The sequence below is a fragment of the Cololabis saira genome, chromosome 7 (assembly GCF_033807715.1).
Source record: "Cololabis saira isolate AMF1-May2022 chromosome 7, fColSai1.1, whole genome shotgun sequence".
Classification (NCBI taxonomy): Eukaryota; Metazoa; Chordata; class Actinopteri; order Beloniformes; family Belonidae; genus Cololabis; species Cololabis saira.
Genome location: NC_084593.1, coordinates 16,821,494 through 16,943,389, shown reverse-complemented (window position 1 = coordinate 16,943,389; position 121,896 = coordinate 16,821,494). Strand labels below are relative to the sequence as shown.

Below are 121,896 nucleotides of genomic sequence, written 5' to 3'. Positions count from 1 at the left end.
TGTGTGTGTGTGTGTGTGTGTGTGTGTGTATGTGTGTGTAATAAACCAAACAAAGCTCCACCTGAAGTGTATCTATGGTGGGGGAGAGGGGGGAGCAACCCCGCCACCCGCGAGACCAGGGGCCGACCAGGAAGAACCCGGAACCCAGGCCACCAGCAACCTCACAGAGGGGAGAGGTAGGAAGGAGGCAATCCACCGCCAGCGAGGACCGAGGGGGCCTACGGGCGGGGCCACCACGACACGGGAAGAAGCAGCCAGGGATCCCGCGGCGGCAGACCGCAATCCAGACAATCCCCGGCCACCCGGTCCAGGCCGGACACGCGGCCAGGAGGCCCTCACCCTCCAGGCCAACGACCCCCACCCGGCGAGGGGCCAGCCTAGGCTCTTAAGTTGATATTTGGGTCTTTTAAGATGACTAGAAACTCAAAACGTCTGACGTGACAGTTCTGATCTGAGACTGTCTCATTAACTGAGCCGTTTGCGCTTGAAGACATTTGTGACTTCACATATTGAGTTTAAGAGTAGAAATATCCAGCTCCGCCATCTTTATTTCAAACCCAAGTTCACATCTCGCTGCATTTTCTGTACCCTGGAAGTGGTGAGCGGAAAGCTTGAAAAACATTTTCAAAAGTGAAACGCATCCTTTCAAAGAGAGGGGCAGAGTCAGCTCCACTTGAAACCGACCGCTGTGAACAGAGCAGTGAAGGCTTGGTTGAAAAGGTAGCTGTGCTACTCTGTCACTGTGCTATTTTGACAACTTATCACAGACATTTCATTCAGACCTTCAGAAAATTGTGTCAATTTAAAAAAAAAGTTGCAATATGTCCACTTTATTATTATTATTAGGGCCCAAGCACTGACAGTGCGAAGGCCCTATTGTATCTGTAGGAATCTTTCTCGTTTTTCTCGTTTTTATTTTTCTGATGAAATGAGGGCCTTCTTGCCCCCCTAAACGTGCCCCAAAAATCACCAAATTTTGCACGCAAGCCAGGCCTGGTGAAAAATTTGATATTTAATGGTTTGAATTAATGGCCGTGGCAAAATGGCTCAACAGCGCCCCCTAGAAAACTTCGTGCCTCAAGCTCCACAGCTACGGTTTGACGTACATACACGACAATCGGTACACACCTGTATCATATCGCAACTTAAAGAAAAGTGTCTTGGCTCCATGGCCGAAAACGAACAGGAAGTCGGCCATTTTTTCGTCCGTTAATGCGGCCCGAACCGCAATGTGCACCCATGCATGGCATACATCGTTGGATGCTTGGATGCCTCTCCATCGTGCCTCCATGGGTATTACTTTTCTCAGTCAAAAGAGTTACCGTGGCAACGCTAGATGCCAAAAAGCAAAAAAAAAAGGCAAAAATTCGGACGCTTATTGTTCGGCCGAACTTTATTGTAGAGACATCGTTCAAATTTACAAACACTCGGCCCAATTGGCACTAAAGGGCCGTACAACCTCATTATGCTACTTATTACGGTTTCTGCGATATTTAACTTTCAATTAAAAAAAAAAAAACATTTTATTTTGGACGCTTGTTGCTAGGCAACGGTTTATCGTACAGACATCATTACAACAATGAAAAACCAGGGACTCGTTGTACTACAACATATTTTAGTCTCATCAAGCTAGCTATTACGCTTTTTGAGATAAAATTTTTTATATTTAATGGTTTGCATTAATGGGCGTGGCCTAATGGCTCAACAGCGCCCCCTAGAAAACTTCATGCCTCAAGCCCCACAATACGGTTTGACGTACATGCACGAAAATCGGTACACACCTGTATCATATCGCAACTTAAATAAAAGTCTCTTGGCGCCATGGCCGAAACCGAACAGGAAGTCGGCCAGGGTGCGAGGGCCCGTTCATCGCTGCTTGCAGCTTTAATTATTATAACCTTTATTTAACCAAGAAAAAAAGTCTCGTTGAAATTAAAAATCTCTTTTACAACAGAGTCCTGGCCAAGACAGGCAGCAGCACAAACACAAAGTTCCACAAACAAACAATAACAAAACAGTTAAAAACAAATCAGAAATACAGATCACAAACAAAATCAGCAGTCGAAACATCTACAGCCAGTTGAACTTGCTTCCAAGTCTTTCCGAAGAACCTTAGAAGCATGAAGTGACACCAGATTATTACATTTTAAACGTTAAATAGAAACTAACGAAAAATGAATGAAAGGCAAAGAATAAACATGCAAACAATTCAACAATTAAAACACATGATCTCAAAAAGAAAGCAGATATTTTCGATTGGTGTGGTTTACATGCTCTAAATAAAAAGAAAAATCAATATATCTTTGCTTATCAACAGGAGAATAAACTGGTGCAGGGCTGCAACACTGTACAACATCTGGTTGCAATGACTGGATGAGCCAGAGGCATATTTTTACGAGGTGTAAACATTTTACACTTGAGTTAACAGCAGAGTGACTCAGAGTGACTTCTAAAGTGCGAGCGTGTGCGTTCTGCTGTCAGTGGAAGCTGCTCGTGTTGAGTTACGGGCCGCTGTCTCCATCCCTGGCTGGTAACGCTGGCTGGTAACGCTGGCTGGTAACGCTGGCATCCGGCAACCAGTCCTGCAAGCAGGGGACACAAACACATGTTGAGCTGCATGTGCAGGAAAACAAAAGTGGCAACACTGAAGAGCTTCTGTATGTCGACCTGCGGAGTGAAACTGTGGAACAGCCTGAACATGGGGCTAAAACAAAGTCAAAACATGTCACCATTTTAAAAAAAGATACAAAGAAACATTCTATTCAAAATACAGATGCGAGTAAACATGTAGATATGTACATTTATTAATATATATAAATATATAGATGTATATTGTGGATATAGATATGTTATATGCAGGTATGTATATGGAGATATTGAGTTGTATTATACATAGAGTATTTATATATCTATATCTCTATTAATTTATAGTTATATGTACATATGTCGATATATAGATTTATAGTAATTTTTATGTATATAATTGGAGGTAAATATATGAACCAGTGTATATATAGCATATACTCTTATAGTTATTATACTCTTATACTCTTATATAGTTATTCAAGTATATTGTTATAACATTGCTGTCTATTGTTCTCTATTATATTGTAGTATTATAGTAAAGTAATGATAATGTAATACTACGCATTATAATTACCTCTATTAGTACATACATAGAAGCACAACTTAATGCTGGGCGTTTGTTTTCTTTTCTTTTGTTTGCCTTGATTTGTTTCGATTTTGACTATATTTATATATACATATATTATATCACTGTATAGAACAGTTATTAAAGTAGGTATGGGTGTTTTATAAGTAAGCTTATTGAAACTCATCTTATTATATGTAATAATGTATGTAAGATTCAGGGGTAGGACTTATTCCCAATCAGTTTCGAGCATGTTGGTGGATCCGGGAACTATTATTATATGAAGTGCTGTACATACATATATATATACATATACATATGTATATGTATATATATATATATATATATATATATATATATATATATATATATATATATATATATATATATATATATATATATATATATATATATTGTATTCTGTTTTTTTTATCATGCATGTTCGAAATAATATCTTCAAATCAAATCTATAAAAATTATTTGCCAGCAGCTTTGGTCAGGTGAGACTTGTGTTTATTAGTCGGGATGTTAGATGTTTCAACACAGTGATGATTGCAAGGGACAGTATATGGTTTTATGTAAGTGTATGCTGTGTCAGAAAAAGATATAAGGATATGTAATTGTGCCAATACTGAGGATTATAATGTCAATTTAGGAATCAATGAATGGAATAAATTGCTAGTGGTTAATGTGATATACAGTACATAAGTCATATCTCTTCATTCAAATGCTACCAAAAGGGCCACACATTCTTTGGATATCAGTTATGGGGATGTCTTTAATTTGTATGCACTTAAATGGTTTTTACAATATGAAAAAACTTTTTAAATGTTTTGAAGAGGTCAATGAGGTCAGAGACTTCTGTCTTCTTGGACCTCGGCCGTTGCTCTGCCACTTACTGGTGTTCAGTTTTCTTTCCACCGCTTGAAAACTAGAGTCTGCAGATAGATCTGGATCTAATTACAGAAAATTAAGATGGAGACTTTCATCATCTTGTTTGCGCTTTCTGTTACAATAGGAATGTAATTACATGTTCAGTAGTACAATACGACACAAGCAAATAGTCTTTGAGAACACCCTGCAGACTGTTTGAGCGTGCATGCTGCTGTACTGCTACATGACTTTCATCTGACAAATCAGCCAAATCTAGAACTCTGTGATTCGTGTTTTCAAACTTTAGATCAAATAAAAGCAGCAGAAGTGGAAGTGTGTGTCTGCTCACTGATTTACTTTCATTTCTGCTTCCTTGACTGACGATAAGATACCGCCACACTGAGATCAAACTAATGGGCTTAACAGGTTTACTGCTGCACAAAACCTTATTAAAAACACTTCATGTTGATTGAAACCTGTGCAGAAAACACCTAAAATAGGTTACTGGACCGAAAGGGGGATTGCCAAACAACACTGATGGAATAAGACACAGACTGTTGTTTTGTTTTATCAGTATTTTCCCCCATGATTGAGTCACATGACACTATTTCACCTCATGCTTTGAACCGAACAGTTGTATAAAATGAGGATATTGAGGTTTTCCTTACTTGGCTACTTAATAATAGTGCACATTTTATTCTCAAAGATGCCGTGTTTATACAGCTGGAACGTCGTATCAGCCTGGAGAGTGTTACATTTGCTCCAAAGTCATTTCTCTCCGGCTGACATTTTCCAACACATCAAACCGTTGTGCATGAACTCCAGATTTACACATCATTTGTACGTTTTTGCATGATCTAACAGGGCTGTCGGGAGACTGACGTCTTCTCAGGTGACCAAGTTCAGGATCTCTGCCAGGAAGAACGGTTCAAATTAAGCTAAATATTTTTCACTGCACTCGTGCGTGAGGACCAGAAACACGTAATGTGAGGAAATAACGACAACACAAACAAAAGCACAGAGGTGTAATTTTCGATTCCAAAGCTATGGAGCCCTGGGAAACTATTGAACCAAACTGCTCTTCAGACACAGATGCCGGTTGGCTGACGAGCAGAAAAACTGTGGTAAACGTCAATTAAGACGTTACAGTAGACGACAGGCCCAAAGAAAACAGGGCTGGGGGATCCGGGGCGGCTGCGTAAAGCGAAGGTGTCTGAACACGATGCTCGGATGACGCTGAAATTTTAGCAGATTTAGACTTGTCAGGTTAACACGAATGAGCATGAGAAAGACTTTAGAAAGCTCCTTTGTGCCTGCCGGCTACCTCCAGGTTTCCTACACATGAGGAAAATGTGAGTTTTTTTATTTTTTTATTTTGGCTAATTATTTGATACATATCTGAGAGATAAATCACAAGGCCAGCGTGTAAGATAATAAAGACTTACTGGCTTTGTGCATCTCTTAATACTAATGCCTTTGAAACCAGAGGAGGCTGAGCAGACGCACACATCAGACTGCGCTAATGAAGTGATTGAGAAGAAAAGAAATGTTGCATAAGAGGGTGAAATACCTCAGAGATACCTGTAATGCTGCGTTTGATGTTTCAGTCCAAACATGTTTCTCAACTTTTATTTGCTACATGACTACCGCTCACATTTTTAAATAGCAAAATACTACAGAGGTGTATAATCCAGGTGCCATAAAGTAAAAATCCTGTCCAGCAGTTCCAACCACTCACTAAACCAGCTCCTCTGCAGGTAAATGGTAGGTCCTTAGTGAAAACACCTGTTCTAAATGTACAGGCTGATCCAGAAACATGGCACAATTTTTACTTTATGGCATCTGGATTAAACACCTCTGCAAAAAAACAACCAATTCCCATGTTGCAAACAGCAGAAATTGCTGTAGCATTGTCTTCACGTGCTTCTTCAGAGGGTTGGAACAACTGCTGGACAGGATTTTTACTTTATGGCACCTGGATTATACACCTCTGCAGGTGAAACACACCCGTGTTTGTTTCCTGTATCAAATAAACGCAAAAGTCTCCTCGAGTGTGTGTTTGTGACCCTTCCAGAGCGCTTTATGCATTGAAATTGATTCAGAGGAGAGGAGATATCATGATGCGTGTGTTTTGTTTTGCTCAGTCTTTAATAGAACTAGAGAGCAGGAAGTGTGTGCGTCATGAAATTCGCCCTGGTTATCTGCTTTCACACGCTCTGGCCTGCCGTCTGCCCTCAAACTGCACCGAGAGAGGGGCTGATAGACGGCTTATGCACACATTCATACCCACTCAAGAGGCACATCTATACTCAACAAACATGCCGTTGGCGCTGGCGCTGGAGCAGGTATAAACTCTCCTTGTGCCGCGACTCTCAGGCGTGCAAGACATCAGCCAAGAAGTGCTTTCATTGGGTTTTAAATCAAAGCCATGGGACAAAAGTGCTTGTGCATGTTTTGTCTTAGCGGCGGTTAAACACATGCAAATGTTGCAGTAAATCAAAAGAGAATGCTACGATGAACCCGCTTATGTTTTGTTTTTTTTAAAGTTAAGCTGAGATGGATGGCAGGGAATCCTGCGGGGAACGTCTCCTCCAGCCGTAGGTGAGGGTGAGAATGTGTGAGGTCACACCGTGTGACCTTTAGCTGGAGCTGCCGGGCCATCATTGGTGCAGAGCCAAAGACTCCTGCAGCAAAACCTCCCCCAAGACACACAGCAGCCATCTCTGCTGCCCAATGCATGGCCAAAGTGCTTAAACATGCATTTAGTCACAATCTCTCCCCTCATTTTCACACATTACTCCGACTGAAAAGCAACACGGTGAACACATCTGCATGTATACGTGGATATATATATATACACATTAGAGCAGGTTTCTCTTGTGAGACCTTAATCTTATCTAGCTTTAGCCGGCTGAATATTGCTGTCTGTTTGGAGACCTGCTGTGACTTAATTTACCTCTGTTGCTTCATTGCGTTTTTTCAAAAAATAGACTATTGATCAGAGCTGCCTCCCATGCTGTGAAACATCCGCAATCCTTGTTCATTTATTAACCCACATCCCCAAACTCTCACATTTCCTGCTCATGACCGCAACACAGTGAGACGACACGAACTTAAAGATGCTCTAAACGCTGGCTAAAAGGATACCAAAAATGCATAAATATTGTATATATGCTGTTTTAACAAAATATCAATGCAGAATGACGCCAACTAATATCACTCCCAAGATACACTGCAGTATATCTCAGTTTTAGGCAAGAAATGTCTGAAATGGCACCCATAATAGTTCCGTTTTTTAAATTATTAATTAAGATGTTGTTTGTTTTGTTTTTTACACAACATGCCATTCAGCTTCTATAGAATTTTTTTGGGGAAAAAAAGAAGATAATTTCCAAACCAAATCATGTCTCTTCGCAAACTGGCCTCTGTGTGAATATTAAGAGACTGGTAATTATTTAAATTGGAGCCGTAATATGTTATTTGGATCCCCTGTGGAGTGAAGATGCTTTCTCCTCACACTACATGTGCTAATTTATTTATATTTCTTAATCAACATGCGGGAACGGCTCTCACTTTAAGATCCTGTGTTCTAAAAATCGAAGCTGGAAAACTGTGAATTTTCTTTGAAAATAAATTGAAAATCACAACTTTAGTAAGTGCGTCAACCTACATGCTGATGAATCTTTTTTATGCATGGAATTAGTCTCAGTTAATTAGGAGTTTTGGTTTAAGGCGTAAATGAGTCTGCAGCGGCTGAATTTAGAATATTAATTTCCGTGAAACGTGAGGAGAATTTAAGCAGCAACGCGGCGCAAAAACAAGAGCTCGTTTTTCAAGCAACAACAATCCAATTAAATATCTTTTAATTTTGCAGCAATTGTGTATCCATTACACCATTGAGACACTTATGTTGTATTGCATTAGAATAAAAGAGGTTCCTACCTTGAAGGAAGAGAAGGGAAGAGTCTGCAGTCCCGAGCGCCGCATCGCTTCAACTGAAATGAACAATTTCCCTCTGCAGCCTCTTCTCGTCTGCTGTGATTGTGAGGATGTGTATTGAGACTGCAGACTTGTGTATTCTCTTAAGATTATCCCCCTGTCAGCTGATTATTGCTCCGAGTTACCAACTCCATCAAACTGTGCAGACACTTGTGCAGGTCGGAGGAGGATCTATTCACGGGTGAATGCGTCTTTTGTTTATTTGTTAGTTTTGTAAAGAAAAAACACTCCGGACTAACTGTGGTTTATTTATTTTTGCTATAATAATACCCCTTTGAGAGATGACCCATGAGGTCGTTTCGAATTTGACGTGAGATCCTAAACCAGGGGATTAAACTCATCAAATTGCCATATATAATAGGGATTGTTATGGCGGGTTCAATGTCCAACAGTGGTTTTGATGTATGACATAAAGCATTAATGTGTTCTATTTTAAATTATGACTAAAGTTGCAACAGAGATCAATCTAGATTAAGATTATTTATTTCTCCAGGAAGTGTCTCGGCGTTTCCTCCCCGCAGTCTCGGCTCTGCTTTTGCAGCCGCGGAGCTGCTTTTATCCACTCAGCCCTCATACCTTTTTCTTCTTTATTCCAGTTTGTTTATAATATTTATCATTGCGGTGTAAAACGCATAAATCTAAAAAAAACCACAATGCTAAAAAAAAAAAAAATGAAACAATTGAAATGCAAACAAACGCACGCGTCTAACAGATATAGACTAATAAGAGTAATGATTTCATTGCGGATGGAATGCGCATTTGCTGCCTAGTCGTGTAATAAGTGTAAGTATATATTTTAATCCCTTTTGCATGGTAACAGCTACATCTTTGAAGGGGTTTCTTGTTGTGAAAACTCCTCTGAGATCAGGCTGTAATGGACGGTGGTCTCTGCTGTGTGGTCCGCCTCCCTTTTTTTGTTGATTCCATTGTTATTTGAAGCCTCGGCTGGGCGCGCAGACATGTATTCAACACTTAATCTGGCCAAGCATCCTGCTGTTATGTGTATTGGAGCGGCCCGTTGTTTTCCTCTATAGATTAGCCGCACAAGCAGCTCACATAATCGAAAGACTATATGGACAGAGCAGTCAATGCAATACACACCGCTGACAGACTTCTTGCACAAAGATTCAATAAAAGTCCTTCATAAGCAGAGTGTTTTGGAACAATATATTTACTTCCATTAAATAAAACACATTTTTTTTGGATGTTGGAAAAAAAAGAACATATTCCAGTACCAAATAGTATACACAGAGGAAAAAAAAAATATTCGTTGCAAGAAACATTTTTGATGCTTCCCTTTTTTCTTTTCTTTTTTTTAAAATCCAGACATACTATTCTAAATCGATATCCACACAGACATTAATAATAAATTTATAATATGTTAGAAACACACAACATGGTGCGTTTTAATATGTACATTCCCTTTTTGTTTGCAAGCAAAACATGATTCCTTTTTTTTTAGCATTTGTTTTATTTATTTTTTTGTTGTTTTCCACATGCGTTGATAAATTGAACCTGGAGAGGACTGGAGGGTTATTATAAGCGCCTCGACAAAAACAGGAGATGATCATTCAAATATATATTTATATATGTACAACCTTTTTCAGTCAACAGTTAAAGTCCAAAATCCAACCAGAACCCATGACGAGCTAAAATGAAACAGGCCTCTTAATTATTATCATTTTTTAAAATTGTTATTATTATTTTGTTACTGGAGCGCAGTGTAAAGCAGGCCAAAAAAAGGGAATAAACCTAAAAAGTCCCATTTCATTCCGACCTGGAGTGGCGCTTTTTCAGTGATTCAGTCTTCTAGTGCCCTTTTGTTTTGTTTTTGTTTTTTCTTTTTATTTGTTTTTTTGTTATTTTTTTTGAAAAATGTCAAAAGTAGTTGCAGTAGTCTCTTGTTCCTGTGGACGGCTGTCTGTTTTTACCCATACACTGCAAAAAATTACCACCCTAACAAGCCATTTCTGGTGTAACAATCGCGCTCAAAATCAAAAAAAAAAAAAAAAGCAAATCGACAACAGGATGTGACTGGGCAGACGTTTCTTATCATAATTAGATTTTTTTATTTATTTTTTTATTCTTTTTGTGGCATAGTTTACGGAAGAGTATTAGGGCCAGGCAGGAGAAAAATAAAAATAATATTAATTTTTTTTCATTATGCACTTCGAGAACAAAGTCGAAATGTCTAGAAAAAAGTCGAAATGTCGAGAAAAAAGTCGAAATGTTGAGATTAATGTTGAAGTACAATTTAGAGAAAAAAGTCAAAATGTCGAGAATAATATTGAAGTACAATTTCGAGAAAAAAGTCGAAATATATTTCAACTTTATTCTCGAAATTCCAACTTTATTCACGAAATTTTGACTTTATACACGAAGTTTCGACTTTATTCTCGATATTGTATTACACCATTAATCTTAACATTTCTACTTTTTTTCTCAAAATTGTATTTCAACATTAATCTCAACATTTCGACTTTTTTCTCGAAGTGCCCAATAATAAAAAAAAACTTGCCCTCTCAAATATTTTTTCTCCTGCATGGCCCCTAATACTCTCCCATACACAGTATAGATCAAGAAAATGCCATTAAAGTTTCCCGAAAAACGCGTGGAAAAACTTTAAAAAGGATCTCACCGGTCGGGTCGGGGGTGGGGGGTTTTGTGTCAGTCCTTTCAGAGAGGAAAAAAAATGAAGCCATTTTTTTTTTCCTAGTCTGCAAAACACCTTTGCTTGGATGGTTATTTTTTGCAGTGCACGGCAGAGCGTTTACACCGGTCTGTCCACCGCGTACTGACACGCGCTCAGGTTGCCGGCCGGATTCTGCACGCTGGCGTATCCAAAACTGGAGTGCTGCTTGGCTTTGAGTCTCAGGCTGGCCAGGCTGGAGTTGCAAGTGTCCCTGTACACGTAAGGGGGGGTCGGGGGCGCGTACGGGCACGCCGGCGTGGGCACGCCGGAGTTGAGGGACGGGTTGCTGAGGTTGTTCAGGTTGTTGAGGCTGTTGAGGCCGGAGCCCGGGACGCCCGTCACCGCGGAGGGAACCATGCCGGAGGTCATGGAGGAGATGGAGTTGGGCGGGGAGAACATGGCCTGCGAGGACAGCGGGTTGACGTTCATGGAGTTGAAGAAGGGGAAGCTCTTGGTGGACAGCGAGGCGGACGTGAGGCCCTTGGCCGCCCAGTTGTTGTACGTGTAGCTCGGGTACATGTCTTCGTAGGGCTGCATGAGTCCGTTGAACTGCGGCCCGAAGCCGTTCTTGCACAGCTCGGCTTGCTGGTTCCGCTCCCTTTTCCTCCACTTGGCTCGTCGGTTTTTGAACCAAACCTATTGTGGAAGAGAAAATAGTTTCAATTAGTTCCAGTCTGTTTTTTTCCTCCCTCCTCCTTGCAGCTGCTGTGCTAAATTCAGATTTACTGACAATTATCATATTTTTTTTTTTTTTTGCAATTGCCCTTACAAAATATATTGTGCAATATCTGTCTGTCTACCTCACACACATTCTACCTGCTTTTTTTGCACTGTTTTTTTTCCTTTCACACTACCTTTATTTATATTGCAATATATAGGCTACTGTCTATATTTCGTAATTATATATTTTGTACTTTTTACTTTTTTACCCCTCCCCTGCATGTGTGTGTGTTAAGTGTACTGCTGCTGAACAAAGTGAGTTTCCCCATTGAGGGAGAAATAAAGGATTATTATCTTATACTATATTGATAAAATAGAAATCAGAATCAGCTTTATTGGCCAAGTTTGAACATTGGCCCGACAAGGAATTTGACTCCGGTTATTTCGCTCACTGTACCCAGATTTAAAAATAGCAAACAGTAAATAAATAAATGTGGCACGTATTAACATATAAAAACTGAAAGGTGCAGCAGAATGCGGTAGACATGATTATTGTTGGAAAGTGCATTGTTGCAGCATGTGATAGTGTTATTATAATTATTGTTATTATTGCACGGTGATTGATTTCTCTGAGACTCCATTAATTGTGAGAGTTCATCAGAGCAACAGCTTGGGGGAAGAAACTGTCCTCGTGAACCCTTTCCTTAAAAGAAAATGTAAAAAAGCGCCCATGCAGCTCCCCGCGTCTGTGCAGCCACTCCTCCTTAATCACGTCTTTATCTGTGCAGAATACACACACTCCTGGTCTCAGCGGAGCATCTTAATGTGGAGAGGATGTGTATTCCTGCTCTGACCTCGATCACACGACGCCCGGGCGACAATCGCTAAAATACAAGCTTTGCACCTCTTTCACACGAACAGAAGAACACGACTGGTATCTGTCACCGGCGAAATGTCAATACACACACTCTTAACAGCTTCATTAGGCTTTCATTACACTTAATAGACGTGGGTAAAAATATTTACCGTTGTCTCTGATTCGAGTCATTTTTTGTGTGCGCACGGTTTTAATTGTATTAACCATAAAAGAGTAACATTTACGCACGCAGTGTAATTAAATTTAGTGTTCTCTATAGATGTATATTTAAACAAGGCCCCGGTTTATTTATCTTTCTGTGAAAAACTCTCTCTGCGTTATTTGACTTGAATTTCCGCCGTGCGTAAAATGTTCCGGGACGCGCGTAATTCCAGCCACAGCGTATTTGTAGGATAGTAATTGGACAAAAGGTTGTGGTTTTGTACTGACCCTGACTCTGGCCTCTGTGAGGTTGGTCCACACGGCGATCTCCTCCCTGGTGCTCATGTCCGGGTAGCGGTTCCTCTGGAAAGTGGCCTCCAGCTCCTGCAGCTGCTGGCTGGTGAAGTGCGTCCTCTGCCGCCGCTGCCTCTTCTTTTTGGAGGGGTCGTCTGATGAGTCGTCGTTTTTGTTTTGGATCTTTTCTTTTTCTTTAAGGAGAGATTAAAAAAAAAATGGGTGCGTAAGAGAGAGTATCCGGCGTGATTGTTGTGAGAAATTAAGTAATGGGAATGGCGTTATTAAGCAATAATCAAAATGAATTGTGCCATGTGGTGGATTGTGTTTCGTTTATGATATTAGTTCAAATTTAATTCTGAATAATAGTTAAACTTATTTAAAATTAGAAAGTTTCCACCCAAAGGTATAAATAAAATGACAGCTACGGTCTCTCATTTGCATACTTTTTGCAGCCTTCAGGCCGACTGATGACAGCCGTCTATTGTCTGACACCGGGGGAGAATGTGAAAGCCCCGGCAGGTTCTTACCGACGGACTCGGGACTGGACGTGTCCGACACGGTGTGCACCTCATGCCGGTGTTTAGAGTCCACAGACCGCTGCAGCGGCTGCAGGCTGGACGCCATCGCCAGAGCCGTGTGGTGCGTAGAGGCAAGTTTATTCCCTGTGAGGTGGTGGTGGTGGTCTATATTTAATGGATCCCTCATAGAGCTCATCGGTGATGAGAGAAAAAAAAAAAAAAAGAAGACGATCGCACAAGCTTTTTAGTTCAAGGAGGATAAACGGAAAGTCCGACTGCGGTGTCCAAAGAGCGCACGGCAGAAGCAGCGCGGTTCCTCTTGCGGTGCTGGAGACGAAGCCCTCTTTCTTTTTGAGCTGGTTGAAAATGCTTTAAAATCGGCCATTGAGTTTTGCCATAACATCGGATGGAAAGCTGCGGCCACCTTGGCTAAGTATCAGAGTGACAAGGACAGGTAGGTGATATCAGATCCAGAGGCTTACACACACTACAGCCCTCACTGCTCATTTCAGCTGTTGCCTGCGCGCCGCCTCGTCCAACTGCGCCTCTCCACGGACCTCCACGTCACCCACTTACACCCGCCCAGATTCTCTCTGACAGGCACATCGGCGTGGATATGACGGCGCGTCCAGCCAACCGGAGCCTGCAGAAACGAGATATGCCTCGCACCGTGTGTTTGTGCCGGGGCTCCTGCGCTTATTTTTTCTCTCCTCCAAATAAAAGCATGTAAAGAGAGATGGGACGCATCGGTGTATACCTCCGAGCTGCCGTTGCGCAGCAGCCCAAGACCAAATAAAAATGAATATAATATAGTTTGGCCCCATTTTTATGAGACGGGTCTTGGTGGCACTGATACTCACAGGCTTCAGTCACCGTAGTTTACTCTGGGAATATAGGACGCGCTAGGAAAACAGATGCGCGCGGAATACCAAACGCCTTTCCACCAAGATCCAGTGAAGGGACCGTTTTGATCATCAAAAGGATGAGCTTTGACAGTGCTAGCATGCTCCAAAAGCTGCCTGTGCGCACTTTCAGCTGGCGCCAGATGCTGCCAGACATGTATGTACAATCATGTATATAGGCGGGGAAGTTCATGCAATGGTGCGTAATTCAAAGAGTCGACATATAGAAGCAGCTAATTGAAAATCATGGAACAAAAACATGACCAAAGTGACTACTCAGACATTCCTCCCCATGGCACAGGCTTCACGTGTTCATTAAATCAAGCTCAGCAGAGCCTCGCAGGCCCGTGTGCAGTTAACTAACTCAGCTGACGGTGGATCACTTTATCTGGGCGCTTAACCGGATCTCAGTTGGATCCCTGCGTCAAACACCCCAAACAGTTGGAGGCCTGTTGTTGTTGTTTTAACAATCTCACGAAACTTGAATAATGAAATAATGAGTATGAATTGATCTGCCATCTTTGAAAAAAAAGGGAAGAAAAAAAAATCAATTCCACCAAAAGGCTGTGACGCAAAACTAATCAAAGAAAAGCAACTGTTGTGTTTAAGATGCAAAACCGAAGAGAAGCAACATCATCATCATCATCATCATCATCATCATCATCATCATCATCATCATCATCATCATCATCATCATCATCATCATCATCATCATCATCATCATCATCATCACCTCCACGTGGCCCGGCGGACGCCCACTCAGCCAGCGCGCCCAGACTTGGCGCAGTTAAGAAGTTACTGGGCTTAATCCCGTGAAAGCCCTTCATATTTAAATACCAGCAGACCACGGGGTGCATGCGACACACACACACACACACACACACACACACACACAAACACACACACACACACACACACACACACACACACACACACACACACACACACACACACACACACACACACACACACACACACACACACACACACACACACACACACACACACACACACAGTCACACGAGTCGCCTCTCACGCAAGGAATGGGTTTAATTCTTATTATGAGTGAAAACGAGTATACAATATTGTCTCACGTCAGACTTTCAAAGGTTTACTGAATAATAATAATAATAATAATAATAATAATAATAATAATAATAATAATAATAATCACCATCATCATAATAATAATAATCATCTTCATAATTAATAATTAATCAGAAGTTGTAATATAATATTGTCTGGGTCTTCAAGTATTGAACCGTCTGTTCCTCCTTTTCTCACCCTTTTTTCTTCTTCTTTTTCTTGCGGCCCGATTGTAATACTAAACTTGAAGTGGATTACCGGTTTCCTCTTCATTTCCACTATCTGGATGCTTTATCTCTCTTCTGCGGATTACTGCGTGCAATAGGCCTCAGCCATCGAGGGCCATTAATTAGCTATTCAGTCAATATAGGGGGAGACGACAAGGCTTTTTACATAGGATTAAGGAGACATCAGATGCCTCCATTAGTATATTCCTGCTCACGAATGGGCTTTCTTTATACATTTAGTTTCCCCCCGGAGCCAGTCCGACCAGCACGCCGGCGCAGTGTACGAGGGTGTCTCTTTATTTGCATCTCACCAGTTTTCATTTGAGTCATTATTCTTAATCAATAGCCGTTCTTATAGTACAGAAGCCATCCCTCTGTCACATGGCCACTGTTTAGTAAATGAGGCGGAATGAGAGTTATTGGTTATTCATTTAGGAGCCTAACAAGACATGATGTAATTTCCCCTCCACATTAGAGGACAATGAATTAATTCGAGGCTTTTTGTCGGTCAGGACTCCAGCTTCTCTTTACATCGATTAGGTTCAAGTGATTTTATATGTGAAAATGTGATCACATTTGTCTTATTAGACAAGCGTTCTACTTTAGGAATGCTAGTAAATAAAACTGATGATATTTTTTCAGTGAGACGACCCTCTGATTGCATCAGTTATCATATAACATGAGCATCATCCTGATCAAACTCATGGATGATGCTGAGCTTCATGCTCTCGTTGCAGTGCAGAAGCTGCACTGTCTCACATGTGACCAGCAGGTGTCGCTGCAGGACAACTAACGTTATCAAACTCCAGTTTCCCTCTCCGGCACAACACAGACCACATTTCTACACACTAAAGCTTTTTCATCATCAAACTGAATATTTCAGACCCAAAGTTTAAGTGGAGTTTCAGAGGACGACTTAAATAGAAAATTTAAGGTCAGTAATAAGACTGTAATAAAGATTTGTGCATTTTATTTTGCCCTTTTTGAGAAGCTAAACCATATTTTTTTTTTACCGTCATCCAATTAGAGATGCTGACTAGAATAATTTATTTAATTGATTTTTTACTAAATAAAATGTCACTATGCATACCTCTATCTCGTGTCACCTCTAATAACGTTTATTAACATTTTTATCGGCTAGACTAATGTTTTCTGGAGCAATTAACCACGTTTCCAATTGGATGAGGGTTAAATAACTTACTCTATTTCCCCTTTGTTTATTTCTTTTGTTTTTTTGTTGTTGTTGTTTTAGATATAGCAATATTAACTGTTAAATCGGGTCCAAATTAATAGTCATATTTTAAAAATAAAACTTAAATTCTTGCTAATTTTGTATATGACAGAATATTTAAAATGACAATCTTGAATAGGGTTATTAGAATTTGGGCTGCTGTCTGTAATGAAGAGGATGTTCATGTGTGGGCTGTAGCCTATTTGTACCTTTATTATGTTTAATGCAGAATTGAAGTGGGAAAATATTGTTTTCAAAAACTGAGATGTTGGAAAAAAAAGCATCATATTTATATGTACATGGAGGTTGATACTGACCGATTTGTGCGCAGGTAGTGGCCAGTTTGCGACAATGGGACTCCATCACAGCAGCCCGAGGAAGTGCTTCTGTAAAAACAGACAAAAGAACAATAATAACCATTAATTTTTTGGATAAAGAATAAAAGAAAATGGAGGGTAAAACCTCGGCGTTGCTGTCAAATAGCAGTGCAGTTTGGACTCCAAAGTAACAAGGATGGGAACAAATGTCACCCTACATTTTCTTGAAATATGTCATTGTGCGCATCAGAAAAAGACTGCAGGTTGTTTGATTTACTAAAATAATAAAAACATATAGGCACAAAAGGACGGAAATTAGTTACCAAATGTGCATCACAGAAGGTTTTAAGGTTTTATTTCTGAAATAAACGTGTCATTATCTTCATCAACAGACTCAATGCTAATTTAATTTCACGCCTGTCAGAAAATACATGTGTATGAAAAACACGTTACAATAAGCTAATATGAAAAGGATAATGTGGATGATTCTTTCATTAGATGCAAGACAAATTTATAGTTCAAAACCTTCCCATTCTGATTTGTATTGTTATATTTTGCCAGCTTATTTTTGTGCAGTGTATCTGCAAAAATCCCTCGTGTTTTGCATGAGCCGGGTTTTGTTTTGCTGCATCCTGCAGCAGTTGGAAGTTGGAGTGATTCCGTGGTAAAATCACGGGATTAGAGTCTGATTGAGATGTCTGTCGGTGGGATATTACAAAATTCATTACCGTAACCCTCATAGTACCTCGATATGAAGTTACACAGATGGGTTTTTATTAGTCCAGGCTCACACTGTTTGCTTATGATAATTCGAGTCGGGGGGGAAATTTGCATGCAGTCATGCTGTTAACCATTTTCCCCCAGTTCTTCTCTTTCACCTGCTCTTATCATCTGTGCGGCTTTCCTGCCCATCTCGTGCAGGAGATGGAGATATTGGAGGTTAAGTTTGACACGCTGTGGAGCCACCTGTGCAGACTTTCCCCTCACCTTTGCGCTGAGTCTCCACGGCCAAATGAAACGCTGCTGGTCCGACTCGGACTGTTATTGGGTTATTGCTTTACAGCCCCGTCTTACCTAATCAGTGGGGTTTGATATTTTAGCCTTTTGGATATTCTGCGGCCTGTAAAAGTATTTATTGATAAAAAAAAAACTTACCTATGTTGTTTTATTCCCTGAAAATAAATAAGACAATTTTAATTTATTCTCACCTCTTTAATATTGTATTTAAAAGTAACCGCAGAATAAAAAAAATGTATGACGATCATTTATTTCAATTTAACAATATATTTTTTTATTATAGGCGAATGAGTCTTTCATTAAAAGGGGCCTATAAAGGCCACCATAACTCATGATGTAGCCATTATGAGACATTATGCCAAAGTAAATATAAAATATCAAGTTAATGAGAGGGGAAATATCAGTATAATCCCACCCCCAATAAATAACCATAATATGAATAATAAAAAATAATATCACCACCATTTAAACATTTTACAATGGTGATTTAGTAGCCCGTGTATCTTTCTGTTTGATTAATTGCCCCCATAATAGCAGTTTAAAGGAGCTGGACGGGCATCGCTGTTCATGCGTTCATTGTCGCTTATGCGTCTTTGCTCTCAAGGCTTGATGTGAATCAGTGAGTCTCGTGGCATCAGGCCCAGTGCAGACAGAAAGCTGGCATTGTCTCCCACTGGCTTTACTTCTGAAATTAACACTGAGCATGAGACTTCAGCCTTTACCGGGAGATGATTCGACTATAACTTCCACCATATGGCCCCGCACTCATCAAAAACCAAAGACGTGCTGAGACAAGTGTCATGTCTTTTTCACTCTTTTTTTGTCATTTTATTTTTCTTAATTGACTAAAAAATGAGGCTAAAACGCACTTGGACCCTCTTTACGCACTCTGGTAACTGTTGCATAGCGATCAATTAAAGACGGCCTCCCCTTATTTTAGGTGACTCAATGAGAGTTGAAATGTTTTTCTCCGGTTCCCAAATGCATTTTCAGCTCAAAACAGAAAGTGAGCAGCTAAAATGATTCTGAGTCGCTGATATGGACATTTGATGGTTTTCCACACACTTACAGGGAAACCACCGTCTGTTTTACTCCCATATTTTTATGTCCACACACTCCATCTCCACTAACAAGACACCGTTATACCATGTTCCGACCTGCGGGGCGATCCCTGCCCTCACATCACTTCACGCTCCTTTATGTTCCACACTCGGCTTTGAAATTCACATCAGAGACGCACGAACCGAGCGCAGGCAAAAAAACGCGAGCTGGAACAAATTCCTTCACTTGCATGAACTCACATCTCACTTCTTTAAGTGTCTGTACTCTTCCAAGCGCCACTTACCAGTTCGGGGGGACACACCGGGTTGGGGATCGATTTTCCCAGCGTCTTATTGGAAAGTGAAGAGGTAAATTCCAACCGATCAAAACTCGTTCACACCAGCAGCAGTAGTTGTTGTTGTCAGCGGGAGGGGGGAAATAATAATAATAGTGGTAATAAAAAAGAAAACTGTTTCAACAAGCTCGAGGTCCAGTATGAGAGGAGTTTGTGTCCGATATGAGCGCTGCGTGCGTGCGTGCGCTCCCACGCCGTGTCCAAAAAGAGGCTCAGCGCTACCTTTAGGTTTGTTTCATTTATGCGCATAAATAACCATGTGTTTACGGCGTGAGGAGAAGAAGAAGGAGCGAAGGAGGCGCCTTCATCCGAGGTCTCCCCTTGGTTCGTCCTCTTGTGTCTTCCTCAACTTTTTCCTCCCTCGAAAGACGCTCCAAGAGCTGCGTAAATTTTCCAGCTTTTGAGCTCAGAGAGGGGGCCCCGCGCACGCGTGTGAAGGGTGTGTGTGTGTATGTGTGTGTGTGTGTGTGTATGTATGTGTGTGTATGTGTGTTTGTGTAGCCTAGTATAGGACAACTCAGAGCCTCTCAACTTTCAGCAACAATCAACCCCAAAAAAGTCAGGCATTTTTAAAAAGCAAGTGTTGGGTGCGTTGGGGGTGGACTGATGTTCCCGTTGGAACCTCCCCTGTTAGTTTTTTAGTGTAACATTACAGGCAGGACATACATACAAGGATGGTTTCCTCTGCCCTTAAAAACTAAACTAAACTCAACCAAGCAAAAAAACAACAACAACACAAATTTACATTACTGAAACGTTTGCGCAAATTAAACCGCATCTTAATGCAGGAACAGCTCGGTTCAGCCACATGCATTTGGAGATAATCACGGCTTTAAAAAAAAAGAAGTACATGTAATTAGTGGAATTAAGCAAAACCAATATTTTTCATTCTTTAATTTTGCTTTTGCCTATTCATGGAAAAAACCTTTTCACACGCTTCAAACATATACCAGACACTAGAGTCGCGTTTACAAAGTGATGCGTCGGGGCTTTTTTCGGGGCCAGACAGAGCGCTATCGTGTTGCGGATTTATGTGCAGATGAAGTGAACAGCTGGCTCGGATGCAAATGTTCTTTATAGATCGTTTCGTTAAGATACAGGCTGATTTTCCAGCCTGCATGCGTGTGAAGCGAGGCGAGCAGACCGGACGCGGGCCCGCGCCTAATCCGTCTCTTAGGTTTTTAGTCATACTCCCATTAAAACAGTAATTAATGCGCGCATCCACACGGGAATTACCAGGCACCGAAGACAAGAGATGCGCATCATTTACTCCAGAGCAAAATTTGAGAAAAAAAAAAAAAAAAAAAAAAAACTAAGGAAGGTTTAGGCCTATTTATTTGTCTTAAGTGTAGAGAAATTCAACAAGGGAGATTTCATTACACCCCCCCTCTCCCCCCAATTCAGTATCTATAAAGGCCCATCACGACAAAATTGTATTCACACATGCAGATCTAGAGTGATAGGCCAAAAGCAAACCAATATTAGATGTTTGCCCAAACAGCCCCTCTCCTTTAAAAGTTAACCTTTAATTTTACAGGTTACATGACTCCCACGCTAAAGAAAAAAAAACCACGTGCGCACCGCAATAAAATGAAGTAAACGACCCCGACAAGCGTGCAGAAAACACCAGCCTCATGCATCATGTAGATCTTGCACATCACGTCCCTCCTGCACCAGAAGAGAGAGGGAGAGAGGGAGAGAGAAAAGGAGGCAGTGTCTGGAGAGGCATGATGGTTCGGCTATCCTCTTACCTTCTTATACAAAGAGAAAAAAAAATAGTCAAGAGCCCCCTCTTTCTCACGCAGAAAGGTGCAGAGGAATGCCTGAAGTTCAGAGGAGGCTTGCGGGTATGAAATCTTTCGCCTCGGGGGCAAACAGCCGGCTTCTTTTCATTTCAAGCGCTTATCGATTTGCCGTTGTCATCTTTGGCGACGCAGAAGGACACTTGAAAGAATTTCTGATGAAGGCTGTGATGTGAGAAACAGGGTGACCCGCTCCGCCGATGCTCTCTCCTGATTCTTAACGAGCTCATCAGGCAGCCATTGTCAGTATAGTTGGACACTTCAACTTTTCCTTCTCATGCATACTGGAGAGGATTTAAAATCCTTCTTTCCGCGTTGTCTTGTATGTCTGTCTGCAACAGCATCCGAGCCTATGCGTTATTAAGGAGGACATGATGATAGACTGCCAGGCCAGTCAGCCACAATAATTACACACAATCTTATAGACAAGTGTCATGGTTTGAATTAATTATCTGCTAATTTTATTCTATTTGTCATTTACTTGTGTTCAGAATAGAAATAAAACAGGGTTATCTTTAATGGATAAAACATATTTACCATGTGAACTTCTATTAGGCCCGAAAGTCATAAATATCAAGCTGTATAAAGTAATCCTTTTTTTTTATCTTTATGTATTTATTTTAATGGTGTGCATGCATCATGACTATTTGTTGTCCATGCAAAGTCTGGTCTAATTTCTGTGAGAACAACTACGTTGAAAGACTGTAAAGGTTGCCATGGGAACTATGTTTTTCAATTTTCACTTTAACAACATCAGTTGTCGGTATTTAATTTGCACCGGATTCAAGGTAAATCATTTTGAGTTAAACGTTTAGTCAACGCCAAGTTGTAATACACTCAGATCACAAAAGAGATCTCATTACTCTCTTCAAATCATGCTGCAATTCTTAAATTAATTCCCACATTTTCTAATAAAACACACCAAGTATGTACCTCCACAAATTGCAACAAAAGCTCAGCTAATGCAGTCATGAAGTTGCTCCACGAGGAAGTGGTTGCCTATTTCTTTCCCTTTATTCTTTTTCTCCCCTGATTGTCACTGAGTACTCTGTCTGGCCAATGCTTTATGGCCAAGTCATAATATTTTAAGTCAAATTGTTGTTTCCAAAAGCCACAAATCTTTAAACAAATCCCATTAATGCTCTGCTACAGAGTTAGAAATAAACTGATGACCAGAAATGCTGCCTTGTTATGGGTTGTGACTGATTGAAAGGGAAAAAGAGAGTAGTTTTTAGGGGATGAAAGTGAGAAAGAGAGGAAGAGAAGACAAAATATTGGATGAGACTTTCTCTTCTAAAACTGAAACATCCTGTGTGTGTATTTCCATTCGTGAAGTATCCCTCCAAGAACGTTATTAGTGAAAAAGCTGCCTGTAAATTAACCAAATTAAAAGGGTGGATCTTTGATAGCTCTTGAGCTTGTTGAGCGGCTTTATGCCTGATCCTTACTATTCCAGCTCTGTCACAGTACCAAAGGGAGATGAGCTACACCAACGCTAAGCACTCCAACTCAGCAACACAGCTTGTGGTTTAGAGCGTACCAGGCAAGGCCCGTAAATGACTTACATGCTACCCTCGCTCCTCCTGAGCTGCCCAGCTAACATGGTGTATATTTAAAAAGTACTCAGCTCTTCGTCTTTGTCTTCTTCTGTAATTATCCCATCCTCAGCTTCCAAAGAAAATGCTAAGCTGATGTCATTGTGGTTTGGGCTCCCTGCCTGCTATAATATTAATCCCATGCATAAGGCTGCTTCAAATGAATAAGGATTACTTTGAATTAAACTTTGCTCCGTGTTTTTATGTCAACACATTAACTCCCGTCATTGCCGGTCAGTTTCATTCTCCTTAACTCAAGACACGACACGGCTTCGGTCAGGCATGATTAAGAATGTCCCCGAGACTAGTCCGACATTCATTACGCTGACAGTCTCAGACGGACAGCGCGGTGGCGTTTCACGGCGCGGGGTTGATCTCGGGGAAAGTAGTGGCGGCTGCATGCATAAACACATGTGGCCTCAGCTTTAATCACAGGTGCGAGTGGGCCAATAAATTGCTCGAGCAGGTCTCTGATCAATTACAGGAAAAATCAATGGGAAGCTGCCACTAACCTGCCTGAGGGGAAATCGGCCAAGAATGAAATTGGTGTGATAAAATGACTATGATGCCCCCCTCCCCTTCAATAACATGTAAAACAGTTTGGTTACACGCTAACACTCCTGTCAGCAGACCTGAGGTGGACCTAAAGGTCACCGCTGGAATCAACTTGTTTCTAATTGGTCTGCTGTGGCAGAGAAGACTGACTTCACATGGCGACTGGTAGGAGATGGATGAAAGCTGGGAAAGAAAGACTTCAAATGTGAGGTATAAGTAGAGTGATGGCATAAAATCAATTCAAGGGAATGTGGAAGAGGGAAAGGCAAACCCGGTCCATGTACACAAGGATTCGGATTTGTTTGGTTTGGTCTTCTTTGCCTCTTCCCACTCTTGAAACATTTCAACATTTCACAGGGTGAAAACATTGGCTTAAATGTCTACATATCTCTTGAAAAGATCTCCACATGAAAATGCGAAACCTCAATTGAAGCACAGCGAAGAGTGTGCCAAAACCACAGGCACCTTCATCTGCCTCTTCTTTGTGCTTAATGATAGATCAAAAGAAGTGTATACCACCACCAGCCATACCAACGGAAACATGTCATAGGCTAAACCAGAAGCCTCTGGTTTTCCATGTCTTCACGTCAACACTGCAATGTATTCACCCTTATTAATCCCCAATGGCCTACAAGGTTTGTTTTCATTGGATGAAGGGCTAAAATGTGTGTGTATATGTAAATATAAACTTCATGTAAAAAAGCCACTGGTGTAACTGCATGGGAGAGATTATATTTTGGTTTGTGAAGTAGCCCACCAGAAGTGGCATTATTTTCCAGACTTCCGATCGGACAAGATGGCTTTTAAAGTAAGGTTTTATCACTGCCATATGGTTTGATATGGTCTCGTGAGACAGGCTTCCGTTAGCGGTGGTCGGGGGTAAAACCTACGAGGGTGGACACGTAGCAAGGCAGACCTCATCCTCGGCCCTTTCAGCTGATCGTTGTCTCCATTACAGCGTTGGCCCCTGTAGCATCCACTGATCTGTTAACACTCCCAACCACCTGGTGGTGGCATGGATGTATTGTATTAACCTGGATACCGGACCGGAGTGCACGGACACAGCCGTGACGTCACGCCCAGAAAGAGACTTTTCTTTGACTTTTCTGGCCGTTATAAAACATTTTTGACGGATATAAAGTCCATGACTTAAAAATATAGAATACAAAGATTAGTAATTAACGGTGATTACAGCTGGAGGTGTCCTGTGAACAGTTTTAGAGGCTTCTCTTTTACTATTGCGGTCTATGGGAAAAAAGCTTTTTGGGCCCCATGGGATTTTTTGTTGCAGTACCGCGGCTGGCCACTGGGAAAAATCGGCGTGCCTGCTGAGTGCGAGACCGGGGCCTGGGTGGTGGTAGTGAGCAGATTTAGCTTTTTAGCTAGTTCCCAATCAATGAAAGAAAATGACAACTACAGGGGAAAATAGCGCACAGAAGAAGAAGAACAAATTGAATATGATGAGATCAGTATGGAGGGAAGTGCGATGCTTTCTGCTTTTTCGGTTCGCTGTAGTTGCACACGTGGCGATGGTTGACGTGGATAAGAAAAGAAGACTTGAATCCGAAGAGGAAATCTAGAGGGAAGTACATCATCCTGCCTATGGCAGACCCAATCTGCAACCGACTCATCATCACCTCCCCACCCACTAATATTATATAAACCTAACCCAAGGCAGGTACTTATCTCTGCTGCATATAAGTTCCCCAAAATGTTTGTTTTGGGGACATTCCTGGAAATGGAGATTCATATCAGAATCAGAAAAAGCTTTATTGCCAGGTCAGACATAATCAGACGAGAGAACTTGACTCCGGTTTACACCAATGGCACCATTAATACGGACGCCAAAGGTCGAGGCCCCTTAAAAACACTCTGGTGCCCAAGAGAAACCTTCCAATGGAAGTTTGTGGCATGGGTACTGATTACTTTACTCTACTCTACTCTACTTTACTTTACTTTACTTTACTTTACTTTACTTTACTTTACTCTACTCTACTCTACTCTACTCTACTCTACTTTACTTTACTTTACTTTACTCTACTCTACTCTACTCTACTCTACTCTACTTTACTTTACTTTACTTTACTCTACTGTACTCTACTCTGCTCTACTCTACTCTACTCTGCTCTACTCTACTCTACTCTCTTGCAGTGTTATAGACGTACATATGATCCAGGAATTGTATATTTTTGTTTCTTTTGCACTTCACTCTTGTCTTCACTGAAGGATTGATTTGGTTTGTTATAACCCGATTCCAGTGAAGAATGTCAAGTGATGGGAAAGTTTTTGCTTATTTTGTGGTCATGGTAGTAACTTTTCTTTCTTTCTTAAGATGTTTTTTTTGATGAGCATAGAACAGTGTTATGTGTAAATTCCCCATATATCCTCAGATTAAATATATTTTTCTTAGTGAACCTCCATAATCCGTTGCTATGATTCTGTTATACAACTGGACATTAACAAAGTGCGCCGTCTTACTTTTGTATTAGCAGAAGAACATTCCCTACGTATAAATAGCGTTCTAGATCAGAAGACGTTTGGTCCAAATTTAACTATTGACATGATGATGGTTTGGGATGTTATTAAGTGCCTTAAAATGACCCATAAATTGAACGTAAAGTGGTGGGTTTTTTATAAGCAGTGCCATGACATCCAATTACTTGTTACTCACAAGTAATGTCACAAAGCTTGTGTTAAGCTAGAGCCTTGTTTCAGGTCTACAAATATCCTCCTGAGGTCTTCATTGTTGGTGATTATTTTCAGCTGTTTCTCTGGTTGAAGAAACAAAGCTTACCAGAGGTTTACGGGCTAATTTAAGTATATCTGGCTGTGGCAGAAAAAACAAAAATGACTTCAAATTGCTGATAGGAAAAGCATCGCCACAGCTTTACAGATTACTGAAGGTCGATTCAGACACACAGCCAATGTTTGATTGGCATGCACTTTAAATAAAGAAGGAAAGCAAATAAGAATAGATTAATAATAGCTACAGTAAAAGAAATTGATTTTCTGTCGAAACGAAACGTTGCAAGGACTGTAAGTGTAAAGTGATAGTATAATGGCAAATCACTTTGACTAAAGTTACACAAGTTTTTAGGGTTATGTTTTTGTAAGGTTGTAGTATGTTGTAACCTGATATAATCACAGTCGTTCAGTAAATAAGGTCAGCTGAGTGGAGTCAGGTGGTAATATCAAAGTCCTGCCGAGGCCAGTCTGCTGAAGACATCTTCTCCGCTGAGACAAGTCTTTTTGGTGTCTACTGTATGTATTCCTTCTTTCGTAAAGCAAATAATCTCCTTTTTTGCTGTCATGAATACAATAAACACCAGCCTCTTTAAAGGGCGCTCACTGTAGACTGACGTCTGGCCGTCACTAAATGTTTCCGTTTGTGAATAGTCCCAATTGCCGTATCCCAAATGCTCACGAAAAGCATGGCTGGAACACTGGCAGTGGGGACTCTCTTGCTGTTTTGGTCTTGTGAGTGGGAAAATATCAAATATACATAACATGACATAATAAAAACATCACAGTCAAACCTATAAAGGTAGAGAAGTAAAGAGTAGAATGGAGATTGGGGATGTAGATAAGGTTAAATTAGGAGTCTTATATCTCATTTCATTCCAGTGTTTCATGCTCTTTTGTCTTCTTCATGGAGCTGCCCTGAATGCTGACTCCATGCAATCACACGCCAAGTGACTAGACCTGTGTTGAAAAAAATAGATTTTCCGATTCTAAATCGATTCTCATATTAATTCCTAAAAATCGATTCCTATGTCTAAAGATCGATTCTTTTTCATTATTACATTAGAACTTTTGGTATTTTTTTGTTTATGCCCAAAAAAGGAATGTTTTGTTGGACACGAGAATAACTGGCGCCATGTTTTTGCCTTTAAATATGTTTAAAGGTATGAAAACATTGAAGTTTTCAGTAATAATTGCATAAATTGTCTATATTTCATTACTTTATATACTGTCTTGGGGTTACATTTGCATTAAATGCTAAAAACCAAATTATCAAAAATTAAAAACCGAAAAAGACAGAAAATGGAACAAATAAAAACAGAATGTGGCAAAAAATAAAAGCGATTTCATACGTCTCTGTTTGCTGCCCTGGATCTGTTTGGTAATTCTGACCCACACGATGTTTCTGAAAGCAGTTCTATCAGCATTCTGGGAGCTGATTGGTCCTTACAGCATCATTAGCTGCCAATACTTGCTGTTGAATCTCAATATAATAGTAGTACTAATAGTAATACTAGTATTAATATGTTGCAGAACTACAGTCATATCATTCATGCAACATCTCAAAAAACAGTTTTAATACCACTAAACCAAATCAATATCGGAATCGAATCGAATCAAATCTTGATAATCGATTCTGAATCTTAAGAATCGGAATTGAATCGATTCTTGACATTTGAATCGATCCCCAGCCCTGCAAGTGACCATGGGGTGAAATCCATTCAAACTATACTTGTCAGCTTAAAAACTTCAAACTAAACAGACTGGACCTGCGGCACACTTTAAGAAACAACACTGAAAGTTTAATCTTTGGAAGACGATGTAGACTCTGATAGCTCTTTGGCCTTTTCTTTCACGTCCGTCCTTCAGTCACTAATCCACTTCGAGGAAACATCCCAGAAAAGGTGACAGGGGGAGGTATATGTGTATGTTCATAACTCTTTGTGATAGATGCAAGATGTACGTCTCAGTCTTTTGTGTGTGTGCAGTGTAACCGGTGAAGAGCAGAGAGAAGAAGGGGGAGCGAGGCTGTGTGTGCATGAGGAGGATGGGGGTGTCTAATCCAGTCCCAGTGTGAAACTGTTGACATTTGTTCTTTTTTCCCTTCATTATGTGACTGGGGCTGTTTTGCGCTGGATTAGCTACAAATCTCCCATGCAGCACATTCAGCATGCCACTAGTAGTTTAACTTCATTAATAATGGATGAAGAGATTGTAATCCAGGAGTAAGAGAGCATGCAAGAATAGCGCAGAGAGAGAGAGAGCAGACAGGGACAGACGGCTTCCCCGTCTCTTTTTCCAAACAGTCCTGTGATGTTGACAACATCTCTGATTACTGCTACCCAGTTATTATTTTGCATCAATACCTATCGGCTCAGTCTGTTGTTTGCCAAAACTCAGCAAAGGTGGGGGTGATCAGAAGGCTCTCTGGTGCATATGCTCGCATCTTCCATTGATTGTGTTTACTCAAGCCTCTCATTGCAGACTATTATAGAAGTCCAGGGGACACACCCTGACCTGACAGCATGATGAGGGGGATTAAATGTATACATATTAACTATGTTTTGTCTCCACTGCCAGCTTTGATCTCTGCCAACACAATGGAGATTACCTGAGCATAGTGAGGGCCAAAGACGTTAAAACAGATAGAGGTTTTAGTTCACTTTCATTTAATTAGTTCTTTCAATGATTGCGTTTACATGCAGTCAATAACCCTTTTCTAACCGGAATATTAGCAATAACCCGGATGCGCACGGCCATGTAAACACCAATAACCCCTTTGAATAACCGGAATTTGCTCATATACCGGTTTTTAAAAACCCGAATATTACCCCTGGGTTCCTCCTTTTCTAACCCGAATATTTGGTCATGTATAGTCTAACGGGATTTCCCCATCAAAAGGAGAGGAATTTGTTTTCTGCACATGTTCTTTTCGAAAAGAATCTTGGTCTTTTGAGTCCAGGAAGTTCTTATAAACATGGAGAAACGCAAGACCAGGAAGAGACTAATCACTTCATAAATGTAATGAAAGATATGAACATTTCTGCATTTGTAGACGGTAGAAAGTACCGGGATAGCCAGATTTACAAAAAGGTGAGCGGAAAGTTGCGCGAAGCAGGATTTGTACGAACGCCAGACCAGATCAAGCTCCGCTGGAAGACGCTGAAAACGAACGACTTCTACTAGGCTGTTGATTTTCCGCCGTGCAGCTGCTGCTGTTGTTGTTTTAGATTTGCATACAGGAAGAAGAAGCGGAAATGACGGGAATTGCGTCATGACGTTCTCCGTGCGTCACTGGTTTGATCCAGATATCCCAAATGATTAATCACCATGTATACAGGGATATCCCTGTTTGCTCACGCATGGAAACAGATTATTCCCAATGTTTCAGTAACCGGAATATTGACCTTAACCCCAATTTTGACTGCATGTAAACGTAGTCAATTATAACATTGAAGCATTTTTTTTTTTAAATGTTCAGTTTCCCAAGGTCTCTTCATGAAATGTCTGGAATAAGAACTCCACAGAAATGTACTGTTGCACTTCCCTCTTCCGTTGGGTGTACCTCTATGGGAATCTGTATTAACGTTTTATTCTAGCCACCTCTGAGGTACAGAAAATGTAACATGATAGAAAACTGGGTGGAAAAAAAGTATGGAAGGCTGGACTGTTCCTCTCTCTTCTCGGATGTCACGGTACCCCACAAATCTGGTCGGCTTGCAGAATGAGAGATTTTCATACCTTAGCTGCCGCAAGCAAAGTGGCAGGGTCACGTTATGAGATGGATTTTACTTGGTAAAGACTGAAGATGCTCAATAAACATTCTCAAGCACAGAAAAGGACCTTTATTTTTATGATATGCCCGATTTAATAGAAATGCTTTAACGTGCCCAAGCATGGAGAACAATTCAGCGTCTGTCATGACTGTTAGCACAGCAAAACGGTGACTGCTTTGTAACAAACAGATCTAAAAGACATCAAAGGTCATCATGCGTTGACTTTCTGAACAGTCATTCCAGCAGTCCGACACTGACAATTTGGCAATAACTCAATGCTTTTAAAGTATTAAAGTCAAGATATCAACAAAGAAGAGTAGTGGGGGATTTGTACTGGTATGTCAAACACAGGACGTATGTCTGCCGTCGCTGAGGAAACTGCAGGTTTTTACCTGCCGAACCTGGATAAATGTGTCAGGAAGTGTATCCAACGTTGTCAAAGCATTATGCTCCACTTTCTTTCAGGGGTTACCCTGAAAAAATTAAGATATACGCCTAAAGAACTTGTTTTTCATTTGGTAGCATTCCCCCTCTGTTCGCTCCAGATTGCAGAAAAAAAAAACATGCTTAATTTGCTTCAATCCAATGAATGAAGTCTGTAAGGAAGTAAACAAAAGTAAGCTCAGCACTGCAAACTACAATGCTGCAGAAAAGAACCCCCACTGCCATCTAGCCTGTGTCCAGTTGCTCAATAAAAACTTAAATCACACATTGTTATAATATCGTTATATTATATATACAGTATTATATATATATATATATATATATATATATATATATATATATATATATATATATATATATATATATATATATATATATATATATATATATATATATATATATATATATATATATATATATAAATAAAACAGGAAATGTATCAAAAATTAAAACAAAACCTCTCTATACCCTAACAATGAAATCCACAAAAAAATTCTTATTATACCATTGCTGTCTATTGTTCTCTATTATATTGTAGTATTATAGTAAAGTAATGATAATGTAATGCTATGCATTATAATTACTTCTATTAGTACATGCATACTGTACATAATAGCACAACTAAATGCTGGGCATTTGTTTTGTTTTCTTTTGTTTGCCTTGATTTCCTTTGATTTTAACTATATATATATATATATATATATATATATATATATATATATATATATATATATATATATATATATATATATACAGTGGTGGACAGTAACGGAGTAAATTTACTTGAGTACTGTACTTAAGTACATATCCGGAGGATTTGTACTTTACTTGAGTATAAGATTTCTTACTCTTACTTGAATACATTTCCAAGACAAATATTTTTACTTTTACTCGAGTAAATTTCTAGGAAGGCTGAAAAGTACTCGTTACTTTCAGGTCTGCTCTTTTTTCTTCTTCCCTAAAATCCTATTTTAAACACAAGCTGTTTTTGTCAAAGGAGGAGACCTATCACAGTGCACGCTCTCCACTGGGATGTACGTGAAGCAGAAATACGTCAAGCCTCCTCAAAACGATACCGCCAAAGTAGCCTGCGTTTGTCAAGACATAGTCGCAACAATGGCTACACCTGCGTCATGAGAAGAAAGACAATCCGCTGAGTCGTCTGAGTCTGATAATGAGCCGGACTCATGATTCATGATTGTTAATAAACTCTGCATCATCTGCTGTCCTCTTATGATCCCATTCATTTGATTTGTTTTTGGTGTTTCTGCAGGTTTTATATAACATTGTGGTTCTAAAAGTAGCACATCAGTGCAGCTGGTTTCAAAGAGTTAATTCTCAGAAACAAGAGTTAAAAGATCCTTAAATTAATTTAGAAAAAATATAGTAATTTACTGATGTGGAAAATAAGAAATTTACTCTTACTCTTACTCTTACTTTTACTTAAATTTAAAAGCATTTACTTTTGGATACTTAAGTACCTTTAAAAGCAAGTACTTTTCTACTCTTACTCGAGTAATATTTTGACTGAGCTACTTTTACTTGTAACGGAGTAAATTTTGACCAGTAGTATTTGTACTCTTACTCAAGTACTGGGGTCGAGTACTCTGTCCACCTCTGTATATATATATATAACATGGAAGACACACAAGGAAACAAACAAGGAAGACACACAAGGAAAAGACTCTTTCAAAATAAAACAGGAAATGTATCAAAAATTAAAACAAAACCTCTCTATACCCTAACAATGAAATCCACAAAAAAATTCTCTCCCTTATTTTTTATTCTCATTCTCCAGTTGCTCAATAAAAACTAAATAAAATCACGCATGGTTATAATATTGTTATATTATATATACAGTATTATATATATATCCATATATTTCTATGTCATATATATATATATATATATATATATATATATATATATATATATATATATATAAATATATATATATATATATATATAAATATATATATATATATATATATATATATAAATATATATATATATATATATATAAACAGTATATATAGTATATATATCCATATATTATATAATACATATATATATATATATATATATATATATATATATATAAAATATATCCATATATTATATAATACATATATATATATATATATATATATATATATATATATATAAAATATATCCATATATTATATAATACATATATATATATATATATATATATATATATATATATATATATATATATATATATATATATATAAAATATATATATATATATATATATATATATATAAAATATATATATATATATATATATATATATATATATATATATATATATACATATATATATATATATATATATATAAACATGGAAAACACACAAGGAAACAAACAAGGAAGACACACAAGGAAAAGACTCTTTCAAAATAAAACAGGAAATGTAACAAAATTTAAACAAAACCACTCTATACCCTAACAATGAAATCCACAACAAAATTCTGTCCCTTATTCTTTATTCTCATTCTCCTCCTTCACCGAGCTTCATTCAGCCTAACGGCTTCGTGATGAGTCTCCAAAACAGTAAATTACGACGATCCCATTAACTTTCCATCTTGTCTCTCTAAGCAAACAGTAGCTTTATATTGTGTTCAGTACCGGCTCCTGGTCATACGCAAATAAACATGGCAGGTTGTTAAATGGGATTTGGGTTTGATATTGTAGGCATGTGCATCTTAGCAGCAACCAGAGAGTCACCTTTGATTGTCAGACAACTATTAGGTGTCTTGACCGAACAATCTATCACAGATTAGAGAGATGTTCAGTTCATTTTCAGAAAAACCTTTAAATGATATGATCTCCATCGTAAACAAAATTCTGCAAATGTCTTGCAGGCCTTTTTTATGTACAATAACCAACTCATGATCAGCCAATACAGACGATTGATAAACCAAATGCTTCTTCAATAGGATGAACTAAAAACATAAACAAGTGTAAAAAAGCTAAACTCTGTAGCATGACATTTGTAGGACTTGTATTATTGGAAATAAACTTATGAAGCCAAAAACAATGATCCTTTAGCCCATAAGCTTTTAAAGTTTGTAGTTTCAGAGCTGTTTCCATCAGTATTTGATCATTTGTTAACTTCTTCAAAAACAAAATAAAAATAATTTCATTCATGTTATCTGTCACACTAACAAAACCTACACAATATGCTAGAAAATAAAGAAACATTAGCAGGTCTGTCTTTCGTCACATGCCTGGGAAAGCACCTGTTCTTAAACTTCTTGTTAAAAGGCGAGCGGATGTCTCGTTTGTTTCTGTCAGTCTGGAAAGAGCAGCTCCAGCGTCGCTTCGCTTCCTGCTCCAGAGAGAGTGAGCTCACCTCACGGGAGAGATTCCAGAACAATTAATCCGAGCTTTTTTCCAGCTTGCATTTGAAAATTGGAGCGACACAAGCTATAATTAGAAAACATGAACTGAATTAATCACGGAGGGTGATTTGATTGTATTTAAATGGCGCTTAGAAGAAAATAGGATGCCCTGTACTTCTGTGAAATAGACTTTGCTGGCTGGTGACACGCTGCTCGTTCTGGCTGCCGGTTTAACTCTTTCCTCAAGGGCACAGCAGCTGTTGTTGTTTTTGTGCTGGTGAGCTACCTCCACCACACGGAGCATCCAGCAGCAGCGAGCGCCCACCGTCACAACCTTCCTTGTGTAACCGTCAGATCATGTAATTAGCTGCAGGCCGTTTGAGGCGCAGGGAACACTGGGCGGACAGCTTGATGTGTGAGGTGCCACATTGCTGCAAATAAATGCTTAATGGGCTAAGCTTAGGTGATGTCATAGTTCATTGTAATGGCAGTTGCCGGCCTCATAAATAATACTTAAGATTGTTTCCAAGTGCATCCTTTGACTGACGTGCCAGTTTGCCGCGGGCCGACGCCACTGACCCCTGGCATGCTGTGAATGTCACACAACAGTTTCCACCGTAACGAACCAACGGGACGGATTGAAGAGATGACTTCCACCTGAGCTTTCCAACATAAAAGAGGCTCTAAGAAACAACACCAAATTAGAGCAGTGGAACATTGTCGTTGTGAAGAATCATATTCAACCAGGGGCGAAAATCCCGGGGGGGACAGGGGGGACAAGTCCCCCCCATTAGTAAAGCTGTCCCCCCCTAGAATAATTTGAGACAGAATTAATAATTTTGGAACAATGCAGTAGTATTTAGTAGTGATGCACCAAAATGAAAATTTGTGGCCGAAACCGAAATCGAAAATAATAAACAGTAAAATCTCATTACACTTAAAACAAGAGTCATCACCAGAAAAATAACTTGTTATTTGACAATTTTCACCTGTTTCAAGTAAATTTTCACTTGAAATAAGTAGAAAAATCTGCCAGTGCGACAAGATTTATCTTATAAGCAAAACAATCTTGTTCCACTGGCAGATTTTTCTACTTATTTTAAGTGAAAATCTACTTGAAACAGGTGAAAATTGTTGTTTTTTCCAGTGATTAGTCTTGTTTTAAGTGGAATGAGATTTTTTTTAACTAAAAATGAGACATTTTAACTAGAAAATAAGACAAATATTCTTGTTAAGATTTTGGGTTTTTGCAGTGTATTATGTCAGATGTGCTGTATTATTGCCACCTTCCACCTAATACCATTGTTTTGTATTACTCTAAGAAAGGTCTTCTGCCTGTTTGCGAGATAGAGTTGAAAATGTCAAAATGCTGTATTAAAGGAAGGCTAAAACTTTTATTCCTTGTCCCCCCCCAACTATGAAACGGGATTTTCGCCCCTGTATTCAATGGATCCCGGCCAACGGAGACACACATCACCTCGGCCCGCTAGGAGAGAGATTTACACACATTGTTATAATTGTTGTGAGAAAAAGGAGAACAAACGCTAGAATGTCCTAAACTACAACAGATGAACGACCAGCAGAGGATTTTATAAACTGACGAAACATCACAAGTCCACTTCCTTATGAGTCTTATGTTGTAAAGCCAAATATTATCAACTTAAAGTGTTGTTTAAGACAATAAAAAAGGTAAAAGAGTTGAGCTGTTTTGCTTTCTGATTTCCTCAAAGATATATGTTGATTTCTGAGGTAATTTTGTGCAGTAGTTGGTAAACCCTCTTTTAATCCCATGAGTTGTTTTTGTGTTTAAAAACTAAATGAATTAATCTGGTAGTATTAGATATTAGTAGTAGTCAAATACAATCTTGAGTGAAAATAGCATACGTTTTTTTATTACGATGTCATCAATTTAATGAAAACTAAGTCCAAAAAAGAAAAAAACTAAATCAGCTACGACCACCTAACAGCCTCCATATGATTCAGGTTTAATGCTTGCAGCCAGTTGCTGTTGATCATCAGCCCCTGATGGACTCATTATCAAGCAGAGGATCCAAACAAAAACATTTCCAAACAAGATTGAGTTTGAAATTCTAAAATGGCAATTTTAATCACGGGTGGTAAGTGTTGTAAATGTTAACCCAGGGTCAGAACATGCAATGCTCAGAGAAATGATGATAATAAAAAAGAGCTACCTCTCAGGGCCTACAGGCTTCATTGAGCTCATGTTTGAAGCAAACCTTATATTGTAAAATTCTGAAGCAAATCACTTCTGCATTAGACACTTATGCAGCCTGGTATAACGTAGTCCATTTTCCAACATGTTGTTGCAACGCGGATGTTCCGGGCTAAAGAGGACAGAGAGGCTGAATAAACAGCCGTCTCACGCAAGAGTGAAGATGTGGAAAAACGGTTGAGCACAAAGTTTGCTCTAACTTCTACAAAGGTTTGAGTTGTTTGGGATAGAGAGAACATATATATATATATATATATATATATATATATATATATATATATATATATATATATATATATATATATATATATATATATATAAAAATGTACAGCACTTGGGCAGACCTCACGGATCCACCGACATGCTCAACATACATTCTTACATATAATAAGACGAGTTTCAATAAGGTTCAATACACTTACTTATAAAACACCCATACCTACCTTATTAACTGTTCAATACAGTGATATAATACTCAATTATATGTATATATAAATATAGTCAAAATCAAACAAATCAAGGCAAACAAAAGAAAACAAAACAAACCCCCATCATTTAGTTGTGCTACTATGTATGTATGTACTAATAGAAGTAATTATAATGCATAGTATTACATTATCATTACTTTACTATAATACTACAATATAATAGAGAACAATAGACAGCAATGGTATAACAATATACTGGAATAACTATATAAGAGTAGATATACTATATATACACTGGTTCATATATTTACCTCCAATTATATACATAAACATTACTATAAATCTATATATCAACATATCTACATATATAACTATAAATCAATATGTATTAAGAGAGATATAGATACACAAATACAGTATGTATAATACAACTAAATATATCCATATACATACCTACATCTAACATATCTATATCCATAATATACATCTATATATCTACATATATTAATAAGTGCTCATATGTTTATTCACATCTGAATTTTGAATAGAAAGTTTCTTTGTATCTTTTTTTAAATGGTGATATGTTTTGACTTTGTTTTAGCTCCATGTTCAGGCTGTTCCACAGTTTCATCCGCAGGTCGACATACAGAAACTCTTCAGTGTTTGTGCGTCTGTTGAGAACTTTAAAATGACTTCACACAACTTCACTTCAAAACTGAAAAAAATATTGATAGAAAACTGTCCCTTGAGTGTCTGGGACAGCTGTAGGGAAACATAAAAACTCTGGTCCATTCCTGCCACTTCCTACGTCTCTACAGGTCACCCAAGCACCAGAAACTAGAGGCATCCATCTCCGTCATTCATCTTTCACATTTACAGTCTTCCGAAATAATTCCCGAGCATTAACCTGATCGCAAACGGGAAATTTTACGTGGCTTTAAGTTGCACCTGGTTCCCCCCGATTGAGAGGACGGCTAGCCTGCTGATCCCGAGACTAGGCTAGGCAGCCGCTGGATGTCTCGGGCTCTTCGTGTCTTTGGGAGGCTGCAGTGCCTGCGACGCGCCGGCCAAGGCCACATGAGCCCAGGAGTATTGACTCTCCGCTTTCAAATGTTTCAATTAATTGCAGGGCTGTCACGAACTGCATTTAGCTAACACGAAACACACTGGCACTGACATGCAAGCTCCTATTGTTGATAGATGTAATTAGAAGAGTTAAATCCCATTCCAGGTTGTCTCACATGATCACCCCCCCTTCCTGCTTCATGATCCATCCATCCCCTCTCAAGTGTAAGCTTAACAGGTTTTAAGTATCACAGCAAAGTTCTATTATTATTCTAGTACAGAATATGGATCGGCCCCTCCCTCAATGAGACATTTCTGTCAAAATAAATGTGAAAACAGTTAAACTGTCCTGAGAGAGCACCGGAGCAAACACATTAATGTCCTCATTCATTTAAAATATAAATAAATAAACAAATAAATCCCTCTCAGCGTTCAAGCTGTCCGGCGTTGGAATACTTTTATAATGAAAAAGGCATGTGGTAGTTTATGATTTGGGGCGGTGGAGGGGAAGAAAACGTGGGCGTGCAACCAGAGCTCTCATTATTTGACTGATAAGGCCTGATGTGACGGGTCGTGCGAACGCCGTGCATCCCTGGTGGTGAGAATGATTTCATTTCGCATGTGTGGCGGGACAAACATTCACTGAAGAGACTTTCATGGTCTGTCTTTGCTTTTGCTCCGTATTCCCAAGAGCTATTTCAATAAAGACCTGATTACAAATGTAATCAGTATGATGTGGGATCACGTTCCATTTCTGTTGAAACCTGCGCTTCGGGCCCTTTGAACCTGCACCTTGTCAGCGTTATCTGTAAAATGACGGTCAGGAATCAACTACAGTTGTTTAGGCCACATATATAGAGGGGTTATGCAGCTGATGAATGGGACCTGAAATTTAGAACAAAAAAAATAAATAGCCACAGCGGTGGTTTTGAAAATATCAAATGCATCCAAAAGGCTTTGTATTTTCAGAACAAAAAGTCTGTTTCTGATATTGTCTTTTAATGTGAAACACTAATACTTTTTTATTCTACTCTCAAGGCAAAGCTATCATTTTAATAGAAAGTCATGAAGCTCCAGCATTCACGTAATCAGGTGTATAACTTTTTATAGACAGTGATGTACTTTAGATCCAGCACTTACACAAACAGAGTTTGAACTAAATGTTATACATTTTAAAGTATAACACCATTATGGACCTCATTGTGATCAAACTACTGTATTCAATTTCGCATTTTGTTATTTTGTAACTTAGACTTGTAAGTTAATTTTGTTCAAAGCAGGAAAATGTGGAATAAAGCTTTGAATACCAAACAAATACAAGTCATATTTAAAGCCACTGGCTTCTCAGCTTTTTTAAAAAGAAGCAAAATTGACATTTTTCAAGTAGCTGAAGTGAAGACATGACTTGATTTCAGTTGGCTAGTTGCTTACATCTTTTTCTTTAACAAATACAGACAACACATAGGAGGATTACCATATTTAGTACAGGTATATTGTTTGTTAATGGTGAACTTTTTTCTTCGTGTGATGCAGTAGACAAACCAAACAAGTGGTCACCAATTCTTCTGCTTATAGAAAATGATAAGAAAAAATATGGGGACACTTTACTATTTTCTTCATTCATTTGGCAATATCTTAAAAAAAAGACGTATCAAATCTCAAATAGGTTTTAAAAACTTTTAGTACTGAAAACAGCAACCTGCTTCCACTTCCAATAAATAAGGCCCCGTTTACACGTAGCAAAAACGGTGGTGTTTTCATGCATTTTGGCCGTTTGTTTACACGAAAACGAAGCTCAAAGTCACCAAAAACGATTTCACGTTTACTTGTAAACAGAGGGAAACGGACATTTAGGCTTCAGAACGTCACATTATGCAACAGAAACATCACCAGCGTCCTGTGTGCGACCGGTGTTTACAATTTGTTTGGCCACCGTCAATATTTTCTTGTATTTTACCTGTTTTATATTCTAACGTCACACTTAAAAGTAACTCCACTTCTCTGTCACTCCAAACGAAAGACTCTCTTTCCATCTTGGAAGTAACTGGAAGTTACTTGTGTCATTTGTTGACGTTTTTTTTCCAGGATTCTGATTGGCTAGCATGACTTTATGCTTCTCGTTACACTGCCCCCTGTAGGTTTGGCTGCTCATAGCACCTTAACAGCGTATTTATGCGGGTTCGTGTAATGGTATTTTTCAAAACGTAGAGGGGGAAATATCCGTTTCTGTAAATACCCAGCTCTGTGTAAACGTGGCCTAACGCTGCGTCAACTCCAGGAAGAAAAAAAAAGACTGAAAAGCTGATCAAAGCTTTATCGCCATCCCCTACTCTTTTAAAGATAGCTATGTTTGCCAAGACGATGAAATGTTTACAGGATTTGCTGCCATTGAGTGTTGGGCTTCAGGTAATGATTGATTGCTATTTTCCAGCGGCCAGACGGACATGAATTCAGCAGAGGTTGACAGGTCGCAGGTCCCTGATCCTTGCAGAGAGAACCAAAGATCCCTCGGTGTGTAGAGGCTTGGCCCTCGAAGACCAACCGCGTCTTAACCCCTTCTCTGCTGCTCGCCGCTATAACACAGAGCGTTCTGATCAGCGGACCCGAGGAGCACCTCAAATACCGCCGGGTCATTGGGGGCCCATATTAACAGAACCAAGGCTTTGTCACCAATCCCACTCAACTTCGAGGATCTTTAGGGGAAACAGATCGATCGGTTCCTGACTCCATAACCGCTCTCTGGCCACGGAGCAGAAAAACACCGTCCAGATATCTGTTTTTTATTTCCAGAACTCAACCTCTCTTTGTGATACAATGAAAACACCTAATTAATGTTGAATCAGGGATTAGGATTAGAAGGGAAAAAGATAAAATAAAATGGGTTCGTATCACGCTGTCGCCAAATTGACCCAATTTAAAACAAACGTTGCCACGATTTACATATAATATCATACACTTATCTTTTAAAGATACAGCTAACATCAAACAAAAAGAAGAAAGGAAAATGTCTCCTTCTTTGCTCCACTGATAAACAAATGAAGATTTATGGGGTGAACACCTGCTCCTTTCTCTCCTGACACCCAATTACGTATCCACCCAATTACCTCAGCATGCAAACCAGAGATCCCTTTGGTTTTTGAACCAGAGCTGCCAAATCAAACAATGACTTGGAATCAAATCAGGCTTTTCAATAATGTCAACTGGATTCACTGCATGAAAGTCTTTTCTTTTCTTTTTTTTTTAGCAAGTTTCATATCATTGGCTTAGGTAAGAATGTCACGTTGGAGATTGACTTTTATCCTTTGTATAAAAACTGCAGTGGAAGATATTGCTGATTTTCCATGAACCTTGCACTGACCCTTCGCGTCTTATGTCTTTCAACTGTCTTTGTGCAGGGAACTACATGGGAGAATAATATCGTGGACTTCTACAGGGTTAGGGTTTCAGATGAGTTTTTTTGTATCTTTTATGAAATCATAATTCAAGTTACACACTAAATGAGTGTAAAAGAATTCCGAGTCTAATGCTTGATTAATCTTCAGTATAAACGTACACTGCATGATATTGCTGGTGTCTATAAAAAAGCAATTTGTCCGCTCTTGGGGAATAAGTAGAAACCACGTAAAGCGGTAGAGGGTGGATGGTGTCTCATAAGGTCAGGGATGGGGCTTTTATGTCCGTCCACACTCTGCAGGCATGCTGTCTCATTTCCTCCCTGCCGGGACACAAAGCTACTCCGTCCTGGCCGCAAAGCAGGAATTGGAAGGCAACAGCGTCAGCTATGCAGCTCCCAGCAGGAACAATGGAGCAGTGGAATAACACAGCCGAATGGAAGAATGGCGGGTTCCACCTGTTCAACTCAACATGACTAACAGTCATGGGAAATGGAAAAGAGAGAACAGGTAATTCTATTCAACAGAGAAACAATATTTACACTGTCATTAAAAAGAAAACACGTTCAATCAGAATGATCATTTCAGCATGCCGACATTTACAGTGTTAGCCCGCTGATATATTTCCAGAAAAAATATTCTATTTACAGTCCAGAGAGTCCAGTGGGGTGAATAGTGTCAAAGATCCTTCATTAGACCGATTAAACTGGCATGAATAATTGTCAAAGACTGGGTGGCAAAAGGCTGAGATTAATCAGCACCCCATCTGAGATAAAAGAAATCCCTTCCATTCAGAGCTGTCTGGGAGATTTGCGAGGCCCTCGCGCGAAATTTTTGGGTTTTTCGGGTCGGATCGGGTGTGTATATGCGCAATTTTAACTCTCCAATTAGCAAAATACTGGATACAAACACATACACACGTTTCATTATGAAGCATTGCATACCTTCCCCTGCCTCAACATCATCTCGGTTTGCCTCGACGCGGGGCCCCGCGTCTGCTTGAGACCCGGTCGGATCGGTGATTTTTGTAACAAATTTATCAAACGAGCCTTTCAGAGAGGCATTAAACTCTTCCATTTTCTTTAGTTTTTTTCTTTTTTCATTCCCTGATGGAAATTGCCTGAATCTGTTTCGTTCTCTCGACATTGTGTGACAGTTTGTTCCACACTCCACCCGTCTCGATCAGAGCAGCTTGTGTCTGCGCTTGGTCTGACGCAGTTGTATTGAACAACAGACACGTGCATCATTGCACATATATTTATTGATATGCACAGACTAGAACACATTTATGTGTGTAATGGAACGTGACTGTTGATATTCATAAGGGAAAGAAGGAAAAAAAAAATGGAAAAAAAAAACGAAAAAAAAAAAAACGGCCCATTTATTTTCGACACATATTTGCATTAGTTCACCAAACATGAATCAAACTGTCAGAAGGAACTCAAAAAACCCTAACCTTTTATTTAAACCATTTACTACATGGAGGTAAAAGATTTACGACAATATACCCTACCTAGTTCATCACATTTGAATGGATGAAACATGAAAAAGCTAGCTATCTGAATGGGAGAGACGGAAGCTGATTATTCCTGAGACCTGCAGCTGACTTTTAGCCTTCCTGACACATTAATGCCACGACTTAGAGGACTCAAATCCCTCGTTCAGTGTCTAAACACGCTTATACTAACTTTTTGGCTCCAATCCCTTCCCAATGATGCCTATATTTCAGATTCCCTCTCAAAAGACACATTTTTTTGAAATTATTGTATATCGACAAATACAAAGTGTATTTGAAAAGGTTTTTGGTAAGAAAATAAGGAAAACATTCAAATAGAAGTGAAAAAACTAACCGTACATATAACCAAGCCAGAATAAAGGCACATTGTACAGAGCATATTTAAAGAAAATAAGGTTTCTACCTGGGAAAAATATTACATTTTTAGAGTACAGTATCTGTTTGGATTCAGGTAGTGTACGCCTAAACCCCAGAGATCACTAGAGATCAAGTGATCAAGAGATCTAGTATCAGAGTTTTTCACGAGTGCTTTGAAGAGGATGGACGTCATGGAATATATACATTCATTCTAAATATAAGTGTTTTGGGTGTGTTTGAATCATATGACCTCTTCTGTATGTGCACATGGTGATATCTTGAGAAATCTTTGACTGGTTGACACTTCTAAAGAACCGTCACAGCTGAGGAAACTGACGGGCGATTCACAAATTCACATTATCTCCGTCTTTCAGGAATCAAAACAAGAAAAAAATGGCTTCTACCAGTAACAGACCAAGAGAGCAAAATAGGTGTTGAATTTAAACAGAAATTAGTTTCGGTAATACATGAATTAGTAGAGTTTTGCACTGGAATGGCAAAACACCAAATCAAGACCATAGACAATCTGTAGAAAGTGACGTTGTGTTTCTTGCTTTTCTTTGGCCGCTAGCTCATTGCGTTTTTGTCACTGAGTGCTGATCTTTACACCATTGAAGTCTCTGGAGTCTTAGCTTTCAGCCAATAACAGACCAGCATTTCTACACGGAGCAGCCGCTTGTTGTGTGGAGGGTCGGGAAGTGTTCCTGAGTAAAGTTGCAAAACTGTAATTGATCAAAAGTGTTTAAAGGTTATTTTGTTTTGGCGGGTGTATATAAAACGAGCTAGCTAGCTGTTTAAGAAAAGAAAATTTGTTGCGAAATTGACTTGGCTATTTCCTATTTAACGCTAATTAGATCTGATGGATACATTTGTGACAATAACGAAGCCTAAAGCTGGAGATTGTAACGTTGCAGCTCGGCCTAACGTTACTCCTTCCACGTCTGACGAGGCCAAATTTTCATCAACCGTAAACACATGTAGCTAATAACCCAGTCAGGAATTGGTTAATAAGGTGATATAAGCAGAATAAAACACATTCAAAAGTTATTATAAGCCAGGCTTAAAACTTGACACATTAAAAAAAAAGGGAAAAAATTAGAATTACAAGCGGTGGTCCCGGCTCTGTTTTTCTCTCATCCAAGGATCCCTGGGCTAAAAACGTTTGCTTTATAGTTTATAGCCACCCTGACACTGTGAGTGACATAAATATCATTAAAAAACACGCAGAAGTCCATCATGAAAAGTGTCCGAGATAACCATTCAAGCTCCTCTCAACCAGCTCTCACACTTGACATCCTCTTCCCCCACATCTACACCCTCATTCATCCTGAAGCTCTTTTACAAGGTGAGAAGTTCCAGATCCAAAAACAATTGAAAGCAGATCTGGCGCATCAGCTGTAGCCATCAATCATCCTTCGCTCAATCACTGTCACCTGGCTCTGCGCCAGCCTCACACCAGTCTCTGCGCCACACCCACAGCATGCAGCCCTCAGGAATGCTGGGTAATGAGGAATGGCGAGGGGCATCCAGGCGTCAGATTACAAGCTATGTTGGGAAGAAAGGAAAGATGTATCATGTGAGTCTTGTGTGAGCGTGTTTACATTTACAAATAGCCTCTGCTTTCATCTCAAGGAACAGTGGGATAAACTCCCAGCGTTGCACACATTGCAGGCGACTTTGTAAGGAGATGAAAAGTAACTAAGTAGGGAAGTTAAGAAGTTCATGATGGGGAAAAGACTGGGATTATAGTTGACGTCTTAGCCATTAGGCAGTCATCACTTACTATTTTACACCGCAATCACCTGCCCGTCAAACTTAATTTATTGCAATCCTGGCTTTTTTCTTTTCTGGAGAAGCAGCGTTTAGCGACATCTAGAGGCAAACAAGCAGATTGCAACCAACTGTATCTGCACCCAAGGGCGCCTCCAAAAATGTTTCATAGGGGGGGCCAGAGGGGGCCACTTAAATCCTTGGGGTGGACACCAAAACTAAAAGCCATCATTACAGGATTTTATTATATTGTTGTAGTTTAAAGGCTCAGAAATACTTAAAGAAACACCTACTGATATGCATTTGGCCCAAATGATTTGGGATGAAACGCATAACTGACGATAGAATCTATATGACAGGCAAGTGTTGTTTTTTTTGTTTTTTTATTGAGGCAAGTGGGGTGGCTAGCAAATTTGTAGGGAGGGGCTCCTTTTGTTTATTCTCTCGCATTATTTTCCACATACCTGTTGCCCTCTTCAGTTTAAGCAATGTGAACTGGGGCGTCCTCATCCTGGAAAACAGCAACATCGGTAAACCAAACGGATAAATGTTCCTTAGAATTAACTTGGGAATGAGGTGCTATGAAGTCTAGCCACGCAGGCCATCACAGAACTTGTTTTTGTTTTTTGGGGGGCTATCATCCATGCATGAATTTTTCCTAAACAAGGAAAAGTATAAAGGATGATTCATAAGAGAAAATAACTTTCTTCCAGTGGTCTACTGCCTACTTATCATGTTGTTTTTTTTTTTGCAGTATGTTAAACATTTCCTTCAACACTGATGCCCCCCCATCAGGTTTAGCAAGAACAGGTTTATCAAATGTAACCCCTTCCATTGTATCCAACAGCATTAGTATTACAATTTTATTATGATTATTATGGGTTGGAAAATGTAGTGTTTAAAGCTGAAGGGATTTCAGTAACTGTAGTTCTGCGGTTCTAGATACAACACATTTAAATAATCGGTGGTGTCTGTTGTTGGGTTTTGCATGCTTTCCTTGGTTGCCATTTCCAGAGCGAATTTTCCCTGTTTGGTTTAAGAGGATAATATTATACTTGAAATCTTTGATATATTTTTGTGAGCAGGGTTCCAGCCTTTTAGGCCAGTGAGTGATTCATGCTCCAGCAATTTATCCGCTTTAGATGTCAGACAGAACACACATTTGATGTCTTTATCTCAAACATTTGCAGTAATATAGTACTCAAAATTTCACCCATCTCCTTACTGCTCTCCGATCCCTGTTGCTGCTCATTGGCTCATTGGTTTACTTAGTGTACAGACGGGCACTACCCATGTCTCAACCCACAGCGATGCAGCTTGAACCGAAGAGTGCATCCTAGAGAAATGTGCTTTGCAGCCGCCCAACACCTCTTCAAAGTTTTGTATGATCTTTTATACGAGGCAGAAGAGTTCGACCATTGGTTTTTGCCAAAAACAGCGAGCAGTGCTACCTGGCTGGGCTAACAGTTCTTGTGTGGTAGAATAAGTGTGAGACTGGGACTGGCTGCTGCTCTACCCGCACCAGCTGACATAACAACTCACATACTCGGGCTGGCATTGAGGTTTTTGAGTATTCTGAGTAATGAGAGAGAGCTCCAAACCAACTGATGAAACTGCCAGCTCAGTAACACCACATTACATGGATCCTGGAGGCCCACAGCTCATGTTCAGAAACTTACATACAGAAGTTATTGGGTAGCGTAAATGACCTACTCCAAATATTTTATTGCTGTCTGTCTGAATAAATATAGTTATACTAGTTTATGAAGCCATTACCTCAGACTTTCCAAGCTCTGTATCTATGCTGACAATATCTTTAAGTGTTTAGTAGGGTTAAAAGCATCAGGCACATTTGATTTAATCCATAGTCTTTTTTATATTCTCTCCAATCAATAACTAAATATTGTTACACAATTTCCTGTTTATATATTTTATAATCAGCCACATACATTTTGTAAGCCTGAGACGAGAAATGCTATGATATGTCCGGTCTTAAGTGTTTATTTACTTTACCAATTAAAATGGTGTATTTGCAGATTTCATAGTTAACGTTTAACTTATTTCAAGAATAATCTGTTTAGTTCAGCATGAACTTCTCTGATAGATTTGAGTCGTGAGATTGGTAAGTGCCTTTAAATGGCAGCAAATATCATCACATCATGCCATGGAAGAGATGGATGCATTACCTTTCATCTATGCGACAAACAGCAACTGCTGGAGGGGTCAGCGTGGGGTATTAAATGTAAATCCTCTTCCCTGAAAATGGTTCCCAGTGCAAATGGAAATTCCATCGGAAAAATTCAAACTCATTTATTATACATTGTCACCCCTTTACCAATGCCTTGCTGAAGGTAATGAAAAATGATGGAGGATACGGAAGTGTATCATGTGGGACTCTAACATATTGTTATCAAAAAGCAGTGAACTGGAAAAGACAGGAATTAATACGATATCTGATCCCAAGTCTTGACTAATTCAATAATATTATGCCAGAGATTTTTTGGAATCCTATTCTTCATCAACACATCCTTCCACTTGGGTTTGACGCACCAATGAGTACAATATTTCAGAGCTATTCATTTACAAAAAACATGGTAAAACATTTTTTTTTTCAGTAGACATCTGAAATAAAAAAAACTTAAAAGGCATCTTTTCCACTTTTGTTTCTTTTGACAACTTGCAACATTTTTATGCAGTATTCCTGTAGATCTGCTAATTTGAAAGTCACTTTTATTCAGGTTTGTTGAATGCAGGTGAAGCATAACTCTATGTGAAAGACATTCATTCTCTTTATTGCTTGACTTTCCTGACTAATGATAGACACAATATTTCGAAGAAAACTGCAGCTAACTGGAAACTGAAGTGATCTGTCAAATCTAAACTGATCCAAAACTCTAAAACAGACCGGACAATAACCAGTTCCCTTCCAGGAACAAAAAATTGTTTTTTTGTTTGTTTTTCTTTAAAAAAAGAATAAATCCACATTTCATGAGATGATTCACTTTTGTTACTTATGTGGGAGTCTTGTATGGCAAACTATGGAGAATGGATGTATTTTGACAAATATATTTGTAAAAAATACAAAAAATACATCAATTTTAACAAGTCGGGTTTGCAACACATTCCAAAAACTAAGGATTTAAGGGTTGGCCATTTCTATGAATTAATATAGATTTTAACAAGTGATGTCAAGACGTGAGTAGTTATTATTTGGTACAAAAGTAGTACCCACAAAAGACTGAGTCTTTGAGAAGGCTTTGTCAACCTCTACAATTTTGAGTTTCTTTCAGAAATGTCAGAGAAAACCACAGTATGCCTAAAGACAAGAAGCCTTATAACAGTGTCCAGAGGTTGTGCCAACTTCCCTACATGTGGCAGCTTCTACAATGGACCATTACACACTGGAAGCCTCAATTGTAGTTAAATGAATAATTACATCTGAACTTTCTTGGGCAAGAAAAAAAAACAAAAGAAAAGAAAAAAAAAAAAAAAACTCTGAACCAAAGAGGAAAAGTACAATCGGCAGTGGCATTAGCGAGAAGTGCAAACGCTCTGTGACGGTACGAGGTTAACTCAGTGCCTTGAACAGAGGTCATTCAGAGGTTTGTAACAGCACTATTACTGCAGAAAAGGACGCTGACATTACAGTGTAACATACTCTATACTTCCTTCAAGATGCCAATTTTTCCACGAACATCCATAGAGTTCAGAACAAGACAAGATGACAATTTTGAAATTAAAAATACAACAACCCTTTACAAGGGGACAAATAACAACTGCAATGCTTCACTGCACGACTTCTTCAATATGTGAGTGTCTTTTGAGCAGGAAAGAATTGCAACTTTACAAACAGGTAAAAGCTTTAAATGCCAAGTGGTCCTGATGTATGTACATCATTAAAACAGAAATAACACCCTCTGGCAATCCTAATGTTTGTTTTACCAAGAAAGAAAGACATCAGGAATAATTTTGGGAAGACTTATAGGGCCTTTTTACAAAACAAGCTAGAATCCAAAATTTGGCATTAAGAAATATTATTCACACGTGAAAATCATTAAAGACAGTTGCCAATAGCCCAGGGAGTAACAGTCCCAGCAAGTTATTGAAATGCTTTGACAAAACCTTAAAAACCTGTATATAAACCACTGACCATACAGTCCAATCAACTGCAGGTTTTAAAGTTCATTAGGACCACACTTGTTCACTTGGAGCGTCATACAGAAAATGGTAATTTTAAGCTAATGCCTGTGTTGTGACCCATCGGCACTGAGCATGTCTGGGTCAAGGTGAGGGTCCGTTGTTTTGATGAAGGACACGTTGACTCACGAAGGGGTGAAGAACAGAACCCTCTTCCTTTTCTAAGAAACAAAGTACTTAAAAATATGGGCAGGCCTTAAGCGCAAAAATGGATCCATGTTAACAACTAAAACGATGGATTAAAACACGAAACCTATTGGGTTCGTGTCAGCGGCATTTAAACTTGATCACAGTAAATAAATGAGTAACTTTTCTTTTAAACATGTACATTTTCCATAACTTCCCAACTCTGTCTCATTTGGACTCTCCTGCAGAAACCATCATACCATTCTCACTCACCTATCAGACCGGAACTAACCTCATTACTGAGGAATGTGTCTTTCTCAAACATCATGCAGCCTCCTGCTCTCGACAGTATAGATATATATATATTTATATATCCATTGCAAGATGTGCCACCTTTGTGGATTCAAACTCAGCAAATATCTGATTCTAAAAAGATTCCTTCTATCATTTCTAACTTTTACCGTCTTCTCTGATAAAGATTTATAAGCAACATGGGAATTTCAGAGATACGCATGAGATAGTCAAGAGCTACGTCTTTTCTGGAATCTATGAATAGAAGTATAAAATACCTTCCTACCAGTTTGATTTGTAGTTTAGGGTTAACCCCTTAAATGTCCATCTGTGGCTCTTGAGAACTTGAAACCCTCATACTGAGTGATTGTTTCAAAGTAAATGGGCCATGAAAGTCCTTCTATAGCTTTTCTTGTCATGCTTTATTATACATCCCACAAGTGATTCTTAGCTTTCAAGTGGGCATTTTACAGTTGGAGTTTCTGAAAGCTGTTTTTAATCTTCAAATTTAAGGATATAAAAGAACAATTTCAAGCACAGATTCAGGAATATGGTCGGTCATAGGCCTTGTGTCAACGTGATATCTGCTGGTTTTGATAGCGGTGCTTCTGCACGCACAAACACATGACTGAGTTCGGAGGTATAACTGAAGCCAGCACGGTGTTGACACCTCCAGCTGTCTCCAGGGTCGGAATAAAGATCTGACACCCGCAGCGGTCCGGCATAGACACCAGCTGGGTCTGGAGCCAGGGAAAATGTCTTTCACCTCCTCTTTCAACACCAGTGTTCTCTCTCTTTTTACACAGCCACAGGTCTATTTTATCTTCTTCCACTCCCTTCAGTTTTTCCTTTTATCTCTGTCTTTTTCCTTTATTCATCAAACAAGTTTCCCCTGACTCTACGTGAGTCTTTCTGAAGCATCCGCCTCTCAATCCCTCCCTCCCTACTTCTCCTCATTCTTCCTCCTCCCCCTCGCAAAACCTTTCCAGTGACACAACAGCGATTTTCTGCCAACTTTTCTTCCCTCCTTGGACAACATCTCTGTGGCACAGTAGCTCCTGACTCTAGTGATGACTTCATACAGGCTCTCTTGGCTTGGGTGGCGGTCAACTCAAGCAAAGAATGAGGCCTCTTGAGAGTCGCAAATGCTGCCTGCTGCAAATAATACAGTGCGGCAATAGGATAAGATAATCTTGTATTTCTGGTCCATTTAAATGCACAATTTATATGTTTTAACTCTCCGTAGACAAAATTTACCACCGGGACATGACCGCATTAGGTCTAAAATGTACAAAAGGGATTTGTAAACCATTTATTTGAACATCACCTTTATTCAATATCTGAAGAAAAAGAAAAAGAGATTACTCACGCAACCTCAACTTGTCTTCTCTATCACACAAAGACAACATGCTGGTGAACACAGCAAGTTAAATAATAAAGGCTCATTGCTTTATGTTCAATAAACGGGTGTAATTAAAAGGATAGTTAAAAGCTTTGTCTAAGAAGCTGAGACATGCCAAAAGTTGACATTGGTCACATTCACTGTGACATCGCATAAGTGTTAGGGTTGGAATTGTTCAAAATTTACCAATTCTGGTTCCAGTTTCGATATTGCTTATCGATTTGGTTCCTTATCAATTCTCATCCGGTTATATATAGTACACATTTAATATAAATGACTTTGGTTGCATTAACACTTTAATTTCAAGTATTACCAATATTTTGCACTCAACTTCAGCTAAAACAAAGCTGGTTGTAGCTGAAAAAAGGAACTTTTCAAATGAACATTGTGACATAAAATGCAATCGCAATGATCATCTTTTGCACGTTAACAGTTTTTGTGCAGAAAATGTTTCAGCATTTGACGAGATCAAAGCTCTGCCAGTGTTGCAACCAAGAGCCAACCTCCTTACTTCTGCATTGAAGTCACCTGTCAAGTCTTCTGTTTTGGCCGGGACACTACCGTATTTTACCACTCTTTCCCGCTGTCCTCCCTTAGTATTTCCTCGTAAATTACCCGTATTATCATATAATAGTTTTTAAAAAGCATTCCTGTGCCTCTCAAATCTGAATTGTCACTAGCCTAGCAAGAACTGCCACCTGCTGTAGCCTCGGTGGCAGTTCTTAGCGAGGTTAGCGGCGACAACGGGAACAAACTCGTAACAACAGATGGATGGGTGTAACGAGAGAGAGAGAGAGAGGCATGTCTGCCAAAAAAGCAGACATTTCCTAAAGAAGAGCAGGGTGGGACACAGTTACGCATTCTGTAAGATTTGTAATTGCGATTTCAACCTCTCTCACGGGGGAAGGAACGATGTCCGTCAGCATGAAAATCCACCAAGCACAAGTAAGCTAGAGGAAAAGAAAGGGTGCCTAGGCAATGTCCCCATTTGTGACTAGAAATAGGTTATAAATAATTAAAAATATTCAGTCCAACACTTGTTTTACTTCACAGTGGAAAGGCTAGGGGCCCTGTTCCCTCAGTTGAGCTTGGGTGAGGATCGGCTGAGCGAGGAACTCATTGACTACCAGGTGACAGATAGCAAGCAACTCCCACAAGACGACAAAATGGACAGATTCTGGGGCCTGGTAGGGAAGGATGTGAGGTTCAGTGAGCTGTCAAGACTAATGAAAGCTTTCCTACAGCAATGGCAGTCCTGAAAGGGTGTTCAGTATGGTGAGGAAGATTGTTAAAGAGAATAGGATGTCATTAGACAACAGCACGGTTTGTGCTTTATTCTCTTGTAAAATCAATCAATCTGGCCCAGCCCACAAATACGCTCCTTCCAAAAGAGTATTAAAGGATGCAAAGTCTGCAAGAAATCTGTATAATCGGTTAGTGAATGCCAGAGAGCCACAGAGAGCCAAATGAGTGAAAATGACAAATTAAAAGAAAATGTTAATGTTTCACTTGAAGACAATCAATGTGTATATAAACTGAAAAAATGTTAAATAAATAAATGTGCTTTAATTCCCTTTTGTGTCCTACTGGATGTGCACTTCCTAAGTGCATTATGGCATTCTTCAATCTGAAGACCATTCCTTTCCTCTACCTTGATTTCACAGTCAGCTACAGGTTCCTCGTGTCTCTGGTCAGTGACTGCTTCATCCAGCCAGTGCTGACTTTTTACTCGGTTCTTCCCACGGGACACATGCAGCAGTGTTGGCCTCAGTTTTATTCGCTGCTCCTGGCATTTGCGGCTGGACCACAGCTGGAAGAGCGACCTTCAGCGAGAGGGTGATGCCAGCCGATGACTGATTTCATCCTCTGTGGATTTTTTAGCCACCCTCGTGACACTGTTTCGCCTTCCCACACAGCCAGTTCACATAGCACTGAATTCGCTTCTCGTTCCACCTTTGTAACCCTAACTTCTAACCCTAACCCTGGCACAAACTGGCTTTGTGAATTGGGCTATGTTTTACCATCCCCTCTCCACTGTTGGTGTGTTTCACACAAACGCAGCACACTAACATCATATGACATGTTGCTATTAAAGTTTAACTCTATCAGAGCTTTGGTTTAAATGCACAGTCAGATTAAATACCAAGCAACCTGGTTATATTTGACCCTAAACTGTAAATGTGGTAATAAACTTTACTCCGAATTATTCATGGTCAATGAGCCTTCTTAAACTGCAAACCATCTGCTTTGGCTTCCAGACTTTTCTTGAATGAATTTAGAGAATGCTTAATAAACAGTATAGAGTGTGAATGCTAGTGAACACAACGATAAAAACATGTGTGATTAATGAATGACTACCATGAAATGATTAGCACAGAACCCATTGCTTCCAATTAAATTTTCCAGTAAAAGGGGAGCGCAATATATCATGTGTTGTTGTTCATAAGAGGCTGTAATTACAGAATTTATGAACTTCTAAGAACCACATGAGTTTTTATTATGTTCTCATATTCAAAACTTCGAACTCAAACAGGCAGCACTTTATTTTTTAACATAACTGTCGGTGTAGAGGTGGCATCGTGTGTCAGACACTTCTGAATAAAAACAAAAAATGCAAAAGATGCAAAACCTGATTTAATGGGAACTCTAAACAATCCTTAAACATTCAGGATCAAGCCCTAATCCAGTGTTTCCCAAACCCTTTTCAGTGATGTAGCCCCTGAGAGACGTTTTTTCATCCAAGTACCCCTTAACCAGTCCAACCAAAAAAACAACGTTTTTGGTTGTAAAGTGGGCGGAAAAAAGCAATAACACACAATACTGTGGCATGAGTGTAATGTTTATTGAGCTTTGGAATTAAAAACACTAAATTCTCAAATTTTAAAAATAAGAATTTTAAATTAAAAAAAGGAAAGAAATATGAAACACTTAATAATCGTTACAGATTTGTTTGTAACCACTTAAATGTGGGAAGTAAAACCAATTTAATGAAAACAGCAACAGAACCACAAAACCACTCAAAACTCTAATGTGAAAAATAAATCTGGTTTGCATTCATTTTGTCAATTATTTGGATATTTAAAAAAATCAAGGTAAGAAATTGTTATAAGAGACTTGTCCAAAAAAAGGTTTACATAAATAAATCATCAACTTAAAGTGCCCTCTACTGAGCTCCAGAAATTGAGATTGAATTATGAACTCAATTATAGATACAAATGTATTCACACAAAATAAATCCCTATGTTTATCAAAGATTGCTCGTAAAACCTGTGGAAATAAGATAAGTTAAAGTAAAGGTTTGCCAACAAAAAATGTACAATACCCATGTTAAAATTGGGGAGAAGGAGGCTCCACATGAAAATGTCGGGGCAAATGGTGGCAGCTGCTCCAGAGCTTTCTGTCCCAGCTCAGGACGGTCTCGCCCCACACACACCCAAAACTGAGAGTGTGGACGTTGTAAACTTCATCTTTAGACCATGATCAGATGACACCTCCAAGAGTTTTTCATGATGGGTGACAGGTAGCTCATTTCTGTTAGCTTAAGACAAAAGAAAAGTGTTTTCTCACGCAATCTCGCTGTGCAGATTTCTCCTCCATGTCAGGAGAGTATAAATTAGTGGTGGGGAAAAAAGTCGATATTGCAATATATTGTTGCGCTCTCTGTCGCAATAAATAATCGATAAACTGACGGCAAATATTGATATTTCACACATAATGGATTTACACGGTTGTCACCGCAATATTGTTCATGCACTTTAATTTTTCCAGCTGTACAGTGTTTACATTTACAAGCCTAGGAGGCAGTGAGGCAGTGAGTGTATAAATGCACTTTCTTTGTACATTGTATGAAGTTTTGGCATTGAATAAATGCTTAACTACAGACGTTTTCTTTTTTATGGGTATTTTTTACACCCATAATATATAAATTATCAATGATATATCACATATACCGTGATATATCATTGACGAAATTTCTTACAATATATGGAATATCGTAGATATCGTGTATCGTGATATTATCATTATTGTGGGCCACATATCGCCACAGTATTGAATTGTGAGTTACCCGTATCGTCCCACCCCTAATTAAAATATAAATGATATATATTATATATTAAAAATGCATATATGCATATATATATATATATATATATATATATATATATATATATATATATATATATATATATATATATATATATATATATATATATATATATATATATATATATATATATATATATGCCTCAGGTTTTTACACTAAAGAGGAAAACATTCACCCGAGGAAACAGGTGAAATCATCCAGCCTCAAAGCGCTTCTCCACAGTTCAGCTTTTTCCATGAAGCCACCTACCTTGTCATACGGATTTAAAATGCTGGTGTCCATGCACTTACAGAGACATATTCAGCTTGCAAAATATATCTGCCAGGTAGCATAGGTTTTCAAGGCTGTCTGTATCCTCAAACAAGGTGTCATGGGAAAATCAGAAAGGTGTGAACCTCGGATCGTAATTCCAACAGCCAGTTGAGTATTTTACCCCAAGAGAGCCAACGCACTGCCAAGTACAGGAGCAGTGGTGTTTGTTCAGCTCCCATATCTTCACAAAGGCCGCAAAACAAACATACATTAAGTGGTTTTGACTTTATAAAGTTTATCACTTCTATGCTGTCACTTAAAAAGTTATTTAACATAACTCATTTTCTTGGATGCCAGTGCCTCCCTAAGTATGACACGCTGAGTCCACTTCATTTCATGGTTTTTCTGTTTTATGTGCACTACCCAACATTGATTTCTAGCTTGTTCTCACAGAAAAAGGTGTTGACAACATTAGAAATGTTGTTTTTCCCTCCAGACTTTTACGGAACAGCATGTGCTCATAAATGTCGGTGGTATCCTTGCATCTCACAAACCAAAAAAGTTGTGCATTTCTGTTGACGTCTGTAGATTCATCCAGCTGGAGTGCAAAGGAGTCATTACATTTTACAGGTACAGTTTTTTTTTGGGGGGGGGGGTTAAGATTTTTGTGGCACTAGTGGCCTTTATTGGGAAAGTAGGTAGACAAGAAATGGCTTTGCTGCGTGCAAAGAGCGACAGGCCGGGACACGAACCTGCGTTGCCTGCACGAAGGGAATAGCCTCTGTAAATGGGGCCTGCTCAACCCACTGAGGTTTCCAAGAGCCAATGGTACAGTTTTTAATCTGTCTGCGTTTTTGTCCAGTATGATCTCTGCCGGGACAACAGCAGCTGGAATGAGCAGATCTTAAGTGATACTGAATGATTTTCTGGCTTTTCCTACATGCAAAGATTCAGCATAAGAGGCCTCCAGGGCTTTGGCTGATATCGTGGAACCTTCTCCCATAGTGTCTTGCAATAACCTGAGCTCTGGAAGTTTGTTCAAGTGGATTGCCATCATGATATCTAGGTATATTTTGTGGTAAGATGCTGCTGGACATGTGCTGCTTTCATACTAATTTCATGCTAATTTCTTCCCACCCAAGAAAAAAAACAAACAAATCCTCCGGCCGGTAACAATTCATGGATGTATATCCCATTAAAATATATTACTCACAGTACTTTGCCAGCTGCAGTTTCACCTTCTTTGGGACTTGTTGCCCCGCATTTTTACCATAATTGCTGCCATCCTTCAACCACGACTCCATTGTTAGTTTTGGTCATGGCAGATGATTGATAGGTAATACTTAGCACATGCTAGGCTGGGTGGATCAAACAATACCGGAATGGGAAAGAAATCTGGGATTTTGTTTACGATGCTGATATTAAATATTAAATATAACATTTGTAGTATAATTATACATATTTAGTGTATTTTATTCATCATATTATAGTTTTGATGAAATTTGTGATGAAAATTTATTTTTTCAATCTGACGGATCCCTTTGAGTATTGCTATGCCCCCAGGGGTACGCACAGCCCTAATAGTGTAATGTAACAACCATTCACACTTGATTAAAACGATCTGGGAACCTGCTGTAATTTGTAATAATCACGGAGATCGTTTACAATTTGAATCCCGTCCAAATGTGCCATGTCTGTGTGTTGTAAGCAAAAATTCCACAACAAATTACCTACCCTAAGTCAGCAAACATTGAGGTCATGAGATAATTTTAATCTTGTCCAAATGTACACGTCAGTAATTAGGTGATGTTGGAATCTTTAGAAGAAATTCCTCTTGTTTTCTGCCTTTTTCCTACCGTCATTTTGGTAATTGCATTACAAAGTGTAGAGTGATACACCTATACCTCTATACCCCTTATAGAGTAATGATCGGATATTTTTAGATGATAATCATACAGAAATTAATCAACATAATTCTTCACACGTAGACTTTTTAAAAAAGAAGTCCAGATCAGCAGAAGAACAACAATGAGATAAAGAATAGCATCATGCAGCCACACGTTGTTTGCTTGTTTGTTTGTTTTTTAAACCTTAAGCTATTGTTCGACAGCAAAGCTGAAAAGTGAAAAGTCCTTGAAAAACGGTGGGCCAGATGCGGCTCAAAGTCAGATCTTTTACCTGAACATTAGCAGGTAAAATGAAACATAGTTTACGATAAGGAAAATGACATGATTTGGCCTTACATCTTGAAATACTCATCCTCACCAACCAGCAGTGGTGGACAGTAACGGAGTAAATTTACTTGAGTACTGTACTTAAGTACATATCCAGAGGATTTGTACTTTACTTGAGTATTAGATTTCTTTGGTACTTATTACTCTTACTTGAATACATTTCCAAGACGAATATTTTTACTTTTACTCGAGTAAATTTCTAGGAAGGCTGAAAAGTACTTGTTACTTTCAGGTCTGCTCTTTTTTCTTCTTCCCTAAAATCCTATTGGACACAAGCTGTTTTTGTCAAAGGAGGAGACCTATCACAGTGCACGCTCTCCACTGGGATGTACATAAAGCAGAAATACGTCAAGCCTCCTCAACTTTCACAAAATCCTTGGCCGTATCTTAACTCAATGTTTGAGTTGGACCGAGTAAAAAACGAGGGCACAGACAAACCACAGACATTTATTTTCAAATGTTTATTGTGTCTGCCGAAGCAGAACTACCTCTCTGCTTTCAACAACTCAACATCGAATTCTCAGAAACAAGAGTTAAAAGATCCTTAAATTAATTTAGAAAAATATAGTAATTTACTGATGTGGAAAATAAGAAATTTACTTTTACTTTTACTTAAAGTAAATTTAAAAGCATTTACTTTTGGATACTTAAGTACCTTTAAAAGCAAGTACTTTTCTACTCTTACTCGAGTAATATTTTGACTGAGCTACTTTTACTTGTAACGGAGTAAATTTTGACCAGTAGTATTTGTACTCTTACTCAAGTACTGGGGTCGAGTACTCTGTCCACCTCTGCCAACCAGTGAGCCAACCATAGCCAGAGACTTTTGTCCTTTTGCCGAGAAATGCACGCACATTAGGTTTAACGAGAAATTGTACTTACAGTAATAATAATTTCAAGAAATGTATGAGACCAATATAAGATCAGCTATTTGGTAAACAACTGCTGTGCCAATATTGTACACTGCACCTTTTTTATTTTAATTATCCATCATAATTCATCATTCCATCAAGCTTAGTTACAAACAACTTTAGTTTCAGTAACTGAGTGGTACGACGGCATCAGCTGCTGAGGTACAGAAAGCCCTACTGGGGTTTGATTTACACTTTGAAAAGGGTGTGGAAAAGGGGAGGAATGCCTTCAGAATTCATTTGGAGCAAAGACGCTGATGTGGTGGTAAACGGATGCAGACGAACGCTGGAGAAAAAGAGTGAAATAACGATGGCAGTCTTGACGTGGTCTTCAGACAGATTTTTGTGGTTACCGAGCAGCGTTACAGAAGCAATTCCCAGTTTCGACTCCTTTACTCAAATGTTTTCCTTTTGCCACTCTTATGCCGGGGTTTTATGGGGCTCGTGTTCAGTGTCTCCTAGCGGCAATGAGAACCTTGAATTTGCGCTGCTAGGAGAAATTGCCACAGTTGATTGCATACAGAATTCAAGAATGGCAGCGTTTTAAAGCCAATGATGGGCCTCGAAAAAAGGTTCAAGCTGTTACCAGTTGAGGATCTTAAGCTTGCTCGGTGTGTTCGTCATGATTGGAAGATTGTAAAAACTCCAGAAAAGGGAATCATATTCGGAGAGAGCATCACAAATCAGTCACAATAGTCAGTACCTCACTGGCCATGCAAATCATTTCAAAACCTTTTGACCTGCTTGGCTTTTATACGAATGAGGAGGGAGATTCTTTGCTTTAAAAACCTCGTAGTGTTTGGATCTCTGGGCATTAGGCCAGCAGTTATGACTGATGGAAATGGCTGTCTCCTCAGCTGCCCCTGTACCCGCTGAGAGAACAAGCTAATGATGTAGAGGACGAATATAGAAGGCTATTTCTCACCCAGGGTTGATGGATTACTGTAAAGCCAAACTATGTACAGTCCCCAAAGAGGTAACAATGTAATGTATTCATAGGATGAGTATCTGTTATCACACACAGTTGTGAAACCTTTTTTCACCCTTTCTTTTTAACTTAGCACCATGCATGCAATAAGTATCTTCTGCACATGGAGATCATTGTAAGACCCGTGGCTCTGAAACTGAGTAAGACCTCAAGCAAATTATGACAGAAGCCATCAAAGCTGGTGGTGTTTGTTTTGAACGCTGTCTCCTCCCAACATAAGCGGCCTCTTTAGCTGGGTTTGTGTTCTTTGGAACCGAGTCGAACCAGATGTTTCTATTTGAGCCACTGAAACTGATAGTTCATGATGCAGTGTCATTTTTCACTGCCGTATCTCCCCACCTCACTCAGTACCCACACAATGCATCATTTCAACAAGCAGAATCAATGCGTATTTCAAAGTAATATTCTCAGAGAATCATCCCTGGTGCATGGCTGGCATCTTTAAACTGTCTGAAAGCAATCTTTCAAAAGTAAAGCCTGTGTGGGAGGATTTGGCCGCGAGTTGGGAAATTGGAATCAAAAGAAGTAGAGATCAATATGATTTTGAGTCAAACAACATAAAAGTATTTCCTGCTGTCTGTTTGCTCCAAACTCAGAACTGAAGGACTTGTCTGAGGGAGGTCTGTTTCTTTCTTCTTTTCTTTTTTTTTTCTCACATTTCTACAGTCCTTGAAATTGGCTTTACAACAAACACGATATTAACATGGGTGCAAAGATGGAGTTCTACTAGTTTGAGTTAATGATTGACCTTGTTAATTATATGAGGAGACAGCACGCACGACATTGAACTGTTAAAGATTGCACGCAGAGGTACAGAGCAAACCGCGAAAATCAATACTCAGCCAAGAGCGAGATCAGATATTGCTTGATGAAATGGTTTTGTTAAGTTTTCTGTCCATGACTTCTCACTCCCACTGTTCAGTGGCTACTCTGGCATGCTTTTAATTCGTTTTCTCCACAAACTACAGTTTTATATTTACATCACCGCTGTGACTCATCTCAAAATCAATCTTCCACTTCCTCAAAATCAAAAATAACTCCAATTTCTTTTTTTATTTTTCCAGGAATCTTCTTTCCTTCTGTGTTAAATCCAGAAACTTCTCTGACCAGAGTCAAGTTCAAAGGGAGCAGTACAAAGAGCTAAAAGTCTAAACAGATGCCGTTCCTCTTTTGTGTGTGAAGAAATAAACAACTGACAGCAGTGAACTGACTATTTACATTATGGGGACATTTTTAAATAGTTTATATAGCTTTCTAAAAATAAATGACATGGCTATCCTCTAAACAGTGTTGCACAACAGCCACCTATTTTGCCTTTTCCATTATAACATGTTTCATTCACTCATTCATACAAGTGAAGCCCATTTTCTTATAAAATAATACAACAGATATCTTTTGATATGATTAAAAACTCATAAAGTGGGACAGTCACAATTAAAAAATTCCATGCAGTTCTGACTGAAATGTTGTCATTGTTTCTGCAAACCTTGGCTTTATGCGTTTTTACACATGGATTGTTTTATTTAGTTATTTTAATTCCCACTTTCTTACATAAGACAGGTTTCCATTAAAGGGCATACAGGGTCATTTTGACCATTGCCATTGAGCCATCTCTTCTCATTCATCATTACCGTTGTAGTGTATTCAAACACACCAAACAGAAATACAGAAGCCATTCCAGTTCCGTCAATATTAGGGGTGTAACGATACACTAATCTCACGATACGGTACGATACACGATATTGAGGTCACGATAACGATACGATACAATATCATAGCAGTATTTTTTTAACAACCTTGAATAAGGAACATATGACTGGAAAAAATTGTCTTTTATTTGAAAGACACAAAATACAAAACAATACTGTGCGTTTGCCCTATTGTTACAGTTTGTAACGCTTTATAACTGTTTAAGTTTTAAAGAGAAAGCCAGGCCAACCATTTTCCACAAACTGAACTAAAAGTAAATGTCAGGTTTGCATTATGCATCTTCAGTAAACATATTTTGCCACAAACTGAATAGTTTCTCTCATGTATGATTTGACTTTTTTCTTTCTAATTTAACAACTAAAATTAAATAAATAAATAAAAGTAAATAAATACATACAATTTTGCATCATAAAGAAGATTGATTCATGCTCACCTTATAAGTGTAAGAGGAGATTTATTTTTGTTAAGAAGTTTATTTTGGTAATTCAAGGTTCATTATTTTATAAATATATTCTTTATATTCTGTAAATCAGGGACTATAATGACACTAGTCAGTTTATCTGTAGTTGTTAATATGTTTTAGATTGGGCGGAGTGATACAGCACTAGGTGCTGTGTTGATGCTCTAAAATCCTACGCTGTTGAGCGGACATTAAGTACACTGGAGCGCAGCAGAAGTTGCCTGCGTGTTTATCCTACTCACGACCCGAAAAAGGTTTAATTTAATAAGGTAAGGCTTAACTCTACACCAGCCTTACATAAGTAAAAGTTCAGACCTCAAAACGGGACTAGTTTCTTCTGAGCGGAGTAAGATTTTGGTTCCCGGGTCGAGGTGCGGTCGCGGCCGCGGTCAGATGCGCGTTTCTAGTCAACACAATAGATTAGTATTAATAACCCAATATCGCGATACACTTTGTCACCTCCACGACACGTATTGTGACGTTTTTGTATCGCGAAATTTCGTGGCACGATATATTGTTACACCCCTAGTCAATATTGACCTTGTTTTTCCAGTTTGTTCATCTCCTTTTTAATGCATTGTCCTGAACCACTTCTTCTTTTGAATATGGAGTCCAGTGAATGTGAAGCACCACTGCCTCCAAGTGGTGTGGAGTGGTAGTTTGGTACATCAGTGGATCCTACCAGGTCAGACACTGTACTGAAAACGCTACAATTCAAAAGGACTGAGAATAACACTGGCTTTGTAATAGTTCTGGCCTCTAAGATTTTACCCTGGAGCCCAGTAATGGAAATCCAGAGAATTGTTTAGAGAATTTTGGAATGAAAAACGTGACAATGACATCCCCATACTTGCTCACCTTGAGTCATGTTTGCAGGAATCTTAAAAATACCTAATTAAACATGACATGGTTTTGTGTCAGAATGCTTTTTAAGTGATGTGAAAAAGGAAAAGCAACAAAGCAAAGTATTTTGAAATAACGGGAAAAGGAAAAGCAATAATACAAAGTCTTAAAAGCTTTACTTTTTGTGTTGAAATTTAAAAACATTAAATAAAAGAAAATATAAGAGCAAAGTTGATATTTGAATCCTTTGATAATTCCCACCACTATTTTACATAATGATTATTTACACCAGCTGAGAGACACACTATTAGTGAATCATTAGGTAATAAGTGGTTCATAATCATCAACAAAGTGATCATACGTTTGAAACACTGAGCAGCACTGATCTTCTGAGAGGTATTGAATGCCATTTTTGGACCCATGGGCGATGCCATCTTGGCAAAATCTAACTTCACTCAACGCTGGTTGATTGAAAAAAGGGCAAACAGATGGAATGACCAAACTTGACAGTTAGACCACACCCGACTAACCTTATGGCACTTTTCCACTAGTATCTACTCAGCTCTGCTCAACTCAGCTCGGCTTGACTCAACTCGGCCTGGTTTCTTTTCCATAACAATTCTGCACCTGGAGCAGAAGTAGGAGGTTGGAGCGAAGCTGCTGTGACGTATTTGATTGTGTGATCTAAAGGAAGAAGACAACTATACTAAAGATATAGAACATGAAGGAGATGATATATGTGCTGCTGGGTCTGTGGCTTGTGTTCGATATCAAGTAAAAAAATCAGAGTGAGAGAAGCTTGAAGCGGCAACGCTTTTTTTTTTGTTTGTCTCTGCGCTGCTGAAAAGTCCGTTGGTAGCCGCGAGCAGCTATGAACTGACAGAGCTCCTGGTAGATCTGGTCGTTCCTTATCGCCCGTCTAGATCCCTTTTTAATTCTCTCCTCAGCCACCAGGTTTATGAACATCTGCACCTCAGAGTTGGATCATGAAACAGACTTCTGCTGCTGTTGCTGGTGGAGTAAAATGAACAGTCAGAGTCGCTCTTTCGCTGATGCCACATCCTGACTCAGACGTCTGACTCCAACCCCCGACCAATCGGTGGCCTGTAGTGTGGTGACGTCAGATACAGGCCGACTCAGCCGCTTAGAACCTCGGCAGAGTAGTTACAGAAAAAGTATCTACTCGGCACGTTAGACCCCTAGTGGGAAAGCGCAAATACCGAGTGGAGGCGAGCTGAGCCGGGCTGAGTAGGTACTAGTGGAAAAGCGCCATTAGTTATCACAAGGGAGCTTTTTTAGCTTAGCCTACGCTAACCTATGATGCTATCGTGAGCTTACATTCATTTTCTATTCATCCAGCCATGTAATATGTCAGTACCGAAACTGTATCTGAAACAAGACGTGCCAGAGCTGAGAAGAGGACTGGCAGAGATACCGGGCCATCGGGCCGAGTTAGCTGGCTAGTTAGCTCAAGTGGCCGAACAAGCAAGGTCAGCTGGTGCAGGTAGTAGCAGCCACTATCACCTCCAATTACACACTGCCAGCTGGTGTTTGTTCCAAGACCTTTCAAGGCCAACCTAAAGTTTTTTTTGTTGTTGTTTTTTTTTTTTTTTTTTTTTTTTTTTACAATTTTTGCACAATTATGACAACAAGCAATGCTACAGTATCTTTAGAGTGACCATATATCCACTCTTACCTCTTAATTAAAAGCTCAAATCACCGAAAATGCTAAGTACTAATTACATAAAGTGGTGGCAGGTAAACGTTAACACTGTAGTCAGCCATGTAGCTTTCACTTAAAAACAAAAAACAACATGCATCTAACCAACCAACCAACCATTGATTTGTATAAGAATGTTGCCCAGTTGACCCGATTTGGATAAGCCAAAGAGGCCTGGACCTCCCTCTCCCCGGCCACCTCCACCTCGTCCTCCGGTGGGATACTGAGGTGTTCCCACGCTAGCCAAGAGATATAATCCCTCCAGCATGTCTGGCGTCTGCCAGTATAGAAGACATACTAACCAAATTCCTGAGCCACCTTAGCCACTCCCTATAATTATTCATCAATGTGAGCTCGACATATCTTACCTGTACATGAATCTTTACCTCATACAGTTGTTATGGTTACGAAATCAAACTATCATAACCAAAACCATTATTTGTACCCGGCAAAACATATGTTTATTTCTGCTGTATAGTTGCACATTTTAGGATGGGGGTCAGTGGTTGGACTCACTTTTGGAACCAGCCCCTAGTGGCCATTCAGTGAAGTGCATGTCTTGCCACCTCTGCCTCAGTGACAGTATACCAAGTTGGATGTACGGGTTATGGAATAGGCAATGAAGAACTTAGAAACCATTAGGAATAACATTTTTGGTTGTGTGCAAACATCAGTGAAGAAAATGGTGATATAATCCTTAAAACAAGAGTCAATGCTGAGTAACGATGTGGGGTGAGGCCATGCTTTGTTTATTTTGCTTTGTTATATAAAATTATTTAAACAAAAAGACAATTAAACAGATGTCTTTTCTGTCATGGTCTATTTGCTTTTTCATGCATTCTTTCTGCAATTCTAAATTTGGCGATGTGTCATAATCTTTTGGTATTCTTCTGTTTCTTTGGAGCGATTTTAGCTTTTCGTTTGTACAGCAGATTCATCTTAGAGCTTTAATGCGGACAGTCAGATCCAGTCCAAGTTCACCTTGTACCACTTTGTCATATGTCAGGCACAGAGATGACTCACCACACAACTGGAATGAAGCAGGCTGTGGTATCAGGTGTCCCATGTGTTCGAGAATAACCGATCAATGTCAAGAAACAAAGTAAAGCACAAATTGGTTCAGCACAACTGAGTGTGGAAGATATATGTATGCTAGTTATATTCCCTGGATTAAAAGTGCTCAAGAGACCCATATACATTAGTGTAATTTTGATTTTCTCTTTGTCTTCATCAAATGTAACTGCATATTTAAACAAGAATAAAAGAATCCCATTAATAGTTTTTCTTTCTCCTTCAGTGCATTTTATGGATTTCTTAACATAGAAGGAACTGCGTCATGAAGTCACTGGGGACGAGACTGCAGAGTCGGATAAAGAAACCTCTTTAAAAGACTGGGCAAGTCTGCGTCGCCCTCCTAAAACAATAAAGGATTAAATTACATTTGTTTTCACACATGTTAATCTCTGCTTGTAAAACTTACACAAGCCCAAGGAGGTGTGCTCACACAAAAATTCCTCAGTGAGTTTGTCAGGCGGCGAGTGCGTGGCTGAAGTGAGTGAAATTAATGAAGTCTGTAATGGGTTATCAAAGAGGGGAACTCGATATCTGTGGCGGGGAACCCCACCTGTTTATGGGGAGACGCACTTGGCTGACACACACCCGCATACACACACACACACACACACACACACACACACACACACACACACACACACACACACACACACACACACACACACACACACACACACACACACACACACACACACAGTCTGCCAGACGAAAAGATTGCAGGTGGGGATCAAACTGCTCCCTCTGTACCAGAACAACAGGTGGATAGGCCTTTTCTTTTATGATGTCTGCCTTCTCCACGTGCACTTTTCATTGCGAGCAACATGAGACGTCAGAATTTCCCGAGAGAAACAGCGGGCAGAGAACTGCTGAAACGTTCTTGTCTTAAATGTATCTGAAATGTCTCGTGCTATATTTGTTTGTCGTTATCTGCAACACTTCTGTGAAAGGCATTGGTTTTCAAGCTGGACCTGCAGTTGCCTCCTGATGCTTCAATGCTGTCTGTGAGAGAAGCTATAGTTGCCACACGGGCCTCACCTGGAACAAGTGCTAGTACCGTAATATGAGTATAATTTGTTTAGAAGGCAAAATACCCTGAGGCTGATCTTCAGTGGTCACTACATCAGTGTGGAAAACCGTGTCAATCGACATGAAATTCTCAAAAAATTGACCTTCTTGCCGCAGTTTTTGGTCATGCTTGGGATATTTTTTAGTGTGGTTTCATTCTTTAATGGAGATTTTATGTACAGATTCATGTCTGCATAAATTACGGGTCGTCCTCTGCAGGTGACAATAAAGACTTGTTTGCAACAGAAGTACACTCATGTAAAGTAAAATCCCTTATAACTGTATCAACTCTTAGCAACAATATCATTATGATGACAAGCAAAGTATCTCTCTCTGCATGCATATACACATGAAGATGCAGGCCTCCAAAACAGGAAGTTAATTCAATAAATACACAGGATGTATAGGTGAAAGCCATTCTTATAAATACATGGTAGTAAAATCTGACTAACAAGGTGATCCTCACCTTAGGGGGGGTTGGGACCTGTTTTAACTTTTTAAATTGTACCATTTTTAAACATGTAAAGCACATTGTGCTACATGTATGTATGAAAAGTGCTTTATAAATAAAGTTTGATAGATAGATAAAGATTGAAATAATGTATTCTTATCTTTATTTCTTTCTGAGTAACTGATGCCATGAAGAGGAATCTGTTTACAGATGGAATATCTGTTGTATGAAAAGGCTGAACCTCATCTGTAGTGAGAGGAAAATGCTTTTGATCAAACCTTTTTACATCATTTTATAAGCCTTTGCGATAAGTTTATTTTTTACCTCCTGGTTTTGTTGAAAGTTTGGTTTTCTGTGTTTTTGTGTGACCAGCATCCCTTTAAATACATTCTTGCATTCCCTCCCACTAAACATACAGTTTCAGTAGACTTAACCATGCACATTTAATTTTACCTAAAAGTCCACCACTTCCGCTCTTAGAGACGGCCACTCGCCAGTCAGAGTCAGCCAAATGGCAGACGTAGTGGAACACTTCACGTAACAGCCGATGTGCAGGTAACACCCCTCCAAACTACTGGGGAAATAACATTTTCCACTCCACATCCATTAGAAATATTAAGCCTCTGCATGGCTTGCAGAGTTCCCCAGCTAACAAGTCTAAAGTGACTGTTAATCTGTAGAATATCAAATAGTTATTTGCACTACTTGTACTGTAAGTCTTCCGTCTACTGTGACAGCTCTTCGTTTCAGGATATGGATCCATGCTACTAAATGCTTAGAGCTTCCATGTTTAATCTGCTTCCTCTTCAGATCTGTCAAAGCAACAGTCGCACAACTACGTCAATCCAATCATCCTATGTATAGCTAGTCCTTCAACAAACACAAGCATATACTGTAGCTTGCTTGTCCCTAGCGCCACAAATGACCCATAAGCGTTTCTAAAAATAAGGTGATACATGTTTCCTCTTTCAAAAAGAGTCTCCGTGCTCTATTAAACAGACTAGATGGTTTGCAATTTTAAACACAGGAGGCATGCCTTCAACTAGCGGTGTAACAATATATCGTCCCACGAAATTTCGCGATACAGAAACGTCACGATGCGTGTCGTGGAGGTGACAAACTGTAGCGTGATATTGGGTTATTAATATGAATATATTGTGTTTACTAGTAACATCCTCTTGGTGCAGCGGGATCACGTGACGACCGCGCCTCGACCCGCGGACCAAAATCTGACTACGCAGAATAAACTAGTACCGTTTTGCGTCCCGATTACAGGACTCTTGGGGGGTTTTGAGCTCCGAACTTTTACTCCTAAGGTGAGCATGAATCAATCTTTTTTACGATGTAAAGATTTTGTCGTCACCAAAGGTGGGAGGATGAAACGATAACGGGGTTCACCTTACGACCTCAGGCTGGAGTATGTGAAGCTCTTAGCTCTGGCACAAGATCAATAACCGTCATGTTGCATTTGGAGTTTGGGACTTTTCCTACTTTATTTATTTACTTTTATTTATTTATTTAACTTTAGTTGTTAAATTTCTTGAAAAGAAAAAAGTCAAGTCATACATGAGATAAACTATTCAGTTTGTGGCTAAATATTTTTACTTGTATGAAACTGAAAATGCATAATGCAAACCTGACATTTACTTTTAGTTCAGTTTGTGTAAAATGGTTGGCCTGTCTTGCTCTTTAAAACTTAAACAATTATAAAGCATTAAAAACTGTAACAATAGGGCAAACGCACAGCATTGTTTTGTATTTTGTGTCTTTCAAATAAAAGACAATTTTTTCAAGTCATATGTTCCTCATTCAAGGTTGTAAAAATACTGCTATAATATCGTATTGTATCGTTATCGTGACCTCAAGATTGGTTATCGTACCGTATCGTGAGATTAATGTATCGTTACACCCCTACCTTCAACACACTTTTTTTTTTGTTTGGTCAATGTCGCAACAAAAATACTTTTGCTAGGGTTTAACATCTCAAAGTTTAATTTTTTTCTTCATCAGCCTTCTGTTTTCAAACAAAAAAGGTGTTAGATGACAGCTTTAAGTTTTTGTCACGGTTTTTGTATTTAGGTTCCTGTTTTATTTTGAAAACCCATGTCCTTGTGTTTTAGTTTTGTCTTGACTTCCCTTATTCCCATCTGCCTGGATCGTTTGCAACTGTCTCCTCAAGTCCTGTATGTGTCTTTACCTTGTCTTGTCCCTACTGAGCCGTACTGTTCTCACCGCTATGTTTTTTGTCATGTGTTTTTTGTCATGTGTTTTTGGTTTTTGTCTAGTTTAGGTTCATGTTTTTTTTTTATCCTCAGCAGGGCCTTAAGTTTAAAAAAAGGTTTTTTTACTCCTGCTGCCCTCGTTTCCTACACACCTCCAGCCGTGACAGTTTTCCAGGATCAACATATCAGCCGAAAAAAAAACAATCCTTCTTTTAGTAACATTCAGATTGAGAAAAGGAACTCAGTGAGATGCAATCCTCCATTAACCTCAGTCAAAATCTTTTTTTTTAATTATCTTAATTTCTATCATGTGACCATGTTTTGTTAAATTTGAATTCACCAGCAGTCTCACTCAGCAGAGGGAAAATAAAACCAGAATCTCTAAATGAGGAATGCATATTGGTTGTGTTGTTTTCTGATATGGTTAAGATGGTTTTTGTAAGATTGTTGTTTGCTTTATTTTCTTTGTGAGGCCTCTGTTCAGTCTTCGTCTTCCTTCCGTTTCCACCAGTGTCTCTTCAGCCAGATTCTTCTATGATTGTCCCACCTGTATCCCCTGAGTCGCAGTGTGTAACACAGTTAGGGTATATATATTTATTTTCTCTTTTTTTGCAGCAAGCCCATTCCTGCTTCTGTTTTCTGCATTTGGCCCCTCCACCACAAAAAACTCAGAAGGTGATTTGAGATCCAGGAATAAACACACGCCACATCTGAACAAACATCCAGGCCTGAATTGGGTCAAAAACAAGTGACCGCTTGAAAACAGCAGGTTAGATAACCGATGAAGCATGATGAACTGAAGAGGGACAAATGGGCACAAAGTGGCTGAGGAGCCACAAGTGAATAAGAACAAGGATCAAGACTACAAGAGAGGAATTAATTGAATCATACACACAACAAAATGAACAAAAAAATATACACATGAACAGCCCTGAAATGGTCGTAGATCCATGAAACCTTTACTCACTTTTGAAAAACAACTTCCAAAGAAATCAGGTTCTTTTCTTTTTTTTTTAACAAAGAAACCATTTTAGAGAATTTTGCAGACTACTGATACCGATTTAAAACGTGGCCCTACACAGTCAACAAAATGTTAAATATTTGGTGGATAAAACTTGATGATGTCAGTGAAGTTATCACTATTGTCAGTAAGTCAGTAAGTTAAGTTCTTCGAGACACAGGGAGTTTCTTCCAAGTGGTTGCTCTGATGAACTACCACAAATAATAGAGTCTCAGAGTAACCAATCACGTGCAAAATGCACCCCTCACTGTGTATTTCTTTGTATAATCTTTTGTATTTTTTTTGTATAATTGCCCTGTAAAATTGTAGATAGGTAAAATGTATGTTTATTTTTATTCAGAACTGTCCCTTTTTCTTTTCTTTTCTCTCTCTACCTCAAACTGCTGCACCTTAAATGTTTATACTGTTTACTTTGTATCATAGAAATACCACATTTGTTTTATTGTTTATTTTATTTTATCACCAAAGAGCGAAATTACCGGAGTCAAATTCCTTGTTGGACAATGTTCGAACCTGGCCAATAAAGATGATTCTGATTCTGATTCTGATTATCCTTTACCTGCATCCGGGTTTGTATCCTTCCTCAGATGATGGAATCAGCATTTGAAAAACTGAAGTAAATCAAGCTGATAATAGTTGGAGTTTACATTCACCACATGCTGGAATGTCAAATTTGGGCATAACGTAAAACAACTGACCCATTTCTTGGTGTTGCCTCGGTCTGAAAACATTAGTTAAGACTTGCTTTGTACTTTGACATGACAGACTCAGATCCGAGAGGAATTACCCAGCAACTCAATCAGTATCCCCATCCAACATCAAATCATGATTCATTTGTTATACGGTTCCTCGGAAATGGGAAGTGCAAAGCGGTAAGACCAATTGAAAAAAAAAGCACACCCAACTGATGGGGGTGGTGGAAAAGAGCGGCTTGTTCCGTGTCCTAAAGCTGGTTGCTATGAACAGAGACGTAAACACTCGCATCGCTTGCATCTACCATAACTACGTTTTATAGTCTAAACGGTCAGTTTTCCAAATACTCACACGGGTTCACATTTCCCATCCATCCGAAACACGGGATATGTTCTAATACCACAATCTCACCCTGTTACGTCCTTTAGGTTCATCCGTATACAGTATGTCCTAAGCGACTGCACAGAAGTGCTAATCATTTTCAGTGCACGAGGGCCAGTGTATAGTAAGATCAAAGTTAAGCTGACTCATTGCTGGAATGTGTTACCCTACGGCCTATTTTTAGGTTCTCCTTGCTAACTATCTGCCTTTTGGACTTGATTGGAGATTAGCGCTGCTTTCATTCTGGCAATGAGTAAACATCCTTCACTTTATTTTGAAACGCTGAATCCTCCCCGCTTGGCTAAGTAGTTGAGCACCTGCTATTTTTGTTAGAATATGGGGAGGGTTATCCTAAAGGGACAAGGGCTTGTTTTACACCCTTATAAGAGCCTATAAATAATATCTGTGAAGGGGGGCAATAAGGTAGCGTGTGCAAAGTATATGCATGATGATGTGTGTGTGTATGCATGCTGTGTGAAGTGTGTATTTATGTTTATCTGTCAGGCAGAGAAACTGGGGTCGACTCAAGTGAGTGTTGAAATTTAACAGCATATTCAGTTTCTTCTCATGCAGTGTCAGTATGATGGATGGAAAAGTTGTTGATAATTATCTTTCCTAGCAACTGGCTGCCTTTCAATGTTAACTACTTTAAAAGAAGAACCAATCACAGAACAAACATACATATATATATATATATATATATATATATATATATATATATATTAGGGCTGTCAAACGATTAATTTAATCGCAATTAATCGCATGTTGTCCATAATTAACTCGCGATTAATCACATATTAATCGCACATTTATTCACACATTTTTTGCTGTTCTAAATTACCTTAAAGTATTTTTTTCTATGTTTTTGATACTGTTAACAACATAAGAAAGGCCAAATATGCTGCTTTATGCCAATGTTTATTCAACTTTCCACAAAAAAGAAGCTTTTGACCTGAATGTAACATTCCTACAAAAATACAAACACAATGTAGTATAAAATTGCACTTTTTTTTTTTTTTTTTAATCCTGCGTGTTAATCGTGCGAAAAAAAAAATTGTCGGCATTAAGAGGACATTAAGTTAACACTTTATTAACGCGTTAACTTTGACAGCCCTAATATATATATATATATATATATATATATATATATATATATATATATATATATATATATAAAATTGCATAGCTCCTACATCCTGCTCCAGTTGAGGATCAACACAAAGACTCAATCACTTAGAAACGGGCCGTCCCCTCCCTGCCCCGTCAGATTCTTGTATCTTTTTTTGTTTGTTTTTTTTGGAAGGACTGTTGCTGACAGACAACAAAGCAAACACACCAGAACAAAAACCAAGTAAGGATCTCTTTCATTAGAATGAATCAACGATATCCTCATCCATCCTAAAGCATCAGTGTCTGGCTCCGCCAACCCCAGAACAGCAGCGCTAACACTTGACATCACAGCGGCTCTGTCCATCTTCCACATACAGTCTGTTAGGTGAACAATGTGATGGCATTTTTTCTACATAACTTCATGTGACTTTCATTGTCTGAACAACTGCTGCAGCTGAAAGCCTTCAAATAAAATTGGATCTCTGGGTACACGAAGAGGGTCTACAGTAAATTTCAATCCCAAGTACGACATAAGCAAAAAAAACATACGTATGGCGATATTTCTAAAACCTTTTATATAAAACCCTCTCGTAATAAATTGACCCTCACACAAAGTCTAAACTTGACAACGGTGACTTTCCTGCTGGTCATGTTGGGTATTCCAGTTTCAGTCACATACCATGTGTCCATGTCCGTTGTGAATTTTGCTTGAAATAAATTACGGGGCATATTATCAGTTAATGGTGTGTAGAATGTATTGCCATAATCGGCTGATTATGTTTGAGTCTTCTTTAATTCCCGAGATGATAACCAATAGTTTGAGGTTGGACCTCTTCAGATCGATATTAGCCACACTTCCCTCGGTCCCCCTCCCTCCTTTACAACTTGATTTGTGCATATCTGTGGAAAATAAAATTCATAATCGCCAGATTTCCATCTGGATCTTAAATGCCATAATGGTTTTCTTTCCCTTTCCTTTTTTCTCTCTCTCTGTCCAAAGGTTTTTTGTATTTAATGAAGTCTCTTTTGTGCTGGCATCATGAAAAAAACTGCACAGCAGGTGCTGACAGTTTGATTTATAGACCACAGGTGAGCAATCCTTATCTACCAATCAGTGACGAGACCTTTCAAGCTCAGCACCTTTTTGTGAAATATATCTTAAATGTCCAGTATGCCTTGTTAGAACATGACCGGGGGTTGCAAAACAAAAGAATATATATGAGTAACACATATCATAGCAGAATTTCAAGCACTAAAAAGTTTAAGTACAAGTGCTTAAGGGATTTAAGGTTTTTTAAATTATCTTGGAATGATTGGTGAATGAAAACATTCATTGGATTTCCACTGGAAGAAACTGCGTTGCAGTACAATCAGTATTGGCCACTTCAAGTAATAGTGATTAAAGTAGGATGACACAGGCTTATCCCACAGGCTGTAATGTAGCTGGTGATGTGTTTGTGTCGTAAAAAATAATTCTCTGTATCACGATGGAGTCCAAATTAAAAGTATTGGCAACATTGTCTCTCATAGTTGCAAAAAAAAAAAAAAAAGATTAGCACTAAGTCCCCAGTGAGACGTGCAACGTAGTCACCAGAAGTAAAAACTAGAGTTCAACAAGAGAAGATTTAAAGGAAAAAATAAACAGGAAATGTTCAAAATGACCAAATAATAATAAAACATATGACATAAGCAAAATATTGCAAAATATAACTGAATTAATGAACTGGATTAAAGCAGTCCTTGCAACACACACAAACTAATTAAACAAGTACCTTTTTATAAAGTAATGGCATAACAGAACAAGGTTTTTGAAGTGCAAACAAAAATGCCAAATAGCATTTTCACTGATGTAAAAAAAAAAAAAGAAAAAAAAGTGGACGTAACCATCAGTTAAACATCAGTGGGAGCTGTTTCATCAGTGGTTGCTATTAGCAACATAAGTTTGGAGGGAACTTTCTGACAGTGGATGAGTTTGAGCAAAGATTAAAAATGCCATACTGCATGCATTTCATGGAGTAAATAAATGTATAACATTAGATTAGATTAGATTAGATTCAACTTTATTGTCATTGCATGTCAGAAGTACAGGGCAACGAAATTCAGTTAGCATCCAACCAGAAGTGCTTATGCAGTGAAATAAACACAATGTACACATACACACATAATAACGATATATGTATATATATATATATATATATATATATATATATATATATATATATATATATATATATATATATATATATATGTATGTGCACAGTGCAGATTAATAAATAACTATTGCTACAAGGTGCAGGTCAGATATGAGTGAATGACAATATATATATCACAACCAGATGAGATGTGATTATATGATTTACACAGATTTGAACATCAACATAATGTTAGAAATCCAATATTTAAAAGCCGAGCCGTTGGAGGCAGTGAGAGCAAATGGAGGGTTGACTGATTTTCTAGCCCGCCGCCCAACGTGACCCCAGACCCCACAACCCCGTCACACAGCTGGACTCTGGTTCTGGTTTCACCACTAGTCTGGTCAGAACATCCACTGCACAAACTAGCTCTGTGGTAACATATTCCTCTCTTCCTGCACTGTGAAGCAATAAGTCCTTGCTTCAACACAGACTCATTTGGCAAATAATTTCATATTTGGCAATGTTACTTGTGGAACAAAAAAACCATAATCTGTAAATAGATTTATAAAAGGACAAAGAGTCCAAAAGCAAAGCCACCTCATTCCAAAATATTTTTACATTGATTATTTTCTACTCTCCCTCCCCTCTCCCTCCTTTCCTCCTCCGCTCGCTGCTGCTTTCCCTTGTCCCTTTTGAGCCAGCTGTGGTCTGCACAAAAACTGATTTTCAGAGTGTTAACCACCATGTTCTTCCTGCCGACGGCAGGATTTCATTTGCAGAGCACAGGGGGCCAATATCTAGGGTAATTCCCAGGGTTTAGAGCCACTGATCTCTTCCCAGCTCACCTTGGGGAGAGAAATTAAAGCAGCGATGAGGCCTCACCCTGCCCGGCACCGCGTTCACCCTGCGCTGCCCACTACTTTACTGATGTCCGCTGGTGGAGGTTCACGAGGACGACACCTGGTCAGACATATTCACTATCTGTAGCGACATTTATACTCAAAATGTAAGATTGCAGAGAATATTGCAGAATTTTACATTTTTCTGAAGTATTTCTTGTGATGTAGCTGCAAGCATATCGTTTTGTTTCAATAAATAAACTTTTGTATTATGTTGAGTATCGCAAATACAATAAAACACATCAAGTTGATTCTACTGTAAGATGAAGTTTTTTTGTTTTGTTTTTTGATAGTTTTTACCATTTGCGTGCACCTGCATTTCTATCTTCTCTGCAGTAATTTACTTTTTTGTCATTTAATGAAAACCTTCTCCATGCTCATCTTTAGGACGTGAGTAAAATGTCATTCCCCACAAAAATCCTCATCTAATTTAAAATTTGTTCAAGCAGACGGTATTCCATTTCCATTCAGAGGAGACGCACTTTCACAAATGAAATGTTGAACGCTCAAGTCAATGTTTTACAATTCAATCAAGTGGGGAGGTGCGTGATTTCTTTATATGGAATATATAATTGGTTGTGGGGGTTTACTTAGGAGGAAATGAAGAAAAAAAAAAAAAGGAAGTTTCTTCTTCTGGTTTTATGGTCCGTGGTCTATTTAAGGACGTTGCTCATGATTGGTTTGGTTGCGTGCCTCAGCTGTGTGATGGGAACAATTAAACACAAAGTCTTAGAAGGCCACGTGCTCGGGCTTAAAACAGCGGAAGTAGAAAATGAACAGGCTCAGGACGCGCACACCGTCACAGACATCTGAGGTTACTTTCTATTTTATTTTTTCTTATCCCCATCTCAAAATAAAACAGAAAGATCAACAATCCATGGACAACTTATTCTTGTGTAAAACTCTCTTTGAATAGAAACACAACTGCACAGGCAGCAGTTCCCCCCCTTTCTCAGTGAGAGTGGAGAGTCCTGCAAAACTATATCTCTGCACAATAGGGGAGGAGGGAGGCTTGTGGATTTAAGTGAAACCAAATGAGCCAATGTATTCTGATTAAGTGCCTGTTATTCTTTCTTTTCAAAATACAGTGCATCACATAATTCTCCCTCTGTTTCTCATACGTGACATGATCGTCGGCCTGACAGTTTACCATACGGAGCGCAACTGCAATGTGTTTCCAATCCGCGAGAGATGTGAAGACCGCGATGGGACGTGTACGGCACCCTTTGAAATGATGCACCAGGAGAAAAACATAAACAAATGTCTGCCACCAAGCACGTTCAAACTCTCCCTCCCTCTCGCGCTGCTCGCCCACCCCGGCTCTCCAGAAAAGCCACAGCCGCACATGTGACACATTACCAGGGAGGCAGAAAACATGTTTTTGGAATTAAACTATTACGAGCCCTCCAAACAAGATAAATTTCCTAATTGGCTCCTTTCACAACATTTACATATTATCTCTTTTTTTTTTTTTTTCCCCTCAGGGGGTGTGTGCTAGTGATTAGCTGGGTGTGAACTCGAGAAGAAAGGTAAAAGTTTATGTGAAGAAGACCATGGCAGGACAGAGCCACACGGGGAGCAACAGAGTAGCCGCGTCGACATACGAAGCAAAACAAACAGTATGACTTCTAAGCCTTGGCAGACCCTGCTGACGGGTCCTTTGGTTTCTCAGCTTTCCTCCCAGATGCCGTTTAAGCCTTTTGTTCTGTTTTTTTTTCTTTCACCAGGCACTATTTTTTTTCTTCTCCTTTCTCTGCTTTTGGTATGTGTTTCATTAATCTCTAGAGAAAATGGAAGCTGAAAAAAAAAGGATACAAGGCACAGTGTGAAAGAAACAGAGGGGCTCTGCAAATGCTATTTTCAATAAGCTACATGCTGCATTTGATCAGGCACGCATCCATCTCTGCTGTAACGATACACACAGCCAAGGTGAAACGATACCGTCAAAATGGGCAATTCCTGCCGAACCCAAAATAGCTCCACGCCGCACTTTAACAGCCCCTCACTTTCGTTGTCAAGTTGAGCAAACACAGACGTCACAGCTATCAGAGGAGTCGTCCTTCCCCACCTCCCCTGCCACTAGCTAGAAACCCAATCTATTGTTTGATGTGAACAGACAGACTGTCTTGCACAGATTGCCAAATACTTTGTGTAAACAACCCCAGTTTTAACCTTCCTGAAAGTGTGACTTAATAAAGATGAAAATGCGAGGTGTCCGTTTCCCCCTTCTCGCCGGGGCAGCCGAATGAAAACCACATGCGTAAATACAGCCCGGTGTGCGGCGTTAAGTGCGCACATGAGAGAAGAAACAGTAATCAGATTGGTTTCCTGTGACAAACAATAACATTTATTTTAAAGCAGTAGCATTTTTCTCAGGCAGAGGCAGTAGCTCCCATGGTAATCAGAGCCAGACCTGTCTTGGCTCCGCAACAGATGGATGTTGCTACCTAGCTGTCTTCAAGCGAGCTTGGCAAGTGTGAGGTCACGTTAGCACGGGAGGGAGATAACATTTCACCATTGTTTAAGTGTAGCTTTTGTTTGACAGGGAGAATTCGGGAGAAAGTGGTCCTGGATTTCAATACAGCACTTAAAAGTGTCGTTTCTGATTTTTTTTACAAGAATTTTACTCGGCGTACTGTAAGTTGTTTACACCTTCGCTGATGTGTAAAAGTTGTAAAATGAACAATCTTTGACTTTTTGATGCTTTCCCACACACAAATTGCAACCACGTCCCAAAGCTCTGCAGACTGAGATAAACAAGAATAAATATGAACGGACATTTGATGTGTTTGCAAGTCTCCATGGTGATCTACTGTACTTTAAAGGAGACATTGTGGCCTTTTTCTTTCCTTTCTCAAACTTTGCACAATTTCCTAAGGTCATAAAATGCGGAGGTGAAAAGCTTTGTATTTTTAACTCAGTACACAGCAGTTTAAAGGAGGTGGAATTACGTGATCTTCGCACAAACACACTGAAACTGTCCTCAGCATCGCTGTCCATTGACTCTGAATGAGGTGGCGTTGAGTGCTGCCAAACTGAATTGTGGGTTCCCTGCGTTGTGGCGGCAATGTTTCTTCCATCAACCGTTGAGGAGTTTGCAACTTTTTACGCTTTGACACAATCAAATTGCAGTTACACAGCTCGAGCAAGCCAAGATTGTGCACGGCGGGGCTGTTTCAAAGTATGTGGCTTACTTGCGAAGCGAGTGGGAACAAATTTCTCTGAATGTTTATGCTGAATGCATATTAAAAATGCTCACTGTTAAGCGTTGCCACAACGCTGATGTTTGAACCCCCTTATCATCTTAACTCCAATTTCTGAGGTATACCAAATATAGGACGATGCGAAGAAGAATTTGGATGAAGAAAGGGAAGCTGTATAATTCTACTCACATCTCAGTCTATGATGTCACATCTAAGTGGATCGCTCTCTGAATAACACATTTTCATTCAAAGCAACAAGGTTGTGCGTTCTCAACGTTTTTGAGGTGATATTAAGGGCAAAGTTCTAGTTTTTAGAGGTAAGGCCGGTACAGACGCAGGGGAAACTTCAGTTCATAGAAAGACTACTTGGGGATGGCTCTAAAGTCTATTTCCATGGACCTCCATGTTAAAAGGTCAAACTTTAGAGCAACAAGTAATATGTCTCTAGCCTGGGCTCCATAGCAAGATTTCACATCTACAAAGACTTCACGTGGGTCAAATTTTATGTACTTTATCAGGTGAAATTATATAAAGGCATTCATGCATGATTAGGGGCATGGCTTTTTGAGTTCAATGAGTGCATTATTATCTTCCATCCATCCACCCACCCACCCATCCATCCATCCATCCATCCATCCATCCATCCATCCACCCATCCATCCATCCATCCATCCATCCATCCATTTTCTTCTGCTTATCTGGAACCGGGTCGCGGGGGCAGCAGCCTCAGCAGAGATGCCCAGACTTCCTTCACCCCAGCCACTTCCTCCAGCTCTTCCAGGGGAGTCCGAGGCGTTCCCAGGCCAGCCGAGAGACATAGTCTCTCCAGCGTGTCCTGGGTCTTCCCCGGGGTCTCCTCCCGGTGGGACATGCCTGGAACACCTCCCTAGGGAGGCGTCCAGGAGGATCCGATACAGATGCCCAAGCCACCTCAGCTGACTCCTCTCAACGTGAAGGAGCAGCGGCTCGACTCCGAGCTCCTCCCGGGTGACCGAACTCCTCACCCTATCTCTAAGGGAGCGTCCAGCCACCCTGAGGAGGAAACTCATCTCGGCCGCTTGTATCCGCGATCTTGTCCTTTCGGTCACTACCCAAAGTTCATGACCATAGGTGAGGGTAGGGGCGTAGATTGACCGGTAAATCGAGAGCTTCGCCTTTCGACTCAGCTCCTTCTTCACCACGGCGGTCCAGTACACCGACCGCATAACTGCGGATCCGTCTGTCAATCTCCCGCTCCATCTTTCCCTCACTCGTGAACAAGATCTCGAGATACTTGAACTCCTCCACCTGAGGCAGGACTTCTCCCCCCACCCGGAGAAGGCACGCCACCCTTTCCCGGTGGAGAACCATGGCCTCATGGCCGCTGATTCTCATCCCTGCCGCGTCGCACTCGGCCTCAAACCGCCCAGCGCATGCTGAAGGTCCCGGTCCGATGAAGCCAACAGGACATTATTATCTTATCTTAAATAAACTATGGATTATTGTGCTATTACAGGGCGCCACCTTTGGTTTTGAAAGGGTCTAGTTCAAGATGACGCAGCTTCCTTCGCCCCTGGCGGGTGGCTGTTATCTGGAGCCCACTGGAGGAGGAGCAGCTGGATGGCATGTTGCCCTGCCGGATCAGCCAACTCCTCCAGCTGAACCACCCTCCAGTCACCTGCCATTGTGATGTCATACAGAGACCCCCCTCCCCACCACCACCAAGCACTCTTGGGGAAGCCTATGGGTGATGTCACAGAAAGTTTGTCCAGTTCATTTTATACACTCAGTGTTTGATAGTCATTCCAAATACCTAAATGTGTACTTCAAAAGGCAATTTTTTTCCCCCAATAAAAGTTTATCTGCGGTTTCTGTGCATTTTCATTATAACTGATAGCTTTGGTGCCCCATGTATCTCAGCTTAAGTGTGATCAAGTGGAGCCCTGTGGGAGCTCTAGGCACGCGCCTGGTCCCCTAACATACAAACGTGCCAGTGATGATGGATCACACGGTTTTCATCACAAACTCATTGAAGTGTCTGCTCGCCTCAACTCAAAGGCTTCTGACCTGAGCATTCTCTCCCGTTGAGGAGACAAATTTGCCCTCCTACAGGGTCTCTGCCGGCAGCGACGGACGAGTCTACGAGCCTCATCTGCCTCTTATTTCTCTCCCAAATTGAATGCACACACAGTGGATGTGTAAATGTACAGAAAGGCAGAGCTGGGACATGATGTGCAGGGCTGGTAAAAATAAACTTCAGTATCAGCCAGAACTCTCACTTTCCCACTGTTAATAGGTCTAACATTGTAATAGGCCACGGTTACATGATGTTTTTTAATTCGGAATTAATTATTCTGAATTAAATAATTCAGAATTAAACTATTCTCCTTTGAGTTTACATGGAAATAGTAATTCCGAATTGAGGTTTACATGGAAAACACGTTTGATCGGCTTTATCCAATTCCGCTTAAGGTCTGGGAGTTGGGAAGGTTCTGATTGGATAGGGGGGTGGACGTCTTTACGTATTTACGTCTACCGGAAGAAAACAAACGTACTCGATTAGCAACAACATGAAGGACCACATTGTTAGCATCCTTTTTGGATTTGTTTTGATTCTATTTTTGAAGCAGCAGCATGACAATATCATGTCAAGGATTTTCTTTCGTGTGCTGAGGAGGAGGGAGATAGAAGACCATTTATGGTATCTGCTCTTGACCACCGTTTACTGCGTGCTGCCATCTTGAAACTTTGTTTCGAAAACAAGCCCAGCGCGGAATATAAGCGTCATCGCGACAGACGGGCGAGGGAACGAGCAGCGCAGAAAGATCGGAATTAATTTAAAGCGGAATGAGTGTAAACATGATCGTGGAATTATTCTATTCAGATTAAAAATCGGAATAAATAATAAAAAATAAAAAATGGTTATTTCTCAAAAGGAGGCCACAGCACCCAGACTGATTAAAGTATGTTTGTGAATTAAAGGAGCTGTATGTAAGAGCAATAATAAAACAAATCATAAAATGACCCCGATATGTCAACAGACATTTAAAAATCATGTTCATTTCAAATACTTATGTCACTGACAACAGCACTCAAGCCAGGATATTCCAGTTTAAAAAGAAGAGTTGCAGCCCTCAACTGATGTTGATGTTGTCATTTTTTGTTTTGGCCTGAAGCTCCACCCTCCACCTATCTCCCAATCACCAAGTCAGTATTGTTTCGGCATCCGGGTTGCCAGCTCGGCTCTAATTCGCGCAGCCATGGCAGCCTACGTTCCTGCTGCATTCTGCAGCCTACCTGGCAACCTCTGGTCGGGGGGAGGAGGGGGAGGGTACACGCCGCTCAACAATATTTTGAAAGTGACTGCAGTACCAGTTTTGGCCATTTCTTACAGACGGATCCTTTAACATTCTTAAATTGAAAAAAGCGAGATACTTGATTTTTGGTCAGATATTTAACATCTAAAACAATTGCCAGAAACAATTTGTCAAACAAAATGCACCGTAGATTTATTCAAGGTTGATGCTCACCATATTTAAATTTGAAAACTGAAATGATGCTGAAAAGTGGCTGAGTATTGCCTTGAGAAGGCCGTTAGCGGTGAGCACAGAACAAAGATGCTCTGGCCACACTAAAGAAACTCCAGTGGCAACAGTCAGCACCGGTCTTTTTGATAGTGCAGCTTGGAATAAGCTCCTCACTGAGCCCACTATGGCATATGCATGACCACAACACTTAAATATAGAGGTACAGACAGCAAAATTGTAGCTGCTCCAGCAGAAGCTGCCTTTGTTGTTATGGCACATAGAAGGTTAATGTATACATTATACATTGCCTTTATGATGCATACTAAAGTGGCAGTCAACCAATTTTATTCAAACTTGCCAATCTGAGTCTGAAGTATGAATTTCTATACTATAAAATGAAAAAAGAATACAAGGTTTGTTCATTTTAATAATAATGTATTTATTCATTTTACAGTTCTTTATATGAAAATGTTCTCTTTTTTTATGTCCACGGAAAACGTATTCTTTTATAAAACTGTATATGAAAACGTTTTTTGGACTCGCAAAATTGGCAGCTCATGGATGTTGAAGATATTTTCACTGAGACGTGTGACAAAAACTCCTCCAAGTTAGAAACTGAGTAGAATCCTCTTTTCCATCCTTGATTAATTTTCCTTTGGGAATTAAAATATTTGAAATTGAAGTAATTATTTCCAAAGATAATTCCTCCATCAGGTCGTTTTTATATGGTTTCCTTTCTGTTCCTCATGATCATCCACACTGTGTCTGTTACTGGGTTTGATTATGGTCCATTTGAGATTGTTGCAGGTCAATCATTCAAACATTCTCCTGAGCAGATTTTATCACTCTAAACACACATTTTACCCCAGGTAAATTGGATTGAATAACTTGTAGAATGATCAAGATGTTCAAGACTTTGCTTTTTGATTATTGGAAGAAAGGAATTGGAACTAAATTATTATGAGCATGTCCATCATCCAGTCACACAATGTGATATACACTATATATGGATTTAAAAAAACGACATTGCACCAACAGGGATTGTAATGCCGTTTTCAAATGCATACACTTTAATTTGGAGCTGGTCTCCCTTTTGCAGCTATAACAGCTTCCACTCTTCTTAGAAGGCTTTCCACAAGATTTTGGAGTATTTCTGTGGGAATCTGTGCTCAAGCATTTATGAGGTCTGTCACTGAGAAGGACCGGCTCCCAATCTTCGCTCCAGTTCATCCCAAAGGTATTCCATGGAGTTGAGGTTAGAGTTCTGTGTGGACCAGTCACGTAATTCCACACTAAACTCATCAAGCCATGTCTTTATAGTCCTTGATTTATGCACTGGATTGCAGTCATGTGGAAGTAGAGAAGGGTCTTCTCCAAACTGTAGCTTCAACATCCAAAATGACTAGCTATGCTGGCAAGAGACATGCATGCAGCTGCTCAGTCATGAAGCCCCCCATCTCAGTTTTTTTCTGCTCGCTTCGATGCCAGTGGAAGTTAAGAGCTCTTCAGATGGAATCAATAGAGCACTGGTGACTTTTATGGACCATGTTCATCAGCAGACGTTGACCAACTGATTTGTTGTTCCTAAACATGTCCACTATTTCATAATACCCCTTCCGATTTTTAATTTATGTGGAAATTCCACATAAATTCAGAGTTTATGCTTTTGAGTCAGAGAGAAAGAAGAGAAAGAGAGAGTAAAAAGCAAACAAAACAAAACCAAAGGTAGAGTTTGACCATCAAATGGACATAATGGGGATTTGTGTTGGAGTGAATGGAGAGCCAGCTGACCGGCATGCATGCCTGGAAAAGAGGCGTAAATCAACGTCATCAGTACTGACTAGGAATGGGCGGTATGGACTAAAAAATGTATCACGATTATTTCTGGCATTTATCCCGATAACCATAAAAATGACGATAAAAAAAATACCAATTCAACTCCACCTTTTTAACTATAAATCTCTCTCGCTCTCAGATCCGCCATGTTTGTTACACAAAAACCTCATCAATGGGAATTTATCCTTCTTTCTTTCTTTCTTTCTTTCTTTCTTTCTTTCTTTCTTTCTTTCTTTCTTTCTTTCTTTCTTTCTTTCTTTCTTTCTTTCTTTCTTTCTTTCTTTCTTTCTTTCTTTCTTTCTTTCTTTCTTTCTTTCTTTCTTTCTTTCTTTCTTTCTTGCTCATTTCCTTCCTTCCTTCCTTCTTTTTTCCCTTCCTTCCTTCTTTCCTTGTTTTCTCCCTTCCTTCCTTCTTTCCTTGTTTTCTCCCTTCCTTCCTTCCTTCTCCCCTTCCTTCCTTCCTTCCTTCCTTCCTTCCTTCCTTCCTTCCTTCCTTCCTTCCTTCCTTCCTTCCTTCCTTCCTTCCTTCCTTCCTTCCTTCCTTCCTTCCTTCCTTCCTTCCTTCCTTCCTTCCTTCCTTCCTTCCTTCCTTCCTTCCTTCCTTCCTTCCTTCCTTCCTTCCTTCCTTCCTTCCTTCCTTCCTTCCTTCCTTCCTTCCTTCCTTCCTTCACGTACGTTGTGCGTGGATTTAACGCAGAACCATAAATCATCTTTACACAAAAACATCAACAGGAATTTATCATTTTTACCGCGACATGACAAATTCTTATTGTGAGGAATTTTTTTGACGGTTTATCGTGAACGGTAAAATATCACCCATTCCTAGTACTGACTGGATCTATGATAAAGCTACGCTTAAACACATGACTATAAAATAGTGACAGTGTGTCAGTGTGAGCTTGCTCTGCCTGTAGTGTCCAGAAAACTGTTTTTGATCAAATACATTTTGCTGCACTGCTGAAACTAGTTCATCAACACCTGTGCAAAACATGAGCGCCCCTTATAAACACTGTCACATAACTTATTACCGGTCTTGTCCTTGTATTCGTAGCTGTTGCTACTAGGAAATAACATTAAACCCTTCCGGGAGTTGGCAAGCTGTCCACATAAGCTAAAGACACAAATGAACCAATATGACCCCCCCACAAATGAGTCGTCGTGAAGTAAAGTCCCCACTGATAATGCAGAGTTACGGCGGAGACTAGGATGAATTAGACAGTTTTCTTTTCACACTTTCCTAATAAAACGCTCCATGTTTTGCTAATAAAAGACAATCCAGCACCAAATGTTCTGGTATTCAGTCCACAGAGTGAAAAATTGAGAAGGGGATTAAAAACAGCTTGGAGTGCAAATTGAATTAGCCTATGGGGATGATTTGGGTAAGGAATGAAATGTCACCCTCTCCCAGCAAGAAATGCAAAACATGTGAATGTCTTTTCTTCTGTCTCGTCATGTACGCTCGACCCCCCCCAACTCCTCCACCCCTTTGACTCCACTGTACGATGCGTCAGGCCTAAGTCATCAGCCTGGCGGTGCTGGGGGAGCCGTGGATCTGTCCGTAAGTTGTGTGTCATGGGTTTAAACTTGACTGGACTAATTACCTCCCGAGGTGCTGCAGCTCAGCAGGAGCAGAAAAGACAGTTTGAGACTTATTCATAATTCAGAAACTATTAATACTGACCACAAGCCATCTGGATTCACTGTGTCATTTTAAATTTGAGTCTTTCTTTATGTTGGTAAATATTTTGCAAACGCGTGACCACTGCAGAGGTACTTCATATGCCAGGATATCCATACTTTGAAATTATTTGTGTTAGTACTTTAACTCTCTCTCCTATTAAGTGCTTGAGTTGGAGTTTTAATCTAGCAGTAAATCTGAAACTCAAACTCGAGAGCTTGGAGGTGTTTTAGTGCGCTGGAGTTCAAGCACACAGCTTGTAGACAAAGTGATCGCGTTTCACGCGAGGCACGGACTATTCTGTCACTATTTTCTTTAGACATGCAATCTCATCCTGCTGCTCATTTCTACCCTCTGTGAAAAAAGTACCGTGCAGCTCCCCAGAGCTGGATTTGAAGTTGATATGCAAGACTCTTAGAAGATAATAATGTTTGAAGCAGACTAGTGGAAGCACGCTCCTGTGCCTCCTGCAGCGATGGTGTTGGTTATTAAAACTTGAAACTGGCTCCAACAGTGGATAAGCTTTCCAAAAGTTGTTTTTTCGGTGAGAACACAAAGACTCGAATCATAACAATGTCATCATCCAATAATGTTCTGTATCTTATGATCTTGCTGAGACAACTCATATTTGAGTTGTTATGCCAGAATATGAAAATAGCATCAATGTTTTTGTAGTGGAATTCGTTGCTACTAATGGATTATTTTGTCAATGTCTAATGTTTTCGCTGTTCTAACTTAATGATTCAAATGTGTGGCAACACTGCCAACTCGTTTAGACTCCACAATATGTACCAAGTCCTGATCCATCTATGTGAAAAAGGTATGATGCAACTCCTTATTAAAACTATTTCTTTGCAGAAGAAATTCACACAAAAGTTTGAAAACGTGCAACCAAGTGCTTCACTCGCTCTACTTTCTTACTAATCTACTTCTTGTTCGGATGGATTTCTGTGGTGGAGCTGAAATGTTCACACTCTGCCTTCATCTTCATTGAGACAAATGTGTTTGTGCAAGACTCTAAAGGTACACCGTGACACAGTCCAGAAGGCCGTGTTCTGCAAATTTCAATCCAATTTCACAAATATGAATAATTAATGACGGGTAAACATTGGAAGATGGTACACTGCAGCCCTTTTTTTTTTCTCACGTGCTATTGCAAAAAATACGCTGTTAAACTGAAAAAATGACAGAAACATGGAATATTTAAGGCTTGCATTTGTTTATTGTTTCACACAGGTATATATTTTTTTCTGTTTTTTGTTTTGAAATGAATAGAGTATCAGCTAAAATCATCATATTGATTTCATAATCTCTGTGTTTTATGGACCTTCATAATCTTTGATACAGCACAGTATATTTTTTTCTTTGATATATTTTCAGCACATTTTCTAATCTAAAAATTGGTGAAATGTAATTACTTCTTAATTTAACTTTTCACCTTAGGAGTTAAGAAGGCAACACATTATATTGTATTGTATTTAATACTAATTGTAGTGTACTCTTTTTTTCCCTATTTTCTGTACAGTAGATACACCGTTGTCCATCAATTTGAAATAATTCTATTTGTTTTGGGGTTTTTTCAGAAACATTGCTCTGCAAAGAAAAAAAACAAACAAACAAAAAATGTAGTGAAATTCTTGTGAGTTGAAAATTAACCATCTTCAGGTGTTTAAACCAATTCAAATAACATTATCCGTCACAGAGCTCAAAAAGGACAGTTTTTTCCTGAGTTTGTGAAAGGTTTTAAAGTAATGCATCCCACAGGATGGTAACAATGAAACAGAGTTAGGCAGTATTTCCCTTCACGAGGGTGTCTTTACTGTCTTTTGTGTGGATAAAGATGTTTCCCTTCCTGCAGTAAAGTTTACAATTAGTTTAGGAGAAATTTTACGACTTAGATTTGATTCAGATTTATTAGACAATTAAGTTAATTTCTTTCACGAATATAAATAGCTTCAAAATCAAATTTAGTCACCTATCTTTTCCTCTTCGACGCAAAGAATCAGTCTGATTCCTTTTGATTCAGCTTGAGTTTCCTGCAGGCAGAACCCACAGTTGCGGAAGAAACTGCCTCCCGATGCCATTTGATAGGCGTACGATAACTCTGAGAAACAAAGCGTGTGATTTTAGCCGGAGCCGACGACCAGTCTAGTCTGAAGAGTCACAGCGCTGGTACAGAACGTACCGAATCCTTTGCGAGGGGGCAGGGTTTATGGGATGGCTAGTAACAGAGCAGCCAAGAGTCACGGTTCAAAACAACCAAAGTGGATGAAGGATTAGTTGGAGCAACAAGCTTTGTGTTCTCCTTCAGTTTTACGATGGAGACACGGTATTTTCCGAGCATCCACGAAACTGTTGCCAATAATGTGTTTTTGTTGTAGCTTCTTGAACATCTTGTCTTTGAAAGGATGGGCTACTTTTTGCTTGGCTCTCAACTAAACCATGAGCTAAAGCTGAGCATCTCATGGCAGTTATTTAACTGTTCAGTAGCTGCAAACCCATTCATGTAAAACAGTTTGGATTCATTGTGATGATGTTATCTTCCTCAAAAACAAGCGGTAACATTTGACCACCGATCTGTCGGGCTGTCTTGATGTCATGATTTCTTCTGAATTTTCTTCTGAAGCACAGTTTATTTTCATGACATTGTGTCCTGCTGTTTCTTTTGTTTGCCTCTCGTCTGCATGGCCAGAAAACTTGGTTGAACAAAAGAATTTATGAATTTTGTGTGTCACTTAAATCAGTTAACCAGTTATGTAATTTAAAATGATTATTTATAGCTTGTTAAAATCCACCTTGGTTTATGTCAGTGGTAAAAAAAATAAATTCAATTCAGCTTGTACGAGATCACTTACTGTCACTTCCTTAAACCGGTATCTTGAGCGCGCTCAGTCTGGGTGGGGGCTATTTTACTGCTGATATGAGGCACATGCTGTACGGTGATGATAGGTCTGGAACTAGGTTATCCATCACTGGTCGTCCTCGGCCCGAGGGCCCCCGGCCAATACCACATCCATTATCAGGTTGCAAGAATACAACTGGGAAAATATAAAGGGCTTTTACCCCAGATGAGACTACATTAGAATCGTCTGGACAGATGTGAGGACCTGACGGATCTACAAGAGTCTTCCCTCGGAAAAAGGACACAAACTCTGGAACGCATTCCTGGAAATGATAAAATACTGCACAGGGATGAGCGCTGACCGATTATACCTGACTTTTTACAAAACACACAATGCACAAGGTTTTTGTTCCAGAAGTGATTTAGAAAGGGGAAAAAAGGGGGAAATAAAGAGCTATTCATAGAAGAAGCAATATTTTCAAGTAAATTCAACAATCTTGACATGTAACAATTAACACACACGCATACTGTTTAAATACTCCAAAATGTGTGTGTGTGTGTGTGTGTGTGTGTGTGTGTGTGTGTGTGTGTGTGTGTATGTATGTATTAGTGCATGTAAGTAAACATACTTACATGCACACACACACACATATATATATATATATATATATATATATATATATATATATATATATATATATATATATATATATGTAACTATGTTTAGTGTACAAAGAATTCCCTGCAACATAAGGCAAAGGAGAAGGAAAGTCCCTCCAAAACTTGGTAAAAGGTGCTTTTTTTCTATTGTAAATGAAGGAGAAGACTGTGGCTTTCTAAGCAAACCATTATGATAGTTAACACAGAACCACTTAAAGGGCCAGCTGTGGGAGTGACGTGAATAATAGTGTTTAATTTGTCTAATCTTAGCAGGAGCTGTGGGTGGCTGGGGTTGGGGGGGCTGCTGTTACCCTGCTGGCACAAGAAGAGAACTGCTTCCACCACAATGTGGTGCAAATGCCCTAAATTATCGTTCGGCTTTGTTGTGTTGTTCCCCTTTTTGCATTTTTACTTTCTCTTCCATCATTAACATCTGTGTATATATCGCAACCTCGGAGGGACGACTGCAGAAAAGTTCACAACTGGCACGTGACAAGCAGTTGATTGAGGAGATAATCTGCTGTTTTGTTTTGTTTTCAAGGGCACTTTAATATACCTTTTCACTGTAAAATCTCTATAAATAATTAATTTAAGAATTGCATTGATGTAGTTTGGAAAGTATTTACAAGGGCAAGTTGTCCTGACCCCTTTTTCTCTGCAGCGGGGATGTTCCCTTGACCAAATTATACCATTACAAGTCAATAAAATGGTCTAATTTTGGAAGGCTTTTTGAATGTGGCAGCTCTCTGTGTGAGAGCTTTAAAAATACAAATTAATGTGGATCTAAACAGTTTTTTGGGAGCGCTCATCATTTAGCCACTGTGAATTTTCTGAGCTGAATTTAGCACCGCTGGCTCGTGTGTTGGCCACTTTTGCAGTGGAAAATCCATGCATGATACTTTTACTGCTTGTTTTCAATTTAACTGTTTCACTTTTCCTGTAACAGACCGTCAGAGTCCAGACAGCTCCTGAAATCTTCCTGCTCAGTGTGGGTTTGTGTTGGAACGGGAGATGTTGTCCTATACGGTGCGAGCACCTAGTTAGCCCCACGCTATTTATTGTTATAATCCCTCGGCACACATTACAATTGTGTGACAGAGCTAATGCGTGCTGCGCCTCAAACGTAAACTCCTGTGACATCAAATACATGTATAAGGTTTCAGACTGGCTTCAGGAAAAAAAAGAAATGTCTTTTAAGTGCTAAATTATAAACACTAATGTCCTCTCCGGCTCTAACTAAAACAAATCATGGTCATGAACGGCCGTTATAAGGATGAGAAGGCGCTCGCTGTGGGAGCAAAACCTAGTAAGAGAGTGTGTGTGTGTGTGTGTGTGTGTGTGTGTGTGTGTGTGTGTGTGTGTGTGTGTGTGTGTGTGTGTGGATCTCACCTAAATTAAACCATGTGGTCACCAAAAGTCCCCCCCCCCCCTTCTAAATCTCCTCATCCCTTCACCCCAAGCCTCTCATTGACCTTCCGGGCGCTCATTGTCCCAAAGTGAGACTTGATTACTGGCCTAAGCCCTGCAAAGGTTCGCCTCAGTAGCCACAGCTGATCTTTTATACTAATTTTGGATTAATGCGGGGTCTGCAACACTGCGTAAACACAGCCACTGAGAAGGCCCCTGCCACACAGAGCTAAACATTAATCCTCCTTAATGCTGAGAGTCAACTTCCAGTCCTTATCAGAATTTGTTTTAATCTCTGCCTAGGCTGTACAAAACTCCCAAGCTCAATAACTAAAATGTACCACACAAAACAACAAACAAAGCAGCGAACCGTGTTGAAAATGAGAAAGCAGCACAATGTGAGGTGAAAATAAAATGAATTCAGTCTTACCTTTAGAGATGTTGAAACCTGTAGCTCGAGTTTCCAGATTCTAATGACGGAAAAGGAGGATGGTTATGACTGCATTTTTTTTTTTTTTGCTTGTTTTTTTTTTTTGCTTTTGATTCAAGCTGTGTCCAAGTTAATTCCTAGCTTTGCTGCTGCAAATTTCAGTCTTCCTTCCCCAATTTCAGCCAGAGCCACAAGCATGTTCCTCCACTCTCCCACTCTCTTTCGTATTTTTGTCTCTCTTGCCGTTATGGATCCACTCATGTGTGGGTTTTGACCATGTGTGTCCTATAGTCCCTGTCTAGTCTAGCGCCCATCCCTAGAGTGAGCGTGCTCGTCTGTAATTTTCTCAATATGAGATATGTGATATATTATTTCAGCAAATATCTGGGCTTGGTTCAGCAGCTTTTTGAAATCTTTGATTTATGACTGAATGTTTTTGCATCAAAACCACTGGAATATTTACAGAATAGTGAGTGAATGAGTTGTTCTTTCTTCCTAAAATACTTTCTGTGCTGGAAGTAAAAAAGAAAAAAAAAAGGGACAAAAATCCAGTGCAGAAAAAAACTTTATGTTAAACCTTTGAAACTAACTGTATGGTCCAAGTATAATTCTGTGATAACAACAAAGATAAAGAATTCCCTGAAAAATTACAAAAAAATAATGATTACATTTCTTAACTTCATATTCTTGAAAAAAATATGTTTCAGATTTACTTAAATACAGGGCAAGCTTTACTTTTATTACCCTGACAATACAGACATTTACACTTATCAGATTACATTTCAGCAGATTTTCAAGGAAATGTGAGAACCCGTTTAAGAATAATGGTGAATTTACTGTTTCCAGGTTCTGTTGGAAAATGAACAATCAAGCTGTTTGGTTGAGGAATATTATGTGGAGGCGACGAATCTCTCAGCAGCCCAGTTCAACAAACGCTGCTGCAGAACGACATGTGGATTGTGGCGGAATAGTGTGTGTGTGTGTGTGAACTGGACCGTGTGCATGCTAAGCTGGAAAATGCGAATGCTGTCGGCGGGGGAAAAAAGGAGAGCCACATAATTACAACAGTTTAAAGTAAATGCCAAAGCAAAGTGTAAGCTCTAATAAAACAGAGAAGCATGGAAAAAAAAAAAGCCGTTCAGGCTGCGGCACTTATCTACACGAATGCTGCAGCCGATACAGAACTGACTTTATGCATTAACACACCTCCAACTGGGTGAGACTCCAGTGACTTTTCAGGGAGTCTTTTTTGGCCACGCTCTGCTTTGCAAAGCAAAATTATCCCAAAGCTGAGGTTTTGGGAAAAGACCTTTTAATTTTTACTGTTGCAGTTGGCAAGAATCCCCATCAGTCTGAAAATTCATCACGGAGAATTTTGTGTTTTTGTCCGCATGAAGATTCATCTTGCTGCCCTATAATTATGCTGGTGAGGAGATCAATGAACTGTGAGGCTTTTTCCTCAAAACTTGGCTCAATAACTTGAGTATTCTTTGAGAGGGCTCTGCGCTGCCTCGAGCCGCTCTACATTATTCAATATCTACTGAGGTTAGTGCTAGTCTTTTATGAGCTGTGAACTGACCACAAATGTACGGGCTAGTCTGTCCCAAAGCACATCCCTTACCCCTCTTCCCATTCTCTCTCAGCTGCTCCTCTCAGGTCTATGGGAAAGGGCAAAAAACGATGGAGCAGCTTTAAAACAGAAAAATCCTTTAATGCAATTCCTACCTTATCTAAAACACCTACATATCTGTCTCCAGTCTGCGGCCTTTGAAAGGATATTTCAGGCCTGGGATTGAGGGAGGGGGGGAAATCTCCCTTCAGAAGCAGGACTAGGGATGAGTTATAGGCATCTAAGAGGCTGGAAATCTCTGGGGCCTGACCATGGCTTTAGCACACAGCTCCAACCACGGCCAGAGACTAGCGCGGCGGCGGCAACCCCCACACCAACCGTGGCCTTCGTCAAAGGGAAAAAACGAGAGAAGCATGAGAAGGTAGCGCTGATATTAAGAATAAAGAAGGGTAAGGGTTTTGGTTTCATGGTGTTTTTTTGATCTGCGTGGTTCAATGAAGCGGAGTGCGAACACGAGACAAAGCTGCCCCGCTTCAACCTCAGCTTATCAATGGAGATTTTAAATTTGCCTAAAAGTCTGACTATTTAAATCGCCCAAGAGTTGCAATCTGAACAATAAAGGCTTGCAACTCAGCCGTGACCCCATAGGCAACTTAAAAATAGATACCTAAGAGACAGCCTGGAAGTGCAGTGCACTCTAAGTCGCAGACTTTGAAGGCGAAGATGTACCGTCCTGCCCAGTGTCTCAGTTGTCTTTTCCCCTCTATTAGTCTGGCTTTAACACACTGCTCTGGTCAAAGCCAGTAAATTTTCTAGCGTGGGGGATAAAGTTCAAGGAGATAAAATCAAACAGATGTCAGAGTGAGGGCGAGTTTTCGTGACCTATAAAAGTGTTCTCATCAAAGGGCTGAATCATTTGTTTTGAATTATTACATTGTTATCAAAAGGGACGGCAGCGGCCTGTTTGAGGAGGAATCCGATCTGTTTGTCTAAAAACATTGGGCCGGGGTGCTCCGGCCCAGAGGAACCATGGGAAAAGACCGACGGCTGACAGGCCAAGGCAGCTGGGGATGGGTTTGATTGACAGCCATCAGCTATCTTTGGATTCTGTGTTGACTTTGGTTCGGCAGAGTCAAGTGTTGACTGTCTGGCGCGTCGCTCTGCATGCACAGTTTCTCGTAAACTTCACCTCCCGGGTGTCTAAACAGACAAACAACTCCAACGGGGATGTTTTTTGCCTGGAATTCTTTTGTATTTACGACATGCATGCAGACGCTGCCCGCTTTCTTCTGTTGCAAATCTGATTAAGTTTCAGTAATGAAATTGGTGATAAAATCAAAAGAAAACTATGAATTTTTTTTCATTTTTTTTAACAGATAAGTTCAATAAATGTTTATACTGTCTGAATCATTTGGCACACATTGGACTTATTTAGTCTTGAAGCAGTGAAAGATCAGACCGCTGAGGGTCATATGTTCATGGAAAGTTCATGTTAAGGTGACATTGCTGTCTTATCTCTTAAATCTTGTTTCAACCGATGTGAGAGGTTAAGTCCTGGACAATAAAAAGTGGCTTTTTTAAAAAAAAGAAATCTGCTCAAGCTTATTTGTGATATATATCTAATGCAGGCAATAAATACAAAACATCTGAGCAAACACACACGCGCAGTTTACATCTGCTGTCGTAATTCAGGCCCTCCAGAATTTACACCGCGAATAAGTGAGAGTGTTGTCTTTGGAAGGGCCCGAAAACAAACTGGATTTCAAAGTGTTGGCAACGTAGGAAATTCGAGGTCACACATGAGTGGCGGGGGTGGGTAAATTAACTTGTGGTGTTTGCACACTTCGTTCGCATGACATGGCTGCAGAAACGGAGCTGTTTCAACTCGTACTGTACTTTCATTACATACATCCGTCAAGTCTAGCCTAATAAAGCACTTCACAGACTTATCAACACTTGCTTTGCACAAATAAGAGTCAAGCAACACAACAGTGTGCTTTGATTATTTTGTCTCATTACAAAAACAAAAAGATCTGTTTAAGCTCATTTATTTGACTTCTTATAGCTTTCTAAAGTTTCTTGCAGAGTTGCGGCGCCTCCGTTAGCGTTTTCCTCCCAGGAACCAGGAGGGCCTGCGTGGCTGGGGCCGCAGAAACAGGTTTGATAAGCAGGTCCTGGACTTCTTCTGCTCCCAGCACGGCTCCTCTCACGTTCACAGAGCGGGGGCGGCGTGCCGCTTGCCAGATTACATACCACAGCAGACAGTACACTTTCTGAAGCCTTCTTTCAAGCTCGTGACAGCTGTTCAACAAAACACAGGTCTTGCTTCACAAAGAAAAAAAATAAAAAATCTGGTCTGAATATCGCCAGTCATCTTGTCTTAGTCGGCACTTTTGCAAAAAAATTTTAACACAAAGGACAGGGAAATAGTCACGCAATGTCAACATGGATGCTAGTTTTTGAGCTTCCATAGTCTTTCCACAGAAATCTGGATGATAAAATACTTTGTTTCCTTTTCTTTCTGGTGTGTTTTCAGGAACCTATTTGAGACTCAAAGGCCTTAATTAAAAATATATATGTTTGGAGGCCACAGATGATTATCTTCTTTTGTTTTAATGTGACCACGTTTGATGAAGTGTTTTGCCATTGGTGTGTAAAAACAATTTCAGCTAATATATAGAAACAAAAGGTTTGCACACGTAAATGAAAAACTACCAATCGTTCTGCTGCCTTCGAGGTTACATGCTGCACGTCCAGTGGTTTTTATTTTAGTTGTGCACATTCACTCCAAAAGTTAATGCAAAAACTAGTTTGTTTGCACCTTTTTGTTTTTCATTTATATTTTTTTCAAAAACTCAATTTTTAGTGCTTCTTATCTTTGCTTTATACTTGTCAACCTCAAAAATGTCATGGCTGGTGTACGCTTGAGCCCACTGGTGCCGCAATGCTGAAAAAAAAAACACTTGTATTTTGGTGTTTGGGCTCTGATCTAACCAATCCCCACTTTTTCCTTGTCACTGTTTGGCTTCAGCTTTTTCTCCCACTAGGGGAGTTTTTACCTGTCATTGTTTCTGTAATAATTGCTCGGGGTTCATGTTCTGGGTCTCTGGAAAGCACCTAGAGACAACTTGTGTTGTAACAGACGCTACATTAATAAAACTGAATTGAACTTTTTAGGCACATGTAGACATATTTGGGGTGATGAACATAACTTAACCCTCAGTCCGCAGAGTGGCGGCGCACAGATGAGAAGCCGGGGATCAGTTGGCTTTTTAAGAGTGCTAGAGAGTTTGGTGGATGAGAAGACGGGTGAGAAGGCATGTATAAAACACTGACCTTTTGCTCCGGAAATAGACCTATGAATGAGATGGAGTCACTGGACCAACCACCAAGCATGAAAAACAAGAAGCCTGCCTGAACTTTGAAGATGACCTTATTCAGATTACTATCACTGTTTACATGGTAGTAGCTTATTAAGAGTGTTGCTTTCATCTGGTTAGAATCTGAATATTATTGTCCAGGTAAACACATTAGGTGTTTTTAGAATAGAGCCCCTAATTTCCCTGGATGAAGAATTTAACCCACGCCGGGCCGTGTAAATGCAAGGTGTGTTTATGCCTGGAGTGGTACTCCATGAGAAAACGGTTCCTCTGACTACGTTTACATGCAGTCAAAATTGGGGTTAAGGTCAATATTCCAGTTACTGAAACATTGGGAATAATCTGTTTCCATGTGTGAGCTAACAGGGTTCTCCCTGTATACATGGTAATTGTCCTGGACTCAAAAGAGCAAGATTCATTGCGAAAAGAACATGCACAGAAAACAAATTCTTGTTCCTTTTGATGGGGCTATCCCATTAGGCGTATACATGACCAAATATTCGGGTTAGAAAAGGAGGAACCCAGGGGTCATATTCGGGTTTTTAAAAACCGGAATATGAGCAAATTCCGGTTATTCAAAGGGGTTAGGGTTAGGGCCGTGCACAACCGGGTTATTGCTAATATTCTGGTTAGAAAAGGGTTATTGACTGCATGTAAATGTAGTCACTGCTTCACCAACATCGGTGCCGGATCCATCCTACCCTGACTAGCAACAGGATTTGCAGAGTGGCTTTAAATATGACCAGTCCAGTCGTCCTCTTCAACTCCTGCCATTGTGCTCGTCAAACACATACACTATAACTTCTTTCGAAGGCTCTTCAGTTTATAAATTACAGTTTCCTCACTGGCAAAGCCACAGCATATCATTTTAGTAGCCCTTTGCATATTATGGCTCTGTAATATGTCAATTTATGGCTCTGAGGACCAGGAGCTTCCTTGTCTTGTTTTCTATAAATCCCACCCAGGTCCCGCCCTACCGCGTCATTCCATTTTCATCAGACGTGACCCATAATTAAGGCCCCGTTTACACGTAGCAAAAACGGTGGTGTTTTCATGCGTTTTGGCCGTTCGTTTACACGAATCATTTCTTAAAACTCCGACCAAAGTGGAGATTTGCAAAAACTCTGTCTTCACGTTTGCTTGTAAACGGAGGGAAACAGACATTTAGGCTTCAGAACATCACATTATGCGACAGAAACGTGGAGGCGGGTTACACTGGGACACTCGGAGCCGAGGACGACCCGTGGCCTTTTTCTGAACACATTATTCACTGGCTACTCTCAGGATGGAAGGACCATTTCACCCAGTATAACAATAAATGTTTTTGAATACGATCACAGACTATACCTTTAAGAAGGTGAGGTTTGAGAAACTAGGGGTGTGGGACCTCGTAGAGCTGCATCTTTAGCAAAGCTCCTGCGTATTTTTGTGTTTTTCATTATCGTTGTTGCAACTAAAACGCATAGATTGCACTGATCTGTCATGTTTTATTTAGCGTTTTAAATGTACATAATTTAGGGGGACACATTAAGATCTCCGCTTGTGAATTACTGGGTATTACTGATGTGGTCGCACAGCCCTGTGATCTATTTCAAAAGCTTACAAACTTTATTTTTAGTCTCAGTTCATAGGTTACTATCCCGGTTATAGACTCAACCTTCATCGGGTTCTTCAGCCATACCAGACATCTTGCAATTGAAAACCATCTTTACAAGCTTCAGCCGAACCTTGCAGCTTAAACAATTCATCCTGATGTCACGCAGCGCTCAGCAGCATCTTATTGTCTTGCATTTATTTACTGAAAAGCAAAAATGCTGAAAAATGTTTTCAAATGTTACTCAGACATTTGTCATAATTATACAAAGTTGTGTTACCTTATAATCGTGTGTAGAAGTGCGGGTGCCACAACCCAGAAATACATCAAATGCTAAACGTTGCTGTCTTGTCATTGAGATGCCAGACTGCTGTTTTTATTATAGCCAACTTAAATTGAGGTTTGTCGTGTCATACGAGGTAAAATTCTTTGAACAACACACCTTTGCATTTGACACCCCAAGTGACAACCTAAGGTGAAATTTCAGCGGGGAGTTCTTGCACTGGTTTCAAGTAATTGGCAACAAAGACACACATTTTCTGTCGTAGAAGCTTAAAAGAGCACGTCTATAAAAGTGAAGCTATAAGTGGAGATGTCAGTTTCCTGAAATAAACTTGAATGATTTGTGAAGCAGAAATGATCGTTCATGTTTTAGTGGATAATTAAAGATCATGAAGAAAAAAACACACACGTGCAAACTGTGCATCAAAAGGCTCGAAGAACTCTCTCCACTTTCTATATGTCACATTCAATGCGTTTACATGGGAAGTTTAATTCCTCTTTAATTCAGAATTAAAATTAAATCAGATTTAAAATGAGTAAAAATGACCATGTAAACACCTAATTCCAAATGAAAATGGCCATTCCGAATTAAACTTAATTCCGAAGTAAGTGGCTGGTTTATTCCGATTTTTAATCCGAATAGAATAATTCCGCGATCATGTATACACTCATTCCTCTTTAAATTAATTCCAGTCTTTCTGCGCTGCTCGTTTCCTCGCCCGTCTGTCGCCATGACGCTTATATTCCGCGCTGGGCTTGTTTTCCAAACAAAGTTTCAAGATGGCAGCACGCAGTAAACGGTGGTCAAGAGCAGAGACCATTTATTTAATAAATAGCTTGGAGGACCTGGAAATAATTAAAAGAACAGATGGCAAGAAATATAAAAATTGTGAGCTTTTCAAAGTTGTAGCGGCTAAGCAGCTAAGTTTGTAACTTCCGGTCCGCCCCCCTATCCAATCAGAACCTTCCCAACCCCCAGACCTTAAGAGGAATTGGATAAAGCTGATCAAACGTTTTTTCCAAGTAAACCTCAATTCGGAATTACTATTTCCATGTAAACTTGTAAATGAAAATAGTTTAATTCTGAATTATTTAATTCGGAATAATTATTTCAGAATTAAAAAACATCATGTAACCGTGGCCATTGACATTTAACAACAATCAGTTTCTCTGCGGAGCGACAAGCCGTCAACAGCAGCAAACCTTCTCATCTGCCGGAGGCAACACAGACTCATAATGAATTGCGACGGTTCCTGGACCCCCCCCTCCCCCCGGTTATTGATACAGTTGGTTGGGAAGATGGCTCTATATTCTGCAGGGGTGAATGATGAGTGTAGCCAGTTTACACACTGTATTTTCCACTGTTTACGCAGAGGAAGGGCGCCTTGTGGAATTTGTATTGACTCTACAAATGTTTAATGAGCGAGTAGCAGCGGCAGCTGGTTGCCCGGTGCTGATGACACGACACGGGACACACGTGTGCGCCTGTGCGCGGCCGCCACTGGCATGTGTTGCACAGGAAACGCTATACAAGCGAGAGGTTGTTTTTTTTCTCACTTTTTAATTTAGTCTCAAAGTAAGAATAACATTTTAATCTTGGTTGATAATGGCAATTACCTGAGATAAGAAACACAGAACAACCCTCGTACATTTTAACATAATTCAGACCGTAAATAAACCAAATATAACAATGACAAATGAAAAATGTAGAGTTCTATGTTGGTGTCCAGAATGTAAGTTCAGAAAACGCGAAAATGTTCAAGACAAGTTGCCCCCAGAAAAATAACGGGGTAAAAGCAGCGCGGCATCAAGGAACTGTGTCGATCTTAAAGCGAGCATGGCCAGCCACAGTCCACAAAAACCACAAAAACTAACCCTGTCATCTGGCAGCAGATTTGCAAGAGAGATAAACTGAGATCCTGCAGCGGATCAGGCCCAGCCTCTATCTCTAACAGAGGATTTAGCCAGCAGAGACTAAAGGGGCTACAGCAGAATTACTGTGTATGGAGCCTGAATGAGTCGCCACATTTACCCTGCGAGTTGGCTGCTTTTGTGCTTTGACACTGTTTAGCAGGATACTATGAGAAGATAATTTCTTTATCTTGTATTACAGGTGAACAGACATGCTGCTCGAAGGGAAGGTGTAAATGTGACAGGAGGGGAAATCGTGCTTGAACTCAGAGGAACAAAGGATGACGACCAGGAAGTGACCCCGAACCATCTGGCAGTAACTTGAGAAAAATGAAAGATCGTTGATAAATCAGCCAATAAAAACAAACCAGCACAAAAGTAATTAACTGTACCAGTCTCTTTTTGTCCACGTAATTCATCAAATGTATGCTGTCAGTGTTTCTTTTGGAATTATTTTTTATTGTTTTTATTTAAGAAGGACGGTGCTAATACTGTAATTGTAAACACATTCATAAACACTTCTTAAAAATTGCTCCTGATCCTGATATGACCTTAGATGAGATCTTCAACGTGTTGAATTTAATGGGATCTGCCCTGAGATGTCAGATGTAACGATCATCAGCAATTTACTAGGAAACAGGAAGGCAGCAATGCTTAAATATTCTACTATTTTTGATGACTTTGACACTGGAAACCGTGTAGTTAAAAGTCCCTCGCTGGCCTTTTTCAGAGGGTATCTGCCGCCAGTATCAGATTTAGCTTTTATAATGGCTTTTTATGAAGGTGCGCGCCTATTAATGGCATTAATAGACCTTTGGATGATGTGCAGTGGTGTTGGGTTGTGCAGCGTCAGCCGAGTATTAATTCTGTTGACCAGCCAAAGTAGAAGCCAATCACAACAAGATCACTTCTCTGCAGGATTTTTTTTTAATGTCACTGACCAAACAGAAACACATCAACAGATTTGAAAGTGTCATGATGACAAATGTCCATTGCATTATTTACACATTTGTCAATAGGATGTATTTGCACATGGGTGACAGGTGTTATACAAACCTGATAAAGCTTATTGAAAGAGCAAACGCTTGGCTGCTGACAAATTGAATTATGCAATGTGACAAAAAGCAGTTAGAAAGTTACTATTATCAGATTTTATTAGTTTCTTCACATGTTTTATGAGGCTTCAAAATTTCCGGGTGTGTTTTAAAAGTTACAACCATTGTATCATCATATAAGCAGAGAGTTTGATTTAAAAAAAAAAAGATATTAATGAATAAATGAAGAAGCAGCTTTGCATTTCTGCAGCTTATGAAACAATGAGACAGCCATTGCTTCTGTGTTTATTCTGAATTAATGGGAATCCAGTGAGGTATAACATCTACAGTGTTAACAGTACTAAAAAATGTAGCACATACTGTTTAGGGTTTGAAAACCTTGTGGCTTTCTAGTTGCTGAAATAACAGTACATGATGCAGCACAGCAGGGTTTGACAGGCAGCAACAGCGGCAGCTCTGGCATTTCTCTGCGGCAAAATGCAGCCTGCACTTCCTCCTTTTGGCATAATATTTTAGCCTATAATGGTTAATTACGTCAGTCACTGGGAAGAATAATAGTATCCTTTAAATAAAAATAAGGGTTTTCAACTTAAAATGTAGTTGTTTACAGTAACACTATCTAATACCTCGACAGCACAAGTTCTGGAGCTTATTTATTTATTACGAATTTGCACAAAATTGTATTTTTATTCATAATCTAAAAATCTATTAAATATAATTAAATAATGGGTAAGGATATATCTTGCTTTGAGGTAAAATGTATTGTTTAAAAACATGACAGTAAAATGAAACAAAGGTGTAAGGCAAGTTATTCTTAACTAATAATGCAGGCTTTAAACTTACAAAAATAAAGTTTTGTAGCCATTTGTGAATGTATTTGTTTGTCTGTTAACTGGCTTATTATGGGTGCATATTACTAGGCCTGTAGCACTTCTTAAACAGTTAAAAAATGAAAACATCTGTTAAGTTCAGAGGGATTAAAATGACTCCAATTCTACATTCATGTAGAACTCAAAAGTCAAGTTATTAAAAGAGAAAATATGCCAATATGATGGAAAAATTTGCATTCCGGATCGTCTTTGTGGACTGGAGGTCAGAGTTGCAGTGCAAGCTATTAGCCCGCTGCCCAACCCCTGTTGCACAGTCTTCCTTCTTATTACTACAACGTTGGTTTCACCTTTTCAGTTTAATCATTCCAGTAGATATTAAACTCTCCCAGCAGGCTGGAGGCTATATAGTGTAGGGATTTACTGAGGGATTTGCATCCTCCTTTCTGCTAGTTCAAATCTCTGTGTCTTCTCAGATCAAATTATCATAACCATCATCGGGCACAACTCCACCATGAAAATACAGAGGAGGAAAAACGGCGTCAGCGATTCCATGCGCCCCTCTCTCAGAAATATGAAATATGGTTATTGTGCTATGCGGCAGAATTAAAGCGTTATCCCATGGTACCACAACCATTGTGGAAAACATGAGTTATTCCCCAATACCAATGTGATGGACATAAAAACTTTAATATTTAATTCCGTGGCATATAAAATAACACTTAGTCTCATTTTGAGAAATGAATGTTTGCAATTATGTTCTACAGTGAAAGGAGATGAATTGCTATTTAACCATAACCCTCACCCTCATCTTTAATTATTTTTGAAGAATTTACAGGCCTTTTATTTTCAACACATTGTTAGCTATAAAGTTTTTTTGTAAAGTCATATTAATGTGTTTGTTTTTAAAGAGTGAGCATTGTCCTTGTAATATTCAAACTTAAAGATCTGCATAAAACAGAGCTGAATGAACCGAATGCAGAAGCAGAGTAAAAAGTTTTCCTCTGAGTGAATATAGTGTATTATATATCCAACTTAAGACATCATCAAGCAGCTTAACACACCATCGCGTGACTGGCTGTGATGTTGTAAGACTGAAGGTAAATTAACGTGACGCAGCCGACCCCGGGTCTGTCCTGATAAACGTGGAAACCTTTATTATTATTTATCTTATTTCAGTGTGTAAGCTGAGAGCAGACGGGGTAGGGCGGCACAATGTCCGGATTGTTCTGCGCTGCACGCACGTTCATATTGCAGGAGGGATGAAGGCTTCCACCTCTCTACCTCCCAATCTTTAAACCTAAATATGGCTAGTGTGGGAAAAAGTGTGTTTTCTTCCTCCCCGCTCCTGACTGCAAGGGAACAGGTCAAATCCTCTGCCAGGTGCCCCAGGCTATTTTTCCTCTCCTCTCTTTCTTTCTCTCCCTCTTTCTTGAGCTCCCCCCACCCACCCCCTTTTTTCTGCACACCTCCACACCAGAGTAAAATTGCTGTCAGAAGAAGAGGAGGGGAGGCAGAAACGCTCTTCTGTTTTCACTTTGTGTGTATGTTGAACCCTCTGGGGCAGAAATAATTAAGATCAATATAAATGAAAGTTCAAGATACTTTTTTTTCCCAAAGTTGGTTCATTTCAAGGTAATTAGAGTGTTATCTGGATCTCATGAGTCTACAGAGCCTCATTGATGAAAAACAACCTTTTGCAATTGCCAGATTTTTGAGCCGCATTGCTTTAGCATGTGTTAATTACTCTTTTGCTGTATTTGTAACCTGCCTCTCTGTGTTTAGATGAAAAATTGATCAAGCTTAGTCTCAAAAGAAAATGTGTAATATGCATGGTGGACTATGATACAGTCAAAATTTTATAAATCTATCTCCCAGCATTTTCCACCTACTCATCTTCTGATTGCTCAAGGTCTGACTCTTACTTTGACTTTGATCATGTGTGTCACAGATTGATTTAGGACCCAAGCGCAGTACAATGACAGGTAGTCGTCCTGTGTGATGATGGCAACAACACAGTAAAGGGGCTAGCTGGAATCATGATCGAGGCGGTATCATAACTAGGCAGACCATCAGCAGGGCAAACAAAGTCCAGAGGAAGCAGACAGAAGGATTGCCTTGGACGGGCAGAGGGTGGATCAGCAGAGCAAACTACATCCAGAGAGAGCAGACAAAAGACTTGTCGTGGACAGGCAGAAGTTCGGGGCAGAGATAAGAAGACACGGTCAGAGGCAATCCAGAGTCGAAACCAAGATGTATATCCGAGAAGCCGGATAGAGGGGGAACAAAGGAAGCAGGTGGCCCTAAAACTCCTCAGAGTCAGGAGAGTCCACACCCTGGTCCTCCCTCATGACCTCCCTGTATAGGCAATACAGCAGGACCAGAGTGGACCGAGCCCTCATCACCCGACAGAACCTCCTCAGGAGTGGCCGGCGTGACAGAAACACGGATCATGGGATGCAGAGACTTTGTTTGAGCCAAAGTGGTGGAAGGGTGAAGGCGATAACAGTTGGCAATCAGGTCCATAGCCCCTACACCATAGCCGTCCCAATCAACAAGACCGAACAAGGAGCAGAATAGAGAAGGAAGGACCCCCATCAATAAAGCAAGGAGGAGGTGGGATCCCCGGTGACAGAGGACAGTCATGGACCGGCTTGATCCTGGAGACATGGAAAGTTGGAAGGACATGGTGCGGGGAGTTGCAGCCATATCGTTGTAGAACTGAATATCCCTCTCCTCGATGTCCCAGGTCAGAGTGACGATGACACAGGAAGGACGAAGAATGGCCACAGGGCATTCAGTAAAGTGCTCCTCCATCTGGAACTGCTGGGACAAGGCGTCTGGTTTAATCTTGCGAGAACCAGGGTGGTAAGAGAGGATGAAATTAAACCTCCTGAAGAAAAGAGCAACAGGATTGATGGGAATTAAATCTTTGGGCAGAGCGAAGGTACTTGAGGTTCTTGTGATCAGTCCAAATGAAAAACAGCTCCTTTATACCTCCCAGCCAGTGCCGCCATTCCTCTAGGGCCCCCTTCATGGTCAGCTTTGAGTGAGGATAGCTCCAATCCCCATATCTGAGGTATCCACCTCAACAACAAATTGCTGACTGGGGTCTGGTACTTGGAAGATTGGTACTGAGGTGACCCTAGATTTGAGAGCCTTGTAAGCTTCATCAGCAGTAGGGGTCCAGTGATATAGCACCTTGGAACTCGTTAGGGCGGTGAAGCTGTTTGCAGGAGTCCTGAATAGGCCAGGAGGTGACAGCTGAGATCTTTGCCGGCTCCATATGGACACACAATGTAAACCAGGAAAGAAACAGACAGGGCATGGAAGTCACATTTCTATGCTTTGATAAAAGGGGAGCTCTCTAAGGCTGGCACACAGTCCTGACATGATGGACGTGTTCATGGAGGATCTTAGAGTAGATCAGAATGTCATCAAGGTAGACAAAGACAAACTGGTCCAGCATTTCTCAGAGTACGTCGTTGACCGGGCTTGGAAAACAGCGGGGGCATTGTTAAGGCCGAAAGGCATTAGGTACTCGTAGTGCCCAGAAGTAGTGTTAAAGATGGTTTTCCATTCGTCTCCCTCTCTGATGCGCATCAGATGGTAGCTATTGCGAAGGTCTAGCTTCGTGACTGTGCCTGAAGCAGTTCAAAGGCGGAACAGCCTTTGGCAAGGGGTAGCGGTTCCATCAATCACACCTTGGTAGTCGATGCAAGGTCTCAAAGTCTTATTCTTCTTTTCAACAAAGAAGAAGCCTGCCCCAGCCAGAGAGGGAGAGGGCCAGGTGATGCCTGCTGCCAGAGAGTCCTTGATATAATTGTTTATGGCCCCTCGTTTGGGAGCAGACAGGGAGTACAGGTGACCCTTGGGTGGAAACGTGCCAAACAGGAGATCAATGGCGCAATCACAAGGCAGATGAGGGGGCAGAGAAGTGGCTTTGGCTTTACTGAACATGGTCATGGTATTCAGAGGGTATCCCAAAGAGGTCAGGTGGAGAACTGGAGGAATGTGAATGGAGTGGAGAGGCAGCTTTCTTCAAGCAGCGGAGATTACAGTAAGGACCCCATCTCTCAGTTGATGTTGGGATTGTGCTGACAAAGGTGGATAACCCAGAATGAGAGGCTGATAGGGAGTTCTAAGGATGTGTTAATGGATCTTTTCATGATGCTTGCCAGAAAGTACCATGGGTACCTGAATGGTCTGATGAGTAACAGTCCCGAGAACATGTCCATCGAGGCCCTGAGCAGGAATTGGACAAGGCAAGATAACCTGCTCGAGCCCCAACTATTGAACCAACCCCTCGTCCATGGTAGGAATCAGCACCACAGTCTCGATGCCTCTGTGGTTGAGAAGAGGGCACAGCAGCCAAGATCACCAGTACCTCCTCGGCTACTGGTGAACCTTGGCTTTTACCGGACAGGTAGATTTTAAGTGACCAACCTGGCCACAGTACATGCAGAAGTTAGACCTCCAGCGTCGTTCTCACTCCTCTGGAGTGAGAGAAGCACGGCCCAACTGCATAGGTACAGATTCTTCCTAAGCTGACCTGAAGAGGATGCAAAGGCGTTAACATGCCCTCTGGATTTGATGGTTGGCTGACAATGAGAGGATCCCTGATGTATCTCACGTCGACAATCAATCCAGATTCTTGCTCTATTACTTTATCCGGTGTCTGAGGAAGTGTGCCACAGTACGTCCTCCCTGCTGGAGCCCCATGAGGCCTCGAACAGCCTTTGAGCTGTAGAAACTCAGCTGGAAAACCTTGCGTAGCTCCTCAGAAAAACAGATGAGACACGGATGAGCCCCACCCCACAACCTTTGCCCGCTCTGACGCAAAACTGTGGGGCTGAAGAAAGAAAAGCTCATCAGGAATGGCCCACAAGTCCCTTGGTTACCATCATAACGTTTTGGGACTCCCACCCAGGGCTCATGAGGGTCGCTGGGCTGAGGAGCAGCCAGAGCTGGAGCTTGAGATGTGACTGGAGCTGGAGCAGAAGCTACCGATGAGGGCTGTGTAGCAGCAGAAGACATGATGAAAGTAATTGGCTCTATTTTGTGTTGCGAGTGCAGAGAGATTTTGTTCGTTAGCTTGGGCTGTCTGCCTAGTCTCCAACACAGCAGCAGACATCAGAGCTGCAGGACGCCATCTATCATGGTCAGTCACTCCAGAGGTGATGGATTATCTGCCAGGTCCATTATTGGGAAGATTGTACTATCACAGGTGGATTTTAGGACCCAAGTGCAGTACAACGACAGTTTGCAGAGTTTAGATAAGTCTATTGACTGAATTATCCATAGAAAAGGGTCTTCAGCTGGAAGCAGGTAGGAGTCTTTGGAAAACTCCAGGAACCAAACAGAAAACAGTACACACTGGCAGGATAGTGAGTGCTCTGGAACAAGCAGACTAATTCCTGTGTTATGATGGCAACAACACAGTCAAGGGGCTAGGGGCAGGTAGAGGTGGAACAAAGGCAGCAGGTGGCCCTATAACTTGGCTGGCTGACGAGCAGCGATGAGCTTCAGCTGAGGCTAAGCAGGTGTGGTATATTGGAGCTGATGAGGAGGTGTAGCAGAGAGATGAGTTAACTCACCAACCACTGCATGAGCCATCAGGGTGTGACAATGAGTGTGACAATGTCTCCCATTGTCCACCATGAGAGACATACAAAAGTATACTGCTAGAAAATCAAACCTTTTCATGTACATACATGTAATACAAATTCTTTAAAAGTTTGCTACAGCCTTATTCAGCCTAAATCATATCAAATCCCCTCTTCAGAATCATCATTAATGTTTATATTTTGAAGTTTTACTGCTTTTGTTACTGTAAATGTTTAAAATACAGTGCTCCTGTGTCACATGACACATCCCAGCAGATGATGTACGTTTGAAACAGCATGAAAGTCCTCTACATGACACAAGAGGTTTCAGCTCTTTAGCAATTATAGATTGGGAAAAAAATTAGCTAGATCTTATGAGGATATGTTTGGGTTGTGGGGCAGTGTTCACTTGAAATCGTGGTACCATGCCATCAACGAATAAAACATGGGTGGCGTATACAGTAATAAGCTAAACCTAATGTTTAATCAAATCTGAACCTAGGCATCTCTTTTTCTTTGCTTTAACCTTTGTAAACTATTTATAGACTTATTAGGTTATACTTTAATTGATACTTTATACTTTAATCTATTACATCACAGAAAAGTAAAAAAAAATGTACCAACATTGATAACAAATTACTATATAGTTAAGATTTTTTAGTTTTTTTTAAAACAGCGCAAACAAGTTTTTCTTTTTTCTTGTTAAAATGTATGTGTCAGGAACTGATGTGATGGCTGCGTATTGCTTTACGGCACTGTAGAACACCCCCCCAAAAAACAGCGTTAGCTCACAGAGCCACAGCGGACATCACGGCAGAGAGGACCAAGAGACTCAAGAAAGTAATGACGGACGGGAAACGAGAGTGCTCCTGATCAAGAGAACAGGCAAGAGTAAATCTTGGACAGGGTCGTAAAGGTGACTTTAACTCTACCCCTACATGGGGACCCTCTCTAGGGATTAAAATGGCAGAAGTTCCTCATTGCCAGTTTTAAAGAAATGTTTTAGAAAAGTTAGCTTCTGTTCACATTTCCATTTCCAGACATATATTTTAAGGACCTGTAACCCGACTCCAACGTAAGCACTGTTGACTTGGACTTGAACTCATGCATTTAACCACCTTCAGACTCGTAAGACAGAAAAGAGCCCTCAGATTTTTGATTTACCAATATGTCATAAAGATTTAACATAATATATAATATATAATATATAATATACGTATTCGGTCATGTATCTACATTAAGTTCAGTATTTATATAACTTGAGATGCACATTCCCACATGTCAACAGTTCATGTCATACATGCGTCATATTTAGGAACAAACAAATTCATATTTTCTGACATGGATTCTTGTGAATGTTTCACCTAATTCAAGTAATTCTTAACTCAATTGATGTCAATACAAGGAGACAAAGGCCCACATCAATCCTGAATTATGACGATAAAAAAAATTGAGAAAAAGAGCAAAAATAAATACCGGCAGTGCAGTCGCCCCACACCCCCCCTTCACCCCGGCACTGATGTGAAATCATTACTGTTCTAAGCATCGGTGGCCAGAGTGACACCAGTCCATTACACCACCAAAGCCCTCAACTCTCCCCCCATCACCCTTCACAGGTCACCTTGGGGAGGATTCCACTATCCACCGAGCCCACATGCAACACACTCCCCATCACACTATTGTTCAACCCAAGATGATTGGAAGGAGGCTGAGAGGAAATGTGTGCTTTTTGTGTGTTGAGATGGAGCAGTGTGGCAGTTTGTGCTCATGGCCAGTAGTGCGATGCTTCTGGGAGAAGGGCTGCAGCTTTTTAGGAGAACTCGTGGTGAATGACACGGTGAGACTCCGGTGAGAACTATGAATACGGACAGACACAAATGTATAAACAATTCAGCTACTAAACAACCTCGATATAAGCCGTAACTGTTAAGTTGCTGAAACAACATTTATTATTTTATATTTATATATTTTTCCTAATAAAAAGCCAAAATACTCACAAATGAAAATATTTAGAAATTAAACTTTCATCATTCTTCCTACCACTTTTCAGACATCTTAAACAGGATTTATGTTATGTGTATTGTTATGCATAAATATGTATAGATAGGTATGTGCACATTGTGTATAGATTTACTTTATACATTTATTTATTTTGTGTACATTCAGTAGATTCATTTATTTATATAAATGTATTTACAAGGGATTCTATATGTTCAAAATGTGTGTGCATGCATGTGTGTATATGTGTATGTATATCTATTTGTATAGAGATACATAGATTCATAGTGTTAACGTTGTTATACAATGGTTTTGACATGTCTGGAATGAATCGATAAATGAAATGAAATTTAGTTGCTCCACAGTTTTGCACACTGAGACGGATATAGTACAAATTTAACATGTGTCTATTTAGATTAGTTTGAGATCTAGCAATGTTGGTCAAATCAAAATGAAACTGTTGTTTTATACAACCTTGAACCTATGAAACTATATAAATCATGTTTATATTTTTTTATAAGAGTTCAGGAAGACCCTGACTATGTCAGTCAGTCTTGATGAAGTAATGCACATACAGCTGCAAGAGAAGAAATGCCAATATTCCACAATATCGTCACAATTTTTTTGCCATTTTCAAATGCAAAAAAATATATTCAAATCATTATGACTTTAATGTTTCACTTTATGATACATTATGTGATAGATGTTTTTCTTCAAAAACAAGTGATGTAGAAAAACAACATAACTGGGACTATTTTAAATATTTATTTAGGATTAATCATATGTTTATTATTCTCAGAGATGCTACTTCATATATACACTTCGGACATTCTATATAGATCTAAAGTTCAAAATGTTGTCTAAAGAGTCCCTATTATTATTTTGGGAAGGTATAACAACAGTACAACAGCACCAAAAAATTTTATTTAAGCCATTCTCTGATAGAATTATCTTTTCTTGTATCTCTTTCTTTTCTAAGGTGGATGATTTGAAACCCAAATATTAAAAGTTCAAACAAAGTAAAGCCTCCACTCCTTAGTGCAGGAGGGAATCAGCAGAATCGGTCATCAAACCATCACTATTTTGTGTGGAGCCTGACATTAACTGAACCAGTCATGCAAATCTACATATGGCAAATAAAACTTTGGGGTATCATGTAAATGACATTAATACAAAAATCCAGTGTTTATGTAATTTGCATGTGTCGTGTCATCTGCATGACTTACCTTGGATTAATAACTGCAGTAACAGTGTGGGGTCGGGACGTGCATCCCTTGAATCCTACTTTGGCACTTGGACGGTATGATGTGAAGCCTGGTATCATAATCATTTTGAAAACAATCCTTGTTGCAGTGCAGATGCAGAATGATTGATTGCTGGTGTTCTTAATATTTTACTTGGCCTCACATACAGCTGTGGCTGCTTTTGTCAAAATTATCCCTTCTGTTGACGTTCCAGTGAATTTCAGCGGCTCCCTCAAATAAATGAAACATTAAACAGAATTTTCTCTTTAAAAAAAAAAGAAAAAAAAACACAAGTTAGTGGAAAACAGAATGACATTTTACAAAATTAATTTAAAAAAGGACTTTCACTGGCTTAGCTGAGATTAATCCAGTGTTAGATCGTACATGATGGAAGAAAGTCAAGTGACCTTTTAAACCCTGGTGCGCTGTCTTTGGTAGCCGTGGTTTAACCTGCAGCTGAAGGTTAGCTAGATTATAACTGCTGTTTCTTCAAAAATATCATGTCACCCACTAGAGATTTATTTTCCTGGCTGTTTGTTTAAAGCTGACACAAGCTGAAGACATGTATATCGCCCAAGACACCAATTCTGTTAATATTTCCCCTCACTCAGGCCCAGGCAGGTTTCTGTATCTAAATTAAAACACGTTTAAATCACAGGTGAAATATTACACAGATAATCCTTATTTAAGTTTTTGAACTCTTTGTTGCACATTGAATTTGGTTTTTAACAATTCCTGAATAATTAGGGCCTTTATTTAGAATAAATAGGGCCTTCGCACTTACAGTGCGAAGGCCCTATTTTTCCGATGAAATGAGGGCCTTTTTGCCCCCCTAAACGTGTGCCAAAAGTCACCAAATTTTGCAGGAAAGTCAGGCCTGGCGAAAAATTTGATATTTAATGGTTTGCATTAATGGGCGTGGCAAAATGGCTCAACAGCGCCCCCTAGAAAACGTTGTGCCTCAAGCCCCACAATACGGTTTGACGTACATGCACAAAAATCGGTACACACCTGTATCATGTCGCAACTTAAAGAAAAGTCTCTTGGCGCCATGGCCGAAACCGAACAGGAAGTCGGCCATTTTGAATTAATTGTTTATTGCATTTATGGCATTTTATGGCATTTCTTCGGCCGTTTCTTCGCCCGAACCGTAACGTGCACCCAGGTGTGTTATACATCAAAATGTGCATCTCCATCCTGCGACGACGCGCATTACTTTTCTCAGTCAAAAGCGTTACCGTGGCGACGATAGACGCCAAAAAGCGCGCCCCCCCCTTTATCTGATTGGTCCATATTTGATAGTTCCTACTTTCTGCAATAACTTTTGAATGGTTTGACATAAAGAGATGTGGGTGGTGTCATCGGACTCTGTTTTGAGTCCTTGAACAAAATTGCTGCAAATTAGCCCCGCCCCTTCTTCTGATTGGTCGATATTTGATAGTTCCTATTTTCTGCCCTAACTTTTGAATGGTTTGATATAGAGAGAGTGCAGGTGTCATCCGCTAAATGTCCAGGCCTGAAGACATCTACATACAAGCGTTTCCACTGCAGCACGCCTGAACGTGCACAAGGGTGTGAGGGCCCGTTCATCGCTGCTTGCAGCTTTAATGATTTTTGTATTGTTCTGAACATGTGGTAATTTTATTCATTGTACGCGATCTCTTTTCCTTTTGATTATGGGTGCAGAGGTCTTAGAAATTAATGTATCAAATATGATACATCTGGCTTTTTAATTAAAGGTTCAGATAAAACAGAAAAGTAAGTGCAGAGATGTGCATGATGAAGACACAATATGTTAGCTCCTGAGCATGTGGTGGTGATAGCCTAATGAAGGCACTCATTTCCTCTCTTAACTGTTAAATCACAGCAGACAATAGTGCAACAGATTCTGGTATCTGATGGATATGGTCATTGGGATGAACTTTAATTTCTGTAAACTTCCCTGTAGAGTGTCCAAGCATCTCACTAACAATTCAGACGCCATTCAGCATACTCACTTGATTAGATGGTGGAGATAGCATCCTCGTGTTAGCACTCTTCCAATACGTCCATGACAACAGGATTCAAAAGGATGTATTTTATTTAATTCAGTAAATATATATTTCTAATACTTTTTTATTATAATTTCTACATAAAACAAGTGACAAGTGCCCCATTTCCACAGGATTAAAATTACATGGGAACCTGCGCTTATTTGTAATAATCACAGGGGACGTTTGTGATTTTAATGCACCAAATGCGCCATGTCTGTAATTTGTAAAGTAAAAATTCCACAGCAAACTACCTACCTTATTTCATCAAACATCGAGCTCTTGTGATAATTGTAATCCTGTCCGGATGCACATGTCAGTAACCCGGTGATGTGCAGGCAGGAATCTTTTTTTTATTTTTTTTATTTCTCTTGTCGCCTATCTGCATCTCTCCTGGTGTAATTGTGTCACATAATATATTATATTACAACCTCAGCCTATATTGACCACATGTGGTGTAATGATCTGATATTATAAACATACATATATGAATCTACATTAAAAAAGCTTCACACAGGCTTGCAATCAACTATGCCAGACTGTACAGTTCACTGGGGCCCGCGGCTTGTCCTGGCGGAGTGGACGCCATCGCAAACGATACTGTGATGCGTTCACGGTAGTATGTGGAAGTGGGAAATGTCAAACTTTAAAGTGTGACAGCTGAACTGTACAGTCTGGTATAGTTTATTGCTTTTATACTGCGATTGGTGCCAAGTACGGTCTAAAACAGCTTTTTAAACAGAAATGTGTCACTAATATTAGTTTTTTCCACTGCCAATCACGTGAATATGGTGTATATACAGTGTTGAATCATACTTCTACTGATAATTTCTGCAACCTACGTTTCCTGAAGGCAACAGGACTGAGGAAGGTCCCCCGCCTTCTCTGTTATGCTGTCACTCATGATGCCACGCCCCCCACGCCAGATCGGGGCCAAAAATCTGAAACTGAAAAGAAAGATCTGAAACTGAAAAAAAGATCTGAAACTGAAATAAAAAGATCTGAAACTGAAAAAAAGATCTGATACTGAAAGAAAAAAAATTTAAACTGTAAAAAAATAAGTTCATGATCAAAACTTGAATTTTCAGGTTCAAATTTTATTTTCAAATTAGCAAAACTTTTGGCCTTGATTTGGCTCCATACACAACAGCATAAAATATATTTACAACCTGGTTCAAAATATTAATATTTGAGGAGAATATCTTCTGCTGTATTGTTTTACTAAGGCCCCATTTACACGTAGCAAAAACGGTGGTGTTTTCATGCGTTTTGGCCGTTCGTTTACACGAAAATGAAGCTCAAAGTCACCAAAAACGATCATTTGTGAAAACTCCAACCAAAGTGGAGATCTGCAAAAACTCGCTTGTAAACAGAGGGAAACGGACATTTATTCTTCAGAACGTCACATTATGCGACAGAAACGTCACCAGCGTCATGTGTGCGACCTGTGTTTACAATTTGTTTGGACACCGTCAATATTTTCTTGTATTTTACTTGTTTTATATTCTAAAGTCACACTTAAAAGTAACTCCACTTCTCTGTCACTCCAAACGAAAGACTCTCGTTCCATCTTGGAAGTAACTGGAAGTTACTCGTGTCATTTGTTTATGTTTTTTTCCAGGATTCTGATTGGCTAGCATGACTTTATGCTTCTCGTTACACTGCCCCCTGTAGGTTTGGCTGCTCATAGCACCTTAACAGCGTATTTATGCGGGTTCGTGTAAATTATGGTATTTTTCAAAACGTAGAGGGGGAAATATCCGTTTTTGTAAATACCCGGCTATGTGTAAACGTGGCCTGAGACCACAGTGAGAGGCTGTGGGTTGGCCTGGAGGGGTCCAAGGACAAACGTGAGCTAGGCAGCCTGTGCTGGCTGCGTGTCGCTGTCTTGCAGTCCCCCGGGGCTTTACCACCTCTCAGTCCCACCTCTGCGGGCCGAAACACCCTCCCTGTAGGCTGTACTTTCAAACTGACTGAGACATAGATGTAATGAGGCCACAGGAACTGCTCGTGGAGGAGCTCCACAGTGGGCATCATTCATTGTTGACATGTAAGAGAAGTTGCATTTTCAAAAATGAGACGATAAACTGTTTTCAAACAGATCCACCATTATACAACATTGACTGACACACGCACATATTAAAATATATCAGACAGCTATTTTCAGACTGATGTCCTGTTTATAGTATAACAAGACATCTCTTCAAATCCGTGAATAGTATTGCAGTCTGACGCAGGGACAAAGATTTAAAGCTTCCAAATTAAATTTTATTGCTTCGACCTTCTCACCAACATGTTATATTTTTCACCCTGTCTCTGCTTACGTAAATGTCCACACTATGAAGCTACAAAAACCTGTTTACACTAAACAAAGTTGACAGTATTTCAAATTCGAGACAATACAATGTGGGCAGATCCCAATAGACGGCTAAGATGCAGCACCATCTTATATGGACACATGCATGACAACACTAATCTGCCAAACTGTCCACAGTAGTCTTGGTGAACATGATGATGCCATTAAAAGAAGAAAATAAATATCTACAGCAGGTCAGCAGTGTGCCAAAGTAAAGAAATGTCTTTCCCAGAAGCTTTGTGAAGGATTCAGAGAAGTCTTTGGAGTTAGTTGCAAGGTTATACGGAGGGCAGCCAGAACGGGTGTTTAGTTTGGTAGATGGAGTCAAACAACACCACAGAATAGAGGATACAGGCACTTAATTCACTTCGCATCAGGAACAACGCCGGCAAGACAATACAGGGTGAAAGCCATGAATACAGAAGTGAAGCACGGTACTTAAATTACGTTTTTTATTTATTTTTCCACAAATAAAGCAACTATTTAAAATGTTGCCATTGTATGTCTAAGTCCTGGGAATAATTTGACGTGAGAGCTGTTCACCTGCGAGAGCTGACTGTCTGATCTGGGCTGAGTTCATTAAACTTCCTGCTTTTTCCCCAAAGTGAGACCAGGCACATGCACGTGTTGGCATACGCAGACACATGTACACACAAATGTAGCATTTTACTGACCTTTACAAGCTCATATTTGCTGACAGTCAGGCAAAGATTATGCAAGTCATAAAAAAAAGAAGCAGAATGAGGTCCTTGGGCACATAAATTGGTATCATCCTTCTATGGCAGCAATCATTGCTTGGCTCTAACAGTAAAGCTACTGGTCCAGATCAGTGTTCATACTTCAAGGTCAAACAAGATAATAAAAAATATCAATCACAGAGAAGTAGAGATGATATGTTCTTGATTAAAACTTTTTTTCTCCTGATGGATCTATTCTCCAGTCTACGTGCTCTTTGTTATTGCGCTCCTTGTTACCCACCTTTATAATAAAAAAAAATAATGTAGTAGAAAAAAGATCCATAACCTTCTGTCCATTCAAATCCCGTCTTCATCAGATCTGGCCTCTCTTATGGTAAAACAAAATCAAGCAAAGGTAAGTAAAAGTAAATGGGTTTTCCTATTGAATGTTATTGCTTCAGGAATGGCTGCAGATAGCTATTGATCTCCTTCATCCTTGGCCATTACCATTGGGATGGCAATCAGGCAGGCCACTTGGTTTCTGGGTAAACAAGCCTTTTTTCTCTTCTCGCGGTAGAGCGGCGTATAGAGATTGAGTGGAGAAGGAGGCTTGAAATAAAAATTCTTAGTTTTCAATTGTCCTGACAGCAATACATGGGAGAATAACTATGTCATTCATAGATGTTCAAAACATAATTGTTTCTCTGCTTGTTCAAACCCATGAGAGTGGATGCAGGCCCCGGGGTATACGAGCACATTTACAAGGACAAACATCCACACAGAATGCATGAGAGCGCTGAAGGGGAGTACAACTTTTGCTTATCAAACACTGATCTGCACCAGGAGTGCAATACATTTGTGTAAGTGACACCTGTGTTTACATTCTGTCTGCATTCATTTGCACAATTTGTGATGGCCATAAGCGTTCCCTGGCCTCATGCTCTGTGACAGTAACTTTGTTTTTTTGTATTTTTTTCTTTTTTAGGCGTATACTATAACTGCTGCTGCGTAGTCCCACAGCTCTGATAGGTTGTCCTCCTGCCATGACCCTCCTCTCCATCCTCCCTGCTGGGATTCAAGGACACAGCTGGACCGGCTTCCCTTCACCCTGCCAATCCTGCAACTGTCCAGATCCCAAGACCTCATAGTCCACCCTGCCAATCAGTCCATGCAGCTGTAGTAGCCTCAGCTTTCCTAACCTCCATGTGCTGCAAATGTTAGTTTGTTCAAGTGCTCTACAAATGTGCAGCCCTCATGTAAAACTAGAAATTAGAGGCGTTATGTGTTGTTGTGTACTGTCTAGGGGTGTAACAATATATCGTGCCACGAAATTTGATGACACGATATGTGTCGTGGAGGTGACAAACTGTACTACGCTCAGAACAAACTAGTACCGTTTTGCGTCCCGATCACGGGACTCTTGGGGGGGTTTTGAGCTCCCAACTTTTACTTATAAGGTGAGCATGAATCAATCTTTTTTTTTATGATGTAAAGATTGTGTCGTCTCCAAAGAAGGGAGGATGAAACGATACGACCTCAGGCTGGGAGCATGTGAAGCTCTTAGCTCTGGCAGGAGATAAATAACAGTTATCGAGGGCCGAAGAACATAACATCCTATCTGAAAATTTCACTTTTTTGGGAAAACACAAAAAACTGTGTTGTTTTCTTGTAGAAGGCTATTTTTTAAGGACACCCCTATCCTAACCTAACCCTACCCCTACAGGCTGAATAGGTGCAGCCCACCTTGTGATGTCATCCAAAGTGAAAAACACCAATCAGACAATTTTGCAGATAGGAGGTTATGTTCTTCGGCCCTCGTTATGCTGCATTTGGAGTTTGGGACTTTTCATAGTTTATTTACTTTTATTTTTTTAATTTGAGTTGTTAAATTTCTGGAAAATAAAAAAGTCAAGTCATACATGAGAGAAACTATTCAGTTTGTGGCAAAATATTTTTCCTTTTTTTTTTTTTTTTTTACCTGACATTTACTTTTAGTTCAATTTGTGGAAAATGGTTGGCCTGGTTTTCTCTTTAAAACTTAAACAGTTATAAAGCATTACAAACTGTAACAATAGGGCAAACACACAGCATTGTTTTGTATTTTGTGTCTTTCAAATAAAAGACCATTTTTTCCAGTCATATGTTCCTCATTCAAGGTTGTTAAAAAAATACTGCTATAATATCGTATCGTATCGTTATCGTGAGATTAGTGTATCGTTACACCCCTAGTACTGTCACACTTAATGCCTTACATTTATGGGTAAGTAGGGGAAGACTTTACCAAACTATATTGACGCTTACGCTCTTACATTTTAAAGTTCAGCTAAAGAGGCTTTAGTATTGTTTTGTTGTGATGGCGATGTCTCTCTTTTTGAGAGACATTTCTCTCTTTTTTTTACTTTTATAGTATCCGAAACTCCTTTTTTTCTTGCATTTGTTGTGTAGCTATATTGGCATAAAAACACCTGATTTAAATGAAAAAATCTTTATTTACGAATTACAGCTGGTTTATGTTGCGTCTCCTTTTCCTAGCGAGCTGGAAGAATATTCCGACCTGTGAAGATTGGTGAAACATTAGCACACCCATGTTCACACCCTGATTCGGTGTCATGTTATAGAGACCCAGTAATGTCTTTGTTCTGGTAACAAATCCATACTTTAAAGATGAGTAATACTTTTATCAGACCAGATTTCATTTCAAGAATCACTTGTGTGCCAGCTGCACCAGATACGGTCACTTCCAACTCCAAAAACACCAATTTGGTGACAACAAAATGTCAAACTTGCAGCTTCAAAATGCCAATTCACAAAATGATTCATTAGCATTCTTTGTTTGGCGTTGCAATGAAACGGTACGAAAGCCTTGATGTTCTTGTGGCGATAATTTTTTTTTTTAATCATGTGTGCCCAAGGTAATTCTCTCACGAAATATCTCTTGGGTACACAGAAAATTATCTGTATGCACAAAGAACCTAATTATCTTGTGCACCCAAGTTCTTATTCAAAGCGCTCAAGTTATCAAAATGTGTGTTCAGGAAAATGTATCTTGTATGTTCCACTTATTATCTTGTGCGCATAAGTTATTTTGCTGTATGCAGATGTTATTATCTTGTGTGAACAAGATATTTCTTATGCGCAAGATGGCAAAAAAAAAAGGGAACTTATGCTTGTTTGGGTGGGATTCTTTTCATTTTGTTTGCATGGAGGTAATTTACCGTAACTAAATGTTGCTAGTCTTCAGACTTCATCATGACAACTTAACAAATTTAGACTGCAAAGCAACAGTAAATCCTTGAAAGAGAGTTGTCAATTTTAAAAAAAGAAGTGTAAAATTAAATATGCATGTTCTTTTCTAGCTCACAGTCTTGCCTCCAAAAGGAGATCTCCAGGCAGCAGCCAAGATTGAGCCGTATAGTTTCATTAACACTATCTTTTCTTTCTGAATCCATACTGTGATGAGTGCGGCGCAAGTCTCGCGTCTCTCGCTGCTCTAAATGCCATTCCAAACTCATTACCACCGTCTCGTGTCTGGCCATCCACTCATCGTGTTCTGACCTTGAGAAAATAGATGGAGAGGTGGCCACTGAGTACCTGGCTCTGCAAAGGAGGGAGAAAAGGTAAGCGTAGCCCTGCACAGCTGCGTATCCGAGGTGCACAACACCGATTTCTCAATTTAGAATAATCTGTCGTGCAAAAGCATATATTTATTGTGTATGTTCTTTGTATGTTTAAAGCGAGAACAAACACTTTCTCTGGTAAAATGGCAGGATGCCAGAATGATAATAAGTGTGTGTGTGTGTGTGTGTGTGTGTGTGTGTGTGTGTGTGTGTGTGTGTGTGTGTGTGTGTGTGTGTGTGTGTGTGTGTGTGTGTGTGTGTGTATATGTGTGGGTGGAATACTGATGCAGTGCAAATGTGAAATGTAAATAAATGTAGCTTAGATTATGCTTTTTGGTTCATGCTGTGTAGAAGACACACGTTTTTATCCAATGACTGACAAATAAAGGTCCGCAAGAATGATATCAATGTGTGAAGTGGGGGAGTTACCAGAATTCCCCGCAGCATGAACATTCGTTTTCTTGACCCAATTCAATCCTCTTCAGATTTGTAACTTAATGCTTGAAACTTTTCATCTGAAACACTGTTTTGTAAAGGAAGACACTGGTTTTGTAGAAGTCAGCTCTGGCCTGGAGCTCAACTCCCAGCAATGTTATGCTCGTTTAACTTTAACCCCACTTTTAATACATTCAACAGGAAATTCAGCTCTGTCTGTGCACATCAAGAGGTCCTTGATGCTTCTTGTAGGCTATAATAGAGTTGACAGTGCATAGTATTAACAGTTACTATATCTGGAAATCAAAAGTGTTTTTGACTGACAGGGCATGTCAGCGTGGTGGTTAGGACTGCTGCCTCGCAGCTCGGAGGATTCCTGGTTTGAATCTTGGCTGGGGCCTTATGTTTACATTAGGGCTGGGACTTAATCGCGTTAATTACAATTAATTAATTACAGAAAAATAATGCGACAAAAAAAAATAACGCATTTAATCGCAATTTACTTTTGTACTCCAAACAGTGCGGAACGTTTCTCATTGCACGAATTCCCGGTTTTACCCATAATACTGATGCACAGAACTCAACACGAGAAACAACGATGGAAACCGAAACCGATGGGAAGTCGTTGCTGCGTTCGGTAGACGGAAATTTTTGTTTTAAAAAAAAACTACAGAGTGGAAACCTGGATAAAAGCACAGTTGTGTGCAAATTGTGCAAGAAAGAATTTGTCGATCAGCGGAGCTTTTCCAGCATCCGCTAACACCTCAATGCCAAACATGTTGCAGCTAGCACAGACGACGATCCTAGTTCCAGCAGGCAGTAGAAAGTTTACAAAAAGTCCTGAAAAAGCTTGAATATAGCTAACTTGAATTTAAGTTTGTGCCTTTTGGACAATGCAATCATATTCCTATTATTCCTATTGCACTTTACATTAACACTCAGTTATCAAAATAAACACAATGTTGGTGTTTGAAGGAGCATGAGGCTCCTTTTAAGAAATGAGACTCTCTAGCGCCACCCTTCACCACGACGGCCGTTGGGGGTACTGCAGCCAACAGCGAAGCCGGCACGGTAGAACGGGGAGAACCTGCATGCAGCGTCATTTGACGTCACATCCGCAGCCCAGCGCGGGAAATTCCGGTCACCATTGCAGCACATTTTGCAGCACACAGCCTGTTCAAGGCAACGGAGAGATACGCTAGAGGGCTCATTCTTTTTGGTTTGAAACGCTTCATCTGACATTATTACTAGAAAACTTAAAACGTATACGAATTTTTTTCATAAATTCTGCCTCAATCCTGCCTCATGCTCCTTTAAGCTCATTTATGTGTCAATTCAATGATTCATTCATATACCAAAATCCATTTAAATTGAAAAATGTTGCTTCTCGTCTCAAATATTGATATGCGATTAATTGTGATTAATTACAAAGCCTCTAATTAATTACATTAATTTTTTAAATCGAGTCCCACTACTAGTTTACATGTTATCCCCCTGCTCAGATGGGTTTTATCCAGGTACTCCCACAGTTAAGAACAAATAAACAAAACAACATTTATGTAAGGTTAATCAGTGACCTGTCCAAGACGCCCCCCTGCCTTTTGCCCTCAGCGACCTGGAGAAGTCTCCAACAGATCATAGTGGTCCTGAATGGGAGGAAGGAAGTAAAGGTAATGGATGCCTGGAAAGAACAAAAACAGAACTGGAGGTATTTCTCTAGTGTTCAGAAAACCGATTTCTTCAATTATTTAAATGAGTGGATTTGTTTTGTTTAACCATTTCCCTGCATTTACCCACTGGAGATGATAAACAATATGTGTTCATCCAGTGCTTTTCTAATCTTACCAACAACTCAATGCACCATAAATGACCTGTGAAGCATTGTGGTCAGTGTAGTCTTCATGCGAAGCCACTTTGACATGTGGACTGGAAAAGCCAAAGATCACGTTGCTGAATATTCCATCACTTTAGCGACACGTGCCCCAGTTTTTAAATTTAGTTTGCTGTCTCTTTAAATATTAAAACTAAAGATCACTGCTTGTACAAAAAAAGACAGACTTAACTGTGAGAACAATGTGAGAACAATGTGAGAACATTGTCTTCTTTCAGTGACATTAATGAGCAACTGCAGCCTCAAAGCAGTGATTCCCCACCTGTATTTTTTTTCCTCTCAAATCTTCACCAGATTGTCACATTACAGATACAGGTGTAAAGTTGGTGATTCGTTTAATAAGGTGTGGTGCAGTGGCTGAAGAATTGCCTTGTGGCATGAACAGACATGTCAGTAATTTGACCGAAATGAAGACCTAACCATGTTGGGATTTTCTTTTTTGGGTGGAGGGTGGGGGTCGAGTTAAAGATTGACAGAAGTCCCGCTTTCCTTGATTTGATTAAGCCATGCTTCAGACTCATCTTTGGACCGAAAAAAGAGGAAAAAAAAAATCTGCTGAAATCCCTAATATGGGGGGTGTCACTTAAAGTCGAATCGAATGCAAATTACTTATGCGATTGAAATGTCAACTCAAACATGCGGCGCGCCTGACCTGTGGCTACCCTAAGAAGTCATTTCAGTGATTCAGAGTTCCACTAATCCTTTTTCATTTCCTTATAGTCCCAGAGGTTACAGGAACAACTGGGAAGAGAAATGGGTTGGGGGGTGGGCGGGGGAGTCGATACCTGTGGGAATCGGGGTTGAAATCATCTTCCATCTGGCTGCACAAGTAATGTTAGCTGTGGTTTGTTTTCTTGTTGAAAAATGTATATATAAATATGGTGAAACCCAAATGACCACAAGGATTTGCTTGTTCAAATGGGAGACTTGCTAAAACACCACTTTACTCTCATACTTGATATGTCTCCTTTGATTTGTCATCACCCCTACAGAGGGAAGCAAAAAAAAATCTTTATGTAGCGCAACTTCGTGTAAATTATCATTAAACTTCATATACAGCGTTTATATCTTATTGCTACATAATAATATTGTCAGTTTTTGACACAATTTCATGACCACTCTATGCTTGTTTTCCACGGCTAAAA

General features: G+C 39.8%; 1 protein-coding gene across 3 annotated transcripts; it reads right to left on the bottom strand.

The window, feature by feature from the left end:
• Nucleotides 1-10,533: 10,533 nt before the first annotated feature.
• Nucleotides 10,534-90,296, bottom strand: pitx2 (paired-like homeodomain 2). 3 transcript variants are annotated; one of them, XM_061726178.1, is made up of 4 exons: nt 90,279-90,296; nt 16,972-17,040; nt 12,682-12,881; nt 10,534-11,351 (listed from the first exon to the last, which is right to left on the bottom strand). In XM_061726178.1, exons 2-4 carry the CDS (start codon nt 17,015-17,017, stop codon nt 10,794-10,796), a joined length of 804 nt encoding a protein of 267 aa, XP_061582162.1. In that variant the 5' UTR covers nt 17,018-17,040; nt 90,279-90,296; the 3' UTR covers nt 10,534-10,793. The 3 variants fall into 3 exon arrangements, with proteins under 3 accessions (XP_061582162.1, XP_061582161.1, XP_061582160.1); XM_061726177.1 differs by lacking the exon at nt 90,279-90,296 and adding an exon at nt 19,334-19,871; XM_061726176.1 differs by lacking the exons at nt 16,972-17,040; nt 90,279-90,296 and adding an exon at nt 13,218-13,728.
• Nucleotides 90,297-121,896: the final 31,600 nt, after the last annotated feature.

Coding starts and splice junctions, on each gene's coding strand:
- pitx2 (XM_061726176.1), bottom strand. CDS start 13,404: ATGAGCTCTATGAGGGATCCATTAAATATAGACCACCACCACCACCTC. Junction 12,882..13,217: donor GTCCAGTCCCGAGTCCGTCG/GTAAGAACCTGC, acceptor CTCTCCTTAAAG/AAAAAGAAAAGATCCAAAAC. Junction 11,352..12,681: donor TCACAGAGGCCAGAGTCAGG/GTCAGTACAAAA, acceptor CTTCCACAATAG/GTTTGGTTCAAAAACCGACG.